Here is a 120705-nt window from a genome sequence, read left to right on the forward strand (position 1 = left end):
CCGTTATATATATATAAAAAGAAAAAAATAGTGCTCTTCTTTCAGCGCCGCCTCCTTCCCGACGACACCGATCCCTTCTGGTAAGCCAACGCACCCTCCTCCTCTTCCCTCTTGGCCCTCTCTTCCTTCTCTCTCCCCCGTCCCCCCCCACGCCCCTCTTTTCCTTCTCTCTCCCTCTGTCCGACCGACCACCCATCCGATGCCCCTCCCCCTCCCATCTGATGCCCCCTCCCTCCCGCCCCTCTTCTTTCTATCTCCCCATCCCCCTCTTCCTCTCTTTCTCCCCCGACCCCCCCTCGCTGGCCCTCTCTTCCTTCTCTCTTCCTCTGTCGGGCTGGCCACCCGTTCGATGCCCCCTCCTCCTACCATCCGACCCCCCACCCCACGCCCCTCTTCCTTCTCTCTCCCTCCCTCCCTAGCAAGCCCTCTCTTCCTTCTCTCGCTCTCCACCTGCTCGACGCCCCCCTCCTCCCCGCCCGATTCCCCCTCCCCTCCAATCCAACGCCACCCCCCCCGACCCTATCTTCCCATCCGACATCCCCTCCCCCTCTGCCCAAACCCACCCCCCACCCCACGGCGTCTTCCCATCCGACGCCCCCTCCTCCTCTACCCAGAAACCCCCCCGTGCCCCTCTTCCTTCTCTCTTTCTCCTCCCGGGTTCTTTCTGTCATCTCTTTCTTTCAGCTAATATACTCATTAATTTAATGTATCTGTTAATATATTAATATTATTTGTTATGTTATTGAAAATGAGCTCGGATCTAATTTTTTCTAAAATCATCAGGCTTAAGCCCGATCCAAAGTCTGAAAAAAATTTTCGAACCGGACTCGATTAGGATAGTGCCCGACCCAGCCCGATCCATTTGCAATGCTACTCAATACTATGATAGATGGTTAATTTAAAAATTTAAATATATTATATTACATAAAATCATAGACTCATCTCTTAATTAATATATATATTCTACGATATCCGTATATTTATATATTTTTGTACAGATGGAAGAATTATATACGTTAGTCAATTGACTGTCCAGTTTGGACAGTTTGAGAATTGTAATTAATTTTATAGATAATTACAGTAATCAAACGATACATAGAGGATTCGAAAAAAATTTTGGATAGTATTTTTTTTTAGTTCTCCTCACACATCTTCAGTCATATGGAGAGAACTAAGGAGAATATTGTCGAAATTTCTTTCGATTCCTATTACGTATTGTTTGATTACTATAATTATCTATATAATTAATATAATTTTTGAATAGGATAGACCTATTTTTACCTATTAATTGATGATAGGATATATTTATTATATAAATTATTTTATTAAAATAATTATTAATACTAAATATTTTGATTTTGATATTTTGATAAAATTTTTTAAGAAAGTGATCAGTGCTCAGGTTCATCTACTATTGTATTATGATGGCATAATAAAAAATGATGAAGATGGCATTAGTATAGTCAGTCTGCAACTCGAATGGCTAGACTGTCTTCATCATTATCACGTCAAGAATTATTAGACCATCTATACAGTGATATTCTTATAGATCAAAAAAATATGAAATCAAATTGAGATGAAGATCTCCTAATTTTTTGGGATAGTTAATACAGAGCAAGTATATCTTAGTTTCAATTGATGATGATGAAGATGTCCAAAAAATATTGATATTTTTTTTAAAATTTTTAGAATACTGATATATTGAATTATATATTAAAAATAAAGATATACCTTCTACTGAAAATACTACTCAAATGATGGTACTGAGGTTTGGATACTTTAGTAGGCTTTTAACCCAAGCAGATAATGCTCCTGGATCTTCTACGCCTTTCGTATGTTCTATAGTGCAAATCGTTAGTGTTGAGATCATATTTACAGAATAATATTCTAATACTGTTGGCCCTAGTTGTCCAATTATTCAAAATTTTATAGTGACTTATCCAATGATGATTTCTTCTATGGGACTTTTCTACGGTGGAAGTAGTAGTAAGTATAGGATACGACACTCAATGGGAGATGATGATTGGGTTAGCACAGAAATAAATTTTGATAACTGAGGTTTTGAGTCAAATGAGAATGAGACTGAGAAAGAATGGCTTGATGAGGACAGTAACAATGATGAAGATTGAAGATGCTAACGAAGATGATTAGCCCAATATTGTAAGAGAATTTGAACCTCGTTTGTATGAAGATGATAATGTAGGAGAACCTGAGCTTTATTGCATGAACCTTCATATTTTTTTTAGCAACTTAAATTTAGATCATGGTGGTGGTGTCAGTGTTGGTCGAAGATTAAACTCTGACTATTAGTTTTGGAACTCCTCGATGACTGAATTTTCTATAAGTCTGATATTTCAGAGTAAAAATGAGTTAAAGAGTGTTATTGATCTTTATCACATTCGGAAGCATCAGGCATACAATATAGTTAAGTCATATTCAAAGTTGTGGTTCATACGATGTGCATTATCAGATACTGAACAAGAATATAAATAGAGGCTTTGTGCTGTAATTTTGAAAAAGCATGGATATTTTCAGATCACAGGATACGAAAGTTCTCACATTTGTTTGTTTATGAAATTAAGTCGAGATCACAAATATACCAGTAGAAGGATAATTGGCACACTCATTCGATATTTGGTTAAGAAAGATCCAGATATTAAAGTTGAAACTCTTGTGGCAGCCGTTAATGAGCAATTTCAATAGATAGTGTCATACAAGAAAGTATGGTGTGAAAAACAGAAAGCATTGATTGATATTTATGGAGAATGAGAGCCATCTTATGCAAAATTATCCTATTATATGGCTACACTCCAAAATACAAATCTCGATATTATTGTTTCATGGAATTTCTTTTCAACTTAGAATTTCAATGTGTGGGTTTTAAATTATATTTTTTGAGATTTCCAACTTTCCATTCAGGATTGGAGGCACTGTCGTCCTGTGATCAGCATCGACGGCATGCACTTGTATGAAAAGTTTAAAGATAAGATGCTAATTGCAATAGGAGTTGATGCAAGAATGGTATTTATCTCTTAGCATATGTAATTGTGGATGGAGAGATGATTGCTAGTTGGAGTTGATTTTTTTTTTTGACTCAGGACACATATCGTACAAGATAGAAATGGAATATGTATAATTTTTGACAGACATTCAGGTATATTAAATGTCATTGTAGATGAGTCTATTAAATGGAGTCCGCCACATACCTATTATCGATATTGCTTAAGACATATTTACAGCAATTTCAATATTCATTTAAAAATATACAGCTCAAAAGAGCAGTATGGCAAGCAGGGAGCACTCATCAAGTTCACAAGCTCGACTTTATCATGGATAGAATCAAGACAATGAATGCAGAGGCTTGAAGTTGGCTATCTGTGTTGGAACCAGAGAAATGGATACTGGCACATGATGCTTGCATGCACTATGGTATTTTAACTATAAATTTGTCAGTGATTTTTAACAGTTTCTTACGAAGAGCGAGATATATACCAATTATAGCTTGTATTCAACTAATATTTTACTGTCCTGTGAAATATTTTAATACGAGATATACCCAAGCCTCAAGATATGTGCAGGAGAATCCAAATAGTTTTTTTACTTATGTTATAATTAAGATTGTAGAAGATCAAGTTAAAGCTAACTAGTATACTGTAACAGTGTTCAATATCCAATGAGGCATATATGAAGTGCTTACGAGGAGAGCACGTGCAAGGTTAAAAGGTGGAGAAAATTTTTAAATTATAACTTTAAGTGATAGAAAATATTCTTGTGAAAAGTGGAGTATCTATAGATATCCTTGTTTCTACGTCTTAGCTGTGCCAAAAAATTGCTATATATTCTAGTAGATTCATGGATGATACATACATAATTACGGTATACATGAATGCTTGAAGTAGCGAGTTTTATCCATTACCACATAAAAACTATTGGAGGTCCACACATTTGTTCACATGTATTTCTGATCATTATCGTTTGAGACCTAAGCAGAAAATAGGTCAAAGTTAACAAGGCTGCAAAATAAAATAGATGATAGGCAAGTAAGAAGCAAGAATCGTTGTGGCATTTGTAGGAAATATGGTTATGATTGTTGTCGCTGTCATAGGTTACTTCTACACACATCAACTTCAAGCAATGAAGAAATTAAAAGCAGCAGGTATATTGCTTTATGTATTTTTAGAGTTTTATATTATTTTATATATTTTCGATAGTTGAACTGTTATGTAATCTATTCCAGAGTTATGTATTATTTTATCTATTGTTCTATATATGATTGCAAAGTTATATTTCTCATATAATGGATTAGTATCATATTTCTCATGCTCTAATACACTTGGGATGGATGTCATTGTTTTGGATTCATTAGTATGTTATGGCTTACAAGGGATGACATCCGGGCGTTCGAGACCATAGTATTCTTACATTGCAAGAGACTCATCACTCACAGATCATTTTAGATGACAATGTAAGCATTCTATGCCTAATTTTATATTTATATTTTTATAAATAGAATCTTGTTAAAGGTACATAGTTATCTAATTATTCTATCTTATTGCAGGAGCCCAAACACCTTCGATTACAACGAGCCGATGCTGACATATGGAAGACAGAGGACATCTCAGATAGAGTTACAGATTATTTATGATATTTGATATTTTATGGAGTGTATTGGATTGGACGGATATAGATGGACATTGGTCTTATTACTGTCTTGTTTGAGAGATGGTGCCCAGAGACACATATTTTATCTTTCATTCGGTGAGATGACCATCACATTATAGGATATTAGTGTTCTCACCGGACTATCAGTTGATCGTGAGGCAGTTACAGGAGCTGATCTCACTCTTAGCATTTCAGAGTTGTAGGCTATGTGCTACTGATTACTAGGGTTTCAGCCCGAGGAGCAGTTCTTTGATCTTTCACGATTGAGAATGGAATGTTTAGGTGATCATATCGACATTTGCACATTGAAGATGATGCACCAGAGGATATGGTGCGATAGTACGTCAGAGGCTACGTACTGCGATTACTAGAGGTGCCCTTTTGTCTGATACTTCATTTAATAAGGTAAAGTTGATGTTTTTACCATTATTAAAGGATTTAAATTTCGTTCGTAAGCTTAGTTGGGGTAGTGCAGTACTAATTTATTTGTATAGAGCTATATACCGGGGTTTTATAGCAGATCAGTCAGAAATTGATAGTTATCTTGTATTATTGTAAGTATGTGATATATAAATTTTAATTTTTACGTTCTATTGTAGCTCTGATTAGGTATATCATATATGATTTTTTTGAAATTGACAGATTTAGATATCAGAGAGGATATCGACTATCAGCCTATTACAGAGACAGTTGCTTGAGATGCCACCAGAGCAGTACGATCCTGATGTTCCATTCAGATTAGATGCACGTTGGGGATATAGGTATACAAATATTAATTCTATTACTTGAACTTAGTACTGTTTTTAATCCGATTAAATTCAATTAATGTGAACATACTGTTAAGTAGATAGAACGTTACATTCAATGTTCACTATGTATCGATAAAGGTGACACGAGTTTATAGATGTCAATTAGATATATTGACTGATACACATAGACGGATAATTTTAACTTATATACAAATATCATTTTATAATATTCATAGTCTATTAAAAATGAGCTTACTAATCCGATTTTATTTTTAACTCTATCAGTTTTTGTAGAAGCTATACATAGATCAGATATTGTCCGTATTACCATAGATTTGCATGGATAGACATGATATATGGACTGCTAGGGTGCTGCTTATTTATTTTGATGTGGTAGAGTGGCATCTTCAAGATCGTGTGCTACGATAGTTTGGCCGAATTTAGGATATCCTAAAGTAGTTTGATAACAACCAGTGACTTCATCATGTTGATCGACGAGAGAAACTCATATTGATGACGTATCAGATATGCAGAGTATATCACCAGTTGGAATGCACGACGAGATCATATAGTTCATGGTGATGACATATTGGGAAGCCATTCATATATCGAGGACTACATGACTTAATTTTTAGCATTATAGTATCGATCATCAGATGCCTCGATATACAGTTTCAGGATACAAGGGTGACAGTTCTACTATGCACATATTGGTAAAGCCACAAAAATTATGCCTTATATCAACCTCATATTGAATTTCAATTCATTAAATTTTTATTTTACTTCTAATCGTTAATGCAAAGTATTTTATGTAGTATATTATATCTTTTTTTATGTTCTATAATGTATTGCTAATTTTTTTTATTATGTAGACTGATTATTTGTCGGGTCTTATGTTGAACACTCGTCATGCTCTATCTATGACTGATGAGGATAAGCGGATCCGGATATTGCGGGAGATGGAGAGATCATGTGTAGAGATATTGATGGCGATTGGAGCATCTCATGCATCAGATATAAGATATACACTGTCACCATATGTTTCATATATGCTATCACTATGTATTCCACAGATGTCATCACCGTATGCTGCACATATGCCACTATTTTTTGATCCACAGATGTCAGGACTTTCATCTTCTTACATGATCAAATGACAACACCGGATTCGAGTTGGCATCATGAGTCTTCATTTGAGTGGTCTGATCTTTTTGTTATAGGCCTATTATTGCATCCAAATGAAGGAGTTGAGGGGGTCACTTAGCTCGTAGATGCTCCGGTAGCACCTGTTATTCTTGATATGCATACCCAGAAGACATCCACTAATATAGGAGAGGGGTCATCACGGGTGACACAGGAGCAGGAGAGATCGTTGAGGATCTTTTTGAGAAGGTCCAACGACCACGGGCACCACGACGCTCTTGTGAGACTTAGTATTTTTTAATTTATTGTACTGTAGGATTTTTTTTGTAGACTTTATATTTTTGTTCTATCTTACATTATTAATTGTTGCTTTTATCGGAGTTTTAGATATTCTGCTTGTTTAATTTCAAATTTTAGGATGCTATAGTTTACAGACATGGATACAGATCTTCAGATGTATCTTGAAAAGTTTGAGAAGAAAAATGCCACGCTAAAAGAGCCATCTAAATTAGTTTAACAAATATATCACGTATCAAAAAAATATAAATAATAATGAAAAATATATTACGCACCAAAAAAATTAGTTTAAAAAATTAAATTGAGCTAAAAAAAATATTATAAAAATCATTTAGCATGGACTTTCGAAAGTGCTTTTTCAAATGACATTTTTAAAGTAATTTTTTTTTTTACGGGTTCCACGTAGATTGGGAAAGGATAGTGACTGGATCAAAAAAAATATATTTAAATAATATTTTATAAAAAAATATTATTTCAAATGATATTTTTTAATTTTTATATTATTTTTATAAATAAGTTAAAACTTCATCAAATAGGTTAAAAAGATTTAAAAAAAAAATAATACGGTAAAGAACTTTCAAAGTTAGGTTTTGTCCTTTCAGAGGTCAACAAAATGCAAAATATCCTTACGAAATCTCAAAATTAACCCCTTCTTTATTCATATTTACATAGGACCCTTGGTACCATCCAAACATTGCAGGGCGAAAACCGTCCGTTTCCCTAGCGACTGACAAAATTCCAACCCCTCCGGAGGCTTCCTTCGTGCCGCGCCGCCCCTGGCGCGGCCCTCCATTCCGACCCAAAGACTTCCTCAAAACCAAAATCCTGGCCCTCCTTCTCTCGCCGATTCTTCGCCCGCCTCCATGCTCCGATTCGCGCTGTTCTGTGCGATCCTCCTTTTCTCGGCGATCCAGCTCGCGGACGCCCATGAGGACCACGGCGAGGAGGCGGGGGGGAGCTGCGAGATGAGCCCCAACGTGAGGGTCTCGCCGAGTACCGCCCCGGAATCGTCACCGTCGACGGCCATGCCGACGACTGGGCCGACGTAGACGGTTCCGAGTTCCCTCTGCTGCCCGCCCTCGATCCCGACGAGGATAAAGCCTATGCCGGCGGCCAGATTACCGTTAAGGTTTGAAATTTCCCTTTCTTCAGACTATTATTTTTAGCACGGTTTTTTCGGGGATAGTTTCATATGAGAATTCTTATTTTTTCTTTGAAATCGTATAGTGTTTGAATCCCAATCAAAAAAGGGTTTTTGATTGCTCTTACCAAGGGATCAGTTTATGAAATACTTTTTCAAATCATGGTTGTCATCTTATGTATAAATAATGGTCATCTCATATATTTCTCCGTCTTGTAGTTTCATAGTGAGATTTTCACAAATGATTTCTGTCGTGGCCTTTCTCCGGTTAGGGTAGTTAGCCTGGAGCCGACTAGGTGCTGCGTTTGGATGCAGGCCGGCGGGATGCCAGGAGATGATGTGCCATTGCCGTAGAAGGTGCACACAGTCAAGGCCGACGGTGAGAATGAGGGGTTGCCGGTGAACGGTGGTGCTGGTCTTTGCTCGACACTGAAAGAGAGAGACCTGCAAAAGAAGTCCCGCCGGAGGTGACTCCGGTGAGGACCCTCTCACGCTCAAATCAACGAGATGATTTTATATAGTGTAAAGAGCAGCAGAATTTTGGTATTGTATTGGCCAACATACCTGGAGAGGTCCTCGCTTACCTCTATTTATAAAGGAGCAAAGTGGATGGTGAGAGGATAGGTGATCATGTCAATCATATCTTGTCAACCGTATGGCACCGTGTGGACGTCTTTAAATGGCTCTGACACAGGCATGCCTTTTGTTCGACGCACAGGTGGCCATGGCAGTGGGTCTTATCACGCATGCGGCATAATTAATGGCCTCGTAACATCCCATCATGGTGCATAGCCAGTCAGTTAGGATATGACGTCTGAGCGACGTGACTTGATATGGCCTGTTAGGATGGCGTGATGGCCACACCTGTCGTTCGGTCGTTCGATTGATGTCTGTATCAGAAAGTCAGTTGAAGGAGCTCATTGAGTGGTGCGACCCAGTCGTCAGTTTGAGTAGTCTGTAAGGCATCGAAAATAGAAGTCGGTCTTCTGATGACTTATGATGAGGTCAGCTTTGGCCTCTTAATGAAGTCGACCTCCGGATGATTTTTGATGAGGTCGACCTCGGCCTCCTAATGAAGTCGGCCTTCGGATGATTTCTGATGAGGTTGCCTCAGCCTCCTGATGAAGTCGGTCTCGATCTATGGATGAAGTTGGCTTTCGGATGACTTCTGATGAGGTCGGCCTCGGTCTCCCGATGAAGTCGGCCTCCGGATGACTTCTGATGAGGTCGGCTTCAGCCTCCTGATGAAGTCGGCCTCGGCCTCTCGATGAAATCGGCCTTCGGATGACTTCTGATGAGATCGACCTCGGCTTTCTGATGAAGTCGACCTCAGTCTCTCGATGAAGTCGGCCTCCGGATGACTTTCTGACGAGGTCGACCTCAGCCTCCTGATGAAGTCGACCTCGGCCTTCCGATGAAGTTGGCCTTCGGATGACTTCTGATGAGGTCGGTTTCTGGATGATCTTGTGAGATCGGCCTCCGGATGACTTCGTAAGGTCGGCCTCTTTGTGATGATGTCGATCTTTTCGTGAGGTCGTCCTCCGAATGACTTCGTGAGGTTAGCCTCTTTGTGATGATGTCGGCTTTCTCGTGAGGTCGGCCTTCGGATAACACTTTATGAGGTTGGCCTCGGCTTCCTGATGAAATCGACCTCAGCCTCTGATAAAATCGACCTCGGCCTCCTGATGAAATCGACCTTCGAATGACTTCTGATGAGGTCGGTCTCGGCCTTCTGATGAAGTCAGCTTTGGATGATTTCTGATGAGGTCGGCCTTAGCCTTTTGATGAAGTCGGTCTCGATCTCCGGATGAAGTCGGCTTTCGGATGACATCTGATGAGGTCGGCCTCTTGATGTAGTCCGCCTTGGCCTCCCGATGAAGTCGGCCTCCGGATGACTTCTGATGAGGTCAGCTTCGGCCTTTTGATGAAGTCGGCCTCCTCGTGAGGTCGGTCTTTGGATGACTTCGTGAGGTTGGCTTTCTTGTGATGATGTCGGCCTCCTTGTGAGATCGGCCTTCGGATGACTTCGTGAGGTCGGCCTCTTTGTGAAGATGTCAGTCTCTTCATGAGATCGGTCTTCGGATGACTTCGTGAGGTCCGCTAAGCGACGAGGATCCATCCCAACAATTTCTTTAAGCATACAGGTCGGCTCATATGAAGCAAGTTAATCTACTTTTTTCATTAATATTTTAGTTATTTTAGTAGACAACTGTTTTAATCTAAAACGGCAGCAAATAAATGTTTTGGAGGCATTTTGGGTTTCTGTTATCTTTCCATTTGGTTGACTTTACTACTGATGGGGTTATGGGACTAAAGGAGCAGAAGAGACAAGTACTAAGTATAAATAGAACTGTGGGTAGCATAGAACTACTATGTGGTTGTTAAACATAGAAAGGTTAAAAATCAGATGGAAGAAAAAGAGTGTGGCATTGACTAATCACAATGTAAAAGTTACTTGACAATGTGATGTTGCCTCAGGAATATTATTGCAAGTATAAATAGTTGCAATTGTCAAAATATGAATTTCTTAAGTTGCTGAATCCTTTGGATCCACTTGTAAAGTGGATTCATGACTTAATTGTTCAAATTTAGGACTTGGGGTTAGACTTGATTGTGAAAGAGAGAGCTATACAATACCAAATCTTTGGTGTCAACATGACCTTTGCCCGTAATCCAAGAATTTTATGCCTTTTGCTTATATTGGGACTTGAGAGTGCTTTTGCTTACACCAAGACTTAAGAGAGCTTGCATTGATTGCGTAGAAAAAGAGTGGGAGTGGGAGATAAGTTTTAAATAATCTAAATAACTTTGCAGTGATATGACCATCTGGGATTGACCTAACCAATAATGATCCCTAACAAGGTTCTCTGAATTGGTATGATGATTTGCATTAGTCGGCTACCAGTGTGGTGTTGTACGGGTCCGTACCATGCCATGTTGGGGTGTACTGAAACATGGAGAGGGAGGGGGAGAGGGAGAAGGAGATGGAGGGGGGAGAGAGAGAGAGGAGAGGGGGGAAGAGAGAGAGAGGGAGGGAGAGAGCGGTGGAGGGAGGGCAAGAGAGATAGCCTTAACCCTAATTCTAGGAGGTTGGAGAGAAGAAGGGGATAAAGAGGGACAAGGAGAGGGAGGAGATGGAGAGTGAGAGATCAAGAGTCGTATATGAAAATCCCTACTGGCAAAGTGCGGGTTGCAATTACGACGGGCAAAATATGACCCAATCCATCAACCCAACTTGTGTTCGACTTGCCATAGGTAGATTTGGTTTTGGGCTAAAGGGGTTTAGATCATAAATAGGTCGATCCATTTAATATATTTAATATTTGGGCCGGATTTAGGTTTTTAATATTTGGTCCATTTAATCCATTTAATATTTAGGTGGGGTTGAGTCAGATAATCCGTGTAACCCCTTTAAGATCTATTTAAAATCTGTTTAAGTTGTTTATGTCCTGTTTAACCTGATCCACTTAATCTGTTTAACCCGTTAAAGTTCTATTTAATCTGTTTAACCTGTTCAACTTGACTTGATCCATTTAATAAACGGATTATGTGGGTTGGATTGGGTTACCTGTTTAATAAATAGGTCAGATTTGGATTGATGATTTTTTGATCCGACCAGCATCTGACCTGACCCATATCCGACCCGACCTAATCTGATTGCCACCCCTAGCTGCAACTGGAGATGGAGGCAGTGGAGGAGGCCAATTGTGACTGTTGGGTTGTGGGGGATGAAATGAAGAAAGAGTCTTCCGATTGGAGACAACATTTTCGATGGGAATAAGGGAAGGCCGACATAGGAGAGGAGCGGGCTTCTAATGCATGGGAGGAGGCATCCAAGAAGGGGGAGAGCTAGAGGGAAAGCAAGCGAGGGGACCATGGGGGAGGGGTGGCTCATGATTTTATTTCGCACTGAACTATTCGGACTGCTTGAACCATTCCAGTTCTTCACCGATTTGGTTCGGTATGGCCCAGATCGTCTGTCTTGGATGGTTTGGCTAATGTTGATCCCTATTCTTTTGCAAAAGAAAAGAAAAGAAAAGGTTGCTTCACATAAAATTTAAAGGTTAAAAGATCCACCAATAACATGCAATGAAAATGCTATAGAAAATCCTGCTCTAGCTTTTGATTACAAAACATTTGGTTTTTGACTCATAACCACATTAGATACGAGGGATTTCTCTTAACGGTCCTCAGGTCTCATTAAATTTGGAGGACATGCTCCTACAGCTAATAATTGGATCAACATTGCACTACTTATGGTAATCTTCTGTTGGATGGTAGTCGCAAAAATGATTAACATATTGTCGTCCTGTATAAAGAAACATGCTAAATCCTGGCGACTTGGTCATTATAATGATATATGGGAAGAATGATGGGCTGTGGAACTCTTCCTCTCGTTTTTGATTGTTTGATTTTTTTTTCTCAATCTATTTGGTGTAGAATGCATGAGAAAATGACTTTTCTTTGGTTATACCAAGTGGAATAGACTTGGATCATTTGATTAAAAACTTTGACAAACTATTCTTTTAGGGAATATAAGGAGAATAATAGAATGAACTTTTCTTTGGTTATACCAACTGGAATAAACTCGGATCATTTGATTAAATACTTTGACAAACTATTCTTTTAGGGAATATAAGGAGAATAATAGCATTGAAGGGTTGATGATGAAGATTTTTGTTTGCTTAGTAACCAATGCAGTTATTGTATTTCATCCTTTCTTAGGGTGTTACAATGTTTGAGTTTCCTTCCGGTGTCCAACACCATCCTTTGAGTCGTCGAATCCTAAGTACTTGTTTCTATATGCTTTTTGAGTTTTTGATTTTTAGTCTAGCAAGTTTTTTTTTTTTTTTTGAATAGAGTTAGTATTTGTTTGGTCAAGACTTTGTGTGAATGATTTGTTAATTCTATTAACTTAAACTAGTAAATTAAGGTTAGGAATCTCTGTGTTGAATCCCATATCGGTACACTAATAGTACAATCTCGGCATGCCTTGTACAAGGTTGCTTCGGTCTTTCAATATCAGTATTGTGTGCTACTATGCATTGTATAGGATGGTAGTATTGACACAGTGATCCTTTAGTAAATTATAATATATATATAGAGGCGGGGCGGGGGGGGGGGGGAAGATATATACTTGGCTACATGCATGTAGATCTCCTTTCAGATCCAACTAGGTCTAAATCAGACAATTGACATTGATGATTTGAGTTGTTGAATGTGATCTATTACATCTAAACTGCTCACATACACAAAATTATATGATTTGGAGACTCTACTCTGTGCATCAAGTGGTTAGAAAAATGTATGTTATTTCATATTACTTAATATGTTCAATTTTATGACCACTTGATGGTAAAGGTCTCCAAATCATATGTTTTTTTCTGTGTAAGCATAATGGATAACCCCCAACTGCTTGGATTATTGATATGGGACCCCATCATTTGATCTAGACTGGACCAGACCTGAGTGGAGATCCACTCATGTGCGACCAAGTGTGTGTGTCTCTCTCTCTGTCTCTCACACACATTCTATATATATATTAACCTGATGTTTATTTATGTGAAGTGTCCAAAACTCCTATCACCAGTAATGCTTCTATGAGGACACATTTAGTCTTTTAAGATGATTGTAAAGTGGCATTCATGTGCTTCCATATTGGTATGTATATATATTTATGTTTCCACAAGTTTTTATTGTGGATATGAATTCATTATAAATGACTTTCCTTTTGGAATTGATTTTGTTGGTTAACAATCAATTTGTAGGCTGTGCATGATGGTAGCAATGTTTTTTTCATGCTACAAGTTGATGGGGAGTTTGCATACTCAAAGGGGTAAGAATTTGTTTTTTTTTTTTTTAATATCTATTTTTTTCTATTTATAGCATATAAGTTCATTTTCCAATCTAGTTGAGATTTATTGTAATTTATTTAAAATTCATAATGTAAGATTCCTTTGCTTCCCATTCTTCTTTTCTTCTGTGATTTTCTTGTCAATCCGCTAAGCAAAAAGGTTATGTACTGTTTGTCTTTAATGTAATCAGGTTCATATTTGTTATCTTTCAATATACTTCCCTTATGTGCCTGTTATGATATTGGTTTCTCATTCTTTCTTTTTCAACATTATTTGATTCAATTAGGCAAGTTTTATTTTGTTGCTATATCTCCAATTTATCATGCTTTTTGGTCAACATTTGTTCATAACCACAACATCCATAACCTAACCAATGAATTGTGTCCCTTCTATTCTACTCTGCTTTACAAATCCTGTCTCTCACTTTATTTCAAATGAAGAGTCATATCCTTTTCCGTGGTAATCTATTATAGTTCCCTTTCCACTAAAGTCTTCTTGCTCTTCCTTCCTAACTTTGAATTGCTCAAGATCTCTTTTGTTAGACCCCACTTATTGGTTGATTTATCTTATTTGATTTTCCTTCACCATATCCTGTATAAGTTCTACTCTAAGCTTTGTTTCTTTTATCTAGTTCTAACTTTGTCCTGTTATCTGTTATGTTATAACCTGAACTTGTACCACATAATTGTGCATACTGTAATCTATGGAACAAAACTGGCCTTGTCATTATCACGCAAAGTTACTTGCTAAGTCCAATGGGCACAGTGAAATCCATGAAGTGCAGCTTCTTTTAGTCCATCCAATATATGGGAAGTCAGGCCTACTTTATCATGCACATATCTAACTGTTTTTTCTGGTAAAATACAGTGAAAACAACAAATGTCCATCTGTTGCTCTCATGTTTCAAGTTGGGGAGGATGCCTCATATCATAATGTAAGTGTTTCTGGTTCTCCTTGCTTATTTGTTCATATGTGCTCACACATATTTTAGGTACTAGTGTTGTTAGATATCTTTTGCTAAGTCTGATAACTGTAGAGTCCTACTTTAACTGTCACCCATTATTGAAAACATGCTTTTTTTCTAGATGGGAGGTTGTACAAATATGCGCGATACATGCACCAATAAAAGCTGTCGTGGACATGAAGTGGACATTATGCATTTTTCAATTGGAAATGCTATTCCTGGACGGTTATATGGTGGCAATCTTATAGACAATAGTGATGGAAATGGAAATGATAGGTATATTGCTGTTCTTTCTTGTTGTAGTTTAGCTGACTGCGTTTACTCTTCAATATCAGTTTAAAGTTTTGAGCCTCTAAATGTTTTTGACAGGTTTGGTCATCTGGTTGATGTATATGCATGGAACCCGCATTGCCGATACCTTGATGGAAAGGGTCCAGGTAATCCTACACTTTAGAAAGGGGATACGTCTAATATATATATATATATATATATATATATATATATATATATATATATATTAGAATAGAGGCTCTGCATTGACAGAGCCTTCGTTTGACACGTGGGATCTTGAGAAAGATGGGAGGGAGACGCGTGGCCGCGAAAGACCTTGACAGAGGCATTTAAAAAGGAGGCGTTAGCATTTTTTTTTCTCCTCTGTGATGGTGTATAGCCCCCTCGATGGCCCGAAGTATATCGCATGCCACCACACTAGATCACCCTCCTCCACTGCCTCCGAAGGATGCCATCTTTGTCATGGCCGCTGGCGGATCGGTGAGAGCAACTATTGCAGAGAATGCTGAGGATGCGGCAACGGAGGAGGCTGGTTCGATGCGGGATTGGTTCTTTTAGCAAAGGAGGTAGAGGAGTAGCTCCTTAGAGGAGGCACCACCCTCGCTGGCATTAGGGATTTTGGGATTGTCGGAGGAGGTGGAGCTTTGCCGGAGCCACTGGCGCCGACACTAGAGGACGTAGAGGAGCTCGGACAAGAAGCCTAAAGGAGAGAAAGAGAAGACCAAGAGGAGGGCGAGGCCGAGCTTAAGAAACCGCTTCGATCTCCCTCAAGTGCTCTCCTTCCCATAGATCTCTGAAAAAGGGAAAGAAATGAAAAGAACAAGAAGACAAAAGAAAAAAAAAGATCAATTTATGTGGGAAAAGGTCTTACCTTTTAATTTTTTTCATCTTTCCTTTATTTTGTTGGGGGGTCGGGCAGACGCCACTCGGGGTCTCGCATAGAGGGCGATTGTCGGCACGGACATGAACGTCGGGCCCGATTGCTCCGCTTTCTTCCCTAGAATTCGAGATCAAAAGCCCTGAATCGGCATCGAGCCAGTGAGATTTAAGTAATTTGTGGGGAGAGGAGTGAGGAATTGGGGTAAAGTAAGGAGCTTGATGTGATTAGGTGGGTGATGAGAGACTTGGCCCAAGATCGCGTCACGGGTTTGCTGACAGGAAAATCTCCTTTCGACAGGAAAGGCTTGCTGCGGTTCTTGCCTTTGTTGAACCTATGATGACAAAAGGGTCAGGTAAGAAGAACAGGTAAGAGTTCTATACGAGGGAACTCAAAACCTCCTTGTTTATGTTGAATAATTGTTTGGATTTTTATTCACTGATCAAAGGCCTATATAGGCATACATCAAAGCTGCAAAGGAATTTGAAATAAATAGCAAACTCTTAACAAGTAGGAGAAAATCAAAGAAAGAAGACTCAAACTGAGATGCCACAGGAGTTCTAGGAACCACCAGTGACTTATTCAAATTTGAAAACTAAACCTGCCAACTCAAACACAATCCCGACTTATTCAAATTTGAAAACTAAACCTGCCAACTCAAACACAATCCTCGTGTGAGTGGGACTCCTTGTGTGAGTGAGTCTGCTCTTGTTCTAGTGCTGCTGTTGGAGCTTCAAGTTGGCACCTTTTGTAAGTTGACCCATGAATGCATCTGTAACATCACTCCACACCTTCAAAAGGAGCTTGTCCTCAAGCTCAAAGTAAGGATAAGCTTGATGGAAAGTAGATACAGTCTCCTAAATAGCATCAGAAGCGGGAAACCCCTTCCAATGAACCAAAATCTCCCAACAACCCCTGTTGAGATGCGTTCGAAGAACTAATTGTGGTTGAGGCTCAATTTTACCATCTACTAGAGGTGGCAGAGGGGGAATTTCCTGTGGGGGCTCTCCAGAGAATGGCTTTAACATCGAAACATGCACAACATCATGTATCTTGGCATGGGGTGGAAGCTCTGGTTGGTATGCTACAGGACCGATAGCCTTTAGAATATGGAAAGGACCAAAATACCTGGGAGCAAGCTTTGAACGATGACTACCAGCAAGCACAAATCTGCGGCTGAGATTGATATGCAACCAAACCCACGAACCAGGAAGAAAAGAAAGGTCCCGATGTCTTTTATCATAATGAGTCTTCATGCGATTTTGGGCTTGCAAAAGACGAGACCTAATCTCTTCGAAGGCAGCATCTCTTTCTGCAATGCTTGATCCACTGCATCAACTCTTGAAGAACCTGGAACATAAGCCAGAAGTCGAGGAGGCTCTAGATTATACATCACCTGGAAGGGAGTAGTACGCAATGCGGAATGAAATAAAGTATTGTGGCAATACTCCACCCATAGAATCCAATCTATCCAATTCTTGGTTTATCTCCCACAAAACATTTTAGGTACATTTCCACGGTTCGGTTGACAATCTCAGTCTGTCTATCAGTTTGATAGTGGAAAGCTGAAGAGAGAGACAGCTTGGTGCCACACAGCCTAAACAGCTCCCGCTAGAAATTACTAGTAAAAATCACATCTTGATCACTGACTATCAATTCTGGCAGCCCATGCAATCGGAAGACCTCCGAAAAGAACACATAAGCCACAGATACAACCGTGTATGGATGAGAAAAGGAAATGAAGTGAGCAAATTTGGAGAACTGATCTACAACCACAAATAGAACGGTTTTTCTTCCTGGTCTAGGAAGCCCCTCTATAAAATCCATGGAGATGTGAGACCAAATGTGATGGGGAACCCCCGAGGGCTGCAACAGGCTAGCGGGATGGAGATTTTCAACCTTGCTTCGCTGACAAACAAGGCATGCAGCAACATATTCCCTTATAGAATTCTTAATGCCAGCCCAAAAAAAATCCTGTTTAATTCTTTGAAGAGTCTTCTGAGTTCCTTCATGAGTTGAGTCATGAATCCCTGCCAATACAGCTGATATCAAAGGCGAAGAGGGTAGCAGAAAAACCTCTCTTTGAACAAGATCAAGCCGTCTCGGATAGACCAAGGACCTAATTTCTTATCGTTTTCAATTCTAGATTTTAGTGCCCGTAGATGCTTGGACTCCCCAATTTCTGCCCGGACTTGGTCGAAGAGGGGAACCATGGGACAGGAGAGGGCGCAGCATTGCCCCTCATCAGATTTCCGACGAGAAAGGGCATCTGCAGCCAACTTGAGACTTCTAGCTTCGTACTCCATCTGAAAATCATAACCCAAGAGTTTACTCACCCAGTGTTGCTATGGAGGCGTGGATAAACGCTGATCCAGCAGGAATTTTAAGCTGTAATGGTCAGTCTTGATCACGAACGGACGGCCCCAGAGGTAGTCTCTAATGTTGGACCGCCATAGCCAAACCGATGAGCTCCCTCTCATATTCTGCCAAGTTGAAGTGTCTGCCAGCGAGTTTTCTACTGAAAAGAGTGATCGGGTGATCGTTTTGCTGAAGCACAACCCCAACTCCACCAGAAGCATCACACTCCACAAAAGTGGTCAAAAAATCTGGTAATTGCAACACTGGGGCATGAGACAGCGCATCCTTGAGGGTCTAGAAAGAATCTGAAGTGGCTTTACTCCAAACAAAAGAGTTTTTTCTTAGTAAACTAGTTAGAGCAGCAATAGAATCATAGTTTTCTAGCAAACTTGCGATAATAGCCTGCAAGTCCCTTAAAAAGCTCTTAACCTCTTAACAGATTGTGGCTGTGGCCAATCTGCAACAGCTCTAACCTTTCTTTCATCCATAGCAACCCCTTCGGCACTGATAACATGTCCCAAGTAAGAAACCTGCTTCTCCCCAAATGCACACTTGGATTTCTTTAGGAAGAGCTGATGAGAGCGCAACAACTCGAATATCGCTCGAAGGTGACACAAGTGCTCCTCCCAAGTCTTATTGTAAACTAAGATATCGTTAAAAAAATCAGTATACATTTCTGGAGGAGAGAATGGAATACCTTATTCATCAAAGTTTGAAAAGTCGAAGGAGCATTAGTGAGACCAAAAGGAAGAACCAAGAACTCGAAATGGCCATGATGTGTCCTGAAAGCAATCTTCTCGATGTTTCCCTTTTCCATCCGACTTGATGATACCCTGATCTGAGATCCAATTTAGAGAAGTACTGGGCCCTATGTAGCTCATCTAGGAGTTCTTCCACCATCGGGATGGGAAGCTTGTCCTTCACTATTTTAGCATTTAGCTCTCTATAATCCACACAGAGATGCCAAGTCCCATCTTGCTTAGGCACCAAAAGAACTGGGGAGGAGAATGGCGATCGACTGGACTGAATAATACCTTGCTGAAGCATTGAGGCACACTGCCTTTCTATCTTATCTTTTTGAAAATGAAGGTACTTGTAAGGTCTCCACAACAATCGGGCCCGTCCCTGGTAACAAGCAGATGCGGTGGTCACAAGAATGGAGAGGGGGCAAGCCTGATGGTTCCTGAAATACATCTTCAAATTTGCTAGCAACTCTTCCAAATGGGGTCTTGTTGCTTGCTGCTCCTGTATGGTGTTAATTCGAGGGCCCCCTTGGAATTGGGAGCCATGCAGCGTGACTCTTCTTTTCCCTACATCAAAACTTTTGGTCATCTCCGAAAAGTCTTACAGAATAGGGCCCAACATCTCCAGCCATTTTACTCCTAGCACAAGATTAAAGCCACCCAATGGAATAACATATAAGTCAATAAGGAAGGAATCAAAATCAACTTTGAGAGGTACTTCCCTACATAACCCCTGGCTTGGGATCTTGTTTCCATTTGCTACAAGAACATTTAAACCAATGGGTTGCTGAAGAGGGAGTCCCAATCTTCTGAATGCTGTCTCACTAATAAAATTGTGCGTACTCCCGAGTCGACTAATACCAGAGCGGCCAGCTAGCTACCTCTGCCCGAAGCTGCATAGTGTGGGATGATGCTTTCCGGTGAGGGCGTGTAAGGAGATTTCTGGTCCCGAATCTTCAGCTTGCAATTTCTCTTCATCCGGTCTGGACCAATCCTCCACCTCCAGCCAAAACAGTCGCTTGCACTGATGCCCGAAAGAATACCGTTCATCATAGTTGTAGCAGTCCTTAGCCCTCTGGTCCGCCATTTCTTCCTTACTCAGCTGCTTGATGAAGGGAGTAACAGCGCTGCCAGCACTGCTTGCGGCAGTACTGCTGGTGGCCTTGGTCATTCGAGCTGGTGTCGGAGTTGTAGTGGATGCGGAAGTTTTAGAGCTGATCCAGCTGGTAGCAACTCGCTTGCTTTCTCCCTCATTTTCGAACTGTTGTCTTCTTTCAAAAGCACGAGCGAGACTCATTGCAGTGATCAAATTCGGAGGATTCTACAACTCAACATCAGTCCGTAAAGGTTCAGTTAAACCACCAGTAAATAAATCTACCTGTTGGTTTGCTGCATTGTAGTAGCCCAGGCTAGGAGGGATTGAAACTCTCTGATAATCTCCACTAATCCAGTTTGCTTTAGGTTAACGAGTTCTCCCAATGTATTACTCCTGAGTGGTGGCCCAAACCTAAGATGGCAATAGTTCTTGAATTCTTCACAGGATAGATTAGGCTCTTCAAGTTCCATAACAAGCATCTCCTGTCATGTGAAATGCTGCTAGTCCTACTTTTTCTGCCTCATTGGTACTCTGATTATGGAAGAAATGCTCACATCGATGAATCCATCCCAAGGGGTCCTCCATCCCATCATAAGATGGAAATTCAGTTTTGCATATCTGGAACAACAGTAGTTTCCTGGCGTTGCTCCGGTCTGTCCTCGGCACGTAGGCTGGAAGTGGGCTCGGGTCGGCCCGAAGCCTATTGAGCCGGGCCGGGCTTTGGTCTCGGTCCAAAACTATTCAGGCTGGGCTCGGGCCCAAAAAATTGGCCCGATTTACTTTTGGGCCGGGCTCGGGCAGACCTTTGGCCCGCCCGAGCCCAAGCATGAAGTCAAGCCCGACCCTTCCACCCTCCTCCGCCTTTGCCTGGACTCCAATACAATCAAAAAGGATCGGAGTGGGAAGTCTCCCTCTCGATCGGAGCGAGCCACCATCGGGAAAAGACGATGCACCGATGCCAGAGGTGGAGGTGGCGGTGGACTTAGCTGCGGGAGACGGCGGCTGCGGTGGAGGGGAGTCGGAGGCATTGATGGTGGCGGAGCTCTTGATCATCAACCCCAGAGGTCTCAATCCCAGAGCGTCTTGTCCGGATCCTCCCGAAAGGGGTTCGGAAAGACGATCAACTTCAGATTGCTCGCGATCCACGACAGATCTTGCTGGACGGTGTCCTAGATGGGCTCCATTAGTGTGTTGGGTGGTGATCCGAAGCCGTCGGCCGCGATGCTGCCGCAGGAGCTTTCGATGGAGGGGACGCTTGGCGGCACAGCAGTGGGAGCCTTCTGATAGGTGGCGTTCTCCGATACTCCTCCATTCCCCCCGCCGACCTTCCCCTCCTCTGCTTCTCCCTCCTCTCCCTTGCCTGCGACCGTCCCCTCCCCCGCTCATCCCCTCCCTTCGCAACAGGCTCGCCCAGGCCCGATTGGGTTCGGGCTTGATTCAGATTTGGATGTGGGCTGGCCCGATTGGATTTGGGTCGGTCTCGGGTCCGGGCTCGGACAGGGCTTGGGCCAGTATTTCTCTAAAAAAATCGGGCCTAAGTCTGGCTTGAAGCCCGAAAAATTATTTCGGGCCGGGCTCGAGCAGGGGTAGAGCCCGGCCCGGCCTGGTCCAATTCTAGCCCTATTGACGCACGCTGGTGGCCCCCTTTGAGTACTACTGCCCTCGCTTCTGTTCAGGCCTTTCTGCATTTCGGCGAGCTGCTGTGCTAAGGCCTTAATCCTGATGCTATCCTGTTGCTGTTGAAGCTCAATGCGTTGCATGAAGGCTCGCATTTCCTCCTGGAAGTTGGATGATTCTCTTATGGCGCTAGGCTCTGATACCAAGTTGATGAGAGACTTGGCCTAAGATCGCGTCACGGGTCTGCTGACAGGAAAATCTCTTTCCAAAAGGGAAGGCTTGCTGCGGTTCTTGCCCTTTCTTGCTGAACCTATGATGACAAAAGGGTCAGGTAAGAAGAACAGATAAGAGTTCTATATGAAAGAACTCAAAACCTCCTTGTTTCTGTTGAATAATTGCTTGGATTTTTATTCACCGATCAAATGCCTATATAGGCGTACATCAAAGCTGCAAAGGAATTTGAAATAAATAACAAACTCTAACAAATAGGAGAAAATCAAGGAAAGAAGACCCAAACTTACATGCCACATGATTTCTAGGAACCACTAGTGACTTATTCAAATTTGAAAACTAAACCTGCGAACTCAAACACAATCCCGACTTATTCAAATTTGAAAACTAACCTGCCAACTCAAATACAATCCTTGCGTGAGTGGGACTCCTTGCATGAGTGAGTCTGCTCTTGTTCTAGCGCTGTTGCTGGAGCTCCAAGTTGGCACCTTTTGTAAGTCTGACCCACCAATGCGTCTGTAATAGTGGGGATCTGGAATCTTGGAGATTTGTTATCCATGGGGGTGTGGAAGAAACCTCGTGTTAGTGGAAGGAGGGGGCGAAGAAGGGAGAAATGGTGATGGAGAGAGGTCATAGAAAAGAGAGGGTGACTTTTTTTTTTCCTTTATTGGTGGCAGGCCAGGATCAATAGAATGTAAAAAGTATATATGATGGATAGGATTTTTACTAAAAGTATGTTTACTAAAAAGTAATATAGGATCGTATATTTGATCTTAAGGGCACTTTACCATTAACATTTTTGCCGTTGATAAACAAGATTTTTTTTTTAAACCAAAAAAAAGATTTTTTTTATACCAAAAAAAAGATTTTTTTTTTACAAAAATCATATATGACATCAGAGTGTAAAAAGTATAAATATATTATCAATTAATTTAGAAACATGATGGATTCACCTTCGTAAATTATTTGAAATTTCATACATTGGTATATTTTCTCTCTGTCCCGAACTCGAAGATGCTATTGCCATTAGTGAATGGCAGATGGGCAACATTGTCGGCATTGCCATTGGAAAAGTTGGAAGTGTAGGAGAAGATGATCGAAGAAGAAGGGGAAAGATAGATGGAATGGTTTGAAAATGCTTGAAGATAAAAATAGTAAGAAATGATGGGTTTAGGAAGGAGCTTCATGGAATCAGGATCGCCAGATCTTCATAAGATTTATCTGCTATGCAAAAGATACAGATTTTTTTTAATTATTTTAACTATTTTTAATATATATATAAAATAAATATAATAAAATAAATAAATAAAATTAAATATTATATTAAAAAATTGCATTCCATGCATCGCATGGGGGTTACAAGCTAGTATTTAATAAAACTAGTCAGCATGTAATCCCATATTGTCGATTCATTTGTTTAAAATTGTTGTACTTTCGTGTTGATTCCAATGATATCGTCTTTTATGCGTTTTAAGATGATGGGCTGCCAAGATAACATTCCTTTCTTTCTGTATCCATCTGGAAAGAATATTTAAGCAGCTTGCTGTGTCTCTTTCTTGGGCTTGCTCTTTTTGCGTCTTCTCTTTATTCTATCTATTATATGTTTCTGTTTTGTTCTTATCTTTATCTTTCGTAGCTCCATTTGTCAAGTTACTTTATCGGGACCTTAGTGCATTTCACCTTGCTTCTATTTTAAGAATTTTTTTTTTACTTACTTACCAGTGCTTCCTTTCCAATCAATTTTGAACATTCCATAGAAATATATGGAAGACTTGGGTAATTTGTCCTCATATTCTCAGGAAATGTTTCAAATGCTCAAAATGATTGGCATGGCGCTTGGTGGCACAGTAGCCTAACATTTCATTCAGGTGTGCTTCCTCTACTAATTACCAACTTTCTTTTATTTGGGAATGTTAGTCTAAGATTACACAGAACACTTTCTGTTGAGGTTTCTTGGTGATATATTGGTTCCTGCAGTGATGCAACTTTCTTTCTTGATTTCTTATTCTGGCATCCAGTGATAGCAATTAAATTTCATTTTTTGACACAATTCATGAATAGTATAAAAATCAAAAATGCAAACACTGGGTTCTGAGAGGTTACTATCAAGGATCACCAACGCTATACTTACGAAATCCATGTTCTTATGCAACTTTTGTGGTATTATCTTTTCTCCAGAAGTCCTCACCTAGAAATAGCAAGGGATTTATTTCCTCTATTTATAGACAGTAAAATGGGGGAGTTTCTAAACCATGGAGGAACAAATACAGTAAAAGAAACAAGGCGATGGAGAAGTGACATATCTCTTTTTAATTATAAAAGAAACCTTAAAGGATCGTATGTTGGAGTCACGTCATTAAGTTGGTTTGGGTTCACATTAACGCATCTAATGCACTCTCCTTTATGTTGTATGAAGTAAAAGAAATCTTTTAGGAAACATGCCATTTATTTGAAGTATAAAAAACAAAAATAAAAATTTCCTCTCAGAACTGAGACCATCGAATTTGTGGAGTCCCAGAGTTAAACACAAAAGCTTTCTAATCATTCATTTGAATGCATTTTTCCCTAACCCAATCAACCATCTACATCTTATCCTTTAAAGGAAAGGACAATATCGTACTAATCCCTAACCCAATCAACCATCTACATCTTATCCTTTAAAGGAAAGGACAATATCGTACTAAGTGTGATCACAAATTTAAGGCCAATAGTCACCAACAGAATCATCCAGTCTATACGGGTGAAAGAGCTGGGCTTTATGGCTTAACATATGTCTTGAAACCAAAAGCTAAATACTGCACATATTCTTTTATTGATTTGTATTCCGAGGGTTGCATCCTTATAGAGTTGATCAACTTTTTTGCTGGGGAAATTTGGAATCATATTTTAAATTAATGAAGTCATAGATGTAAGGACTTTATGTCTTTTTAACTTGAACAAAAATGACACAAAACAACCAAAAAAAAAAAAAAGCACGCTATTGTTGCAAATATGTGAGCTCAATATTTGCAAAATAAATTCTGAAAACCTTTTAAGACTAGTGCTTGTATCAGTCTCTTTATGATATATAAAGTAAACCAGATGGATACCCATGTATATTCTCTAATAGGTTTTGAAAATGCTATTAAGAAAAGATAAATATGAAGGGTGAAATTCTAAGATCTGTGTGATAGAATGTTGAATGCTTTCCAGAAAGGATAGCAAAATCTAACTTAAATATCAGTGAATGATTTTCATTTGTGAACATTAGCATGCAGTTACTTGTTTTTCTATAAAATGATTTCTAGTGCTTTTACACTGCAAACAACTAATCAAAATGTAAGTTTGGATACTTTAGGCTAGAAGGTTCTGTGAGATAGAGTGAGAAAGGATGCTGTAGTTTCAGTGAGGATCAAACTACATGTCTTCAGCCAAAGAGTATCATTGTTGGATTTTTTTTTTTTCAAAAATCTCTTAGGTTTACTTTCCGTAAATACACAGGACTCAATCCATTATTAGCAGTTCATCAGTGGAAACCAACTGATGGCAAATGCATTTGTTTGTGTTCAGTTTTGTTGTATATGAAATCTGGGTTTGACTACATACCATCCAAAATCACTCATATTGTGCCAGCTAATTGTTCTGTGGGAGTTTACCCAAGGCACAGTTGTTTTGTCCTCTTATTGCTTCTGGAATATCTTTCGTTAGGATATTATTTTATGATTGTATTTCATCAGTTTATTGTGTAGAAAGATGACAACCATTTACAGTACAAATTCCATCCTATCATGATAAGAAAGCAGAATGGATGTCTTGAAAGTTTCTCTTTATGAAGCACAATTGGCACCTGTGACTGATTATCGATTACTGTGTAATATTTTAAGATCTAACTCAGGTTTCATCTTACTGTTTCTCTAAACTAATGCTTAAATAGTGATTTGTTTCCCTTGCTCTCAAATTCTTTGTTCGTAGCTGCTAAAGTATAAATTTTGTCCATAGAAGTTTAGAGGAATCCTTCTCAACAGCTCAGACATCTAACCCACGCAGCATTTTTCAAAGATGGTGGACTTGATGCAATAGTCTTTTTGACTTGTAATTTGCATTACTATTCACATTATATCTTCTTTGACCTTTAAACTTGGTACTAATTTTTTCAGAATTACTGCTACACTAATTCTTGTATTATATTGGCTGCTTTATCATTTCATCCTTTCTTTATGACGTTCCCCTGACAGGCTATTTGGAAGAAGAGAGCCCTTATGGAGAAAGTGGTCAGAAGGGCACCTACATTTTTGAGTTCTCAAGACCGTTGAGGACAATGGATCGTTTCCAACAGGTATACCTCCATACCTTTCATTCACTTTCCTTTATTGCTTGATATTTTGGGTTGATACAAATTGCTGTCTACAAACAAAACGTTATAATACGTCCACCCACCTGGAAATGCAGGATGTTCAGTTTACAATCAGTCAGGCTAGCAAGATGGCTGTTGCTTTCTGGTACCCAACTTCTGGGAATCCATGGGGTGGGTCGCAACACTATTCAGCTAGTTGCAACTGGCTGCCTTTAGATATTGCATCACCTAATGGACCGTCTATTTCCGGGGTAAGATCGAGCAGCTCATGGGATGCTGCCACTGCCTTTGCATTGCTCCTCTCCGTGGTCTCCTTCTGCCTGTCTGTTTTCATTGGATACTGGGTTTCCAAAAACAAGGCTGTTCCATTCACGCCAATTGATCATCTTTGATGAGCATCACCTGATGGATCATCTGTTTCTGGGGTAAGATCAAGGAGCTCAACTAATGCTACATATGCCTTCGAGTTGCTTTTCACTGTGGTCTGTTTTCATAGGATACCGTGTTTCTAAAGCCAAGGCTGAGTCACAACAATCAATCATCTATACTGAGTGTGAAGGACCATATGCTTCTGTTGTATCTTTTTATGTTATAGTATTTAATGGGAGTTTCAATGCTGATCTGGAGGTGAATTAATTTACTGAGGCACACATTCTTTCATTTATTTTCTTGTTGACATTGCCATAAGAACTTTTTTCCAGTGATGTCATGTTGTGTGATTTGCTTTCTCTGAAATGATGTCTAGATTTGAAAAACTCAACTTTGTATAGAGACTGACGTGTTATTGTACAACTGTTGGGTTGTAGTAATATTTGATTTGGTTAGTTGACTCGCATGATTAAAGTTATGAAGTGAAAAATGCTATTTTGGATTGATAGGGCAGATGAAAAAAGCATGTGAATTTGTTTGGCTTTTGTAAATAGAAGTTCTAACTCTGCAACATATACGTGCAGATGGATTGGAATAAATCCACCGAAATGTATAGATTTAGCATTTTTCATCATAGTAAAATGGTTCAAATTTTTTTACAGGCTCTCTTCTGTGCACATAATATCTGTCTTGACTTTACAGATTAAAAAATTGGTTTGGGGTGGAGATTTGCTAGATCCTTTCCTACCTTTCGGCCCCAAACTGCCATGTCTAGTTAGAGATGGATGTTGGGAGCTTTCACATATGCTTAGATTAAATTTGTGTATGCTTTACTATAATAGATGCTTGGTTTGTTTTCGGTGGATTGGCATTTCCATGTGGTTGTTGTAACTCAGATTTGCAATTATGTCCAGGTTCTCTGGTTATATTAGGATGTATCATGCTCGAACAAAGTTTTCAAAACTGAAAAGATGTAGTTAATGGAGATAAGCATTTGACTTTCTGCCTGATTTCTAGGCAAACGCTCCAGGGAATCTGAAACTGGTGTCATTAGTTGTATTATTAGCAATGTTAGAATGGTCATAATTTGTGTTACTTGCATCCAGCTTCTAGAATCCATGTCGGACACATGTTCGAGTTGAATAAGCTTTGGACATTCAGCTGCCCATCAAAATTATTAGTTTTGGCATTTAAAAACTATTAAAGACTTCACTTTTCTGATAATTATTTTGACTTGTTGTAATAGTATGCAAAATGAGATTTTGTTCTTTTCAAAGATTAAATAAGAATGTACATATTAAAATAAAATTTTTATGATTTTTTAAAAAAAATTTAAACTAATTGAGAAGTTAGGATAAAAAACATGTACATTGGAAGATCTTAATAAATAATATCTTTAATATTTTATTGTATATGTGTACACATAACTTGATATTTTTATGTCTTTGTATCTCTTTTTTTCTTTGCTTGTCAATTTAGATACTTGGACTCGTGTCTGAGTTTGATTTTTTTTGTTTGTGTTTATACAACATGGGTCATAATTTATTAGTATGTAAATTTAAATCTTGTAATAGTTTGTGAAGCAAGTTAGCAAATATATGAAAAAATATCTGGCAAGAAATGATCGTTTGAAATTCTTACACTATTTATCACCATGGTTTCTGAATAATTTATCCAACTTAATATTTTTAGGAGTGGTAATTTATTTTACTCTATTAGATATCTGATCTGATTATAGATTTTATCCGACCTACAATGGATTTAAGGCTAATGTGGATATTGATAAAATTTACTCCAAACCTGACCTATATGTATATTTATATTCCCTCCTCGGCCTTTGTCTTGGTCTCTCTATGCATGAGAAAAATTAAACACGTAAAAGGTCACATGCTATGGTGCTTGATTGTTTTTTTTTTTAACCGATTATTTTTTTTTTAATTTAAAAAATATTTAATTTTTTAAATAAAAATATTTTGTTTATTATATTATTATTATTATTAAAAATTTAGTTGGTTATGTTATGTATCTTTCATTCTTATTGTGTTTAATATTACGTGATGTATCAAGGTTTATATTTATATTTTTTTAATTTATTTGATTTGTATGTAATAAAAATTTATTTTTGTAGTTTGACTGGATGCGATCCATTTCATCTGCCCATCTAACTCTACTCACCCTGCTTCACCCTAACGTGAGTATGGGATAAATTATGAGCAGGGTAATTTGTTTAAATCATTTGTACGGTGCATAGAAATAAATCTCTAAATAATCAATCATGAACTTGAAAAATTATTTTTGAAAATGCAATTTACATATGATCCTTTAAAATAAAATAGATGACTTTTAGAGCATATACATGGAGATCCTACCAATGTATTAAAGCCAAGTTAATTTCTACCAAAACAAAAAAAACCAAGATGAGATAGTTTCAATGTCATAATTATTTTCATTTTTATTCTCTCGGACAATACAACCAAATGACGGAAAAAATCTAACATCATGACAAATTCATAAGGGTAAAATGGTCATTGTGTTATTGTCAGAAAAACCCTAAGCCCTCGATAAATAGCAAATATTCGGGCATACACCGCCCCCCTTACCGCTCGGACACGAGTTCTATCATTCCGACGAGTGTATCCTTCTCTCGTCATCTGAACAAGGAGCGAGAGAGAGAGAGAGTGAGAAAGCGGCGGGCGAGCTAGGGTTAGGGTTCTTGAGCGGCCAATGGAGCTGCCTGAATCCTTGAACCTGGTCTCGGCTCACCGATCCGAAGGTAACCGATCCCTAGCTGCCCGAGTTCGAGCTCTCACACTATGCCGCTTTGTTTGGCCTTGACTAAGGGTAGGGTTCCCGGATTCTTCGTCGCCTTAGGTGTGTCTTCTTGGTTTGATCGGGGAGTCAAGGATGGATGATGAAATGGATGATTTCGGCGATCTCTATGGCGACCTTGACGATCGCGTCAATGTTGGTATCGTCCGTGTCCAAGAAAATCAGTATTCCTGCTCGGCTGAGAGAAATCTAAGCAGCTCGAAGCCTGGGGAATTCGATTCGATCAGTGAGGAGCAGAGCTCTCGGATTGGTGAAGCCAATGAGAGGGCGGTGGCTTCCAACTGGGGTAAGGAAAGCCTGGCTTTTGGAGCGCAGGATAGTGGCAACAGCAGTGACAGTGAGGATGATCTCCATATAGTTTTGAATGAAGAAGATTGTCTGAAGTTGCAACCTTCACAAGGAGAGAATCTTGGGAGTGGGGGCGCGGTGCTGGGAGATGACGAGGGAGAGAAAGAGGATGAGGATTTGGTGATTCTTTATGGTCCTGATTGTTTGCAGAAAACTCAGAAGTGGGGAGAACAGCTGTTGTCGCCCACTGATGGGATGGTGCGGGGTAGGACAGAAAGAGGAAGTGCAGAAAATGGTAGCTACCGTAGCTGGGTATGTTCTTGATTCTTACTTCATAGTATTGCTGCTTAAATGCGTGATTTTTTGCTGTAAATGCTACTCTGCTTTCTTTGTTTTTTTTTCCTCCTGTTCTTCAGTTACCTCATAGATTGCTCAAATTAAATTCTAACGAGAAAGAAGTCAGAATAAGTTATAAGGATCAAAACCATACTAAAATATTTATTTTGTTTATTTTTTCGTGAAAAGGGGAACAGAAAAGAAAGCTGTTAACATGCAGGTAAACAGATACAAGAAAGTATGGAGAATAAACCAACTAATGAGTACACTCCCCTGAATAAACAAAGAAGCTTCAAAGACCAAAAGCAAGCTTGTTTTAATGTCCGTCTTAAACATGGTGCAAGAAAATCGACATTTTTGGATAAACGTCTATTTATTTGTCTCTTTACTTCCAAAACAATTCCTGAGTTGAATGTGGGATTCCTTATTGAGCAATGCCTTTAAGAAGAATTGCTCCTCTCAACCTATTCAATTTGTGAGCTGGAAGCCCATATGGGTCAAGTCAATCCTAGATATTCAAATCCCAGAAATACGTGCCGCCTATCGACTGGTTAGGCCAACTACATGAGTTGCATGGGTCAACTCGATTTTGACCATCTGTGTCGGCCACTGTAAATGTGCTGGAAATAATTAAAATAAAAATGTAAAGTTTCTTGTTTACTGCCTTGCTCTTTAGGATTAGGGCTCGAATGCTCGATCTTGGCTCCAGTAAAGACTTGTCATCCCAACTCCCAACATCATTCATTGTCATTTTCTAATTGCCATCTCAAATTACTTTTACCGGGTATATTTGTTAGGAGATGTCCCTTTTTTGTCAAAAAATAATTTTGGAGATTCCATCATTTTTATAAGATTGATGTTACACATTTAATGAAATTATTATATTTTCCCATCTTTGGTCATATCATTTTAAATCTTGTACTATTTTTAAGTACTTGTTTTACTTATTTATGATGCTGACCTGTTGTTGAACCAGTGATTTGTGATGTATTCCAAAAGGTGTGGGTGGTCGGTCTGTGTTGCATTACAATGGTTATGAGTGTTAGATCTACTTATCCACATGAGCAATTTTAGAAGCTGTGAGCTAAGTATTCAACTCTTTTGTTACCATGAACGAGGTTTTCCTTTAAGAGACAATGTTTGATATCAAATAGCTGGAGAAAATTTAAAGAGCAAAGAAAAAAATGTATGCTTCCTGCTTGTTCTCTACTAATTAGATAAAATTCATCCGCCTCTTTGTGTACCCTTTCTGGCTAGCTTGTCAATAGTTTAAAAAGAATCCTTAAAATAGGTACTAATGAATTCATGGATGCTATTACACATAATCATTTTCCATACAGCCAATGGAAGTAAGATCCCCTAAAGCAAAGAAACCCATAGAATGAAGTGCGTAAAAGGCTTCCTGTGCATTCCATCTCCAGTAAGTTGAATCATCAAAAATCATGAAAGATTATCCTGGAGATCGAAAAAAGTAAAATAAGCATCTTTTTCCCCTTTCCATGTTCAAAATTTCTTGTCAAGGAAAAGCAACCTTATCACACCAACAATGTAACCATGTATTTTTGATCGGAGAAACACTTAAGAACTTAAAGGTTAATGCCTCAATCATCAATCTGCCAAATTCTCAACATTATGTCGCCGCTTAGTCTTGTGCTCACCCTAAAGCCTTCCACCTTTTAAAACTTAATTCAAGAAACTATGGATAATTCATATATCAATTGCAATAAGTTTGTTCCTGCATTGATTCAAACCTAGATCCAAATGTAGATTTGAACTCAGTTTGGAGGCAAGGTTAAAGCTCAAAAATAAATGCAGTAGTGATCAAATTTTGCATTGAACATAGGTGGCTATTATATGGGAGGGATGCAATTGAAGGCCAAGAGGGACTGTCGGCTCCCGAGGGGTGGACGGTAGTGTTGCTTGGACACTCTAAATTTTGTTTTTTTTTTTGACATGTTTGACATTTGGGCACTTGGGACACTTTGGACATTTTATGACACTCCTTCAACTTTTATCCATTGATTTGTTATGCGGTTGTCATTAAATGCCTAGTTTGGCACTTCTATATGGAAGTTTTTGTTTCTAACATGATATATCTAACTATTTTATCTTTTTTTTTTTTTTGAACTCGAGGAGCATAGGTTTGGTTCATTATCCATTATATGCATACATAAGTACATATGGAAAACTATGTATATGATATGCACATTTGTCCATGTGTTGAATTTTAAAAGATTCTCTTGTCATATTCATTTGGACACTTGGACACTAGGCACCCTTTTCATGTGTTGAAGTAACATTGGTGGATGAAAAGTTTGGTGGTGGGGGAAGTTGGAGATGAGAGTGAGGGGGTTAGTTGAGGGTGGATCAAGGTTGGAGGAGGGAAGTTTGATGATAGAGTAGGGGGCATGGGTCTAATGGGTGAAGAGGAGCGCTTAAGGGTAGGAAAAGTACTTGCTTTGTTTTGGTCTTTTTTTGGGGGGGGGGGCAGGTTTTTTTGGGGGGGGGGGGTTGTGGAGGTTGGGAGCGAAGGATTCTGGAGTGCTTAGAATGGAGGATGGAAGTGGGCAGAGGACTAGGGAGGGGAGTGGAGGTGGAGGAATGGAGGGAAAGTAGGGTGGAGGATGGTAGATGTCTACAGGAAAGAAGGTGGGGGCTAGGACTGGAGGTAGAGAGACGTGAGACTCCTATGCCTATGGCAGCTGCTATTGTCTTCTGGTGCATCCCATCTATTGCCAACTGGCCATGGCTGCCACTCAATAAATTTTTGCTATAAGATTTTGGTCTGGTATCCGTATAGCACTACACGCATGACCTAATGAACTTGTAGATATACACATTTGAGAGATTATTAGGTTTGGGTCGCCCATAATTGAAACCACATCTGATAAGCTTTTATATTTGATGCTGAATTTCAAACCTGATATTTCAGGTTAGATAAGTAAATTGTTGGCCTCCTTTATGGCCCTTTCCTATAGAAAACTTCCAAACACATCTACCTTTGTATTATCTTACTCGCGATATGTTTTCTCAGATTTTCACATTGACCACAAACCTTCATTGACCATTTCCCGACCCCTTGCATCTATGCATGTCTCAGTCCCTAAACAGATGTTGTTCCTCAGAAAGAAATCATTAAATATAAAACAATACTAAGATAAACTATGATTCAGGACATATAACACAATGAAAGTTGAATCAGTCCCCTCTTAGTAATAATGACCTTTGCTTAAATTTTTTATCAATGTTTGGAAAGATGTTAATCTAAATTTAACTGACGTCTTGGAATTGGTATCCATACATGCAATAAATTGAACTGTATTATTGAAACATATGGCACACATTTTGTTTTATTAACAGTTGTGAGTGAATAAAAACTTAACATTAATTTGATATAGAGGTGGGACAACCCTAATATATGATCATGTCAAAAATGTAAACTGCATCATTTGACAATTTTTTAGGCCTGTCCTGTGAACCATTGCTATGATCAAGTTTTTCTCCTAACTTAGCATGAAATTTTCCATTCAATGCATCTAATGCTAAGTTTGGTCTGTAGAAATAAAAAAGAACAGACAAGAGTGAAATTGATTGAGAATGGAAGTTGAGGATGAGTAATCAACATTCCTTTTGCATTATTTGGACATGAAATGAATGAATGCATGCAAAATGAATGAAACTTCTATTTAATGTCTGATTCAGTATTTGCTGTATTGTTCCGAACTGCCCGGTTTGGGATGTATCAATCTGTATTGGTTGGAATCAGCACTAAACACTGTTCGGGTTGGTACAGGCCCTGAACAGGTCTGAGCAGACCTGAACCGGTCCAAACAGACCCAAACCATGTGAATCATATCGTACTGCTTGGTACTGTTCAAAACTGGAGTGCACATTGTATTGTACCCACCAATATCATCCTGTTTTGGGTGTACCATGATAAAAAGTGTGGAAAAGGCATTGGAAGCTTAGTACAGGGTATTGTACCATGCTGATTGTACCATACGAAACCAATAATGTGCATGCAAAAAATTATCAAATCATCCATTCCCATTTCACATGGTAAATATCACCAACTAATTCATGCCAAAGATATCATTTATTTCCAAATTATCTTATAAATGCTACATACCAGAATTATCATTCTTTCCTATAGGGATATGAATGGGGATTCCTCCCATTTAAGAGTGGAGTGACAATTTTTTTATTTAAGGGAATGATGATCCCAAAGGAAGTTTTAGGGGGTGTTTGGTTGGGGGGGAGTTGGGGTCTGGAATTGGAATGGGAATAGGTGATTCCCATTCCAACCGTTTGGTTGGGAGGAGTCCCATACCGATTTCAATTTTAGAATGAAATAGGAATGGCCCAATCTACCTAAAACTCAATCCCTACTCTCCCCTAAGGATTCAAATTTTCACTTTGATTCCAATTCTGATTCCGATTTGGTAATGAACTAAACGCTTCGGAAGATTTGGCCATTCCGATTTCGATTCTAATCCATTCCAATTCTCATTCCGATTCCGATTCTGGCTGCGAACTAAACACCCCCTATTTCATTAGTCGTGTCAAGCCAAACATTGGAATGAGGCTAAAGTTGGAATTCTAATTTCATTTGAGCCCTCCTTTGTGAACCAAACATGGCATAAGTAGTTTTTCTTCTTTTTGCTGTTAACAAATTTGAATGCCGTTGAAGCTTCCTCTCTTTTTTTGGTTGTTGTTGTGGGTATTGGTTTATTTTAATCCCTTAAACTTTAATTGAGTAACTTTTGCTATCTTGTTGGTAGAACATAATTTTTGTTTGCTAGTTTCATTTTCTAATTACTTGCTTTTTGAAATTTTATGCGGCATCATTAACTCCACTTCATCAAAATATGCTCAATTTTCTTTTACCTTTTGTATATGTTTTAAATAATTGCTGCCATGGTGAACTAGTCACTAAAGCTTGCAAATCTTCTAAAAGTTTACCCGGTAAAACCAGTGTTTTCTGATCATTAATGTTTTATAGCATGTAGGATCTAATCAAGGAGGATTCTCATACAATGGAAAAACTTCATTGTCTGGAAGAGGTGTCTGGGATCAGCTGATGATGCCATCTCCACGGGATACTTCATCCTGCAGTTTAAGCATTCCTTCATCAGCTCAAAACGGATATAGTTTCACTTTACCTCGAAATAGGTATGTTCTTCACTATGGATTGGAAAGCATTTAGCTTTTATCTTTCTGTAACAAACATCCTAGATGAATCCATAATAGAAAAACTTGTATTGGTTTTATGATGTATTCCTTGATTGGAAATTGATAAAGTGATCTGTATCTTCCCCAGACCAATCGATCACTGTCTGATCTCCTGAATGGAGGTGTCATATCTTGGCTGTCTATCATTTCTTTTCCATTAGACTTTATGGGCTTGTGCTTTTTTTAATTCATCGTGCATTATTGCTATTGTGTTGTTTTTATGACAATTGAGTGGCTTCGTGCAGGACCATTTTTGATATAAATATTGAAGCATTTGAGCAGAAGCCCTGGAGGCAACCAGGAGTGGATATAACAGACTACTTTAACTTCGGCCTGGATGAGGATAGCTGGAAAAGTTACTGCCAACAGTTGGTACTGTTGATAACATTATGCAGACGTTCTTTTAAGCACATTATGTCTTAGACTGTGTGACATCTTTAATTTGAATTCTTCAGGACCAGTTTAGGCAACAAGTAACAATGTTTACCCAATTCCCAGATTATAATTTATCAAGGCGGAATCAGGTAAATAAAATTAGTCTCCTAAGTAAGGTATGAATGCAGTTATATTAGCATACTGTGAGCAAGATTTTTATGAATAAACCTTCAAATAGGTTCTTGAATCTGATTTGGGATCACCTAAAGCTATGTTAAGTGAAGCTGCTCAATGGGAACATAGAGAAAAAAGTTTCTTACATATGGAGAACGTAGAAAGGAGATTAATGGGGCTTCAGATGGTATGTTGAAAATGAACACATTATTTGCATCCATTTCATCTAATTGCATTGAAATTCTGTTCAGTCATCTCAGTATTATTTCGATCTATGTGCTATATAATTCTAATACAATCAATTTACACCCAGCCAAAGGGTAGAGCAATTCAAGTTGAAAGTGGAGTTGGTGAACGCATACCATCAGCAGACATAAGGCGACCAAGACACCTTGATTCTGATGTAGTGATACAGGTATGTTATTTCTGTTTAATGTATTGTAGAGTTGCCTTCTTTTTTTTATTTTTATTTTTTACATCACTGATGGCATGAATTTTTTAGATTGCTATGGATGGTTCTATGGAGAATGTGTCCATTCCATGTGAGGGAGAACTTAAACATGCTGAACAAGGACATGAAGATTGCTTAATGTTGGAATATGAGAACGAGCCAAATCAAGGGTGAGTTTAGCGGTTCTTTTGGTTGCTTCTTTGTAATCTGCCGGTTCAGTTTTAATAATGCTGTTAATGAGATCCAGTATAACTTGCTTTTATGTCCTATATTGTTGTTTGTCATAAATAACAATAATGTAAGCTACCCATCACTTGTTTACCCCTGTGATGCTTGTCTACCACTCATTGCATGCCCACTGGCCAGAAGACTGTAGGAAATAGTGGTTGAGATGGATGTTCATGAGCTGAAGAGGATGGAGTGAGATATTTATTCTGTTGGAACCCACAGAGCTGAATGCTCACAGGCTTTTGATCTATAGGGCCCTAAGTTGGATTCTCTAAAAGTGCAAATACAGGATCTTTGGCACAACTATGTCTATTACAATAATGAAAGCTACCCATCACTTGTTTACCCCTGTGATGCTTGTCTACCACTCATTGCATGCCCACTGGCCAGACGACTGTAGGAAATAGTGGTTGAGATGGATGTTCATGAGCTGAAGAGGATGGAGTGAGATATTTATTCTGTTGGAACCCACAGAGCTGAATGCTCACAGGCTTTTGATCTATAGGGCCCTAACTTGGATTCTCTGAAACTGCAAATACAGGATCTTTGGCACGACTATGTCTTTTACATATGACATGGCATACAGATCCACAATTTAAGTTTTATATCATTAGTGAAAAAAAGATATATGATGGTATACTTTTTAACAATTAATATAAAGGAGAATCCTTTGTGACTTATGTATTGTTGATTATGCCAAAAAGTGACTTATTTAATCCATAAAGAAAGAAATTTTTGTCGAATAATAGTCAATGTACAGATCTATTTTAATCTTTGATACTCAGGCCAACTCAAATGGTTGAGACCAGATTTGATGGTTGATTTTTTATGGTAATAAAATATTAAAATTTCATAATTTCAGTGGGTTAAAGTTAACAAGAAAAATCACATATAAATATTGTATTCTTTGTGGCTTGGCATGTAGGTTTCTGGGATTCTTCCTTTAATATCATAATTCTTCATTTAGAAGAATTAAGAAGAATTATCCAAGAACTGGTATTCCTTTATGTTTGAGGTCTGCATATGGGTTCGGCATTCTAGCTCAGCCATGTTGGAGAATTGTGTAATGCAATCCTTGTCCTTTAAATGATTCTTTTTTAATTGCTGATTCACAATTGAATGATAAGGCTACTATAAATTCTTGTTTTTCAAAAATCATGACTCCATATATTTATTGTTGGAAGCATGGAACTCCAATCATTTTTCTTTAATGAATCTATGTCTTTGAAGTCATATTTGCATGCATGAGAAAAACTCAAAAAAAGAGAAAGTTCTTGGGACATCATGTGGATGAGTATCTAGATAGCAGTGTGAGAGGTGATAAAACCTACTAATTTTTCTCTTCTTTTTCTGTGGATGGGAAAGGAAGGGCCAAGCCCCACCAGAATTTGTTTTACCAAGGAATGATACATAGTGATGGGCCTACAAAGTTGGGATACATGAAAAATCAACAGGAGAAGTGCTTTAATCTGTTCAAAATTAGAACTTCCTAGCTGTTAGGTGCCTTACTCACCCAAGCTCCTCATCTGGTGAAGGCTCTGACAAGGAGGCTAAAATCTGCTTTAGTGACATTGGTCTTGGAAGGACAGAACCTACTCAGTCATCTGAATATGCTCAATTCTGATACCAAAAGCAAAATTGCTTTTGCCATCTGTGCTACTAAGCCGTGCACTAGTATTCAAGTCATACAACTGGAACCTTGTCCTGCAGTTATAATCTGGTTTTTTTGCTTCTAATAGTGATTTATGGAATAATTTCTTTGAATATTAAAAAACTGAAGATGCCTTTCTAATAAAGCCCCTAGTTCCACTGCCATAAATTATCTTATTATATGGACAGAAACTTGAATATTTCACATGTAAGTATTTTTAAGCAATTGCTGCTGGTGCATTGGACTCATTTTTTGGGTAATTGACGATCACTATGTGACAGCATATATTTTCTTATTTGTCAACTTGTGGTTTTTGTTGGGATTTGGATGCTTGTGGTTGCAGACTGAGATTTTCATAAGTTGGTCACTACGTTGTTTTCCATTTAGCCAAGCTTTTGTGTTTTTGCTCCTTTGAGCTTATTGTTTTTTCTTATAAGCAGTGATAATTGCGATTCAACCTTATTTTGGTATAATGATGGTTCTAATTAGATGACATGCCCAACTTTAATAGCATTTAGTAGCTAGCAGGGTGCATTCATGTCAAGCTGTGCACATACTATTTGTTAGTGTTTTTTGGCATGTCTATTAGTACACTACTATGTGCATACTTTTAGCTTCTGTTTGTCATGTTTTCTATGCAATGACTCTGGTTCTCATCTGCCCATTCTATGTGCAGAATGTTGTCTCGAGACTATGATGGTCAAGGATATTGGGAAACTACTGATCCTCTTGTGCGTTGCTACCCTGAGGTGGCAGAAGCTAGTTTAAAGGGATCTGCTGATGAAGTTAAAGACAAACTGGATTCCTCTAAGGGTGAAAGTGAGGATTCGTTGAGAGTGGATGACTCGCTGATGGAAGCTGAAATTTCTTCTGGGGCTGGGGTTCAAGTTATGGCAGAAAGTAATTTAAAGGGTGCTGCTGGCGAAGTTAAAGACAAACTGGATTACTCTAAGGGTGAAAGTGAGAATTCTTTGAGAGTGGATGACTCCCTGATGGAAGCTGAATATGCTTCTGGGGTTGGGGTTCAAGTTATGCAGAGTCTCAGTTCCAGTGATCTTGATAGCCATTCTGAAGCATCCAAGGATGATGGTGGTTTGAATAAAATTCATGCTGCCATCAGAAAGACATCTTTGGACTCGGTGACTGGAAGTCAAGAATCAGTTAGATCTGATTGTGATCTTTCAAATGATTCCGGAATCAATGCAACTAAAAAAGAGATGGAAGATATTAAAGGCAACACTTGTGACTGTCGCCTCTCTCCAGAAGGTTACAAAGGTTGCAGTAGAAGCGGATACAATGTTATGTCTGAATTGAATATACCTGCAGAAAATGAACAAGCTTCTATTCAGTCGCCCAGGAAGTCCCAGAATGATGTGGACCATTTTGAGGTGAGCTATGGGATGAAGGAAAGTAAATGTGATCACAGGACTGATATAAGAGGACATTTGTCTTCTAATAAAGAAACAAAAATGTCAGTTAGTTACAAGAGTGGAAAGTATGCTGAAAAGCGTGCTAGTGAAAAATCTTCTGCTAAATCTTCTCACAAGAAGGGAGATCATGATAATCACCCTAGGATTAACCGGGATAAGAGAGACTGTTTTGAGCAAAGAGCCGCTGGTAGGGATAGTGCAATAAAACACCGTGAATGCTACTCACGTGAATGGCATCATGATGGTCGAGGGGAAAGAGTTGTTCGTCATGAGCATTCTGATGAATCAATTTCAGAATGTGGTTCCATTTTCTTGGGAAAGGATTCAGGTATGAGGCATAAAAAGGAAAGGGAGAATGAACATCTCATCCGGACAGATGCTGTAAATCATGAACACAGATATAAAGAAAAACATGTACAAGAGATGCACACAAGACATATAGCCAGATGCAATGGGAAGACAGGATCTTTGATCACAGTTTCCATAGAGCTGCACCTTGCAGCGGCAGAGAAGATAGAACCCCTGAAAAAAGAGACAAGTATGACCGAAGTTCATGTTTTGACTTGTATGGATCAAATAAATATATTGAATATGAGGCCAAAAGGTTGAGACATCTTGATGGTAGGCTGCTGGATTCTCAAATGTATGAACACCATTTTGACGATGAAAGAGGTCGGCATGATACCAGTCCACTAAGAAATCACTTACATCAGTCATGCAGGTCACATGAAAAATTCTTGGATCACAGGAAAAGTTTTGCTATTAAAGAGATAGTGTCCAGGTATGAGAAATATGAATGTTGTTTTGTCCGAAGCAGCAAGGATTGCCGTCACTCATCTTATGAAAATGACAACAAATTTCATGATGATGAACACATCACTGAAGAAAGAAGTACATGTGTTGACGACATTGTTCGGGAGAAAAGATATGGTTGGCTTGCTAAGCCAAGACCTGATGCTGATGGCAAACTCTCTTTTAAGCATGGAGATCCCGATTTGACTCCTCAAGAGGAATCTTTTCTCTGTGAAAGGAGTTCAAGAAATGAGAAGAGTCTCGTTAAGCAGCATTTATTCTGTGGTAGAAAATTTTCTGATGACTGCCGATTAAGCAGTGTTCAAAAGGAATTAGTTAATGAAAGAACTCGAAGTTCTTCTGATGATGCTAGGGAACATGGTAAGTTTGCTTTGCGCAATTTTGATAAGGGAAGGCATGAGCTGGCAACTTTAGGTCGCAGGGAGGCTGTTAACATTCATCTGAATGGTTTGAAAAGAAAGGTAAAATTTGGGGAAACCAAGTCTAGTACCTTGTACCATTGTACCTTTGTCATGTTCATGTTGAATATATATGTCTTTTTAACTTGGTGTGGCTAGTCCTTTTTTCATTCTTGTCTTCTTGGAGAAGGAATGCAACACCGGTTGTGTCTTATTTTGTTCAATCATTTCTATAGAATTTATTTACATGCCCTGAGAAGCTTTCTGCTTTCAATGCTTGAGTTGTACTTGTCTCAAATGGTTTTCAATCTAAGGCAATTGAGGGTGCAGCTTAAGCCCTGTGCACAATTTGTTGAACTTGTAGAAGGATGCAAGAAGATGAGTGAACTTTCTTTTTGCCAGTTGCTTTACTGAAGTTATTTCAGGTATTTGCCTGATACATTTAGGACATATACTGTTCAGTTATTTTGTAATGGCTAGGAAATCTGTATGGCTTTCTGATATTGTACTTAAATTGCTAAATTCAAGTAGAGCAAACAACTTTATTCTTTCCAGTACCTTCTTCTCTTTGTCATGCTTTCTTTCAGAAGTCTTTGGATAAGTTATTCTCTCTCTCTCTCTCTCTTTTTCCACATTTCACAACATGTTGATGGCTTGATTTCCTTTTTGTGCTGATAATTGTTCTGACTTTCTTATTATCAAATTCATGGATCTTGTTTTTAAATTTCTTTTTCCTTACTAGGCAAATGCCTTATCCAGCACAATCCCTTGGTTCCCTTCAATCTGAGATGATCTTGATGTAGGTTATCCTAGGACAACAGGGGAAGAGTTCAACATTTTTGCTTGTTGTCTCACTGCCTATTTTCTTGTTTTATTAGGGTTTAGGATGGATTCTTTTCAACCTCTGTGTACTTAAGTGTTATATGTTTGTGCCTATTTATGCATTGGTGAGTTTCAACATAGCATCCTTGCAGCATTATGAACATTGTTTTGTTGCCGATCTTAGTATGGTTTTGCCTAAAATGTGTTTCTTTTTACAATCAAGCCTAGGTGCTCATCTATTAACTATCTGCTTGACTGCGAAGAATTTTGCATACTGGTTGATGATGATATTTTCTAAAATGACGAATGACAGGCTTATGACATGTGAATAAGCTAATATTTTCTTTTGCAAACAGCTTACTCATGTTGCCACTTCATATTTCCATCACTTTTAGTGTTAATGATTGCAGTCAGCTGCATTTGTTAGGCTATTTTTATGCCAAGAGATGTTATGAAAATATTTTTGAAGTGGAGTGTCAAAAACAATTGGACCTTGAAAATTGGGTGGATTATTTGTTGTGTCTGTTTATCTTTGCTAGATATGGGTTGTGGAACTAGGTGTTCTGGTCGTCTTCCATTTGGAAGTATGGTGGACTTTTCTGGGGACTTGCTTCTACAACTTCCCTTCCCCAATAATGTTCTTTTTTGTCACTTTGTTTGAGCCGATAAAACATGGTCTGTCCTAGGCAGGTTTCTAAAGATTCTTCATCTCTACGTTGTTATTATAGATGTTAAAATGGTATGAGTAATTGTAACATGTGTTTGCTCACCTAGAGGCTGTGTCTATGCTCGAGTGAGATCCATCATTGTAAATGATGATTTCCTTTAATTTTTATGATTGGTTTTTAATTATTCTTTTCTGCTATGTGATTGTTTAAGCTATAAATTTGCTTCCTCTACAAGTTCTTAGTTCTATTTCCTTCTACAGGAATTTCTATGTAATAATTAATGGATGTCATGGAATGTTATACCACCTTGAACCACCTGGTTTGGGGCGTATTGGGGTGGACTGGCATGGTTCTGCCCCTGGGTTCGAGAAACTGGCGAGGGAGGGGGAGAGGGAGGAAGAAAGAGAGGAAAAGAGAGGGAGGGAGGGAGGAGAGGGAGCCTCCGGTTCCACTATTTCGAGTGAAACAGAGGCCAGGGCCCCTTTTTTTATTTGAGGGCTTCGAATTGAAGTTGGCAGGTGCTGCTTTCTTATACCACTTTCTGCTTGTGCTCTTGTTGTTATAGAAACATTTGTTATCTGATTATTTCTGGGACAGCTTCTTATACCACTTTATTGTTCCTGTAGACTCTTATTTCATTGACTGGAAGCCCCAGTGAGTATTATATGTAAATAAATACTCTCCTTTGTTTTGTTTGGGTGCTTTTTGTGCGGCAGTTTTTATGGGCTTCATCATAACTCATGTGACTGTGCTTCACATGAAGCTACTTTAGTAGCATCAGAATATTGCCCAATTTTGTGCTGTCAAAATTGCTGGTGGTGGTGCTTATTGTTGGTCTGAAGGTACTTGTCTTGACAGGATTGCATTTCCAGTTTCATTGGTATGCTAATGGCTGCATTGTTGATATTTCCATGAAACTCAATTTCAGACAATGTTCTGCTGATGATAAACTAGTAGAAATTGTCAGCTTCTGGGTAGTCTCATCTATCTTGTTGTTTGCCTATTAAAAGTTATGCATGCTGTGCATGTGATGAGGCTGCTTTGCTACCTTTTCTTTTTTTTTGTTTTGGTTTGTGGTTTTGTGGGGGGGGGTGTGACAGGCATCCTACCATCCCCATCCATTTCAGTGGGTGACAGGCATCCTACCATCCTAAGTGTTGAGATGGGACGACAAGAAATGGATGGGGATGCGATGGGACATCCACCATCCCAAGTGTCTGTCATGTTCCATAGAAAAAACCAGGACGGTCGCATCCCATAGTATTTAAAACCTTAGTCTTGTTCCTTATTTTTCTTTTTTGCCTTTGCATTGGTGCTTGGCATTACTATTACTAGAGCTTGTTTTCTTTATTGGAGATAGTCACCTCTAAGATGAGCAAGGAACCAATATTGCCTTTCACTCCAATGTTGATGCAGAGTGTCATGTGATAGCTTATATTTTCTCATAGGTTCAGCTTTCTTGCCATCTCTGCTAGTATGGGTTTCATAATTAGGACTAATCTCTCTCCTAGTAAACATAAAGCTATTCAAAATTCTTGATTTCATGAGATTGAGAGCAGTTGTTATTTTATCTGACATTATTTTGCAGCTACCTTATTACTTCTTTACATTGGATCTGTTATGTAACTTGCGAACTTCTTAATCCAAATGTATACTATCACATACTTCTAGTATCTACCATGCACATTTCAGTTTTTATGCGTTGTGAGTTTGACAGGGGTGTTAAATATATTGATGCATGATGTAGCATTATTGTGTTTTTTATACTTCATTTGGAGTTAATTGTACTTATATTACGTTTGTTGTATGGCCAACAATTTATGTATAATCCAGAAAATATATTATTCAACTTCCGCCATCTTTGTACCGAACCTTGTATCAGTACCATCCTATTACAGTGCCAGTATGCAGTATGGTATAAGATGGCGAGGTGTACCAAGTGTTAGTATGATATGAGATTGCATACTGGTACGGTATATGGTTTTTGTCCAATACGTTATAGCACCGACTAGTATGGCAAACCTCGATACTATTAGAGTGACAATGGATGTTGTGAATCTCTCATTTTCTTTTTTGAAGAAAGGCATGAGCATATCACTTGAAATCAGTAGAAAGCTGGTGGAAAAGGAGCAAAGGAACCATATTTTTAATCCTTAATAAGATCACTGAAGGTCAAAATAAAATGATTGGATGTTCTATTCAGAAAATACTGCATCATTTGAGGTTTGTCAGGAAACTTGAAAACAGATGATCACATTATCATCCTTATTATGTCATGCTTTATATATTAAAGTTGCAACTGTTTATGAGAAACCGTGATAGAAGCCTGATTCTCATGCAAGATAAAGTGATGCAGCTGTATATTCTGTTATTGCGTATACAACATGTGAGCCAAGTTGACGTTCCCTACTTGTCTTCATTGTGGAGCAAGGTATTGATTTGTATGTTCCAGATTGGAGCACTAAAGTAGTACTTGAAAGGTTGGGCTGTGCGATTGATTTCATCGTAAAACACATGTTCACATGTGCAAAATCCTTTGTAGTAGTCTTGAACTTGTGACCTAATAAGTTAGGTTGTGAAGCCTTACCAACTGAATAGATTAAATAGATCTCTCCAACTCCCTCTACATATTTGGGCATTGATTTCTGTGTTCTCTGTCATTGCTTTTAGTCTTTTCTTTCTCGAACCTCTTAGGCTAAATATATTTATTTTCATTTTAGGCATAATATACCAAACTCAACCAGTCTTATATCATTAATTTAATCAATGACTTGTCTCTGAATCCTTGTCTATTTGTACCTACCAATAGCTTTATCCTCTGATAGTTCAAGTTTGTCTCAGGTCCTTTTTGCAACTTGCATATCTGCTTTAGGGCAGGCATTCTGTTTTATTTATTCTGACCTTTCCATACAATATTAGGTGCCTCTTCTCTTTAGTAAATCATCCTGTAATAGCTAATATTTCCCTATCATGGTGTTTTAATAAGGTACTTATGTTATTATTTGAGGAGGACTTGGCCAAACAAAACTTGAATCAGATGACCATTCAGAGTCTGTAATGCTGCTGAGATGTGGTCTTTGTTATGGAGCACCAGTTTCAGGTCTTAGATTCACAAATTCCAAAATTGTAAATACTGCTATGTGTATGTGGATATTATTGGTGCACCAGAATACAATTCTAGTTTGAGAAAAATGCATCATAATATGGGATCATTTTAAGTTGTTCGTAAGACTTACAAATGGGCCCTAGGCCAAGGCCATTTCTATTAGGACTGTTCTTTTTATGGTACACTCTTAGGACTATGTTCTTAGAGTGTCATAAGAGTTGCATTTTATGTATCCTAAATATGCTTTTATGAGTTAACGGCTTAATAGTTAAGAGTATTTGAGGCTATTCTTCCGTGTGTGATTCACTGGATAGATTGATAAACTTTCTTATAGAAAATGGTGCTGTTTTCTTTTTCAAGGATTCTACAAAATCTGAAGTTTTTATAAGGGTGTTTTGGTACACATTTTTTCCTAGCACCTTTTCTAGGGTGAAGAATCTAGCTAATATAGACAAGCTATATGCCTACTAACAAATATTAACGAATTTCAGTAGAATCTTGGAGAGCTTTTGCCATGACCTGGATCTGTCATTGAAATTTTGTTTAGTCTTTTATGAAGGGCGAGCACTAAAATTTTCACCCAACTCCAATCTATTTGGTATTTGAGTGTTTATATGATTGTTTCTTTTGCTTCCAGCTAAAGGTTAATTGCTCGATCAAACGTTCGTTTTTGGAGCAGTCCTTTTTGCTGATCTCAGCTATATCTCAGTATCCTTTTTTGCTTTTGCATGCAAATTGCACAATCTTATATTAGGTGTGTGCCTTGCTCTTTGTTAGAGATGACTGTTCCATCTCAGTCTGTTCATCACTTCTAGTTATCCATGCTATGTTGGAGGCCTTACTACCCACCTTAGAACTTTTTTCGCTCAAGTTTCTCATGCATGTGGAGTTTATAGGACATTTGAAATGTTTTACTATCACCAGGAAATGTCACTATAAGTCTAACCTTTGTTCTGAAAATAGGTTTGTTTTACAAAGAGAAGCACTTTAACATGTATCTTGGTTATGGATCTTGTCTATAGATTATTTTAAGGTGACTACTAACTGCCCTTATCTATCAAAACACATCTTTCTTTAGAAAAACGTGAAAAAAATGGAATGTCAGTTAGGCATAGAATTTTCTTTGTCTCCTTGAAGTTATGGATGATAAGATAGAGTTATTTGATTGATGCCTTTTTTGGTCAGTGCTGGGTGTTCGGATATATTTAGTATTGCATATTTCTTTCCATGTATATTAGAAGTTCTTGTGGTATTATTGCTGTATTATTAGTGGAGGTTCTTATGGTATTGTTGCTGTATTATTAGTGGCATATGTTGCCATAAAACACTGGCCTATGTTTCCATATATGTACATCCTGTACTCTATATATTGTGGTCAATGAAACCCTAGAGGGTAGGCTCTTATGCCCCTCTTTCACTGGGAAATCAAGGACATGCCAGCAAATATTATAGGGTTCAGGTCCTCTGATTTAAATTGAAGATGTATTAGAGATTGCATGATCTAATTTTTAAAGTGGCTTAAAGAAATATTTTTGTTGATATTAAAGGATTCATGTGATGTACTTTAATAGGTCATTCATCTTGAAACCTATCTTTGTGTAGTTCAATATGCATATGGAAGCATACTGAAAATTGCTATTATTTCTGAAGGTTTGTTCTTGTGTTGGAGAGGGTTCAATTTTTGCACCATGCAGTAGTATTTGTACCATTTAGAGGAGTTGGAGAGGGGCAACGATTTTTTGTATAGTTAATATTGCTTGTACTTGATCTTGCAATTAGTTTCCTCTAGAGCAATTGGATTTGACCGAATTACATTTAAGTGCAAACTGTAATTGTCATTGTGGCATGAAAGGAGGAGGATACCTGTGATGTGATCCTGATTTTCTGCTGTTTTACAATTTTATGACACTGCTGCTTGTTTCCAATTTCAGACTCGTCTTTTTAATGACTTGGAGGTTGTTATACCTTTCTCCATCACTTGGCTTGTGTTAAGGGTATGGAACCATAATTTCTAAGCCAAGTTTCCCTTTCCGTATTAAATAAAATATTCCCAAAGATCTAAGGATATTCCTGATCTTCCCAATTCATGGAGTTCTCACATTAAGGCTATATTAGTTCAACTGAGACACTGATGCTTTGGTGTCCTGATGACTCCTAGTTTCTTAAAGACTGACTTTGGTTGTATTTTTCAACTTTCACCTATGTCTTGGGGGTAGATATTTTAATCTATTGGGTGCTAGATACTTGATCTTATTGGCTTGGTTTGTATGAGTCTAGATAATAGTAACAAGCAATGTTTTGGTATTCAATGCTTATTCATGGAATGGAGATGATGTAGAACCATGGAAAAACTATCCCAGAAAAAAAAAGATTAATTTGTTGGTCGCAGTAGCCCTAACCCTTCTATTCCATATCTATGTAGACACCGTGATGAATAAGTTATATAAAATCTGGTCATTTGGGTGTATTTATTGGATGAGTTTGCTAGATTCATCTCTTCAGATTTGGTTTAAATCGGAGACAAAATTTGTCCAAGTATTAGAAGTAGACTAGGGGAGAGGATCAGAAGGAAGGCTAGATGATTCTAAAAGATTCTAGAGCATTCTGGGCTTTTTGTTGAAATGGTGGGAATTTCCCAGGAAATCTAAGAAAAGTTTTGATTTCTTTACACCCTTTTTTCTTAATGCTTCACATATACCTTGGAGGAAGCATCCAGATGTTTCTTCATCTTGATTCCAATTGATCATGTTTTAATTATTAGTAACAAAATTTGATCTTGTTAGATTTTTTTTGTAATTTGCCTATAATAGACAATTTGTTTGTGACTTTTCTATTTGTTATCTAAATAATTTTTTTATGTGATTGCACTACACTATTTTTTTTCATGATGATAAATAAGGACTAGTTGCACATTATTATCTCCACAACCTTTGAATTAGCTTTGTTGGCTCCTATTATATATGCAACCCATTTCTGGTCATGTTCCTTGGGCTACATTTTGTCTGCTGATCATTCCTTATAACATTTTGTGAGATTTTAGTTTAGTTTCCTGAATGCTCAGGACCCTAGCTGCTGAAGTTTAGGTTTTTCATGTAACTATATGCATTTGTTGGCAACCATTTGCTCTTTATGTTTGCTTATCATATATTTTTCATATTATAATTGTTTCACTAGTATATTAAGACTGCAGAGTATTGCTGCCACTACTTAAGAAAATATATATAATCTAAGGTCATTGTTTCACAAACAGGTCAACCCAGCCTGAAGCTGCCTTAGCATGTGGTCCCTTAGGCACCTTGTGTAGACCTCAAGTGCATTGCTTAGTTTTTTGTGGCTTGGGTGGGAGGAAAAGTCAGGATGTCACCCACGTAGGCAGGTCCCTGGTGTTGAGGCAGGTAGCAAAGATTTACGAGAAGAAATATGAGGAACAGACAGAGTAAGAAGGTAAAAATAGTAAGAAGAGATGGGAAGACAAGATGATAAGAAAAAAGAAAAATATATATGAAAGAACTATAAAATAAAATATTAATTTTCATTTTAAATCGAATTTCATGATATGCATTTTTTTTTTTTTTTTGCCAACATGTCTTTGTTATTGTTATTAAAACCAAGTTATAATAGTGCACTCATATACCTATTTATGTGCTTGTGCATGTATTATGTTGGTGCATGTGCGCTTGCTTGCTTGCTTCCTGGTATTTATATATATCTTCAAATGCACGCGGGTCTGGGTATGTTTGCCTAGGGAAGGTGTTCTGCAAGTCTGGGCCTATTTACTCCCAAGCAACTTGCACCCACATGGCATCTTCTAGAACGTGCTTTAAGTGCTACTATTACTTCAATTTGTAATATTTAGCTGACTATAAATTTGCATTTGTCAGTATATCTTTCATATATTAGCTACCTGATGGAGTTTCCAGTGAGATGAATATATGATTTATGATGAGCATGCTCCGTCTTTGGTTTCTCTGTTGAGGATGATATTGCTTTGTGTTATTTAGATTGGAAATTAAATTGTTTCATTTACATGTATGCCATGTTATTCAGAAATTTTATTGTGTTATACATGAGAAAATTTATCATTTTTTCTCTTTGGGGCTGAGGTGTATCATCCTGTGGTTGTCTCCTTGTGCAAGGGCTTTTGCGAGCTAGATATAGGTAAGGTGTCTAAGCTGCCTTCTCTTTTTGAGAGAACATACGTCTTGACTTCACTATGCCTTACTGTGTCTCTATGTAATGGTTGCATCAAATGCATATGAAAGAGCTAGAAGTAGTACAGAATTTTTCTGAAGTAATTTGTAGCCGTTCAGTGCTTGAAATTGGCATTTGATTTTGGCCCCTATCTCTTCACCCTTGTTCTGCATCTGGTGAGGATATGTTGTTCATAATTGTCCTATCCAACCACTGTTAATGGTCGAGTTGTTCTTTGTGCAAGGGAAACCATCTACGGAGCAGTCTGATCATTGTTCAGTATTTTTACAAATAATTGCTAGGCAACAAATTTATTTGTTAACTATTCTGGTAGATGCAGTGTAGAAAAATTTTATCTTTATGAAGCCTGTGGCTGTGGCAGATTATCTAAATCAATACATTCTCGACATTTTGCATTGTACTTGTGTTTATTATTACTATATTATTTTGTTGCAGTTCCACAGAAGAGATAATGAAGTTACTGTTGCAAGTGAAATCCACAGAGTTGTGATTGAGACAATAGATGAAGAACAGAAGGATTCCAGGCATATTGAAGAAGTTCGCTTGTTGGAGGTTCCTCTCCATGTCCCAAAATCTGAAGGAACCCATAATCACCCAACTAGCTTGAAGGAGAGGGTGAAAGAGTTAAAGTCGGAACACTCAGGTGACCACTTTCTTAAGAAATGTGAAGACAAGCATTCTATTTCACAAAGTAACGATGATGATGAGATTGAAGAAGGCCAACTGATAGAAGAATCTGATGATCAACATGTGCGTTCAATGACAGAATATTGGAATCCTGAGAAAAAAGTATCACTCCCTGCTGTCAAAGCAAGCCTGTCAGCTCATTTAGACGAGGAAAACACACAAGCTAAAGAATCTACTCCAGATAATAAGATAATTAGGGGATATGACAGCAATCATATACTTGAAACACTAGCAAAGATGGAAAAGCGCAGGGAACGGTTCAAAGAGCCACTTGCTCTGAAGCGAGGAACTGAGAAGACTCCGGAGCCACAGCTGGAGGTTGCAACTGTAACTGATGAACCTAAACAACAGAGGCCTGCCAGAAAACGGCGGTGGGGGGGCATCCAGTGATTGGGACATTCATCTGAATGGACCATTATGATGGCTTTGTCCCCTGGAGTATTTGTGAGTACCGCTTATTGCATGTCCTGTGAAGTTGAATAATCTCCAATAAAGTTGATGAAAGACTCTTAGCCCCCCAAAAAAAAAAAATGATGCAAGACAAAGTCACCTGATGTTATACTTCTAAATTCTTTTTTTCTCCTTGATGTATATCATTATTTCTTTAGTTTAATGCATATTACAGTTCATTGAATGTATGTTGAATTAATGTTTAAATTTTATCAAAAAGTTGTACAGGTTAAGGTTTTGCTTCATCTGTAGAGACTCTAAAGCATGGAAGCACTAAAACTTTGTTCAAATAATTAAGAGCTTATCTGGTTAATATCTCCTCTATTCTCTTCAGCTTGCTCTGCTTTTTAATATCAAATTCTTTGGGAAGGTAGGGGGATAGGTTCCAATTTTGTTTACTGTGACTTGAAAAGTGAAAACAATATATATCAGATGGTGTTTTGATGTATATTGTTTCTTACAGGCTATTTATTTCGGGTCTATGTTCTCATACTTTTACTATTATGTTGTCAGCAAAACTCGAGTGGATCTCCATTGGATGATGGAAGGTCTACATGGTGGTTTGAGTTGTTTGATCTGTTGCTGCTAAATTATTTATACATCAAAAATCATGTGATTTGGAGATCCTTAGTATGTAGACCAAATGGTCAAAAATATACATATTTTTTATATTATTTAAATTATCTTATTTTTTGATCATTTGATATTGAATTTGAAAATTTTAAATTATATTATTTTTAATATGTAAATAGTTTAAAGACTTGAATCATCATCCAGTTTAGATTTAGATATGACTAGATCTAATTGGAGATTCATTGAGTATGGCAAGTTTATCTCTCTTTCTCTGAACGTGTGCATGTGTATCATAAAATATCTAATTATGATCTCAATTTTGGGTGGTTTGAAGATTGCTCAAATTGCAAAATGATCCGTTGCTGTATTTTCTTAAGTATGATTTGCTTGAAAAAGGTTCTTGAACGTTACAAAAATTACTTATATGTTGCTATTGTCTCGACGTACGGATTATGGCTTTGTAGAGTTCATGTGTGTGGATGCGCAACCTCTTATATGGGCATGCAACACAAACTTTTCACTGGGATTATTTGTACCCCACGTATCCACAAATAATTGCTTGACAAATCAGCTAATAGAAATGCTACATTAGAGTAGATGGTCACTCTAGATATTTGAATAAAAATGCTTATGCTAAATTTTGTTCCATCATGTCAAAACAAATATGCTATAATTTGTTTTTATTTTTTTAACCAATATTTAAACATCTGATTAGAGGTATTTTGGTTAGAAGAAAAGGGTAAAGGTGACAAGCACAAATGACAATTTTATACCATTCCGATATATTTTTTCTTGGAATAATAATGCTTGGGATAAAGAGTTTTGGTTGATATAAATTTACTCGCCTATGTCTATTTTTCAATAACTGTTTGGCATGACTTTATTCCAAGCTTTATTCTTGTTTTGTAACTAAACCAAATGCTTATAATTGGTTCAGATATAAAAAAGAAGTGGAATAGGAAAGTTTTGCCTGTTCTTATTTGGCTACAATGTATAAAATATTTTTTGTTCAAGGACGACCTCTCAATAAAAGAAGGCAAGGGGGGAAAAAAATGCCTTCATGCCTAGGATGGATGGGTTATAATAGTTTTTTTAGCCTTTTTTTTTTTTTTTTGTTTGGATAGTGTGTTTGTTATGAACTAATATAACAGTTTTGGCGAGCATAAAGCTCATCCTGCACCATCCGTGCTTTGCTTCTTAAGCCAAAAAAAAAAAAGGTCAAAAGATGGTGTTTCAGTTTAAAATCAAAACTTTGTTATACTGCAGCGATCGAAATGCCACGTGTCAAAAGCTAGACTCCGAAGTTGGAATCGTGGTCCGCATGTATCTTGGGCAGTAGCGCCAGCCACTCCTTCCAGCCGAAGAGCGACCGACGTGGCGCATTATGCACCACCTCCACAAATTTCCAGATTTACCTACAAAATGACGAAAAATACCCTTCCGTACACAAATATTCCTAGTCTACATCTACCACCACTTGTCCATTGGATTCAATTTGAGAAATAATTCAGCCGTCAGATTGGTGGACTCCCTGAATTTAGTGCTTAGTCGGAGGACATAAGTGGAAGGGTATAAATGTAATTTAGGTCCGCCATTCATGATCAAAAGCCCGCGGGGGTCCTTCCGTGCCGTTTTATGAAGCGGAGAGCAGATAGGACGCCGGAGGAGGAATGCAGCTCTTCTCTTTCCCCAAATCCCAATTCCCTCGCTTTCCTCCACCCTCTCCAAACCGTACTAACCCTAACCCTAATATCCCTATTTCTCTCACTAAGGTCTCGATCAGAGCCTCCTCCTCCATCTCCTTCCTCAAGACCCCTCCCTCCTCCTCCAAGGCCTCCTCTCCGCGCCCTGTCCAAGAACAACTCCTCTGCTCTGAATCCGATGAAGAGAACGAAGAAGAGGATGAGGAGGAAAGAGAAGGAGATCATAAAGCTTCGGAGCGGTTTCTTGCGGTAAGACGGCCGGTGAAAGAGGTACCGGAGGAGGCCGTTGGTTCTTTGACGGAAGCTTATGGGAAGAGTGAGGGTGAGGAGAAGTTTTGGTCTTCTTCTAAGATTGATGAGGGCCTTACGGAGTTTGCTAAGAAGATTCCTATTTTTGAGCCGGAGAGGGTTGGTGTTGCGCCGAAGGAGAGACCGCTTGCGATCAACTTGGAGCTGGGGCTTTATCGAGCGAAGGTGCTCACAAGGAATTTTCGGTTCAAAGAAGCTGAGGAGATTCTCCTCAAGGTAATCTTCATTTCTGGATGGTTATTGGATCCGTTCTTGGGCAATCAAACTATTCAGTAGTAATTGTAGCAAATTATTATCCTGACTTCTGAGGATGTGAATTGATGAGAAACTGAAACTAGCTTCCTCAACATTGATGATTAGAACCTATCCTGTTGTAACCTCGTTGCAGTACCGTCCTAAAGACATGCAACGTCTGCCTTACAGTTGCGGACATGTTCAAAAATAACATATTCCTCATCATCTATCTTTAATTCATTGTTATTGGCAAATCTTGAATGTGCACTCTATTTTCTGGGAGTTTCATGTTGAAAATATACTTGCTCTCATTAATGTTGTGCACCTTTGGATTGCAAAAAGTGTTTTTTTTTTTTTTAAATACGTGTGATTATGTCATTTCGTTAATACATGCCTCGTGCTTTTTTTTTTTTAAAAAAAAATTCCTCATATTTCTTTTTTTTTTAAAATTAATTTTTATCTTCATTTAAATCCAATTTTTTTTGTTATCCGAATTTTCTGACTTATGAAGTTAATCTGAACACCAACTAAAACAGGTCCTGCAGCCTGTGAAAATTTATCATGAGTGTCGAAGATAATAAAGAAACAATTTATTGCCTAGAAAAACTGAACAAGATTAGGTGTGCGACCATGTGAAGAGATCTTGGTGCTATCCAATAGTCCATGGTAGAACATCTTGTTTTCTCTGGAATCTGGATATTATACATTGTTAATGGCTATTGCTAACATGAAAATGATGGGAAAGATTCTCAAATTAGCTTACAAACAAAATGGCATGCCTATGGTTGTATGCCTATGTTAAATTTTTGGTTCTTTTCCTTGCAGATCTTTTCTGGATATTATGCAAATTGTTTTTGTATATCTGCAGCATTTTTACTGTTGCCGTATTTTACATCTTCAGGCTACATGGTACACTTGTCATTGAGGTTGACATGTAACTCTTATTAGAATATTTTTAATCTTTGAGTTAATTTCAATGTTGTGCATATGTAAATTTCAACCAATACATGAAAAACAATAGAACTCAGCTAGAATCGTTGCTGTGTTATATCTATCTCCAGTGTATCTCATTTTGGCCTGAAGATGGACGGCCATATGTGGCCCTTGGGAAGCTTTTAATTAAACAATCAAAATTTTCTGAAGCTAGAGCTGTGTATGAAAGAGGCTGCCAAGCAACACAAGGCGAAAACTCATATATCTGGCAGGTTTGTGAGTGTTCTTTTTAGTCTCAATATATTTATTGATTGTAATGTAGCATATCAGCTTCTAACTTTGCCTAATCAAGTTTGGCTTATAAATTGCAATTGATACAAAGAACTCTGCTTTCAATAGAGCCATCACAATGATACCTGGGCTTCTGATTACAGTTATTTCGCTCTTGACACTTAGCATGTAGCTGCTTTGTGGTTTTCACCATGAATTTAAATTCCTCTTTTATCTGGACAGATACGACATATTAGATAGGGCAGAGAAGCATAACTCCCAATAAGGTAATGTTGAATTTATAGACAACTGAAAGAAAATAATAAATGATAATGCCATTTCATATTTTCATAGTAAAATGTGCTATTTGACAAAGTTGGATGGAGCTCATCTTCATTTTCTTCATTGGGTAAACGTTTCTAGGTACAAGTTTGCTAAGCGGTGCAGTTACATAGTGTTTAAATTGTATCAATGATGGCTGTCAGATAGGTGTGAAAGTAGATAGGATAATATCCATTGGATCTATTTTTCTATCTAAATCTATCTGGATATGGATAGAAATTGAAGCATCTGATCAATATCTATATTTGTATTCATATCCATCAAAGAAAAATGAAAATGGATATGGATGGATAATGATCTGTATCCAAATATTTGATTCAATTGGTAACCCAACTTAATTTTATATAACACAAATAAGCATTTAATGACAATATGTAATTACATTGATATATTATTAACTTGATTTACCATCTACTTAGTAATATCTTTAATTTTGTGATCATAAAGTTTAATTATCTCTAACTTATATCCGTATTACCTCCATACTTCCAGCATCCGATTGGTACCCATATTTGTTTAGAACAAATATGGATATGAATTTTTGCATTCATTTAATATCCATATCTGTATTTATATTAGTCGAAAAATAAACACAGATATTGATATACTAGTATCAATCCATATCCGATCTGTTTTCAGCCCTACTGCCAAAACTCATTGAATATCAAATAAACATTGTTTGCCGTTGTCTTTGTCTTTGTATCTCTGGAGGGAGACATTTTTCTGATAAATGTTTTTTTAAGAGTTACTAGAAATAGATTTGTGAGAGCTGGCAATATTATATGAGAGAATCCTGAACCTCAGATTTATAGTGATGTTTGACTTGTTACCAGTCATAATGACTTCCCTAAAAATCCAAACTACTGGAACAAGTGGCTCTGATATTTTACGGATATTTACAATTAGATGTTTATGGCAATTTATTAGTAGTAATTCTCAGAGATACATCATTTGAATACTTTCTGGAAAGTATGCTGCAATTTTTGTCTTAAGTTAATTATAAGAAAGTAGGAAACCTATATGCAATCTAAAAGTCTTTATTTTATATGCCATGTCAACAGCTGATTGTTTTCTTTACATTCAGTATCTCACTGAAGTTTGTTTATTGCATTTAACTTCTATTATTTTCCCCCCTCTCTCAAAGCTTCTAAAACAGTCAGATTGGTGTACTTTCACCTTTAAACAAACAGTGCTGGGCTGTTCTGGAAAATAAGGTTGGAAATATCCGAAGGGCAAGAGAACTTTTTGATGCTGCTACCGTAGCTGATAAGAGACATGTTGCAGCTTGGCATGGATGGGCAGTTCTAGAGATAGATCAAGGAAATATTAAGAGGGCTAGGAATCTTCTTGCAAAAGGACTTAAATATTGTGGTGGAAATGAGTACATATACCAAACACTCGCTTTACTTGAAGCTAGAGGAAAGCGTTTCAAGCAGGCTCGCTACTTGTTCCAACAAGCAACTAAATGCAACCCAAAAAGCTGTGCTAGTTGGCTTGTGAGTGTTGTCTTTTCTTTTTTAATGTTGCCTTGCGATAAGGTTGCCTATATTTGTGGAAGATTATGAATCCGTACTTTATGAGAACATTTCATTCATGAGGCATGTCTTGTGAAACAGGCATGGGCGCAAGTAGAAATGCAACAACAGAACAACTGCATAGCTAGGCAGCTTTTTGAGGTGACAAATTTCTTTCCAGGTTATCCTTTATTTCCTTCATGTGCTTGTAGCTTAATTTTGTTATGTTGATTACTTTCTTCTTTTAGTTATAAATATATACCTCCATATGTGTACCGAAGGATCAAGAGATAAGTACATGCCCTTTTTCTTTGGGACTAAACAAGGATATGCACTAGAATGGAAGTAGAGTAAGATACTGCATTAGGGGCTGCATATATAAAAACCAAGAACAAATGTATAAAGAGAAATGACAATGTAGAATTATGGGCTTCTCTTTTGATGGTTGTCCAACAAGATGGGGAAATAACACTCCTTAGGTAATTGCCTAATGTTTTATTCTTTGTAGGAAATGGATTACCTTAGCTGGTGGTCAACCCACTAAATGATGATCATGTGTTGCTTTTAGGGCCTATAGGAGCCTAACAAGTTGCTTGGATAACCAATAAATTGCCCTAGAAACATACTGTTCTCATTAAACATTGATGATTTGTTTGTGTCAAGTCACATAACATGGATACCCAGTAATGTGGTTTAGTAAAGTTATAAGAGAGAAAGTTTTGTGATGACTCAATCTAATTATAGGATCTTCCAGATATATTCAGATCTCAGATGGTGCATATTTTAAGCTATCATAAAGCCATCTGAACAACTAGGGGACAATGAAATTAGGTGTTGCTGATCTGAAAAACTATCCATGCTGGATTACGAGCACAGTTCAACTGGGGCATAAAGGCTATCGTACAAAATTACGAGGAACTGGCACCCAGTGACTAAGATGTCAGAAAAAGGGTTCATGAGTTGAACCACATACAAACTCTATAATATTCAACTTATATTTTGTAAAAACATGGAAAGATAACCAAAGTGAATAGCGTTCTAAACATATTAATATGTAAAATAGTATTGTTATCTATCTCCAATATATTTAAAGCATTTCAGGTTATGTAGCTTCCAGAGAGGTAGATAATGCAGTCGTATGCATTCTGCAAATTCTTCGTTTCATGTCACTAAGGTGAAGGGGACTTGTATCTAATATGTATGATTCTTGCAGCAAATGCTAACACTGTACCAACTTGCTTTCTGAAAATGATACTTAACAAAACTTTCAGTTAGCGTACATCCTTGCTTTCTAAAGATACTTCCTCTGTTTTGAAAATTATAGTTGCATCCCCCCCCCCCCCCCACCGAAAAAAAAAAGAAAAAAAAGAAATTATAGTTGCATTTAGTAGTGCAATCTACCATGGCAAGCTGGAGCAGCCAACATTTTTTTATATTTGATATTTTCTACCAACATGTCACTTGTCATTTTTCTTTATTTTGATCTTATTAGTTATTTCTTTTGCTAATTATCATTCCTTGGTGATTTTTGGATAAATATAATAGTGCTCAACTTACCTATGTGCCATGCTGAGATCATATTATTAGATCATCTAGCAAGGCCTTTTGGAAACAGGTCCTTTTCCTCATGTTCTCTAATTAACTGTTTGTTTCTTCTGTTCTCTGTGTTTGTATATTAACTCTTCCGACATGCTGTCACAATGCAATGAACTGACACCCATTCCTACCTAGTTATTTGCATCATGGGATGAAAATAATACCTTTTAATATATCCAAATTGAATATGATCGAATGTTGATGCTGTTATCTGCTTTAGAAAATAGGAACAGGGTATCAGTCTCATTTTCTCCTAGTTTAATTTTTTTAAAATACTACAGATAATTCTTTATGTTTCTATTGACTTCCTTCATTTGATTTGGACTTTGTTGTACTGCTGCATATTCTTATTTAATAAAATATATTTTCATGGTGAAACATCTACAATTTGGTGTCATCCTTTTTCTGTGCAGAGAGCAGTCCAGGCTAGTCCAAAAAACAGATTTGCCTGGCATATATGGGCATTATTTGAGGCTAGTCAGGGTGACATTAACAAAGGAAGGAAACTTCTTAAGATTGGCCATGCAGTAAATCCTAGGGATCCTGTCATCCTTCAGTCTCTTGCCTTGCTGGAATACAATCATTCATCTGCAAATGTTGCTCGTGTATTGTTTAGAAGAGCATCTGAGTTAGACCCAAGACACCAACCAGTATGGGTTGTAAGTAGTTCTGCTCTTCTATATATTCATATCTTTATCAGAAATGTAGCTGTTCAATTCATGTGATTTTATAATTATCTTGAGCTTCTCTTCAGAATTTGCTTTTATGAAAGCCATTTAATCACTCACGTGTATATACTGTGGGGCAGACATTAATTGGACAGCATAAGCTCTTTGTATCTTTTGAGCTTCTTTGAATATTCTAGTCTAGTGTGACCATATGTCTTAATTGTGACAATGTTTATTTATGCATCCTAGTGGTGTTATTAGTTACATGATAGGCCCCTCTCTTGCCTAAATTGCCTTAGCAAATACTTGGGACCATCTTTTTGTCATGACAGAGCTCTTCTTTTAAATTGTAAGGCTTCACATAGTTGCAACTAATAAGGTAATAATCATTTGATTGACAAACATCTTTGTTTCCCTCAAGGACGTGTTCCATATTTGTACCTTAATGCAATTCTTGACATGTAAGAATCAGACCATAGACAAAAGTCCTAGTGATTCTTTTATGCAGGTATTTCTAGTCAACGTCGACTACCATGTTCCCTTAGGATTTGGTGATAAAGTTCTTTTTTGAAGTCTGCTGAATTTAATTTTGGTATGGGATTATTTTAGGCTTGGGGGTGGATGGAGTGGAAGGAAGGAAATATAAACACTGCACGGGAACTCTACCAAAGGGCTCTATCAATTGATTCATCAAGTGAAAGTGCTGCTCGTTGCCTTCAGGTATCAAATAATTGGAGAAAACTGTAGCTGCCAATCATTTTTAAGGGAAGCATCTTTAGTCAGGGTCTTGGTGTTTTTTCTATTTTTACTTTAATCATATTGTAACCCTTTGCCATTACATGATTTTATTTTTTATTTTATTTTATTTTTTTGTGAAACATAATGGATTAGCATGTAATCTATAAAAGTTTGCAATTCCTGAAGAAAACATATTTTATCAGCAATAAAATGATTATCAGGAGTTTAGTGTAATTGCCCCGAGCAGGGTGTATCACGTACTTGTCTATTATGTTGTCCTTGGCATATCTTAAGGTTGTAGTGTATACATGCATAGTTGTGAAAATCAGTGAGAAGCCTCATTTGTATAAGATAATTACATAAATAAAAATTAGATATGAGTTTAGAAGAATTCGCAATATTTTTCCAATTAGCAACAAAAAATTCCAACAAAGTGCTACATCAGTTTTGACTTTGAGTATTAGAATGAAGGCCAAGTGATAGACAATTGTACTGGATTGCTTTTTCAAACAAGAGTCAGTGTCAGCTTTTCTCAAATGAAGCTGCAATAATTGCACTATCTGAAGAAAATGGAGTTCCACTACTCAGTTGAAATTTTATTCAAACAATGCCAATATGGAATGTAACCTACATATGAAGTATACTATGATGGTAGAAAAGAATACCATACAAGAACCATTGGTGAGATAGTTAAAGATTGTCTAAGTTATATCTTTTTGACTTTGCAGAAAATCTGCTTTTAAGTAGTACTGGAGCAGGTGTGATAACAAAATACATCAACTCTTTAAGAAGCTTCAAATCTGAAAGCTATATTGTTTGACTTAAACTGCCAATTTTTTTTTTTTTTATGACAAATTACATGGCATATGCAGTAGGGAGTATTTTAATAATCAATACAAAAGATTCATAGTTAAATTAACCACAATCAATAGCTGTTAGTTTTGTCAGTTCTATGTACTCACCATGGCTAGCTTGGTTACCACAATAAATTTCCTGGGAGGTTTAGATTTACAAAGAAGAATGATTTTGTAACTTTTCTGCATGCGAAATAGGACGATATTTATCAAACAAGGGGGAAAAAAAATGAAGTAATCCAACCATCCTTTTCTAACAGAAAAAAATAATATTAAGCAGCTGCCAATAAATTCATTCAAGTTTAATGTAGATATACACTTTTACATGCAAATTTTTAGCAGTCCTTTTTTTTAATAAAATATTCATTTCTAGATCTCATGGCATGTTAGTCAATATTTTAGATTTAACAGGTGATACTTGGAGTTTGGTATCTCAGGAAATCTAAAATTTTCAATTACTGTTTTCAAGTAAGAATATATAGATGCTACAGATTTATGCTTGAATAATTTCACAGCTTTATGCTTCATCATTTAATTTGCATCATTTTTCATTCTGTGAGCTTATATATGGTAAAGAGAGATGAAGAGAAGGTAAATTATTTGAATTGCTCAACTTTCTCTTTTTTTTTTTTTAATATAGTATCACGACATAAAAGATCAGTGAATCCTCCTTGAGTATGTATTATTTGCCTCAAACAATCAAGTAACCCCCTTCATTGTTTCAAGTGATTCTTTAAGTTGCAATACTGTTTTATTATATAGCCGCTACTTTGCCTTCATTGTTTCACGTGATTCTTCAAGTTGCAATACTGTTTTATTATATAGCCGCTACTTTGTGCATGATTTACCATCTTTTGCTTGGCAACTTAAAAGATACCAATAATGCTTTGCAGTCCTAGACTGAAAATTTCAGTCTCTAAAGATCAATTGGCAAGTTATAGCAATCTTAGTCAAAATAACAAATGGACTTTCCAGTGCTTATGTTTTATTGGTTGATTCCTTTTTAATTTTGGCTAATGTCAAGTGCTGCAGGCTTGGGGAGTCCTAGAGCAGAGGATGGGTAACCTATCGGTTGCTAAAAGATTGTTTAGATCTTCACTGAACATAAACTCTCAAAGTTACATCACATGGATGACTTGGGCATCATTAGAGGAGGAGCAAGGTAATCCTATTCGAGCGGAAGAAATTCGGAACCTTTATTTTCAGCAGGTTCGTTACTTGATGATTTTCATTCCCTGTCTCTGTTGCTACGTGTGCATTAGATCATTTTTGAAACTTGGAATGGAATGGCATCTTCAGTTTCATGTGAAAGTTTTCTGTTCTTTTTCTTGAAATCATTAATGTTGTTTCATTACGCAGAGCTTGTTTAATTTAAATATTGATATTTATTTGGTTATATAGTTTAGAATTATCAACTATTCACATGAATCTAGTTAGATTTAATTTGCCGTTCTTCTGAAAATTTTTCATTTAGTCAAATGATCTTTGTTTTTCTTTTTTATTGATAGGAAAAATAAAATGATAACTTTCACTGGAAAGCCAACGCATATGGTTTGCTAGCTTTCTTTCGTAAGCCTGAAGTAGTAAAAATATCCTATTCCTGTCATTTTAGGCGTTCAAATTTTAGCCACACAATAATAGAGCCTTATACACAAGGTAAAATTAACTATTCCTTTAATATTGACAGCGTACAGAAGTGGTGGATGATGCTTCATGGGTTATGGGTTTTCTTGACATTATAGATCCTGCTCTCGATAGCATAAAGCGTCTCTTAAACTTAGATCAGATCTCCAATTTAAAGGGGCAGGAGATCTTGAGAACCCTGGAAGAAACAAATAATAGCACCACTGAAGCTTCAGATACCACCGTCGTTAATGGTAATGATGAAGGAAGTGAAGACAATGCCGGTCTTCGGGCAAGTGACTTTGATTTGGATGCTTTCATCAGAGATAAATTGTCTCTTGATGCATCAGCACTGGATGAAGTCTTGGAAAATTTTCAACCCAGAAGAATTAAGTCTTCTAGAAGAATATGGAGATTGGGACAGAAATGTTTTGCTCAGCCTTGATCCTTAGCTTCCAGTTATATACTTTGGTAGGGGGAAATACTGGCTACTGACCATTGCTTGAGCGTACATATTTACATGGAGTGTCTCAGCTATTTTGAAGATGACAACGGTAGGCATATTCTACTGGGATTACAATGTATGCAATTATATACAAGATGTATTATGTATTATACTCATGATGTTTAGATAATTTTGTCACACTGGTGCAATTATATATCAGAGGTATTATAGTCATGATTTTTCTAGAAAATTTTGTACACATTGATCGTTTGAGTGGATTCCACCCATTTGGGTATTCAGCATGGTCTTCATGCATTCTTTCAGGAAAAGTCGTCCAACTTATCATTCTTTATTGTGGACAGCATTATTGACCGTTTCTTCATGTAAAGAAATATTATAGAAGTGTAGCAGCTTAAAACTGTCAAATTATTCCGTTACTAGTTATGATGCCATCAAAATTAAGCTGATCCATTTTGAAGAGGAGTGCAAGATTGATGCATCTTTTATTTTTGTTTCTTTAGGAAGCTGTATTGAAAAATGATTTGATGAATCTAATGAAAGACTAAAATTGCATAAATATCAGTTTTGAGCTAAAAATTGTTCTTCCATCCGTTTATTCTGTTATCAAGGATATCAGCTAGCCTGCAGGCAGAGTCTAATGTTTGTGTTGTTCAGATGGTTGGGTTTTATTAGAACAGAAAATTAGATAATATGATTCTGTCTAACATGCGTACAAGAAAAGAAAAGGCTGCAATTCTAGAAATTATTTTTAAGATTTTGTGATCCGTCAGCTTTTTCAGAACAGGTTTATTTAAGCAATTGAAAGTGTTCCCATAGATACCTCTATGCAATATTCTACATAAACGTGTTTAATTAAAACCTAATTAAAACCTAAGAGCGAAAGAAAGTGCTAATTCCTAATCAAAAGAGAGAGTGCTAATTTGCAAGATATATTTTCAGCGGTGCAAGGACGATGACATTGAATTATATAAGGTTTACAGATGATTCATATGTCAGTCTCAAAAACTATGTGTAGCAAAAGACATGTTATATTATATTAGGATCCGTTTAATTAGAGTTCATTTGATATAGAAAAATAAATTTTACATCAAATTATTATTTTTAATATAAAAAATAAAAAAATAAATGATAAATAATTTTTCATATGGAAGAAAAAGATAAAACAAATAGCATGAATGGCTAGGTGATGGATATTTGATAAATTTTTAAATGATAATAATTTATATTTGATAAAAATATTTCCAACAAAATTATATATATAATTATTAAATTTATTTTTGATGTCTCTATAAATTTATTAAATAAATTTTTTTATAAAAAAATAAAAATATATATTATATCATGCAAGAGATATATGATTATAGTAATTATATAAAATTAATTGAAAATAATAATATTATTTTAATATTAAAAAATTATTTTATATTGAAAAATATATTTATAAATTTTATTATATTTTTATGGAATTATCTCCAATCAAATGAAGTATTTTTTTTCAGTATTATTTTTAAAATAATTTTATTACCAGTTAAATATAATAAAAATTATTTTTTTATTATTTTTTTAGATAAATAATTTTTGGGAACTACAGATACATCCCAACCAACGGGCTCTAAAAACAAAAGATAGATCTATAAGTCCGAAAATAAAAGAATTAGTATAACGGCACAAACGTAGGTATCATTCACATAATTGATTCTTTAAGTCTCGGAAAAGAAAACCAAAAAAAGGTCTCAAGAAAAGAAAACAAAAGTGTCATCGTAATCACATTCCAACTAAAGGGGCACAGCTTGGATCCAGCGGAGTAAAGAAGCGTACGAACAAACATTAAGCAGGCCGCACCTGCCACCCCATGGAGCCCGCTCACTGCCCACAAGGAAAAAGAAAAGGGGAAAATCACTCTTCGGCAAGAAGGGCAAAAAGGATGTCTCGAACCGTATTGGACGGTCAAGACGGCATCGGTTCCAGTGTTAAGCAATCCTCCACACTCCACAGCTCGCACCGTACGAAGGCTACCAGAGAGGCAGAGTCATCGGGGGCGTGGACGATGGTGTGCCCGGAGGCGGAGATGACGGCGGTGGAGGCGTCCGCGGAGGCGGGGATAACGGCGGTGGAGGAGTCGGCGGAGGCGGAGATGACGGCGGCGGAGGAATCGAGTACGCGGTGCGCGGGGAGGAGGTAGCGAACAGGTCGGCGGCGGTGAGGGCGTTGACGGAGACGCGCTTTCTCTTGGACCTTGGCCGCCTGCCCATGATCACGAAGTCGGCGGGGGGAGCCCTAGAGGGTCGACGTAGGCGGCAGCGACGGGGTCGAGGTTGCGGGCGGGGAAGTTGGTCGGCGGTGGATGAGGCGGCGATAAAGGGGAGATCCGCCTCGACGGCCGTGAAGTGCTCGAGCTCCGCCGCGGGCTTGAGGGTCCGAAGGGAGCGGACTGTGCACTCATGCCAGCCGAGGGCGGCGAGGTCCTCCGCCACCTCCGCCACCGTCAGGAGCGCGCCGGACGAGATATCCTCATCCAGAGTCGACCTCGTCGGCGGAATCAGCTCAATGGAACCCAAGTATCGCTGTACAAGATCCTGGGCGCAAGAAAGAACGGAGGGAATACGAAAAACCGAAACCAAAATCGAATACTAGGGTTTGAATAGGAAAAAAGAAACAGAGAAAGGGAAATGCTCACCTTGGGAAAGTTGTGCAGTTTGATGAAGCCATGCATGACAATGATCTTAAAGAAGAAGAAGAGGAGAGGAATCAGCAATGCTTCTGGAAATGGAAGTTCTTGAGAAAAGGCATAGGAAAAAGAAACAGGTGAATCAGTAAGTTGGGGGAAAAGGAAAGAATCAAGAAGAGAGGAAGGACCTGATCGAGATGGGCGCGCAATAGGTTGGCCCGCCATGGATCCTCGTAGAAATTGAGGTACTGCTCCAGCGTAATCTTCGTCCCACTCTTCATCTATCTCTCTCTCGACTGGATGTGTTTTGGCTCTTCTAGGCGTACATGCATTATATAGTCTTAGAGCGGTGTGCCGCGGTGCCGTCATCTGTTTCCATATGACATCTGGTAGAGAAATCACTCCGTTTGCCTACGTTGATCAGACGGTTCCAAGCTTATGCTTGAGACTATTTGATCCTTTGTTACAGGTTATAGCGTGTGCGGGCAGTTAGTCGTTGATCAGACGGTTTCTTCCTCTGCGTTTTATTTGTACAGCCATCCATCAAAACTCACGATTCTAGCATGCGAATATGGACTACGACGAAGTTTTGCACATGTACACGTGCAACAAATTCACAACCACTTTTTTTCGCAAAATCAATAATCGGGACAAAATATTTCGTGGTAGGCCATACCAATCAATCATCGGAAATAGCAGTGGATAACATGGGTAGAATCAGAGAACAAAGTAACAGAAATGGAAACGGAAAACGGCAAACAAAACGCATCCCCTAGCCATCGATAAAGGATGAGAGAGAAGCATCGATCGAGATCCGCTTCCTCTTCCCTTCGGCATTTCCTGTCGCCTTCTTCTGGTGGTCGGTGGCGGGAGTGGAGCGGCTGAGGTCGGGGGAGGACGAGATCGGCACGGCCTCCATCGCCGCCGTTTCACCCACACTCAACACCGAGGCCACGGGGCACTCCTGCCAACCGAGGGACTCAATGTCCCGCTTCACATCCTCCAGCGACAGCGCCGCTCCAGTGACCGGCGGGAGGTGCCGCAGTGTCGATCGGTCCGGCCGCATCAGCTCCAGCGAGCGCAGGGCCATCAGGATGTGCGCCTGATATAAATAGATCAACGTAAGAGCAAACAAAAGACGCGGTGTAGGAGTAGTTCTAGTGTTGCAGATCGATCAATTAGAAGGATTTGAATTTTGGAGATCTGACCTTTTGGCACCGGTGCAGCTTGACGAATCCGTGCATGAGGACGATCTGACTCAAATTATTCAAGAAACGAGGGAGAGATTAAGATCTATAAATTTTTGGAAGGACGAAGCAAGAATCTCTAAAGATCTCTGTGCTTTTGGAGAAGATAGCTGACCTGGTTGAGTTGAGCGATGGTGAGACCACTCCTCCCATGCTTGTTGTTGAAGAAAGCGACGTAGTCTTCGAGGGTAAGCTTCGGCCTCTCCCCTTTCATCTCTCCCTCCCCTCCGTAGTAATTTTGGGCTCATTTTACCGGCGGAAACTTCATTATAAAGAGAAGCGGCGACGAGCGCGAGAAATTTCTTTGATTTCACCTCATGAGGAATATATGCGGACTCCGTTCCCAGCAGAGTCGTATACGGATGTCTTGCGAATATACAATTATTCTCCTGGACAGCGCTCAGCTGCGGACGCGCGTATATAGTAGTCGTGCTGACGAACATCCGTATAGAAATAATTATAGGGACAGCAGTCAACGGAATAAAATTTCATATAATTGCGCAGCTCAACTCATAATATCTCTGTGCGGAGGTAAATCCGCATAAAATCTATACGCACACGGGTGGACATCCGTCAAAATCTGATCGTACGTAAGGACGTCATCCGCTTCTTCCTAGGATTCCCCTTTTTTTTTTTTTTCGGGCTCGAGTCCGCCGTCGGGCACTCAATCGACTTCCCCTTGCGAAGATAGGAAGTTGGAGTGCATGTACACCGTTCGCCTAAGATACAAAAGTCAACATAAATAAAATAATTAACAAAATTCTATAAAAATATATAAAAAATTATAATAATAGATAAAAAAATAAAAATGTTATGGTTTAGAAGTAACAGTATAGAAAAGCATGCAAGAAATTGAAAGTTAGCTAACTCATTGATTGCCTTCAAGAAGTAAGCTAGTAATAATTTATCAAAAAGTGAGAATAATTTGAAGCTGAAAGTATATCCATGAAATAAAAAAATCTATAAAACTGAGAGATCTTCCATGAAACTAAGATGAAGCTGAAATTAGGAAGAATGATACAGTATGACATGACAACCTTTAGAATTTGCTTGAACTGTTGATACATCAAATCAATAAAGTATAATGAATGCAGATGTAGGATGATAGTCATGAAAGAGTACTTTCATATACAAAAAGGTTGAACAAGAGACCAATCAAAGAAGACTGATATGAGATGATGCATGATATGATGCGCCAAAAAAAACTACTGATCTATATGTAGGAAAGGCTGGTATAAAATCCAATATAGGAAGTATAGAGGAACAAAGCCTCTAATGATGTAAAGGATAACAGCAGTATAGCTTTGCCTAAATAAAGAGATGCAATATGCAACGGAGGCAAGACCACTTGAACACCTGAAACATCTGAACAATACACTACTATAACAATGATCAGAACTAAAAATACTATGCATGGCGAACAAAAAGAATAGAAATAGCATCTGTCACTAACAAATGGATCAAATCCGGATGATAATAGTTCTGGTTAGTGAGTAAGAAATCACCACTAAGTGGATAAGTAGCAGCCCAATTAATAGCCTATTTGTTTTCTCACTTAATATGAGATATATGAAACTTAGTAAAAGAACTCTTTCAATATAAAATATTATAAAAAATATGATAATGCCACTAGACAGCTTTCATGCTACCTAACTTGTTGACATACTCTTGATTAATTATTTTATTAATAAAGAATGCATAAGAATTATGAACGAAGACTGTATATTTTTTTTAAAGATTAGAACTAGACAATATGTTTAATTGAAAAGGAAAGGCCTAAGATACGAAATCCAACATAAGCAAAGTAACTAACAGAACCCTATAGAAATATATAAAAAATTATAATAATAGATGAAGAAATAGAAGCGTTGTGGCTTTGGAGCAATGGTATAGGAAAGAGCATGCAGAAAATTGAAAGTTAACTAACTTAGTGATTGCCTTCAAGAAGCAAGCTAGAAAATAACTTACTAAAAAGTAAGAATAATCTGAAGTGGAAGTACATCTGTGAAATAAGAGAATCTATAAAGTCGAGAGATCTTCCATGAGACTAAGATGAAGCTGAAACTAGGGAGAATAACACAGCATGATATGATAAGTTTCAAATTTGCTTGAACTGTTGATACACCAAATCAATGAAGTATAATGAATGCAGATGTAGGATGACAGCCATGAAAGAGTACTTCCATATACAAAAAAGTTGAATAAGAGATCAATCATAGAAGTTTGATATGCGATGATATATGGTATGATGAGCCAAAAAGAATCATCGATCTATATGTAGGAAAAGCTGGTATAAAATCCATAGGAAGCAGTGAAGCCCAGCATAGCAATAACTAAACACCCAACAATAAACACACTGAAGTACGAAAGTCAGTTGATTAACTGAGTAGATGAATAAAGCCTCCAGTGATATAAAGAATAACAACAGCCTAGCTTTGTTTAAATAAGAAAATGCAATATGCAACGGAGGTAAGGTCATTTGAACACATGAAATATCTGAACAACACACTACTATAAAAATAATCAGGACTAAAAATACTATGCATGGTGAACAAAAGGAATAAAAATAGCATCTGCCACTAACCAATGGTCCAAATCCGGATGATAATAGTCCTGATCAGTAAGAAAGAAATCACCACTAAGTACATAGGTAGCAGCCCAATTAGCAGCCTAATTGCCTTCTCAGTTAATATGAGATACCTGAACTTAGTAAAGAAACTCTTTCAATATAAAATATTTTGAAAAATATGATAATACCACTGAACAGCCTTCTTGCACCTAACTTGTTGACATACTCTCAGTTAATTATTATATTAATAAAGAATGCATAAGAATTGTGAACGAAGACTGTATTTTTCTTTGAAGATTAGAACTAGACAATGTGTTTAATTGGGAAGCAAAGGCCTAAGATACAAAACCCAACATAAGCAAAGTAACTAATAGAACTCTATGAAAATATATAAAAAATCATAATAATAGATGAAGAAATAGAAGTGTTGTAGCCTTGAAGCAACAGTATAGAAAAGAACATGCAGAAAATTGAAAGTTAGCTAACTCAGTGATTGCCTTCAAGAAGCAAGCTCGTAAATAACTTGATGAAAAATAAGAATAATTTGAAGCTGAAAGTACATTCATGAAACAGGAGAATCTATATAGCTGAGAGATCTTTCATGAGACTAAGATGAAGCTGAAACTAGGGAGAATAACACAGTATGATATGATAAGCTTCAGAATTGGCTTGAACTATTGATATACCAAATCAATAAAGTATAATGAATACAGATATAGGATAATAGCTATGAAAGAGTCCTTCCATATATAAAAAAAATGAACAAGAGACCAATCAAAGAAGCCTAATATGAGATGATGAATAGTATGATGAGCCAAAAAGAACCCCCAATCTATATATAAGAAGGGTTGGTATAAAATCTATTATAAAAAGTAGTGAAGTCCAGCATAGCAATAACTAAACATCCAACAGTAAATACACTAAAGTACGAAAGTCAGTTGATTAACTGAGTAGATGAACAAAGCCTCCAGTGATATAAAAGATAACAGCAGCCTAGCTTTGCTTAAATAAGGAGATGCAATATGCAATGGGGGCAAGACCACTTGAACACTTGAAATATCTGAATAATCACTACTATAATAATAGCCTAGCTTTGCTAAATAAGAAGATGCAATATGCAACGAAGGTAAGATCACTTGAACACTTGAAATATTTGAACAATACACTACTATAAAAAATGATCAGGACTAAAAATACAATGCATGATGAACAAAAGGAATAGAAATAGCATCGGCCACTAACAAACGGACCAAATCCGGATGATAGTAGTCTTGGTCAGTAAATAAGAAATCATTACTAAGTGCATAAGTAGTAGCTTAATTAGCAGCCAAATTACATTCTCACTTAATATGAGATACTTGAAACTTAATAAAGTAACTTTTTCAATATAAAATTTTTGAAAAATATAATAATGCCACTGAATAGCTTTTTCGTTATCTAACTTGTTGACATACTCATAGTTAATTATTTTATTAATATTGAATGCGTTAGAATAGTGAACGAAGATTGCATTTTTCTTTGAAGATTAGAACTAGGCAATGTGTTTAATTGGGAAGCAAAGGCCTAAGATACAAAACCCAACATAAGCAAAGTAGCTAACAGAATCCTATAAAAATATATAAAAAATCATAATAATAGATGAAGAAATAGAAGTATTGTGGCCTTAAAGCAATAGCATAAGAAAGAGCATGCAGAAAATTAAAAGTTAGCTAACTCAGTGATTGCTTTTAAGAAGTAAGTAAGTAAATAACTTGATGAAAAATGAGAATAATCTGGAGCTGAAAGTATATCCATAAAACATGAGAATCTATAAAGTTGAGAGATCTTTTATGAGACTAAGATGAAGCTAAAACTAGAGAGAATAACACAGCTTGACATGATAAGCTTTAGAATTTGCTTGAACTGTTGATGCATCAAATTAATAAAGTATAATGAATGTAGATGTAGGATGATAGCCATGAAAGAGTACTTCCATATATAAAAAAAATGAACAAGAGACCAATCATAGAAGCTTGATATGAGCTGGTGTATGGTATGATGAGCCAAAAAAAACCACCGATCTATATGTAGGAAAAGATTGGTATAAAATCTAACATAGGAAGTAGTGAAGTCCAGCATAGTAATAACTACACACCCAACAATAAACACACTGAAGTATGAAAGTCAGTTAATTAACTGATTAGATGAATAAAGCCTTCAGTGATATAAAGGATAACAACATCCTAGCTTTGCTCAAATAAGGAGATGCAATATGCAAAAAGGTAAGACCACTTGAACACCTGAAACATCTGAACAATACACCGCTACAAAAATGATCAGGTCTAAAACACTATGCATAGCGAACAAAAGGAATAAAAATAGTATTTGCCTCTAACAAATGGATCAAATCCGTATGATAATAGTTTTGATCAGTAAGTAAGAAATCACAACTAAGTGCATAAGTAGCAACCCAATTAGTAGCCTAATTGCCTTCTCACTTAATATGAGATACCTAAAACTTAGTAAAGGAACTCTTCCAATATAAAATATTTTAAAAAATATGATAATACCACTAAACAGCTTTCTCGCTACCTAACTATTGACATACTCCCAGTTAATTATTTTATTAATAAAGAATGCATAAGAACTGTGAACGAAGACTGTATTTTTCGTTGAAGATTAGAACTAGGCAATGTGTTTAATTAGGAAGCAAAGGCCTAAGATACAAAACCCAACATAAGCAAAATAACTAACAGAACCCTATAGAAATATACAAAAAATCATAATAATAGATGAAGAAAAAGAAGCATTGTGGCCCTGGAGCAACAGCATAGGAAAGAGCATGCAAGAAATTGAAAGTTAGCTAACTTGGTGATTGCCTTCAAGAATTAAGCTAGTAAATAACTTAATGAAAAGTGAGAATAATCTGAAGTTAAAAGTACATCTGTGAAACAAAAGAATCTATAAAGCTAAGAAATCTTCAATGAGACTAAGATGAAACTGAAACTAGGGAGAATAACACAGTATGATATGATAAGCTTTAGAATTTGCTTGAACTATTGATATAGCAAATCAATGAAGTATAATGAATGCGGATGTAGGATGATAGCCATGAAAGAGTACTTTCATATACAAAAAAGTTGAACAAGAGACCAATCATAGAAGCTTGATATGAGATGATGTATGGTATGATGAGCCAAAAAGAGTCACCGATCTACATGTAGAAAAAGACTGGTATAAAATCCAATATAGGAAGTAGTGAAGCCCAGCATAGTAATAACTAAACACCCAACAGTAAACACACTGAAGTATGAAAGCTAGTTCATTAACTGATTAGATGAATAAAGCCTCCAGTGATATAAAGGATAACAACATCCTAGCTTTGCTCAAATAAAGAGATGCAATATGCAATGGAGGCAAGACCACTTGAACACATGAAACATCTGAACAACACACTACTACAAAAATGATCAGATTCAAAAATACTATGCATGGCGAACAAAAGGAATAGAAATAGCATTTGCCTCTAACAAATGGATAAAATCCGTACGATAATAGTCATGATCAGTAAGTAAGAAATCACAACTAAGTACATAAGTAGCAACTCAATTAGCAGCTTAATTATCTTCTCACTTAATATGAGATACCTGAAACTTAGTAAAGAAACTCTTTCAATATAAAATATCTTGAAAAATATGATAATGCCACTAAATAGCTTTCTTGCTATCTAACTTATTGACATACTTTCAGTTAATTATTTTATTAATAAAGAATGCATAAAAACTATGAATGAAGACTGTATTTTTCTTTAAAGATTAGAACTAGGTAATGCGTTTAATTAAAAAGCAAAGGCCTAAGACATAAAACCCAACACAAGCAAAGTAACTAACAGAACCTTATAGAAATATATAAAAAATCATAATAACAGACGAAGAAAAAGAAGCGTTGTGGCCTTAGAGCAACAGCATAGGAAAGAGAGTGCAGAAAATTGAAAGTTAGCTAACTCGGTGATTGCCTTTAAGAATTAAGCTAGTAAATAACTTGATGAAAAGTGAGAATAATTTGAAGTTAAAGTATATTCATGAAACAGGAGAATCTATAAAGCCAAGAGATCTTCTATGAGACTAAGATGAAGCTGAAACTAGGAAGAATAACACAGCATGACATGATAAGCTTCAAAATTTGTTTGAACTGTTGATAGACCAAATCAATGAAGTATAATGAATGTAAATGTAGGATGATAGCCATAAAAGAGTACTTCCATATACAAAAAAGTTGAACAAGAGATCAATTATAGAAGCCTGATATGAGATGATGTATGGTACGATGAGCCAAAAAGAATCACCGATCTACATGTAAGAAAGGCTGGTATAAAATCCAACATAGGAAGTAGTGATGTCCAGCATAGCAATAATTAAACACCCAATAATAAACACATTGAAGTACGAAAGTCAGTTGATTAACTAAGTAGATGAACAAAGCCTCCAGTGATATAAAGTATAATAGTAGCTTAGCTTTGCTTAAATAAGGAGATGCAATATGCAACGAAAGCAAGATCACTTGAACACCTGAAACATCTGAACAATACACAACTATAAAAATAATTAGAACTAAAAATACTATGCATAGTGAACAAAAAGAATAGAAATAGCATCTGCTACTAACAAACGGACTAAATCCAGATGATAATAGTCCTAGACAGTAAGTAAGAAATTACCAATAAATGTATAAGTAGCAGCCCAATTAGCAGTCAAATTGTCTTCTCACTTAATATGAGATATCTGAAACTTAGTAAAAGAGCTCTTCCAAAATAAAATATCTTGAAAAATATGATAATGCCACTGAACAACTTTCTCGCAACCTAACTTGTTGACATATTCTTAGTTAATTATTTTATTAATAAAGGATGCATAAGAATTGTAAACGAAGACTGCATTTTTCTTTGAAGATTAGAAATAGGCAATGTGTTTAATTAAGAAGCAAAGGCCTAAGATACAAAACCCAACATAAGCAAAGTAACTATCAGAATCCTATAGAAATATGCAAAAAATCATAACAATAAAAGAAGAAATAAAAATATTGTGGCTTTGGAGCAACAGCATAGGAAAGAGCATGTAAAAAATTGAAAGTTAGCTAACTCAGTGATTGCCTTCAAGAAGCAAAGTAGTAAATAACTTGTTGAAAAGTGAGAATAATCTGAAGCTGAAAGTACATCTATGGAATAGAAGAATCTATAAAGCTAAGAGATCTTCCATGAGACTAAAATGAAGCTGAAACTAGGGAGAATGACACAGCATGACATGATAAGCTTCAAAATTTGCTCGAACTATTGATACACCAAATCAATAAAGTATAATGAATACAGATGTAGGATGATAGCTATGAAAGAGTACTTCTATATACAAAAAAGTTGAAAAAGAAATCAATCATAGAAGCTTGATATGAGATGATGTATGGTATGATGAGCCAAAAAGAACCACCAAGTTACATGTAGAAAAGGTTGGTATAAAATCTAACAAAAGAAGCAGTGAAGCCCAACATAGCAATAACTAAATATCTAACAATAAACACACTGAAGTATGAAAGCAAGTTGATTAACTAAGTAGATGAACAAAGCCTCCAGTGATATAAAGGATGACAATAACTTAGCCTTGCTCAAATAAGGAGATGTAATATGCAATGGAGGCAAGACCACTTGAACACCTAAAACATCTGAACAATACACTACTATAAAATTGATCTGTATTAAAAATACTATGCATGACAAACAAAAGAAATAGAAATAGCATCTGCCACTAACAAGTGGATCAAATTCGGATGATAATAGTCCTGGTCAGCAAGTAAGAAATCACCACTAAGTGCATAAGTAGCAGCCCAATTAGTAGCCTAGTTGTCTTCCCACTTAGTATAACATAGCTGAAACTTAATAAAGGAACTCTTCCAATTTAAAATATCTTAAAAAATATGATAATGCTACTGAACAGCTTTCTTGCTATCTAACTTGTTGACATATTTCTAGTTAATTATTTTATTAATAAAGAGTGCATAAGAACTGTGAACGAAGACTGCATTTTTCTTTGAAGATTAGAACTAAGCAATATGTTTAATTGGAAAGCAAAGATCTAAGATAAAAATCCAACATAAGCAAAGTAACTTACAGAACCCTATAGAAATACACAAAAAATCATAATAGTAGATGAAGAAATAGAAGTATTGTGCCCTTAGAGCAACAACATAGGAAAGAGCATGCAGAAAATTGAAAGTTAGTTAACTCAGTGATTGCCTTCAAGAAGCAAGCTAGTAAATAACTTGATGAAAAGTAAAAATAATCTGAAGCTGAAAGTATACCTGTGAAATAGGAGAATCTATAAAGATGAGAGCTCTTCCATGAGATTAAGATGAAGCTGAAACTAGGGAGAATAACACAGCATGACATGATAAGCTTCAAAATTTGCTTGAATTGTTGATATGCCAAATCAATAAAATATAATGAATGCAGATGTAGGATGATAGCTATGAAAGAGTACTTCCATATGCAAAAAAGTTGAACAAAAGACCAACCATAGAAGCCTGATATGAGATGATGTATGGTATGATGAGCTAAAAAGAACCATCGATCTACATGTAGGAAAGGCTGGTATAAAATCCAACATAGAAAGTAGTGAAGCCCAGCATAGTAATAACTAAACACCCAATAATAAATACATTGAAGTACGAAAGCCAGCTGATTAACTAAGTAGATGAACAAAGCCTCCAATGATATAAAGCATAACAGCAACCTAACTTTGCTTAAATAAGGAGATGCAATATGCAATGGAGGCAAGATCATTAGAACACTTGAAACATCTGAATAGTACACTACTATAAAAATAATCATGACTAAAAATACTATGCATGGCAAACAAAAGAAATGGAAATAGCATCTGCTACTAACAAACGGACCAAATCCAGATGATAATAATCCTGATCAATAAGTAAGAAATCATCACTTAGTGCATAATTAGCAGCCTAATTGCCTTCTCACTTAATATGAGATATTTGAAACTTAGTAAAGAAACTCTTCCAGTATAAACTATCTTGAAAAATATGATAGTGCCTCTGGATAGCTTTCTCGCTATTTAACTTATTGACATACTCCCAGTTAATTAATTTATTAATAAAGAATGCATAAGAAATGTGAATGAAGACTGTATTTATCTTTGAAGATTAAAACTAGGCAATGTGTTTAATTGAGAAGCAAAGGCCTAAGATACAAAACCCAACATAAGCAAAGTAACAAATAGAACCTTACAGAAATATATAAAAAATCATAATAATAGATGAAGAAATAGAAACATTGTGGCCTTAGAGCAACAGTATAGAAAAGAGCATGCAAGAAATTGAAAATTGGCTAACTCATTGATTGCCTTTAAGAAGCAAGCAAGTAAATAACTAGTTGAAAAGTGAGAATAATCTGAAGCTGAAAGTACATCCATGAAATAGAAGAATCTATAAGGCTGTGAGATCTTCCATGAGACTAAGATGAAGTTGAAACCAGGGTGAATAACATGGCATGACATGATAAGCTTCAGAATTTGCTTGAATTGTTGATACACCAAATCAATGAAGTATAAAGAATGCAGATATAGGATGATAGCCATGAAAGAGTACTTTCATATATGAAAAAGTTGAACAAGGGATCAATCAAAGAAGCTTGATATGAGATGATGTATGGCATGATGAGCCAAAAAGAACCACCGATCTACATGTAGAAAAGACCGGTATAAAATCCAATATAGAAAGCAGTGAAGCCTGCATAGCAATAACTAAACACCCAACAGTAAACACACTGAAGTATGGAAGCTAGTTGATTAACTGAGTAGATGAACAAAGCCTTTAGTGATATAAAGGATAACAACAGCCTAGCTTTCGTTAAATAAGGAGATGCAATATGCAACAGAGGCAAGACCATTTAAACACCTGAAACATCTGAACAACACACTATTGCAAAAATGATCACGACTAAAAATACTATGCATGGCGAACAAAAAGAATAGAAATAGCATATGCCACTAGCCAATGGATCAAATTCGGATGATAATAGTCCTGATCAGTAAGAAAGAAATTATCACTAAGTGCATAAGTACCACTCCAATTAGCAGTCTAATTGACTTCTCAGTAATATGAGATACTTGAACTAAGTAAAGGAACTTTTTTGATATAAGATATCTTGAAAAATTTGATAATGCCACTGAACAACTTTTTCGCACCTAACTTGTTGACATACTCCTAGTTAATTATTTTATTAATAAAGAATGCATAAGAACTATGAAAAAAGACTGCAATTTTGTTTGAAGATTAGAACTAGGCAATATGTTTAATTGGGAAGCAAAGGTCTAAATACGAAGCCCAACATAAGCAAAGTAACTAACAAAACCCTATAGAAATATACAAAAAATCATAATAATAGATGAAGAAATAGAAGCGTTATAGCCTTGGAGTAACAGCATAGGAAAGAGCATGCAGGAAATTGAAAGTTAACTGGCTCAGTGATTGCCTTTAAGAAGTAAGATAGTATATAACTTGATGAAAAGTGAGAATAATCTGATATTGAAAGTACATCCATGAAATAAGAGAATCTATAAAGCTGAGAGATCTTCTATGAGACTAAGATGAAGCTAAAACTAGGGAGAATAACACAGTATGACATGATAAGCTTTAAAATTTACTTGAACTGTTGGTACACTAAATCAATGAATTATAATGCAGATATAGGATGACAGCCATGAAAGAGTACTTCCATATACAAAAAAGTTGAATAGGAGACCAATCATAGAAGCTTAGTATGCGATGATGTATGGTATAATGAGCCAATGGTAATATGAGATATCTGAAACTTAGTAAGGAAACTCTTTCAATATAAAATATCTTGAAAAATATGATAATGCCACTGAACAGCTTTCTCGTTCCCTAACTTGTTGACGTACTCCCAATTAATTATTTTATTAATAAAGAATGCATAAGAACTGTGAACGAAGACTGTATTTTTCTTTGAAGATGAGAACTAAGCAATGTGTTTAATTGGGAAGCAAATATCCTCATTGATGGGCTTAAGCCCAGATGAGAATGTAACAGATTAGCATCAGATTGATGAACAATTCTAAGATTGCCAAACTATAATAACAATTTTTTTATTTTGTGTCAAATTTTGGTATATAAAGTAGCGGTTTGGAAAGAAGCAAGTAAAAGTATATCTTAATTTTTGCTGAAAGATGAAAGAAGATGATAAGGAGAAAGTAAAACAGGTGAATGATGCTGAAAAAAATAAATGAAAAAAAAGGTGTATATATAGTTATCAGAAGGAGTTCTAAATAGGATTAATTGACATTATAATCAATGCTTATCATGAATCATTGAGTTATAAAGTTTTGAAAAGGTGATCACATAATTTGAAGACAAGGTAGTTGTTTTTGGTTGCAGTTGTAGTTACATGACTGGAGAAGCAAATCTGGTTATATAGATTTAAATCCACCTTTTAGGACTAGTTCGTATGAACGTAGATCCAACTTTCCAACTAAACTGTATGCGTATGTATATTGTCATAGAAAAATGACTTTAGTTTCTGTAGTTCTGGTTGACTTCGCTTGTCTCAAACAAAGTTCCATATTGGACTTGTTTGGATGTTGAGGATCATGTACGCTTGCTTCAAAAAGATTTGGCAACTATGCAAATTAATATTAACTTCACCAAAGCAGGAAGTGTACAACAACGTCTTGCTAATTTAAGAGGTGCAAGCAACAAGAATTAAGGGTTTAGCCTCTAATAGACCAGGCTGTTGGGCTCCTTATAAGGTACTTATGTTTCCTCTACAGAGTTACAATGAATGGTGCAGAACTCTACCTTTTCTAATCATATGGCCTTCCAAACAACTTAGTTCAAGCTCATTCTCACCTTATCCCATCATGTCTAGAAGTTGATCGTGCATACAAGTCAAGTTCCTCTTGGATAAGTTGCCAAAAAAAATCAACTGAATACTTGCTACCTAGAGACCCTTTTGAGCAACCTTTTAGTGTGGGAGCTCAGTTCGATCTTATCATCCTTGATCCTTTGACGAAGTGAAGGGTCTCTCCTGCGAGCCAGAGAATAAGTTCGGAGCAGTGATTCATATGCTCTGGTATCAAGACAGTTGAGTACCTTCAAACTCTTGCTGAACCTCTCTGCACCCTCCACATCCTTTGCTTCCTCTAGACATTTCAAGAAGGTGCTAACTTTCTCTTGACTTAACTTCCACTCATCCTGTTTCACCATTGAAACTGCATTCTCCAACCATTTTAGAGCCAACTCCATATTGTGGTTCTTCAAGTAGCAATCTAAGAACAACTCGCACGTCCTTCGGTCAAATCCTGCACCCTTCTCTGAAGTCCTTGCCCAAAGTGCTTCAGCTTCTTTAACCATGCCCTTCCTCAAGTAAGCTCCTAGCATCAAATTTGTCAATTTTAGGTCATAGGTTACATAAAATGACTCCCACTCCTCGTAGCATTGTGTCAAGCTATCAATATCATCCAGTTTATTCAGCGCCTGAAGCATGGTGAGAAAGCTCATGTTGGTGGGCTTCGGAAAGGTGGTTTTCAGAGACTTCCAGATCCTATTGACCTCTACTAAATTGCCAGTCCCTGCATACAAGCTTATTAGAAAATGAAAAGGCTCCCGGTCATGGCTGTCTACAAGTTCCTCCAGCTGCTTGAGAGCAGACTCCGCTTTCGTAACAAGGCCAGCTGAACTATAAATGGCAGCCAGGGTACTGTATGCGGACCAGTTTAGTGTAACTTCACCTTCCTCTTCCATTTCCTTTATAACTCCTTCAACAGAGTCTATGTCACCAAGTGAAGCATAGCTGTTCATCAGGATGCAGCACGTAAGATTATCTGGGGCAATATTTTTTTCCTTCATCTCTTGTACCTGGGCAGGGACCTTTTCGGGCTGGCCTAACTTCATGTAAAGAGACATTAGGTTGTTGTGGACCAGAGTACTGGAAGCTATATTCATTTCATTCATCTTCTCATAGAGAGCATTGGCTTTGTCTGCCATTTTCTCTGAACAGTAACAGTTTAAGAGGGCTCCATAAGTTCGCTCATTCTTGGCAGGTTCTGGGAGCTTGAAGAAGTACTCCTCTGCTGATTCGATGCCCCTGACTTTTGCTATGAGATCCAAGCGTATTGCATGGTTGGTGTAGGACATGTTCATTCCTCTCGTGTTAACCATCCAATCCATCAGCTGTTAAGAAATTGATGTGTCAAGATGGCTATTGAAGGAGGGTATAAGAGAAATATTTGCAGAAGTATATGGATTTATTTGTTGATTGTTTCTATTGGATAAAGACTATCATTTTTCCTTATCTCTTCTACGGTTTGCTTTTTTTCCCTCTGTTAACTCACAAAGATGATTCAGAACATAGTTCAAAGAGGGAAAAGAGACTAGAAAAGAACATACAACAAAAATGTTCTACCAAAATTAGGGGTGGCAATTTTAGCTGGCCTATAAAGTACCTGACCCGACCCAACCCGTTTAAACTTGGGGCCGGGTATGGGTTTTAGATATAATACCCAAAGCGAGTTCCGATCGGGAATAGGTAATGGTATGCCTCGCCTCGAATCCGACCTGATATAATGCAACCTTTATTCACCGCCCTCCCCCTCGTTCAATCACAGCCCCGTTCGCATTAGTCATCCTTCCCCCCCTTCCTTAAAAATTTGTTATTGTTGAAACTCAGAAAACATATACATTTTGTGAAGATCACAATAGTAGATTATTTTATTTATTTTGTTTCCAAGCCCTTGATTAATTTGATTTATGTATGAACTGTTTCTTATTAGAATATATCATAGTGATTGATGTTCACTAGGATTCTTTCTATTTGAATCAAAAACTGAGTCATAAGTGAATAGGCTACAAGCTTCTCTCATTTATATAGCAGTTGTAATCTCGTTAATTATAGCTATAAGCGACAACTTTCCAACCCAACATGACCCAACTTGCCACAACCCATCCCATCTACTTTACCCGGCATGATGTAATGGGGTGAGTACCCTGGGTTTTTAATTGCAGGATGAGGATGGGTATTGGCCGACCGGCCCTATGCACGATCGAGTGCCATCACTAACAAAAAAAAAAAAAACATTCCAAATTATTAATAAAGATACAGCTTTCCATCAAATTACTGTATGACTCTACATAAACTGATTCAATATGAGTATATGTACATGGTAGATTAAGATTGCCCTGCCAAAAAGACCAGTTCCACAACCACTTCTTGTCATTGTAGTGGTTTCCAAAGTCATATCATAATAGTTACTTTCATAGAGAGAGCAGATGGGGGATAATGCATACCAAATATTTGCCTAAATATTTTCCAACACATCCAGAGATTTATTCAATGTGTAAATAAAGATTTATAGCAACAAAATGTAATTTGCAATAGTCTAGAGACAACGAAGTGATTCAAAGCAATATCTGGAACAAAAGCCATTAAAAACATAAGATGACTCTATCAAAACAGATTTAGAAAAGTTATAGAAATAAAGGTGTATTACATATATGGACATAGATATGCATGCAACCGTAGGTAAAAAAAATATTCTTATATAGGCAACTAGTAGACTGGTATTTTTATGTAGGCATATACTCATTCGTTTATATGTCTACATGGATGAGTTAAGTTACTTCAGTGGATTGGCTAGAAGGGTGTCATATTCTAGTTTTTTGCTTCTAAGAAGCAATAGAGGATACATTGAACCGAAGGTAAAGGTTTAAAAAGTGCTCCATATGACATACAATTTTCACTATTACACCTAATTGCAAATAGTAGACTGATATTTTAATGTTGGCAAATACTCATTCATTTATATATATACATGGATGAGTTAAGTTACTTTAGTGGATTGGCTAGAAGGGTGTCATAATCTACTTTTTTGCTTCTAAGAAACAATAGAGGATACATTGAATCAAAGGTTAAGGTTTCAAAGTTGCTCGATATGACATACAACTTTCACCATCACACCTAACTGATAGATCCTTTGGAATTAAAAAGGGAGATTTTTTTGATCTTTACCAGTGTGCTAATTTCTTGATTTTTTTTCCTATTAATAACAGAAAAAAGTTGCATAAACAATCTAAGCAATTATTTCTGGCATATAAATTAACGAGTGGGATGTCTATGTGTCTTTCTTGGCTTTTGTATGTACCATTTCATTGTTTTCTTCCTAATATGATTTTGCATTTTCAAGTTTTCTCCTATTATGTAGGTCCCACAAACAGTCCCAATTTAGCCCCCTCTTAGAAAACAATGTATGTCTGCTTTCCAAAACCTATGATATTTAAACTATGGTTCTTCATTCTGTCACTTCTAGCTTTAACAAATTCATTATCACATTGCATCAATGTTACTAAAAGTGTCTTCTATTTTTTCTTGAGCCTATGCAAACTTTTATGCCTCTTCTTACCATGAAGATCTCAATTGAACATGCCCATAAAACCTGGATCAGCATTCATCATGTAATCTTTAATTGGTACGACATCATAACCTCAATATTCCCGTGTTGGCCATGTACCTAGACCCTAATTAATGGCCAGCATTCTAATACATATAAAGTAATTAGGGCCTTAAAGTTGTGTTGGCAAATTTTCCTCATTATTCAATGGCCAAATACAGTGACTACATAACACCATAAAAGCAGATTCTTAGAAACTAAAGGCAAACAACTGAAGTTAAAACAAAATTGTATAGTACCAGCAAATAAACTAATAAGCCTCTCGTAATGGGGAACAGTGCTATGAGTTAGCAGCCCTCAAACACTGGTGTAGTTTGAAAAGTAAGACCTGCTAATATGAAATGTCTTATGTAGGTTATTCAAATACAACTATGACCCATCTATGGTTGTATACAATATTTTTGGTCATGTAAGGATTCTGGATACATTAAAATCTGTATAACAGCAAATATGACACCGAGTTAAGTAAAGAAATTTCAGAAATGGAAGAACGAGTGCATAGAAAAGAAGATAAAAAGATCAGTTCAATTTTCATGTGGGGTAGCACATATATAAAGGAAATGAAAATGTCATGATGCCAACAGATAGCTTATAACATAATCAAGAAATCTCATGATGCCAACAGATAGTTTATAATATAATCAAGAAATCTACAAGTATGAAGCCCATTATTCTGACAAGTTGTTTATCTGATCTGCAATTCTTCAGATAATTTCATGATTTCATTCATTTCTAAAAAATAGATTTGGTCTCAAATTTTCATCATATAACCAAAAACATGTTTAGATTGCAACAATTTTGCTAATTAATATCATCAGTCTCATTGTCCCTATCATTAAGGTCGTCTTTGTAAAAGCGGTGTTTCACCACTAAATTTTAATATATTCTCTTTTCTTTTCCTCTTTTTAATCAATTGTTAAGCACAGGCTGACATTTTCTTTATCTTAATAACCTTAACCAACCATCCGCATCCCAATTATAAGAAGCCAGCATCATCAATCCTTCTTCTTTATTGATTCCAATAAAGGACCACAACCTCAGCCACTAGCAACTTCTCCATAGACTTTTTACAAAATTTATCCATGTTAACTGGTCATCTCCTTCCAATTCCAATGAAACCACCACCATTTCTTGTAGGAAAACATCAATACTCGATCAGTGAAACCCAATAAAGACAGGATATAACTTTTTAGTCATACCTGAAGTCGAACAGGGCTCGGGCATACAGTCCCATCAACAAAGATTGAAACTTTGATTCAATTGAAGAAAGATAGAAGCATTTCGGTAAAGAAGAGGTAAAATAAGAATGGAGAGAAAGGGAGGTGACCTCAAGGGCGTGGTTGTAGCGTCGGTACTTGCGGAGCTCCTTAACGTACTTCATGAGCTCGACCCCCTCGCCGGCCTCCCCTCCCTCACCCACTTGTTTAGGGTCTTCGTTACGCTTCCTTCCGGCGCTCCGCCCAGCGCCGAGAGCCGACGGTAGAGGGGCTTCCATTCCTTCGTCCCTCCTTTGTCCCCCGCCAACGCCGACGACAACGACGAGGGGTTCTCTCCGGCCGCCAGCGACGCAGTGGACAGCCTTCTGGCCACCGCTATCACCAGAGATAGTGGCCGGATTGGGTTCTTCGCCATGGGCTCCTCCGATTTTGGTTGGAGAAACAGCGGGAGGTTTTGAGGGCGATCCCGAAGACGGCTGCGAAGAGAGGGTTTTTGTGGAGAACCAATCCTAGCGTACCTCTTTAAAAGTAAAGTCGGCATGTATTGCCGTCTTCAGTTTGAAAATTGCTTTGAAAAGACTTGTTTGTTAGATGTTTCCAAAACATTGTTGTTGTTCGTTCTTTCTTTCTTTTTTTTTTTCCCCTTCTCTTCTCGGTGAAAATAAGGATTGCCGTGCAAGTCTAATATATACACATCCCATAAAATTAAAAAAATAAAATATCATAAAATCCAGTAGAGACTGCCACCATCTCCATTTACAACACATCATCCAAATGATGAGTTATGTGAGGGGTAATTCAATTCGCGGTTCTGATAGACGTGTCTGGTTTAAAAAAAGGTGCACTCCTACATCATCCTTTGAATATTACTGATTAAGAGATGATGGTGTGCAGTCTTCAAACTGCCATTGGAGCCATCCCACTATTATGATAGAGTTGTCCTTGATGATAAGATGATCTATCTGCAGCATTGTAAAGATGTGAGCTGATCTAGTTGGATTTGATTGCTATACTTTGAAGTTGTGGTTGCACTCTTTTTAGATTCTGCAAAACTTTAGTTTCATTATTGTCTTGCAATTGGTAGGTCTGTTCATTGTCACATTTAATTTAGGAGAAAAGCTTTGCCTATCATGATCATAATCGGATGCCACTTTAAATTTCTCGGAATTTTAAAACTAAATATTTGAAATTGATCTTCCAGGGGGCGTTGTTGAGCTTAATTTTTATTAAAAGTATATAACATTTGAGAAGAATGAAAGGGCATCGTAATGCTCTAGACCTGTTATTTGGCAATAGGGATTGTTAAAGATGCTTTTCATCAGAAAGGGACACTAACAGAAACTTTAGTCATCATCTCTTATTGAACATAATCTAGCCAAAAGAAGATCATAAAAAGCATACTTATTGGTTTTTGTCCCCTTGTTTTACTTGTGATGTTATTTTGTTCAGCTATATAGGTCTAATAAATTTTCTTCAACTGTTCTAGATATTGCAAAAAGATGTTATATATCCATTAATGTTTGCAATAGAAGAAATGAGTTGCTATATAATATATAACAGCAGCCACTATTTCTTGTTAATTTCCTAACCTTATTCTCTGGGTTCTTTCCTTGTTCTCTGTGATGTTTCTCTTTGCTATGCCATTGCACACTCTTGTTGGTAAATTGAGGTCATGTCACTATTTCTCTTTTGCCTTACCTCTGAAAATAAATATCCTTACAACATGTTCATGTGTTAAAAGCTTCAGGAGGTTGGATGGGATTCTGAGAAGCCTGGATATGCTGGACTGGCTGTAGTTGCCAAAAATCGTCTTACGATGAATCTTATGATGAAGGGTAAAAGCAATTGGAGGCTAAGCAACCAGTGGTATTTCAAAAAACTTCTCTTATCTTCCATATGCATGCATATATATGTGTATATGCACACACACATGTTCTTGTAACATGCATCCATCCATCCATCAATCTATCATACCATAAGCACATTTATATCGGTCTATATGCATGACCATAAGCATTTATGTGGATGTGAAAACTTGAAAAATGAGAAGGAATAATTTTTTTTTTATTCACCTTAATTTTGGAATCAGTGGGTACAATCAATATATAGAGTACAATGGAGCTAGAAATTAGGAGACTAATTAGCTTTAAATTAGGAAAAAATATATCCGCTCTAAATCAAGAAACTAAAATATATCACAACTGTACAATCTCTAAATCTATAGAGATTTATGGAGAGAAAATCTTAATACTCCCCCTCAAGTTGGTGCACGGATATCATGCATGCCCAACTTGCCAAGACATTTTGAGAATACTTGATTTGAGACTGCTTTAGTAAGGATATCAGCCAATTGATCCTCAGATTGAATCTTAGGCAACTCCATAACTTTTCCATCTAACTTCTCCTTAATGAAAAATCTATCTACCTCAACATGCTTTGTTTAATCATGTCGAACTAGATTATGAGTAACATCACATGCAGTTTTATTGTCACAATATAGTCGAATTGGTTGCCTCGATGGGTAACCCAAATCTTGTAAAAGAAGTCTTAGCCATAAGGCTTCGCAAAATCCAAGTGCCATATCTCTGAATTCAGCTTCTGCACTTGAGCGAGCAACAACATTTTGTTTCTTACTTCTCCATGTAACAAGGTTACCACCCACAAATGTGAAGTAACCAGAAGTTGATTGCCTATTATCTATTGCTCCAGTCCAATCAGCATCTGTATGCACATTTATGCCTTGATCGTCTGTATTTTTAGTGAATAGTATTTTCTTTCCAGGAGCAGACTTCAAATACCTCAAAATACGCATAATGGCATTCATATGTTATTCTCCAGGATTATGCATAAATTGGCTGACAACACTCAATGCATAGGCAAGATCTGGTCTTGTGTGTGCTAGGTACATCTTCCTCCCTACAAGTCTCTGATATTTTTCTTTATCAACTAGTACTCGGTCTGATTCAACACATAACATCAAGCCTTCCTCCACTGGTGTATTAGCTGGTTGGCATGCTGACATACCGGCCTCTTGTAATAAGTCTAATACATACTTTCTTTGAGACAAAAAAATTTCCTTCTTGGATCTAGACACTTCGATCCCAAAAAAATATTTCAAGTAACTAAGATCTTTCATTTCAAATTCTCTAGACAAGTACTCCTGTAGTACCTTCCTTTCTTCTGGATCATTCCCTATAACTACCATGTCATCCATATGTACAATGAGAGCAGTGATCTTACCCTACTATTTTTTCAGAAATAAAGTGTGGTCAGAATTGCTTTGATGGTATCTAAATGCTATCATAGACTTTGTGAATCTTCCAAACCATGCTCTTGGAGACTGTTTTAGCCCATACAATAATTTCTTCAATATGCACACTTTTTGACTATCCCTTTTTGGTACCATACACCCTGATGGAAGCTCCATATAAACTTCTTCGGATAATTCTCCATATAGAAAGACATTCTTTACATCAAATTATTGTAATGGCCAATCCAAATTTGCAGCTAAAGACAACAATACTCGAACGGTATTGATTTTAGCTACAGGTGCAAATGTCTCCGTATAATTAATCCCATAGGTTTGGATATACCTTTTTGCCAGAAGTCTTGCTTTAAATCATTCAATTGTCCATCTGCTTTATACTTTATGGTGTAAACCCATCGACATCCCACTGGCTTCTTTCCTGCTGGACAATCAATCAGGTCCCATGTTTCATTCTTTTGCAAGGAGTTCATTTCCTCATTCATAGCAGCTTTCCACCTTGGGTCAGTTAAGGCTTTCTGCACACTATTAGGAATAGCTACAATAGATAATTGATTTACAAATAATTGATTTGATTCTGACAAATAGTGGTTAGACACATAATGACTCATGGGATATTTAACTTTACTAGAAAGTTCAGGTTCATAAATAGGTTTAGGAATATCTCTGGTGAGATGCTCTGGTAGCTGTTTTCTGGGTAGCTCATATTCTAGATCAGGAACATCCTCAGTAAACGATTGGTGTGGTATATTAGTGAGGGGCTCAGACTCTTCGATTGATGGACTTACATCTTCTGATTCAATTACTTCTTTGGCTTCCAAGTGTTCATTAACATCAAGATCCAAAGTTATACCACTGACATCACCTTTCTCGACATCACTTTTCTCATACATCTGATGATCACACTCTACAAGATGATAATCTAAAGTCTGAATTTCCTTCTGGTACTCCCCTTGAAGTTCAGACTCGAAGGAAAAATACATTGAGTCTTCATGGAAAACCACATACATTGTTGTAAACATATGTTGAGTTGGAGGATGATAACACCTGTAACCCTTTTGATGCATAGCATATCTGAGAAAAACACATCACAGAGCTTGTGGGGCCAACTTATTGAGCTGATGCTTATGAAGATGTACAAATACTACACATCCAAAGACATGAGGAAGTAAATTTGGGACAATTAGGGCAACCACAGCATCAGTAAGAGCTTGAGATGGTGTTTGAAAGTCAATGGAGCGTGAGAGGATCCAATTAATTGAATATGCTGCAGAAAAAAGTGCTTCCCCCAAATAGGACAATGGCATATGGGCTTCGATTAATGAAGCACGAACAACTTCGGGCAAATGTCGATTTTTTGGCTCTGCGACCCCATTTTATTGAGGTGTATTGGAACAAGTTGTTTGATTAATAATTCCTTGTTCTTCAAAATACTGCTGAAGTTCAGAGTTTTGATACTCTCCTCCATTATCATTGCGAAGAACCTGAATCTGTGCATTATACTGAGTTTTAACCATTTTATGAAACTTCTGAAATAACTAGTTTACTTCACTTTTGGACTTCATTAACCACAACCAAGTCATCCTAGTACAATCATCAATAAAAGTAACGAACCACCCAAAGTTGGAATTTTGGATGAACCCCACATATCAGAATGGATAACCATAAAAGGAAGAAGACTTTTACTTAAAATCAATGGAAATGAAGTTCGATGACTTTTTGCAAGTTCACAAATATCACAGTGGAAACTAGAAAAATCGACCCTTTCAAATAAACTAGGGAATAATTTTTTGAGATAACCAAAGGATGCATGCCCCAAACATCGATGCCATAGCCAGATTTCAGATTTATTCTTCTCCCCCTTAGAGCTATCCACTGTCGAAACTTGATGTAACTTGTCAGAACTCTTTGATGTCAAGTCCAAGCAATACAATTTCCCTCGCCTAATACCTCAACCAATCATCTGCTTTGTTTGGATGTCCTTAAAAACACAAAAGTCTGGCCAAAAAATTACAACATAAGATAACGCTATGGTTATTTGGGAAACAGATAAAAGATTATAATCTAAGGATGGGACAACCAAAACAGAATCTAGATTTAAAGTATTGGTGAGAGTTAAAGATCCTTCCCCAATAATTGAGGCCTCGTTACCATTGGCAGTAGAAATGAATTTTTGTGAGGATGGTTTAAGATGTGTGACCTGTCTAGAATCAAATGTCATATGATCTGTAGCACCAAAATCAATTATCCATGCATTATTAGAAATAGGTGTAGAAACATTAAAAATCTTACCACAATTACTTTTAGCTGCTACCAATGCTGAGCCTTTTTCAGTGACATCATCATCTGTATTTGTTTCAACAACCGCAGCAGTTGGAGTCCTCTTGGAATTCTTTTTCCGAGGTGCTCGACTATGATCCCACCATTCTGAATATCCCACAAGTTCATAGCAACGATCTTTGGTACGTCCAGGCTGATCACAATGGTACATTTATAGGTAGATTTTCGGCACCCTTGGTTGTCTTTGGTCGGTTTCGAGTCACCATGGCGGCAGCTTCAGAATTTTCAGACTCCCCTTTCAATGTTGTACGACGTACTGCTTGTCGTTGAATTAATGCATAACATTCTTCCAAACCTGGAACTGGTTCCTTGCATAGAATCTCTCCGTGAAATTGTTCAAAATCACCATCTAATCCAGCGAGAAATATATGTACCCTTAGTCATTCAATGGACTTTTGGTATGCTATTATATCATCAGGATCTTTCATGACCACTTTATGTCGATGGTCCAATTCTCGAAAAACCTCAATCAACTCTCCATAGCATTCAGAGAGAGACTTTCCATTTTGTTTGGCGGTGAAAGCCTTTTAGTTCAAAGCAAAGACTTGCAACTCATCACTTTCATCATAGGAGGCTTTTGACAGAGCACTCCAAATTTCATCATAATTTCTGGTGTCATGGACATCAATAGCCACCTTCTCACTTTTTGATTTTCGGCATCCCACTTTTCATATCTATCTTCTGATTCTGTAGGTTGCTTCGTCTTACCACGAATATAGAAGAGTTTCTCCCTTTCGGCAATATGCATCTCCATCAGCTGCGACCAAACATCATGATTTGATTCAGTAAGAATGATTCCTGCATTAAAAACACCTTCAGATTGAACAACAATAGGAATCGATTTCGCTCCAGATGATTCCATAATTTTTTCACTCATTTTGTGAAAAATTTCAAGATTCAAAGAGATTGGCTCTGATACCAACTTGAAAAATGAGAAGAAATAATTTTTTTATTATTCACCTTAATTTTGGAATCGGTGTGTACAATCAATATATAGAGTACAATGGAGCTAGAAATTAGGAGACTAATTAGCTCTAAATTAGGAAAAAATATATTCGCCCTAAATCAAGAAACTAAAATATATTACAACTATACAATCTCTAAATCAGGAAACTAAAATATATCACAACTGTACAATCTCTAAATCTATGGAGATTTATGGACAGAAAATCTTAACACAAGCATGTGTATGAAGCGAAAATACGTGGTTTGTGCATGGATGTTTATATAGGTATTTGCTCAAACATTGGAATGCATTTTTGATTAATTATTTCTATTCTAACACAAAAACAGACCAATCACTCCCCATGCACCCTCACATGTGCATACATAGAGGCATTTGCATGCGTATTGACCTGAAATAAGGCACACTGCCATGCATGGATATGCGCTCTGTTTCAATGAATGAAACGCTATTCATGCTTATGTTTCTCTGTGTATGCCTCCAACAGTTTTATAAATTTATATTATATATCAGGGTTGTCTTTACATGTCTCACATAAAGTTTATTATTTATCGAGCATTCTAAATGATGGTCAACTAAATATTCACTTTGTCATGGCAAATTATATAATTTTTTTTTTGTCACCGTTTTCCCAACATGTTTATAAGCTGGTCTCATTTTCAAATGACGATGAGTTGCTTTTTTCTTTCTGGGGTACTTTAGATTTTTTATTAGCAATATTAAATTTTTTAGACAACAATGAATCTTGGCACCTATGTAAGGTTGAAATTGAATCGGATATGAATTGGATATCATTATATCCATATCCATATTTGTTTTATCCAACGAATACAAATATAGATACGAATATTATTTAGATGTAAAAATTTATATCTATATTTACTTTAAACGGATACAGATACAATTCAGATATTGAAAATATGGATATAATTATAGATATTACTTAGATAATTAAATTTATGACTACAGAATCAAAAATATTACTAAATATATGATAAATTAAGTTAACAATCTATTTATATAGTTATATATTTTTTTAAAAAATTAATAAATAATATATAAAATTATATAGAATTATATATAGATTCGAATATTTGGATACGATCGGATAGTTGTCTATCCATATACATATATATTTTTTTTGATGGATATGGATACGGATATTAGTCGGACCCTCAATTTTCTATTCATATCTGAATTGATTCATATATAAAATTGATACAGATAATATCCATACTATTTTCACCCTATACTTGTGAGATGCCAAAAAATTCATTACTCATTTTACGCTGTCCATAGATGATTTAAAATATAGAAATCTAACCACCACACAGGCATGGATTAGGAGGATGTTAGAGGATGACTTCAGAAAACCTTTCCAATTTCCTTGAATGTTTGCTTCTCATCTGACCAACAGCCTTGGTGAGGAAGATGTCTTCAATTTCAGATTGAAGTGTTAGAAAAAATAAGGAAAATACATAAGAATAGCTGGATTTTTAGTAACAAAAAAATAATTGGACATTTTAGCAATTTGAACAACCTCGTATTAAACAGAAATCATTAACTTGTCCGCATATAGTAAAGCTAAACCCAGCTCAATGGCTAGGCTTTTTGTTTGCTTGAATATGATATAGGTTAGATGCTTTGAATATAGTTGTAAAATATAAAAAATATAGCATACAGACCTGTACATAGGTGGTAGGCTGGCTGCATGGCAAAACAAAATAGTCCAAAAGGCAACGGAAAAAAGAGAAATTTGAATCAGCTATCTTGTACCTTGTGTTGAAATTCCACATCATCATAAATCCTATCCATTAAGACTCCATGTTTATGTAGAGAGTAGCTCAAAATTCAGCTTGGAAAAGCTTTTCAAAAATAAAATCATAATTCTACCAAAAAAAAAAAAAAAAAAAGAAAGGATAAAATCATTTTCCCGCATGTCAAACATTGCATAAAGCAGGTTACGTGGACATCCATTAAAAGAAGTTCAAACAGACATGGAAAATTTTGATTTACAAAATTATCCATAGAAGAAGGAATATGTAATTTCGAAAACTTAGGGGGAAGAAGGAAAGACAAGAAAATAATTAGAAGAATTAGGTGCATGATATGTTGACCATTTGCTACGATGAATCGGTAGAGTTGGGAGGTACCCTCCGTTATCAACTAAAGGCTACAGCACACAGGGATGAGAACTGGTAGAATGACAGACGCTTGTGATGAGCGGTATCTCCACAGCTCGTTTCAAATGAGGGTTTTAAGCGTGGCAACACGAAACATTGGAAGGAAGTCCACCCTTTTTTTTTGTTAAGTATTGATATGTAACAATAAATGTACCCGAAACATCGGATGAAACTGCAAACATGAGACAAGCCTGTTTATTTCATGAATAATGATAATTCCAGGAAAGAGTTGCCACACCATCACTTATGGAAGCACCTCTGAAAGAATTAGTTGCTGCATTTTCTTTTAACATGCACAGAACTAAATTGAGCCGCGGAGCGATCGTATTTTCAGCCAAAATGAACGTTTCACCCAAATGAACATAGGATAACTATTTCAAGAGGCATGACAATCCGTGTTCCGCTTTTCCTTGTTTTCAAACCAAAGGCAGGGTACATGATTGCAATAGAAAATTTTAATCAAATAGCCGCACATGATTTTTGAAGCAGAGAGGGTTTTGGTATGAATCAGTATCAGCTAGCTATCCACATGATGCATAAAAATTGCAGCCAGCCATTTAAGAAGCTCATTTGGTAGTGCTTTTATTTTTTGCTTTTGTTTTCAAAGATCCAAGAGGAAAACTGAACTAGACTGAATATGCATGATCAAACTTTTCTTTTTTTTAAAAGATTTGTGAAACGTTCAGAATTTTTGATAGCAAAGATTTAAAAAAAAAAAAAAAAAAACAAAAGTGAAACTAGAAGCAAGGAATAGCAGAAAATTTGTGGAAATGCCAAGTTAGAATTGATACATTGATTTAATGTCCCTAAAACTTAGTTCATGTATGATCAAACTCTTCGATTTTTAAAACATTTGTGAAACCTTTAGAATTTGTGATAGCAAATATTTATTTATTTATTTTAAAAACAAGTGAAACGAAAAGCAAGGAATAGCAGAAAATTTGTGGAAATGCCAAGTTAAAATTGATACATTGATTTTATGTCTCCAAAACTGAGTCAAAAGCATATTCATATATAGTCAAAAGCATGATCTTGATTTTACAAATAATTATGAAGTTACAATCATGAAACAATAAAATCAGTGCTTGGCTGGTAGAAATGATATCTTAGCCATTGCATGGTCAAGCATCCAATACTTTGGTGATTTTAGAACTTTTGCCTCCAACATGGTATCAGAAACCCAATAAAGATATTGATGTCTCATAAGCCAGAATTCGAAAACCTCAGTTGCATGTCATTTAACATGTGTACTTACACTTGAATGTCATGGAGTCATTTTAACTCCTGTTACCTCCAGGAAGGCCACATTCATATTAGGGGCTGTAGCCAAAGAGAAACATTAATCCAGCATAAATACCAATGAAGTAACAAATCATCTCACAAGCACAATGTCTCATTGTGGAATGTATACTGGACAGTGGATACCTTGATAGGAACCAGCTCGGCTATCAGCAGCTCCTAATCAGATGATTGTATTGGCTAGAATTGAACCTTATAATTTTGATGAGATAATATCTTCACCAACAATGAAAGCAATAACTTAGAGAACCAGATCTACTTCAAGTATTTGCTTTCTCTCAACTGATCAGAATGAAATACGAAGTCCACAATCAAACAATTAAGACATCCATATCTGAAACTGATGCCCACAAAAGCTCTGCATATGTTAAGAATATAACATGCTAAAAGTCAACTATAAGAACTTGTCTCTGCCAAGACGCTGCAAATGGTAATTGATGGTCCTCGCTGGATTTTTCGGCTTTCCTCTCTGCAATAAGGATCAAAGAATTATGAATGACAGAGAAGTAAGCTTGTTCAAATAAAAAATTCATTCTGATGGAAAAAAAAAAGCCAAATAAAAGTGATTCGATAGCAAAGCTAGGCACAATAATTGCTGGCAAAAAGAAGAAAGATAAACCTGAGCTTCAGCACAAGCAAGCAAGAGATCTTTCTGCCGGACACATTTATCATCATTGTTCTTGTTCAGAGATAAGCAACCAAGGAATGACAGCATCTCCTTCATGCAAGGCTTCCCAACAACTCCAAACTTTTTGGAGTTTATGTACAAACCATCAGCCTTCCGGCCCATGCTGCTGGTTTTACCTACTCGATACAGAATAAGAAAGCCTTAGCGCATTTAATTAATTCAGAAGAAAACAGCAGACATTTCAAGTAGCAAAAAAGACCCTAAATTCTCAAATACTGCATGAATCTCTTGTTTTCAAAGGATTCTTGAACAATTCCAAGCATATGCATTGAGAAGAAGCACATCCAAAGAGTATCTATCCAGTCAAATCACAAACTTGGCTCAGTCTATGTAGAATCATCTGTTGACTTGTATGCATATATTACAAAATTTCCTATGCTGATTCTTCTCATACACTTACAACAAACAATAACAACCCACAGTAGTCTTGTTTGATAATACATTCAAAACCAAAAGTTATCAAAAGTTTGAACGGAAGCGGGACAACATAAACTCAAACATCCCAACTATATGCACAAAGAGTAAATGAGTCATATTTTTTTCTCATCTATTCAACTTTCATGAACTTGCAGTCCAATGTGCAAAGAATTATAGAGATAACAAGCTTCAATCGTAAAGCAGAGTTGGACTATGGAATGGAAAGAGAATGAGTGACTCCAATTCCAACCATTCCGCTAGGAGTCCCATTTCCATTCTACTTATATGGGAGAATGAGAATGCCCCGATCCCTACTCTTTCTTGGTATTCAAAGCCCGTTTTGATTCTGATTCTAATTGCTAATCAAACGCATTGGGAGATATGGCCAATCTAATTCTCATTCCAATCCATTCTGATTTCAATTCCCATTGCAAAGCAAATGCACCATTGTATATCAATTAGGCATTTTAAGTACAAAAGAAACTGAGGCACAAGGATTAGTCAGTTTATTCCAGTAATACTAACAGATAAATAAATGTAATTTAACTTGTTCCTATAAAGAGGAAAACATCAAGCTTGCAATGCTTGTTTTTTCTTTTCATTGTCCCTTTTCCTTGTTCTCTTTATTGGCTTAGCCTTTTCTTCATCATATATACTGGTTATTGATGCGTCTAATAAATATGAACCATATATAAAAAATCCCCTCTTACTAGAACTAAAAATCAATGATAAAATTTATTTTTTTGTTATTTTCTTTGGGCACTTTTTCATTATTACATTTTTTTTTTTTCATCTCTCCATTTCTTTTTTATTTTTCGTCGGTCATTTGCTATGATTCATTATGAAGGACCCCCTAGACAAAGGACTAGGGCATTGCCTATTTGTCAAGTTGCACCTGCAATAAATCGTTCTCTCTGGTTATCAATTCTCTTATTTCGATTTAACAGATAATTTTTACTATGGTCAACTCATAAATCTGAACAAGAATTCTGACAACAAAACACGACCAGCAAAATACTGAAATATCCGAACTCCAAATACTATATAAGCTACGATTTCCAGCTATTTTCCATAAAGAGGGAAACCGTGAAAGATCTACATAGCCGATACATGTTAAAATCCGAACACAAAAAAAACTAAGAGTATCATCACCGTGGACTAAACGATATCACCAGTTAAAAAATCGATAGTTCCTTTAAGAATAATAAAAGATTCATAAAGCCATCATAAGCCATTTCCGGTGTGAGAGAAGGACGGGAGGATTAACGTTTTGGTTGGGCAGGCAGATAAATGAGGGCTAGGGTTTCTGTATGAAGGAAAGGTGGGACGATCATACTCGATTGCGGAGAGGAAAGGAGATCGTAGGCGGCGGCCGAGGGTTGAAGGCGCCGTCGTGATCTGGATGGCGAAAAGGGCTCCTCGCCACAGCAGCACTAGAGAATGGGTTGGAGCGACAGCCACCAGCGCAAGAGGGGGGCGAGCGTGTTTGGATCATGATCCAAAATAACGGCCCTTAATAATGATCTTTAATAATTATAAAAATCCTCCGATATAAATTATATTTATTCTAATAATTTTAATAATTTTTATTTTTATTTAATTAAAAATAAATAACTCCTAACTTGAGGTTCAAGTAAAAGTAGCTATCCATTTGAAACATAAATTAAAATAATTATTCATTTTTAGCTGAAATGACGTTATACTTTATATCTTTTAAAATATTATTATAATATTATATTATCATAGTATAATATTTTTTTACAATAAAATAGTATTATATTATATTATTATAGTATTATTTTATAATAATATAGTATTATTTTATTATATTATACTAGTACAGTATTTCTTTATAATAATGTAGTATTATATTATATTAGTATAGTATTTTTTTATAATAACCAGTATTGCTTTATTATATTATACTAGTATAATATTTTTTACAATAAGATAGTATTACATTATCATCGTGTAGTATTTTTTATTGTAGTATTATTTTACTATAGTATTACTTTACAACAATGCAATGTTGCTTTATAATAGTACCATATAATTTTATAATAGTATAGTATTATTTTATAATAGTATTGTTTTATAATTACGAAGATAATTGAATTATTTTATCCATATTTGGATAGTTACTTTTAAGTTATGTTTCAAATGGATAGCTACTTTTACTTGAAACTCAAGTGATAGCTACTTTTAAGTTTAAACTTAAATAGATAGTTTTTTTTAGTTATCCTATTTTAATTAATAATAAAATATTAGTCAAATTTGATGATTATAAGCAGGAAAATTTTAGATCTTTTCTTGGGATTTATTTGATCTCTTGGGATGATATTTGTGGACAAAAAAGGAGGATGATTTGAGTCTATTTGATTTGATAATTCACCGTTCTATTCTTTTTAAAGTAGTTGCAATACTAATTCTTAATTTTGATTTATTATGGGTAAAAGTCATCAAGGTGAAATTTAAGTATCATGGAAGTTGGGAGTCCTATCATTTTTGCCATGTTGGGTCGAGCTAGGCTCCATTTCACTCGAAATTAAATAAGCCTGATCCGACCAAACTTGCTCCTTAAATATGTTATCATAAATCTTAAGTCTTAAATACTATATACATGAGTTCTAATAATTTCTTTCAAGAGACAATCTAGCCTTTGAGTTTGCCTTAAAACATCAGATCATCCATTCTATCCTAATCTTTAAACATCAACCTATCAACCATTCTCAGCTAGCCTTTGTGGCTATAGGATTTGATTGGAAATGTTAAAACTGTCCAAACTAATACCATGTCCTGTTAGATTGGTTGGACACGTGGTTTGGACTGAAAGTCGACCCTTTTGTTTGTTTGGCATAAGAAAATCAGAAAAAGATCTTGCATTTCAAGCACATGCTTATGCTAACTCTTTCTTCTCATATTTTTTCATTACACCATTGTCATGCCCTGAACCCAACACTTGGGTCGGCCATGTGATAAGGCTGCATGAATCTTAAGAGAAGCTGTAGAAATCATGCAAAGTCTATAAATCATACCATTGCTCAAACTTCAGATTAGACCCATCCGAAACTATATATCTACAACTCTGAAAAAGAAAAGAAAGATTATGAGCTTTACAGTCCAGTAAGAATCTCCTACACTCATACAAGTATGAATATAAAATATCTTTTAACAAATATATATAATAATAGAAAAATAATAAGATTCATACATCATTAATTTGATAGTTGAATAATATCATCATATATAATATTATTACATATATCAAATATCATAAATCAACAATTCTGTTCCACAATAATTTAATTAGATTACTTATCATTGACTAATTAATATAATTCTGATCCAAACAATATTTTTATTCTAGTGTTGGACCAGAGTTGCTCATGCTCCAGCCCATGATAGACCAAATACATACTATGTTTCTATCCATGTTCGGCAACCACATCTCAGCCTGTAGTTGACATCATCAATGCCATATTTCACACGTACCAGCTAGTTTGGATACCCTTCAATTAAACATGGTTCACTATCTTAATTTGATTTGGGTACTAGATTAGTCACAACCATATTCTATCTTATGGCAAGCTAAAACATCTCAGTTCTCCATTGATACACCATATTTCACACATAACGACTAATCTACATGCTCTCCTTTCCCATATTTATATTTATCTTTTCAATATTTGACTAATTATAATCATGCTCCAGCCATGGTTGACCAAATACAATGCTGATCCTAGTCTGAGGCGGACACAATACACATACATCATATTTCTTGCATAGTCAAATAGTCTAAGCACCGTCCATGCCCTATCCATATTGTTAAAGTCATAATCTAATTTTTGATACTAGATTAGTTATAGTGATACTCCTGCTGTGGCAGACCAAACAATGCCATACCCTAGTTTGAGATTGACCTAGCATATATACCATATTTCTTGTATAACTGGCTAACCTAGATACCATCCATCCCATCAATTATATTAAATCATATTTTTTTTATTCTGCAATCATTAAGTATCAATTAATTATAATTCAAGCAACATCAATTTAATAATTTATAATACATATACTGATAGATATAAAATATATATTAATTATGCAGATTTAATTTTTCATAAATATATAGATGATCATATTGAAGAGTCTTTATCTCTATTAGTGATTGACTCAAATATAGTAATCGATAAATTTTTCAATCTATAAATTTGGGGCAAAGTTTGGACTTAAATACCAACTTGCCTTAGTAATTGCTCACCTACAGAGCTAATCTTCACCATCAAGCCAATTATAACATTAAGAATTTCTGATGAAAAATTACAAAAAAATTATGATAGATGATTGCATAATGTTAGCCCAGGATCGCAAATCTCATAATCTAGTCTAAGATACCTTTTATCAAACCTATCATGTATCTGGACCCTTCATTGATCCATAAAATCTCTAGAGAGAGAAATCTATGAAGAAAAAAAATTATAGAGAGAGAAAGTAGAGAGAGAAGGTGGAGAGAGGAGCGAGGGAAGAGAGATTTTTTTTTTCTTTTTTTTTTCCTTCTTTATGAAGATAGGGCACTCGAACACCTCCCCCCCTCTCTTTATCCGACCATGGCTGAGGAACTCAGCCTAGTGGCCAATGGCAGGGCTCGACATCGATCAGGAGATGATGTTGGCGATAGCCATAGTCGCTGGTGGTCAGTAAAACAAGAAAAAAAAGGCTTGGAAGAGGAAAGCCCTATTCTTGTCCAAAATCGATGATTCGTCAGCTCAAATTGACCACAATATATCCAAAAAGAAGAGCAATAAATCCTTAATTATCTTACCTAGGTTTGGTGAGGCTAAATAAGGGGGAGCCAATGATCTCTTCGGCGAAATCCCAAAGAAAGGACTCAACGAAAAAACTTAAAACAGCAGTGATGAGATGTTTTCCACGGTGGAGTTCTCAAAGATAATAAACCTATTTATAGGCCAAAATTTAAGGATGTTTCGGCAAGCTTGAATCCCTTTCTCCAATAATGTGGAGAAGAGAGACTGTGATCAGGAGTCTTCCATTCCTTGCCTCACGGGCACATATGCGTGAGCTTTTTTTCTTTTTTCGATCATGCTTTGAGATTCATACAAAAGAATTTTTATTTTTATTTTTGGGTGATCAAAGGACTAGGTTATTATACCATTATCCAATAGACTTATAATATGTAGTTTGCTACCTTTCATGCCACCTCTAGTTCCTTTTTTGCAACATCATCGATATCTTATCCCTACATAGATTTGGTGTTCATGCAGTTGACTGTTCGATATTAAGGTGGAATTGGTGATCCAAATGGGACCATTAAGATGATCTTAGATCATTGATGATTCTTATACCAAGATAATATGATCCTAATAATCTAAGATTATCATGTTTGATATACTTTGTTCAGTGATTAAAATCACTCAATATCTACAAGTAACCATTTTATCTTCCATAAAAATTCAAGATCATCATCCATATATTACCATATATTCCATAAAGTATATTATTAATCATATAAATATTATCCTAAAAAATATATCAATTATTGTTATAAAATTAATATTTTTATTTATGCTTATAATATATCATTATTTTAATACTAATATTTATTTATTAAGCAATTAAGAAAATAGAAGTAATATATTAATTTCATAATATGAATATAAAGTGCAATAATATATTTTTATTATAATTAAAAATATAACTGAATAATATAAAATAATATAATTAATATAATATATATATATATATCAATTCTAAATCCTCATTCTCTCTCTCTCTACATTCACTAAGGATTCTTGAGGCCTCTCTTTGGTGATAATTTTAAGTTACAGAAAAATTGAAATAGTAGAGAATTCCGAAAACTGATGGCAAATCCTCTTGGAGCATTCAATATCGAAGGCATGCAGATGCTGGCGCTGCTCCGCTCCGAACAGGCGATCCTGGAAGAGAGGCAGAGGGCAAAGTAGGCATAGGCAGCTGTCGAAGTTTCATATAAAAAGGCCTGGTCCTCGAGCAGGTGAGGCATTTCTGAGTCAAATGGGAATCTCTTTCCATTCGTTCCAGTCCAAACAAGAAAAGCAGCTTGTTTCCTTCCACAGATGCCCAGGACGTTTCTCTCTCTAACCGGGATGTGCTGGTGTTGGTTGGGCAGCATTTGGTGGGCTCTCTTGTCAATTTGTTAGATCCCCACCCCCATGTTTTAGCTGTGTGAAGTTCTTTTCCACGTTAGTTGCTCCCTCTGCACTCCGCAAGTATTAACGATGAGCTTGATCTTGTCTTGGCCATATAGTTGTATTTACTATGTCCATCAAGAGAAATGATATGTATTGGTGTAGTCATATCTGATCTTTTTGTCAAGATTCAAATCTAATGAGATTGATTTGCTATTGATATTTTGTCTCCAAAATTTAGTGAGTGAGCTGGAAACCTATCCTCAAAGGTAGATTTTTATCATTGGATTAGATGATGATTTGAAGAGTGGGGATGATTTGGAATCACTACCATATAAGATCACTATGGTACAAGAAATGAGATAATCTGTTCTCTCTGGCCAAGTCCAAAAAAAAAAATGAAAAGAAAGAAAAGAATGAAAGAGGAACTGAACTTTGTATTTGGTAACTCTTCTGTAGTCTTCTTTAACTTTGAATATAATTTATGGATTCGATTGAAATAGTTTCTTGGACTCAAAAAATGTTAACAAAAATGGCTGATGCAATAGCAAATTCTGCAGCTACCATTATTATAACTAATAGAGCAAATAATTGATCCATCATATCATCCAAAGAAATAAAAAATATCAAAAAATTTAATTTGACAGCTAATAACATCGATTCAATTGGCATTGATGTTGAAAATTATGTCTCAAAATCAATCGTCAGCTTATTGACATTGTACTTATTATTGTAATTGTATATAAATTATTAAATTAATAAATATTATTTGATTTTTTATCACTATGACATCTCATTTTGAACTTCTGTTATGTGATAAAATCCTTAGACTATTTGATTCGATATAGGAGGATATATCATTTAGTCCTTAAATGAGTTCGCACAAATGATATGCTATTACTAAGAGATAGACATATCAAGTGTAGATCATTGGTGCCATATAGGTTAGTTTCTTTAACAAGGAGCGTGAAGATGCTGGTATGGCATGCAGATGAAATATAAAGTATATTTCACTGAACGTGATCAACTCCGGAGCACTCTGCTGTCAAGATCATTTGAAAGATATAGGTATAAGTTCCCTCTGATCTAAGATCATCACGATGACTTGCAAGCAATTCACTATGCTTTGATGCCAGACTATCTAAATTTTAATTCAGTAATGAAATATTTTTGGCATAGTCAAGTGCTTGTGAAGTCGGTGTGTGAGTTAAGATGGAATTGACCCCTCTGAATAAGTAGGAGTTAATATATCAGTATGTTTCAATTCAGTAAAATCTTGACCGAGGTAATCCATGTGATGATTTTGAAAATTAAAATATAACATGGATGACCATATCAGGGTTGGCAGTTAAATCCTAGTCATCTTAAGTATTGGGTCAAAAAATAAATTATACGGTAACTATATTCAAATAAGTTTTTGAGTGTTGCTTAGCATACATTTGGCCTATCCAGACGTCGGGTACCATTACTAGATGGTTACTCCAATTGGTATAGAAATCATTTCTATGCTACCGATTTAAGTTCGAACTTATGGGTCACGCACATTAGAAGTTCCTCTCGATCACATGGCTAATATGAAGAGTCCAGTCAATGGAACTCTGGTGAAAATCTCACTTAACGGAGACTATGCTGAAGAGTCCCACTGGATGGGGACTTGCTGAAGAGTCCCACTGAACGGAAACTCTAGAAAGAGTCCACTAGACTTGACTCTATCTTTAATAAAGATTAATTAATGATTAGATCTCTAATTAACTCAATTTGATGGAGCATTAAAATCTGAATCAAGTTTGATTGAATTTGATTCAATAGGTCAAGTCTGATTAGGTTATGAGATGACCTAATCAGTAAAGAAAAAATAATCCTGATTTGATCGGATTTATGACTCAATTAATTTATTGATTTGATCAAATTTAATTGAGATTATAAGAGCCTAATAAGATTAGATTCATATTTTTTATTTGGATATAATTGAATTGGGTTTGAAAAAAATTCAGTTGGTTGAACCATAGAGTCCCAAATGAGTAGGACTCTATCCCTTACGCCATCTAAATTATCTCATGCCTTTTCTCATCATACAAAATCAGTTTGTATATGATAAAATCAAAAATAATCTTCTTTTGTCACCCATTAAGATAAAAATTGATTAGTTTTGATTTGAATTCAAATTAGTTTGAATTTCAACTTTAAACCTTATCCATATCCTTCCACATGTTGGCTGTTTTTGAAGGAGTCTATTGTGTACGAGAAAAAGAGTCTTCCTAACTGATTTTTATATCCAATTTTCTCTGGTAAATCCCTCTTTAAGTTTGATAAGGGTAAAAAAAGTTAGAGTCAAATTCAAATTCAAAAAAATTAAATTGCAACAAACTCCAGCCCTTATCCTATTTTATCTAGTTTGTGCGACAACCATAAAAAGGCCATAATTTTATGTGCCAAAAAAAAAAAAAGCTCTTCACTACGAGATACCAAAGAGAAAGAGGATCAAAAATACTTCTTTGGGATGTGAGGATTGGTGGGTTTCCTTCCTTCTTGGCGTGAACAAAAGAGGAGACCATTCTCTCTTGGGTGAGAGACCTAGAACTGTTCCAGATTTTTGGGTGAGGAAAAAATCAAAGAGAAGAGAGTCTTTATCTAAATTTTCTCCATCATTCAGTATGTTTCTCTGATCCATCTTCGATATCAAAAAATTTAAGGTGATCGAAGAAGGAGATTAAGTTAGATCTACCATCAGAAGCTGACTGCACGAACTAGCACTCCTACGGAGGGCTGATTGATCCGAGAAGCTTCGTGTGGACCATCTATAGAGACGGATTTGTGCGGCTGCTCGACATCAGCGAGAGTTCATACCATGCTTACCATAGTGAAGATCATCAATCCATGAAAAGATGATGAGTTCTGAACTCTACCGACATAATTAAATGTTAGATCAAATTCAGGACATCAATGTGCTCGATACAGTTTTCTATTTTATTTCAGATTTTATATGTAAATTTTTTATGTCATAGATCCTTAATATAGTTTAGATCTGATCTAAGGCATGTGTAGAAGATTAAAATGTTTAATCTTTTTTATTCTGCTGTAAAATTTAAAAAATACATGCTTTGAACAATCTATTTTTTTCTTCTATTGATATAATATAAATATTTCATCTATTAAGGAGGATTTTTACCCCCTAAGAAAGTGGCCTTGCCCATGATATTATCACTTCGATTGTTATCAATACTAGGTATAAAACTAGAGATGAGGGTTTCAACCCCATCTTGTACCCAATCTTTTTAAGACTACACATACCGTGTAGAATTAAAGCTTTTGATGACTAAATACCCAAGAGGTTCACATCATCCTTGACATTGGGTTCATCACACCATACCAAATGCCCCTTAAAAGTCTTTGGCGTGGAGAAGTTCTAATTATTCTAGAGGTTTCCAAAATGGTAATGCCAACAAGAAGAAGGAATCAAACTTCAATAAGAATAAAGCAATGCATTCTTATCTTCCCTCTTAGACTTTATGATTTTCTTGCATGGTTCAGTAAAAATGAGATCTAGAAAAGCTAGAGATATTCAAAAGAAAATCAATCAGTTGTGTATCAAGTGAGTTAAAAAACCTCCCCCAACCCCAACAAAACAAAGACATAGTATAAATATTATTAGATATGTGGAATAGAGAAAGATTGGAAGTCAAAGAAGTTTGGCAGATTCTAGCTATTGAGAATATTATCATAAATTAGCAATTGTTTATAGTTAAGTATTTAAAACTATATTACAATTACTTGTTTCATAATTCCTTTGCATCCATGATAGGGAATATTCTGGTTTTGAATCCATTAAGGTGCTCCTCTCATTTTCTCAAAGGAAAAAAATTGAGGATTAAAAAAGAAAGAAATTGATCAAGAGAAAGAAAGCATGATCGAAGGAATTCAATGATCTTAGCTCAACACATGATATTGAAATGAAAGGAATACCTAAGTACCAAATGAAAGTTAGAAAGTAAGCAATGTGTAAGAAATCATAGCTTTCAATCCAAGTCTTTATCATTGCACCAAGTAAATGCCTTTTACTTTATGTGTATATTTTCCTAACGAAAATTAGATAATTATTGGTGCATAGCTTTTATATACCTCCTCCCCCATAGGAAAAAAAAACTATAGCATTCTTCTTTTTGTGTATTAAAATTTCATCTATTTATCTTGGAAATTCTTGGTGTTTTAAGACTTTTAATTTTGAAAAGTTTATGCCCCAATCTAATCTAATATACCTAATACACACACACAAAAAAAAATGGTACCTCAGCATGTTTATCATGTGTACATCCATATTAATGATATTATTACATAGTCTTTACTTTGGATAATAATAATACAGGGCACTCTTAAATCAATTCTATTTTATTATATATTGTATCATCTAGTATATCTATTATAAATTATATATAACTAAAATAGAGGCATAACTGGTGTTGAGCTCTCTATTCATTATGTGGACTGTGGCACACATATTACTAATATTATTATGATGGTTCTTACTTCAAAAAATAATTAGACTAATATATCTATTATATTATATTCTATTTCTGTTATTTATTCTATTATATTTATTCTATTTGTATTTCAAGAATAGTTAAAAGAAAAAAATATATTTCATACATTCCACGGTTTGTATGCTAGTATATGTGCTACAATGAAGGATCTACTTGATAGAGCTCTCTATTCACTATATAGACACTCATATTAGTAACACTATCAATAGAATTTTTTATTTTGATAATAAATAAAAAATTATATAATTTAATTCTTTATCAAATATAATAATATAATAACATTAGTAAGAAGCTTATTAGCTTACTTTACTATATTAAATAAATAATTTTTTGCTACTATTACTAAATTAATACAAAATATTGGACATTAAGAATAGCTATATTTTGTTAATATATTCTAATACTAATGAAGATATTTTTGGCACTATACCCTATCTATATCCCTCACGGATTATTAGATTATAGTAATTTTTATTAATTTTATTGTATTTTATGATCGTGATCTTACTTAAAAGTGAAAACATAATGTTAATATTATAACTCTATTATATTATACTCAAATATTTTTTAGATATAATAACTTTTTGTTTCTTATTATAATAACTATATGTGTTTAATATATGACATTAATAACAACTATATTTGCTTAATATATGCTACTGCTAATGAAAATTATTTTTCATTGGCATTGTACCCAATCCGTATCTAACATGGGTCATTAAATTATAGTAATATTTTATCAATTTTATTACATTTTTATGATCATAATGTGACTTAAAGTGTAATTGCTTATGACCATTTATATTGCATTAAAGTACTTCTTAGATGTAATGCTTTTCTATTTTTTGTTATACGTAGATTAGACATGATCCTTTTTTTTTCATGATCTCATGACTTTATTGTAGTATATACTATATCAATGGATGTGTGTATACCATCAAAGTTTTGTACAACAATATCATATTATAATATAATATCAAAAATTTATTTTAGAAATACTTAGTTTTTTAGATCCATTACATCCTATTATATTTAAACATTATGTTATATGTATTCTATATTGTATTTCAAGAACAATCGAAAATAAGAGAAAAGCTATATCCTACGTATTATGCGAGATATATGCTCTATACTAAAAAGGGGCTCTACTTATTGATCAATAAATTAAATATGATATAAGAAGTATTAAAATATATATTATTTAATCTTTATTATTTAGTATTTGATACTTCTTATATATTTTTTTAAACATTGTAATTATGAAGATTTAATCACAAACCAACCAGAAAAGGCCTCCAACATTTGCATTATCAAATCCAAAATAAAATCCAAGCCCATTTTACATAGATGTGGAAGAAATACACATACGGTGTAGTTCAGAATGGGCACAACTTGAGCACACCATGCAGAGGGCATGTGGATGTGGAGCAGATGTATGCTGGATGCACACTATATGGGATTAAAAGCCGAAAAGATTTTGATAAGATATTTTGGAAAAATTTAAAAAGAGAAAAGAGTGGAATCCATGGAGTGTTGTTTTGGGAGCATGTGAGGAGAGAGTTAAGAGGGTGAGCCGTAGGCTTTGATGTGTGGTTTTTTTAGGAAGATGCAAAAGATTGAGAATGCCAAAGATTTGAACACACGTGGGCATTTGATGTTGGACAGGCGCAAGTGGTGGATGTCGCGTGGAGGTGGATGTGCGTGCGAGTGGCTAGGCTAGTGGGCATTACTGGCATGGAATCAGACGAGTGCGCAAGCTGAGACTTAAGCACGACAAGACTTCTACATTGAAAATGTGCACGTAACGCATGCACTGGGCACAAACAAGAGGATGCGAATGCAGAAAAAAATATTTTTGAAATTTTTAGAGAATGAAAAGTTTGGATTGAATGGCAGCTCTATCTTGCCTTATCCTCCTTGTTCTTAATTTCATCCATCCATCTCTTTAGACCTTGTTACATCATTAGTCTTACATTTGAAAAGCATGAAAACTCCTCCTTCCTAACACCTATAAAAAGGCCTCCATACCTTCATCTTCAGAATGATCTCTGTTTCTCATGCCCTAGCCTCTATGCTCCCTTAGGTTCTTTAGCTACCTTATTTCACTTTTTTCCATCCTTCTAACATACGAGAAGGAAAGTCAGCTCGGAAAAGATCGGCTCAAAACCAAATGAGGGAGAGAAAGAGCTAGAGAGACATCCTAATTTAGGTGAATTCTTTCTTTTTATTTTTGTTTTTTGTTTTGAATCCAACTCTAAGTCTTTTTAATGGCTTGGGAGTTGGGAGTTTATTGTAATCAAAATTTTAATTTTCCAGCAATAAATCTTCTTTTCTTTTATACGAGTTAAATTCTGCAATATTTAATTTCAATATTAGGATAGTTTCTTTTAATATTCTTAATCTCTTCTTACACCTCTATTAAAATTATATCTAGCTAAGTAATCCTCTGGAATTTGAGATGAAGTTAGAACTCTGTTGGTTTTGATATTTACATGGATGATTTTTATTTCTTAAAGAGATCTCCCCTTTCATGAATCTCAACTTTTCTTTCTTTTTTGATCAATCTTGTTGGGTTATAATTGGGTCCAAATCCCTTCATAGCCCATGATTGAGGCAATGATCAAAGATAAGTGGCTAAAGTAGAGAATCATCATCCTTTTCTTCGTGCAATAAGGATTTGATAGATCATAATTAGGTTAAGTCCTTTCATGATCTATGCTTATTCTAGTATAAGAAAAGATTAGTAATTTAACTAGTGCATAGGAACAAACTTGATAGGCTATTATTTCTTAGCCATTCATAGCCTATGCTTGGTTGTATCATGTACTAAAAAGGAGGTTGAGTATAAAAAAAAAAATAACCAAGTAAATACCTAAATCAAGGGTCTAGTAGATTCAAAAATCCAGATTTCTAGATATTGCTTTCTACATTTATTTTCTTTTTTGTATCTTTAGTTTTTATATGAATTATCACCTTCTTATCAAAGCTCGCCTGAGCAACAATCTAATACAAATACAAAAGCATCTAATTTCTCGTGAATTGACCTGTACTCATTGAATGTGTTACTTTGCACACCGTACACTTGTGGTTATGTTTAAAATACATCAAATTTTTGATGCCGTTGCTGGAGAATTGGCATGTTTTTAATTTGTATCTAAATTTTTGTTCATCATGCATTTTAGTTTTAGTATTTTTTTCTGTCTTTTTTATCTTGCTTTACATTAAGTTAGTGAGTGTGGAAGTCAGGTACGTGTTCTAATCTATTTTTTTCTTTTTGCATACTAGATCTTAGTTGTTATTAGTTTTTATTTGAAACTTATTTTTCTTATTAGTTATGTATAAGCATATCTAAACTACTTTAAGAGCACGAACCTAAACAAGATAAGGTAAAATTTTATCATCTTTCCTTAGCCCATAAACAAATTTTCTCATTTACATGAACCTAACCCTTAAATAAAATCAATTAGATGCAACCCTAGGGATATCCGAGCTCATTAAGACAAGAAAACCTAAGAGTTGGATCAATTCAAGTTGGCTGGTCTGTCGATGTCTAAAAAAATGATTCAAGAACTACATTTTGAAGAAAAATAGTTATGTAATTAGATTCGTTATGAAAGTACGAGAAGTCTTCCATCGATTTTATACTTATCTGGTCGATTCAGTAAGCCAATTTTGAATTTGAAGTGCTCGAAGGCAACCTTAATAGTTGGGAGCTGTCTAGAGTTAGGAGAATCCTAGTTAGGATTTTTTTTTTCTTTTCTTCTCTTCTCTTAATTGAAAACTTGCTTAAAAAAAAAAAAAAAAAAATAAAATTAAAAAAAATAAAAAACAAAATAAATTCTCCATTTCTTCATGGAGAAGGACATCGGATCGACTAATTAGAATTGATTCGATTCCTATTTTGAACCCTAAAGTCTCTAATATGGAAGAAACCAATCAGCCCCAAATCCTTAAGATTTGTGTTATCCAATTGGGTCCATCCGACCTTCTTGCACCAGTTGCCCCAACCTACTACAAATAACTTCAAAATTAAATCTCTGATTATTAATATGCTTCAAAAGTTTATTGGAATAGAGGATGCATATATATCCATTAGAGAATTCGAAGAGGTTTGTGCAACCATGTGGCTGCAATAATTTTTTGAGGTGAGATCAAATGAGACTAATCATTTTCATCCTTAAGGATAGCACCAAAAAGTGGCTATACAGTCTGGAAATCAATCTATCATGACTTGAGAGGGTTTTGTATGAACGTTCTTAAAGAAGTTCTTCCCCCATCATAAGATAGCTAGAATTAGAAATGAGATTAACTAATTCTACTAACTAGATGGTGAATCATTTTGAAAATACTTCGACCGCTTTAAGAACCTCTTGACCTAATGCCCACACTATGGAATAGAGACCTGGAGGTTGTGTCAAATAGTCTATGAGGGCTGGACTCAAATTTTAGAACCATGCTAGAGTCTATGTTCAGGATCAATTCATGTATAAAGAATCCAAGAGGCCTGACAATTCTTAGAAGATCTAGTCGAGAAGAACTTATAATGAAAAATGACTAGGGAGCCAGAAAGATCCATACCCTCAAGAGGTGAATGCATCAAATGCTGACATTCCTGATGCAAAGGCCAAAATTGCAACCTTAACTTATAAGTTAGAGAACTTAGAATCTCAGAGATCAGTAGTATAAACTAAGTGTTTGCACCCATATGCAACGGGTGCAGTGCACCGACCATATCTTTGAAGAATGTCTCTCCTGATGAATCTAATGGAGAATGAGTGTGCACAAGTAAATGCTACATATCAAAACCCAATGAATAACCCTATGCATCCACATATAACCAGGATGGAGAATCATCCAAACTTTTTATGATCTCAGAACCTGAATATAGGTGGTCCTAACTTCAATCAATTAAACCCAAGGCCTAATCCTATGATAAACAATACACTAGACTTTAACAATAATGAAAAGAAACTTAATTCTCTAGAGAAAAGCCTAGAAGTTCTAGCAAAATCTAATGCGAATACCAACGCTATATTGAGAAACTTTATACAGACTATGGATCAGCTCTTAAATGCTAACATCTAAGTCATAGCCCGTCTGAAAATACAAATAGGTCAGCTAGCCTCTATATGAGTGAGCGAGAACGAGGAGGCTACCTAACCAACCTGAATCCAACCCAAGAACTCAAACGTTCCACGACCTCAATATGAAAACCAAGTTAACCAAGTGAATGCTGTTCCACCTTGAGGTCAGTGAAATAAGTGGATAACAAGGTAGGTACATCTGATATTAGAGAAAATTCATCTGTCGAGTACCCAATGAATAACCTACCTTACAAAATTAAGCTCTTAAAATTGATAATTCACCAAGTCCACTCACAGGTCCCACAACTCCTAGATCTCCTTTTCCAAATCAATTGAGGTCCAATGAACAATCAGAATACTTAGATAAAATCTTAGAGATGTTTAAATAAATCCAAATAAATATCTCTCTTCTAAATATGATCCAACAAATTTTGATCTATGCCAAATTTTTAAAAGACTTATGCACCAAAAAAGTCATAATTATATACATAGTGTAGACATGCTAGAATTCATTGAATTGCTACAGGATTGGACTAGATCATGCATTAAACCATACTTCAAACCATCAAAGTTAGAGTTAGGCTCAGGGCCGAAAGCACAAACCTAATCAAATCTTAGCTGCTTGTGCTAGCTGCCTTACAAACAACAAATTAGATGCAATAATTCAGCATACGCCAGAGTATAGAAAATTCCAGCCAGAGTCCAGGTGCTAAATATTAAATCGCATATGGATTGAACTTATTAACTGCTAAAAAAATCAACTTTTGTTCATATGATGAAACTAATTTTAGAAGGCATGACTAACATGAATATAAGATTTTTTTCAGCATTAGATGCTCTAAATATTCCAAAAGAATTCAATAATATAGATCATTTTCCATTGAATTTGGATTGAGGATTCATAGTAAATGTTGTGGATACCTCAGATTAAAGAGAAATAAAAATGAAAACATTTCTTAGCCACATGCTTTCCTTCCTCGCAACAATTTAGAAAACATCATCTGTCTCCACAGTTTTCGACCATCCTCTCTTTGCCATATAAGTTGCAAGCTTTGAATGTTTCAGGCCAATTCTCATTCATGACTCTTCAAATAATGATCTATAAGCAGCACAAAGAGAGTGCGCATTAGACTATTCACCCTTTTGTAGTTGCGGAGGCATGCAACAAAATATGGGGTCCATTGACCCCATAAAAAAAATATATATTAGATATATCTATAGTAGAGAAGTCAAAATTTATCTCATTAAATTTATCAATTGATTTCATATCTCATGTAAAATTCTGAAAAAAATAAAGGATAAAAAAGATTACATAAAAAGATAATTATGACCTATATTTTTTCTCTTTAATGACTCAATATCCTAGCTCTCTCTCTCTCTCTTACATTACTTTGACCTCTCTCTCTCCTTCTTTCTCTTTTTTTATTAATTACTTCTTTATTTATCTTTTAATACCCCATCCAATCTCATCCATCCACCTCTTATATTTAAATCTCATATCAAATATTTTTTATACCCTACAAGAACCATACCAAAAAATAAAAGGAGTAATTATGATATATATTTTTTTCTTTAATAACTCAAATATCCTACTTCTCTCTTTCTCTCTCATGCCACTTTGACCTCTTCTTTCCTCTCTTATTTTTTTGCTTTTCTTACTCATTACTTTTTATTTGTCTTTTAGTGCCCCATCCCAACCTTATGGTCTCCATTGTCCATCCCTTATATTTAAACCTCACATCAATTTATTTTTTATATTTTAATAAATTAAATATAATAAAAAATTATATTTGTTCTTGTCTCTCTTCTCAACATGAATTAGATAGGTCTCTTTTAACTTCTTTTTTTAACACTTTTTTAGTTTTTTTCTTTGTCTTTCCCTTTTTTACTTATATCAAATATATATAATGTGAATAATTTTTAGTTAGCCATTACAATTTAATATTTAATAATATTAAAACTTTGCTATGGTGCTTCTTTATAATATTTTATTATAAAAATATTTAATATTTAAATATTATATATATCATTTTTATATATTTTATTAATTTTTAAAAAATTATATTTTATTATTTTTTTCTTTCTCTATAGCTCTTTTACTTTTTTTTATTATATTGATCTTATAAAATAAAATCTTTAGATCTGCCGCTACCCTTTTGGTCAGCCATTTTCTGAAGTAATTTGACTTCATCCACCTTACACTTTCTTATGTATGTTCTTGTGATGCTGTTCACCAGTCTTATATCATAGTTCATGCAACCAGATTCCCGCTCCTTGAAGCATTGCTTCAGTCCATTCATATCATCCATTTTATCAATAACCTGAATCATGATGAGATAGTTTGTTTAGGGATGAAAGTGGCATGGATAATATTCGTTCAGATCCATTTTTATATCTGAATCAATTCAGATATGGATAAAAATTTGATGATCCAATTAGTATCTGTATCCATATTCATTAAAAAAAATATATAGATATGAATAGATAACTATTTGATCTGTATTTGAATATCTGAATCTATCCGTAACCTTACATAATTTTATATAGCATTTATTAATTTTAAAAAAAATATACAGTTATATAAACATGCTATTAACTAGATTTATCATGTATTTAGTAATATCTTTGATAGCCATAACGTTTAATTATTTAACTTATATCAATAATTATATCTATACTTCCAATATCTGAATGATATCCATATCCGTTTAAAATAAATATGAATATAATTTTTGCATCCGAGTAATATCCATATCCATATTTGTATTCATTAGACAAATCAAGTATAGATATGGATATACTGGTATTCAATCCGATTTCAACCCTAGTTCGCATTACTAGGTCTTGGAAACCTAGCTTTAAACAAGTTTCAAAAGCCTTTTGACCTTGCTTATTATATGAGATCAAGCAATTTCTTATCTAGAATATTGAAATGAAGGATATAAGTGAAACTTTTTATGTCATTGGCATAGAAATTCATAGAGAAAGGCAAAAAAACCTTAGAACTATCTCAAAAGACCTCCATTAAAAAGTTTTTGGAAAGATTTAGGATGAACGATTGTTCACCTATTACGATACCCATTATCAAAGGAGATAAATTCAGTTTGAATCAATGCCCATAGGATATATTGGAACAAAAATAGATGAAAAATATTCCTTATATTTCTGTAGTAGGAAATCTCATGCATGAATAAGTGTGCACTAGACTTGCTAGTGGATATGCATTAGAAATGTTGGGTAGATATCAAAATAAATCAGGTATAGAGCATTGAAAAGCTACCAAAAGGGTTATAAAGTGCTTATAAGGAACCAAGAACTTCAAGCTTACATACAGGCATTTTGACCATCTAAAAGTGGTTGGATCTTCGGATTCAGATTTTGCTGAATGCATAGATACAAGAAAGTCTACTTCAAGATACATCTTTCTACTTACTGGCTGTATTTTGGAGAAAATAAAGTAAATTATTATTGCATCATCCACTATGGAGGCATAATATTGCATGCTATGAAGCTACATCATAGATATTATAATTGAAAAATTTTATATCTAGCCTAAAGATTGTGGATTCTATTACGAGGTTATTGAGGATTTTCTGTAATAATTTGGTTGTAGTTTTCTTCTTTAAAAATAACAAAATGAAAGTTGAAGTAAGCACATTGATATAAAGTATTTGATTGTCAGAGAAAATATTAAAAGATAATAAGTCGCTATTCAGCATATAAATCCTGAATTAATAATAGCCGATCGTATAACTAAAGGTTTGTTGGCTAAGCTGTTTAGGGATCATGTATGCTACATAAGACTTGTTGGCTCATTTTGAGCTATTATTTTAATTTTTGACTATTATGTATGTTTATAAACATATTTTGCTATTTAATTATATAATACCCATAATTTATCATATACAAAATTATAGTCCATTTGGATCAATAAAGTTAGACCCGAATGACTAGTAAAAAGATCATTCATAAACTATCATAAGATATTCAATTAGAAAAAACGATATATACATGAAAGAAAGTGCTCGCTTGAGAGCATAACCATCATAATTCATGTATAGAAATTTCTATTTGAATAATAATGTATGATTAGCTGATTAATTGAGTGAAATAAAATGATTATGGTCATATTATTATGTTAATTGTCACTTAAGATTAGCTGATAACATCATATGTGCCAAGTTGGAGAATATCAGACATATCTTTATATGTGGCCCATGTAAATGACTTGATGGTTAGATAACTTCTGATTATACCTATCCACTATTGCTAGTTATACTAAGATAGTTTCCTTAATGGAAGAAAACTGTCCACATTTCGATTATCTAATAAGGATGTCTAGTCTAGCTCATTCAAGTCTTGAGATTATTGATGAATGGCTAAATACGAAAGCAATGGCTTGGAGACTCCTTTTTTTTGTGAATAAACTCTATCGAAATACTTAAATAATAATGGATAGAGGTACGCACTGCTAAACATTTTCATCGCATAAAATTATTTTACTAGAGATATTTTCTCACAGATCAACACGAAAGACCTGTATTTTCTTGCTAAGAGGAAAACAAAAAAAAACTGAAAATAAGATAGAGTTAACTCCATTTTTATAGGGCTGCTAGTAGAAAGCTCACTAATCAGTCACAGCGGACATAATTTTGGCTTTCAAATATCATTTCTATCCCCATCATCCTTGACCGACTTATGAAGAGAAGGCTCGTTTCATCAGGAAGCCAAATATTTCAGAAGCAAAGATTCATAAGCTTCTGCATCTGGATAGTCAAGCTGCTTTAATAGCTTACAAAATGACTTCACTCTATCCACATCTTTTACTTCCTCAAAATACTTCAAAAATTCATTCACCAACTCTTTCTTTGGTTTCCTCCCCACTTTTTTAGCCAAATTTGTAGCATCCTCCAAACACTTTAAAGCCAAATCCATGTTTTGGCTCTTCAAGTAGTACCTAATAAACAACTCAAAAGTCCGGAAATCAGAATGAGCACCCTTCTGCATAGTCTTTTCCAAAGAGTTAAAGCTTCATTGACCATCTCCTTCCTCAGGTAAGCCCCTATCAACACATTCGCCAACCTCACATCACAAGTGACACAAGCAGATTCCCACTCCTCAAAGCATTGCTTCAGTTCATCAATATTATCTAGTTTATTTAGAGCCTGAAGCATGATAAGATAGCTCATATTGGTGGTCCTTGTGAAGGCAGCCTTCAAAGATTTCCACACCCTATTGACCTCTGCTAAATTACCCACACCTGCATACAAGCTTATGAGATGATGGAAAGCTGTACGGTCACGCTTGTCAATAACCACTTCAAGCTTCTTCAGAGCAGCCTCGGCTTTCTGAAATAGGCCTGCTGAATTATAATGGGCAGCCAGATTACTATATATCGTCCAATCTAAGGTGATTCCTCCCTCTTTCATCTCTTCTATGACTCTCTCAACTGAGTCAATATCATTCATTGCAGCATAGCTGTTCATCAGCATACAGTATGTAAAATCATCTGGAGAGATATTATTTGCCTTCATTTCTTTGAATAGCTCTATAACCTTCTCGTGCTGGCCTAACTTTATGTACAGGGTCATTAGATTGTTTTGTACCAGAGTGGTGGAAGCAAAGTTCAGTTCTTTCATCTTCTCATAAAGAGAAATAGCCTTGTCTGCTATATTTTCCTGGATATAGCTGTTTAGCAGAGCTCCATAGGTCTGCTGGTTCTTGGCCAAGTCTGGAAGACTAGAAAAATACTCCTCTGCCGCATCTATCCCTTTACTTTTGATATAAGATTCAGGCGTACTGCATGGGCACCAAAAGAAAAGTTCATTCCTCTACTTTCCGTCCAATCCATCAGCTGCAAATGTAAGAAATTTAGTAAAAGGAATGGTTGTCCAAAAGATTAAAGTTTGCTGAATTACAATCATTGCTCATAGGCAGACGGAGCAAAAGGAAATGATACATTATAGCCTTCTACATGTTTTTTGTCCTTTTTATTTTTTCCTTCAATTAAATATTGTTATTTGAATCAGAATGGCAGAATGGAGGAAACACAAACATAGATTGATAGGACCATTTTGTTACAAGAACATTGATTATCAAATTAAGTCATGTAAACTTAGCACTGCTCGAATTAACTATCGGCATGCATTAAGAAAGACAAACCCATTCATATGGCTTGGGTTAATGGAGCATAATAAACTCCTCTAAAATCTCAACATGTTTTACAACAAGCTCTTACCCCAACACCAGCAATCCATAAATTTGTATCCAAGCTGTAGAAATCTAACATCAGCATATAGCACAAAAATTGAACTGTATATTAATATGGATCATTAGAGGAAAAATCTAAAGCCTTTGGCAAAATATATAGATAGCTTTAATTTTTTATACAGACTAGAAAATGATATCAAAATCCACAAATATAGATGACTTGTTCAAATTTTTTGAAGTCATAATGTTAGGGACAACATTTTTAAACTAAAGAATATGAACAAAGAAAAATGTTAATTTTGCCATCAAATATCAATTCATGTGGCACAAAATCGTGGGACACGTTTGACAGTTAAAAACAAATTGTATTGTATCAACATGAGATACTAATTTTACCTCTTTAGCAAGATTGTGAATGTTGAAAAAATGTTAATTGAAGAATACTACAACGATGAAATCTGTATAAGGAAAAGTTACACAAAAAATTGCAACAAATGATACACTGCTGTTCCATAAGGATAGACACTTTAAAGAGGTATTCCAGGAAGAAGCTCTAGCCAAAAAAAAAGGGGATCAAGATCAGCCAATTTAAAGAAAGGCACAAGAAACCAATGCTAATGGGCATTTGCTGGAGGATGTTAAGAGACACAAACCCAGAGTATATACATTGGAGTATTTGTCTCTATGAAACAAAATAATGGAGATTCGCTGTTGGAATTACCAACAGGGATAAAATAAGTCAAAGTTTACCCATGACAATTTGGTACCTCAGGGTTAATTAACAAGCATTATACAGACTCAGATTTGTTTGGAAATTTTATTCCTCCATCATCAACTATTATGATATGAGACAAAGATTATGGTGAGCCCATTTACGATTGCGAAGAAGAAAAAAAAAAAAAAGGAATTTTTGGTCTGGAGACGGTGAAACGGTGGGTGGAACTCACCTCGAGGGCGTGTTGGTGGCGGTTGTACCTGCGGAGCTCCCTGACGAATCTCTTGATCTCCGCTTCCGTCACCACCCTGCCCTCCTTCAGCCATCCGTTCATCGTCTCCGTCACGCTGCCTTCCTGAGCGTCGCCCAGCGCCGACAGCCGCCGATACAACGGCCTCCACATCGGCGACCCTCCCCCCTTCATCCCGGCGGCCGCGGCTGCCGCCACCGCCGCCTCCGCCTCCGCCTCCGCCGGCGCCGGCGCCGTGCATAGCCTTCTCGCCACCGCTATACCCCACGCTAGTGCCCGGATCGACTGCTTCGCCATGATCGATCAATCACTGGTTCTAGGGTTTAAAGAGGGTTGGAAAAACCCGTAAAATGGAGTGGGGTTTTCACCCGGAATAGCTACGCGTTTGTTTTAGCTATCATGGACCGGCACTCCGGTCAATCAGGACCGTTGATTAGTGCATAACTTTTGAGCCAGGCCCGACTCAAATGGCTGAGCCGTCTGGGGGCTGAGAGAGAGAGGCTGGTCAGCCTCCGCCCGGAACAATCCATCTCTGAACAAAAAGGTTGAGCATGTGGCAATTCTCCTGCAAAGTTATCTCTTCATTTTTGTTTCTTTTTTTTTTTGCATTAAAAAAAAAACTTAATGAATTAATGTTAACCATAGTTTGAAATGCTTGGTATTTCAGTTTAGTTATTCTCTTGTTTATTTATTTTGTTATTGATACAAAACTTGAATTCCCAATTTTTGCACCTTTGACTTTGTAGCCATATATTTTTAGAGTTGTTGCTTGCATCTCATTCAGTTATTATCAATCTAATCCAGTGAAGTGATTATAAGATTTGAAAAGTTGCGCTTTATCTTTTCTTTTCACCTTATAAACATCTACATAAAGCACATGTGCTGGATCCTAGTATAGATAAAATATTCCTTGTCATGCATTGGATATAAGAGAAAACATAGATAACTGTGATCACCAAATAATTACAATTTTCATTTATTATTTAAATTTTGATTAACATAATTTCACTTTGATGCAATGAGTTAGTGGACTCATGTAGAATCCATTTTTTGGTGCGGAGCTAATGGCATCGCTGAGGCAGGTGGAGAACTTTCTGTCTGCAAAATAAGCTAATAGATCAGAATGCACTTGAGGAGCTCAAAAGAGAGGCTATGGGATTGGAAAATGACATAGGTATTCGTTTGGTGAAAGAAAGATTAGCAGACCAATAAATTTTAACCTAAAACTATTTATTAATAAAAATAATTGCATTTGAAGACACATCCGTACTCATTGTCCATAGCAGCTTATATTAAATTTTGACTTAGATGTCATATAGACTCTCTGATCATAATTTAAACTTAATATAGATATTTTTTTTTTTACACTTAACCTCATATAAATAATAGATACTACTGGATGCAACTATAATAATGAAATAGTTTCTCTTATTTTGAAATTTCTCTAAAAATACTTTCTTACTAATGTCAAGAAGCATTTTGATTTATATGAAATTTTTTAATGACTGAAATACCCATTAACAAATCTCATAATTACATCTTATATTATATCATATTATATTATTATACTATAAATATAATATAATAATAAATTAATATTATGATATATTATAAATATATAACATAATCTATTATAGTATTATTATATTACAAAAATAAAATTTGATATAACAATATTTAATAATAATATAATATAATCTATTATATTATAATTTATTATTAAATTATACTATAATCCATTATATTATATTATATGATAATAATATTATATAATAAAATAAATTTAAATATAATAATATTTATGTTATAATGTATAATATATTCTATTATAATATTATTATATTATAATAATACAATATAACATAATAATATTTGAATAAAAATATAATATTATAATATTATATTATAATATATTATTAGATTAGATTATAACAAATATATTATATCACATTATAAATTATATTATAGCTATAATAATGTTACATTTACAATATTATCTTACATTATCTAATAATATTATTATATAATATTATATTATATTATTCTCTATTATATAGTCTTTTTATTATTATTTTATTTTAGTTACTAAACATATGTTAAAATTTTAAAGTACTTTATAAATGTGGTTGTCAAATAGCAAATAATTTTTTGTAAAAACTCTACTTCCAAAAATTTTATTTCTCAAAAACTCTACTTCTAAAAACTACAAAAACTTTACTATTAACAGCAATTCCAAACAGAGCTTGAATAGGTGGCTTGATCTTAAATTACTTACTAATGCTGAATAGATGAGAAATACAACTGATAAAACCTAAACATACAGGTAATACCGTTGGTTCATCAAAAATAGACCGTGGAATTAAATGTAACTCTTAGCATTTGCTAATCCAAAATGATATTTAAGGATAGAAGCTATAGTAATCATTTTTATGAAAATCTGCTCAAACGGAATCCAAGCAGTCCTATATATTGTGCCTAGGTTTTCTATATTTGGTATACCAAAGTTTAGAGAAGTTCAAAATGTACAGACTATTCCACTAAGTTTCTTTTCAGATAAAGAGTCACAAAACAAATCAAATTAATGTTCGAGGCTTGTCCAAATGATCATACCCCTACGCTTAGCAAGTAGAGATTTTGAGTCAAATACTTGATGGTGCATCTC

The 120705-nt window shown here is 35.8% G+C and overlaps 7 protein-coding genes and 1 pseudogene across 10 annotated transcripts; 3 read left to right on the plus strand and 5 right to left on the minus strand.

Moving 5' to 3' along the window:
• Nucleotides 1-7577: 7577 nt before the first annotated feature.
• LOC105045011 (uncharacterized) lies at nucleotides 7578-27192 on the plus strand. The gene is given in 9 exon segments (XM_010923162.4): nucleotides 7578-7835; nucleotides 7838-7980; nucleotides 13761-13828; nucleotides 14715-14781; nucleotides 14933-15087; nucleotides 15181-15248; nucleotides 23824-23892; nucleotides 26239-26339; nucleotides 26453-27192. Coding segments are annotated over 9 exon segments (1089 nt in total). The 5' UTR covers nucleotides 7578-7714; the 3' UTR covers nucleotides 26750-27192.
• Nucleotides 27193-28983: 1791 nt separating this feature from the next.
• Nucleotides 28984-51193, plus strand: LOC105045013 (uncharacterized). Its single transcript, XM_010923164.4, is given in 10 exon segments — nucleotides 28984-30155; nucleotides 35182-35351; nucleotides 35657-35783; nucleotides 35867-35935; nucleotides 36025-36147; nucleotides 36274-36375; nucleotides 36463-36581; nucleotides 38967-40171; nucleotides 40174-40994; nucleotides 50175-51193. Coding segments are annotated over 10 exon segments (3903 nt in total). The 5' UTR covers nucleotides 28984-29630; the 3' UTR covers nucleotides 50817-51193.
• Nucleotides 51194-53073: 1880 nt separating this feature from the next.
• Nucleotides 53074-62912, plus strand: LOC105045014 (protein high chlorophyll fluorescent 107). Of its 3 annotated transcripts, none has more exons than XM_073257625.1 (8): nucleotides 53075-53677; nucleotides 54757-54900; nucleotides 56401-56736; nucleotides 56857-56916; nucleotides 58764-59009; nucleotides 59628-59738; nucleotides 61643-61819; nucleotides 62298-62912. In XM_073257625.1, the coding sequence occupies exons 1-8, from the start codon at nucleotides 53120-53122 to the stop codon at nucleotides 62676-62678; spliced, it is 2013 nt and encodes a 670-aa protein (XP_073113726.1). In that variant the 5' UTR covers nucleotides 53075-53119; the 3' UTR covers nucleotides 62679-62912. The 3 variants fall into 3 exon arrangements, with proteins under 3 accessions (XP_073113727.1, XP_073113726.1, XP_010921467.1); XM_010923165.4 differs by having other exon boundaries at nucleotides 56431-56736; XM_073257626.1 differs by lacking the exon at nucleotides 59628-59738 and having other exon boundaries at nucleotides 53074-53677.
• Nucleotides 62913-64367: 1455 nt separating this feature from the next.
• Nucleotides 64368-65833, minus strand: LOC105045016 (uncharacterized). 2 transcript variants are annotated; one of them, XM_010923168.4, is made up of 3 exons: nucleotides 65556-65833; nucleotides 65377-65421; nucleotides 64368-65275 (listed from the first exon to the last, which is right to left on the minus strand). In XM_010923168.4, exons 1-3 carry the CDS (start codon nucleotides 65646-65648, stop codon nucleotides 64712-64714), a joined length of 702 nt encoding a protein of 233 aa, XP_010921470.1. In that variant the 5' UTR covers nucleotides 65649-65833; the 3' UTR covers nucleotides 64368-64711. The 2 variants fall into 2 exon arrangements, with proteins under 2 accessions (XP_010921470.1, XP_073113729.1); XM_073257628.1 differs by having other exon boundaries at nucleotides 65377-65459.
• Nucleotides 65834-66015: 182 nt separating this feature from the next.
• On the minus strand, nucleotides 66016-72842 carry LOC140858101 (uncharacterized). The gene is made up of 3 exons (XM_073257629.1): nucleotides 66730-72842; nucleotides 66576-66620; nucleotides 66016-66469 (listed from the first exon to the last, which is right to left on the minus strand). The coding sequence occupies exons 1-3, from the start codon at nucleotides 66826-66828 to the stop codon at nucleotides 66140-66142; spliced, it is 474 nt and encodes a 157-aa protein (XP_073113730.1). The 5' UTR covers nucleotides 66829-72842; the 3' UTR covers nucleotides 66016-66139.
• A 6013-nt stretch (nucleotides 72843-78855) lies between these two features.
• Nucleotides 78856-84473, minus strand: LOC105045017 (pentatricopeptide repeat-containing protein At4g01990, mitochondrial). Its single transcript, XM_010923170.4, is given in 3 exon segments — nucleotides 78856-80415; nucleotides 84016-84077; nucleotides 84080-84473. Coding segments are annotated over 3 exon segments (1665 nt in total). The 5' UTR covers nucleotides 84447-84473; the 3' UTR covers nucleotides 78856-79179.
• A 9606-nt stretch (nucleotides 84474-94079) lies between these two features.
• LOC105045018 (uncharacterized) lies at nucleotides 94080-96549 on the minus strand. Its single transcript, XM_010923171.3, has 3 exons — nucleotides 96398-96549; nucleotides 94576-94760; nucleotides 94080-94425 (listed from the first exon to the last, which is right to left on the minus strand). Exons 2-3 carry the CDS (start codon nucleotides 94744-94746, stop codon nucleotides 94351-94353), a joined length of 246 nt encoding a protein of 81 aa, XP_010921473.1. The 5' UTR covers nucleotides 94747-94760; nucleotides 96398-96549; the 3' UTR covers nucleotides 94080-94350.
• An 18784-nt stretch (nucleotides 96550-115333) lies between these two features.
• LOC105037070 (large ribosomal subunit protein mL101 (rPPR4)-like) lies at nucleotides 115334-118473 on the minus strand (annotated as a pseudogene).
• Nucleotides 118474-120705: the final 2232 nt, after the last annotated feature.

Source organism: Elaeis guineensis, chromosome 5 (assembly GCF_000442705.2).
Source record: "Elaeis guineensis isolate ETL-2024a chromosome 5, EG11, whole genome shotgun sequence".
Classification (NCBI taxonomy): domain Eukaryota; kingdom Viridiplantae; phylum Streptophyta; class Magnoliopsida; order Arecales; family Arecaceae; genus Elaeis; species Elaeis guineensis.

What these genes read in the sequence shown, in the direction of transcription:
- LOC105045014 (XM_073257625.1), top strand. Translation starts at nt 53,120, where the DNA reads ATGCAGCTCTTCTCTTTCCCCAAATCCCAATTCCCTCGCTTTCCTCCA. An exon ending in GACACCAACCAGTATGGGTT is followed by an intron (nt 59,010 to 59,627) that starts GTAAGTAGTTCT and finishes GGATTATTTTAG; the next exon opens with GCTTGGGGGTGGATGGAGTG. An exon ending in GTGCTGCTCGTTGCCTTCAG is followed by an intron (nt 59,739 to 61,642) that starts GTATCAAATAAT and finishes CAAGTGCTGCAG; the next exon opens with GCTTGGGGAGTCCTAGAGCA.
- LOC105045016 (XM_073257628.1), bottom strand. Translation starts at nt 65,736, where the DNA reads ATGACGGCACCGCGGCACACCGCTCTAAGACTATATAATGCATGTACG. An exon ending in TGCGCGCCCATCTCGATCAG is followed by an intron (nt 65,460 to 65,555) that starts GTCCTTCCTCTC and finishes TTCCATTTCCAG; the next exon opens with AAGCATTGCTGATTCCTCTC. An exon ending in AACTGCACAACTTTCCCAAG is followed by an intron (nt 65,276 to 65,376) that starts GTGAGCATTTCC and finishes TCTTGCGCCCAG; the next exon opens with GATCTTGTACAGCGATACTT.
- LOC140858101 (XM_073257629.1), bottom strand. Translation starts at nt 66,828, where the DNA reads ATGAAAGGGGAGAGGCCGAAGCTTACCCTCGAAGACTACGTCGCTTTC. An exon ending in CCATCGCTCAACTCAACCAG is followed by an intron (nt 66,621 to 66,729) that starts GTCAGCTATCTT and finishes AATTTGAGTCAG; the next exon opens with ATCGTCCTCATGCACGGATT. An exon ending in AGCTGCACCGGTGCCAAAAG is followed by an intron (nt 66,470 to 66,575) that starts GTCAGATCTCCA and finishes TATTTATATCAG; the next exon opens with GCGCACATCCTGATGGCCCT.
- LOC105045018 (XM_010923171.3), bottom strand. Translation starts at nt 94,746, where the DNA reads ATGGGCCGGAAGGCTGATGGTTTGTACATAAACTCCAAAAAGTTTGGA. An exon ending in TTGCTTGTGCTGAAGCTCAG is followed by an intron (nt 94,426 to 94,575) that starts GTTTATCTTTCT and finishes TCCTTATTGCAG; the next exon opens with AGAGGAAAGCCGAAAAATCC.